The sequence below is a fragment of the Convolutriloba macropyga genome, chromosome 15, assembly GCF_964194025.1.
Source record: "Convolutriloba macropyga chromosome 15, txConMacr16.3, whole genome shotgun sequence".
NCBI lineage: Eukaryota > Metazoa > Xenacoelomorpha > Acoela > Convolutidae > Convolutriloba > Convolutriloba macropyga.
The window spans coordinates 31,403,576-31,547,754 of NC_134482.1; the positions used below are offsets into that span (position 1 = coordinate 31,403,576).

At 34.8% G+C, this 144,179-nt stretch overlaps 4 protein-coding genes across 4 annotated transcripts; 2 read left to right on the forward strand and 2 right to left on the reverse strand.

Annotated features, from left to right (window-relative positions):
• Positions 1-53,044: 53,044 nt before the first annotated feature.
• LOC142354652 (uncharacterized) lies at positions 53,045-56,920 on the forward strand. Its single transcript, XM_075406998.1, has 4 exons — positions 53,045-53,199; positions 54,115-54,244; positions 54,872-55,050; positions 56,656-56,920. Exons 2-4 carry the CDS (start codon positions 54,131-54,133, stop codon positions 56,738-56,740), a joined length of 378 nt encoding a protein of 125 aa, XP_075263113.1. The 5' UTR covers positions 53,045-53,199; positions 54,115-54,130; the 3' UTR covers positions 56,741-56,920.
• A 4,430-nt stretch (positions 56,921-61,350) lies between these two features.
• On the reverse strand, positions 61,351-89,519 carry LOC142354015 (uncharacterized). The gene is made up of 2 exons (XM_075406275.1): positions 89,454-89,519; positions 61,351-63,357 (listed from the first exon to the last, which is right to left on the reverse strand). The coding sequence occupies exon 2, from the start codon at positions 63,339-63,341 to the stop codon at positions 61,776-61,778; it is 1,566 nt and encodes a 521-aa protein (XP_075262390.1). The 5' UTR covers positions 63,342-63,357; positions 89,454-89,519; the 3' UTR covers positions 61,351-61,775.
• Positions 89,520-94,001: 4,482 nt separating this feature from the next.
• On the reverse strand, positions 94,002-99,507 carry LOC142354309 (beta-1,3-galactosyltransferase 1-like). Its single transcript, XM_075406577.1, has 2 exons — positions 99,121-99,507; positions 94,002-94,317 (listed from the first exon to the last, which is right to left on the reverse strand). The coding sequence occupies exons 1-2, from the start codon at positions 99,402-99,404 to the stop codon at positions 94,008-94,010; spliced, it is 594 nt and encodes a 197-aa protein (XP_075262692.1). The 5' UTR covers positions 99,405-99,507; the 3' UTR covers positions 94,002-94,007.
• A 20,723-nt stretch (positions 99,508-120,230) lies between these two features.
• On the forward strand, positions 120,231-121,334 carry LOC142354152 (uncharacterized). The gene has a single exon (XM_075406417.1). It carries the CDS (start codon positions 120,231-120,233, stop codon positions 121,332-121,334), a length of 1,104 nt encoding a protein of 367 aa, XP_075262532.1.
• The last annotated feature ends 22,845 nt before the right edge of the window (positions 121,335-144,179 follow it).

A 144,179-nucleotide genomic window follows, 5' to 3' on the forward strand; every position in this document is an offset into this window, starting at 1 on the left:
AGTAATGTTGATAGCAACGTGAAGTTATCCTCCACCAGTGTCGGTAGACACACATATTAATCGAAAGTTAGCCACCACACCTTCGGGTTATTTCTGTCGCGCTCGAAAAGCAAATAGTCGGCCGGACAATTATCACTTGTTTATCTAAGTTTACGAATTTCACTGGCTTACGTTTTTCTTTTGAACTTGCGATTATAAGCATCGCATTGCTATCCAACATCACTGATTAGTGATAGCAACCAGCACAGTCATAGCAAACAAACATTAAACAAAAGCATTAGGTAAGCACATGAAGCACCAGCCTGATTAAAATAATATTTTAAACATAAAAAAGAATAGGGCTCATAGTGCAGTAATATTACAATATAAACTTTGTGAACTAAGACAGTCTTCTAACGCAGTCAACATGCCAAACAAGTACAAATCTTCATCAACAGTAAAGAACAGCCTCAAGCAACAACTGCAGTTGAAGGTGATGGAGTGGAACGCAGTAAAAGAGCTCAATGAACAGCAAAGCATTTGTAATTAATATGGAAGTATTGTATGCGAAACATTATAATTCTTGGGGTCAATAAAAAATAACATGGACAGAAGTTGCTGTGAACTCATGAAGCTACAGCTAAGCAATGAAAAGTTGACAGTTCTTGCTTATAAATTTGCGTACCGAAACTTAATCATGCTGAGGTGTAAACAAAGCAAAAGCGCACAGAACGGACGCAGGTGACACTGAATCTGCTCTGAACACATCAATAGCGGTTTCCCCTCATCTGCAGAGGAGACAGTGCCCCTTACGCAATAGAGCAATGAATTCTCAGTTTTCAAGCCGCGCCAATCAGGAGACTAACGCTGCTGTCTCGTCCTATTCACAAAAGCCTGAGAATTCCCAACCCCTTCTGAACATTGGAGAGAGTGGAAAGAACAGGGAATTTCTCTCAGGGGCACTGCAAACAGATAGTTTTGGCAAAATTCAAGTCGTTCGAGAGAAGAGAAAATATTCAAGGACAGAGCCGACCTGAGAGCGAGGATAACACACTAGGGCAATCCCAACAACCCGTTTTTTCACCACAACAATAGCACAGCTGCTCGGGCCATGAGCCGTAGGTACACACCTCAAAACATTCAACAACCACTGGGCAATTGTTACGGACCTGATTAACACAATAACGAACGCCATAACAACTACCCATACAGTGGCCTCCCACGTTTCCCGAATTCTCCACCAGACTGGATGTAGCACCAAGCACGGATGTTCCAGAACACATTGAATTGGCCTAAGATATCAATTGACAGTTTCAGATGTGATCCTCTGAAATGACATCAATTTTTCAGTTCAAACCAACCATTTATAACAACGGTGGCCTCTCCGATGCCTAAAAAATGTCATACCTCGAAAACTCTGTAACACATAAAGGAAGAGTTTCCATCAGTAGATACTCCTACAATGGGGACTACTACCATGAAGCTATCGCTGAATTGACCGGGAAATTCGAGAAACAACAGCATATTGTTGCTGCATAACTGGATCAATTGGAGAAGTAGCCTAAGCCCAGGTTAGAAGAACCAAACGCTTTTGTGAGCTTCGCATCTTTCTTGAGGAGACTGGTGCAATTTCTCCGGCTCCACAGCTTTGAGGCGGACCTCAAGTCGTCAGCAGTTTTTAGAACGGCCAGATACAAATTGAACGCTACCATGATAATCAGGTGGAATCGACACACAGAAGGCAAGTTTTGTCGCAACCTCACCCACTTTGCTGAATGGCTTTAATCATAAGCCGAAGTGTGCGAGGACATCCCACAACGGAACCAGAAAACCAGAGTGAAGAATTTTAGAAAATGGCCAAAGTATTTGTGATGTGCGAGGAGATTCAACCTGTGCTTAAGAGCTCACAAAAAGAGCTTTTGCTGATCAAAAACCAGGAGGTGCCTTGTGGATAGATGCATTGGTTTCTATCACTCTGCAGTCCATGGACAGATACAAGTCAGCAACAACAGAATGCAGTACCAAGTGGGAACTGTAATCAAATCTCCACAAAACAGTAATTTCAGAAACCAAAACCAGTCAAACTTTGGATGTAACTTCAATAGTGAAAACCAGAGGCAACAGATGAGTTTGAACGTCAAGCAATAGAATGGAAACCAGAACAGACAACGTGGATCCAACAGCAGCTCTTCTCATAGGAGCAACTGGAATGAAATTTTTTATCAGCAGCCCATGAACACGCAGATTAACAGCAACAACGGACAGCAGAATAACATTCAGTGCACTGTGGTCCAACAGAAGGCAACTACTCTGCAACAAAACTATACTTGCAGCAATCGGCAGGAAATTTCTTGGATCAGACCTCAGATACAGTTTCTAGTTGTACCAGTAACAGTTTTCAACTGAGATCTTTGCATCGAGACCTATTCCTTGCTGGACAGCGGTGATGACAACATACAATTAACACAGAAGCCGATGCACTTCAAGTTCAAAAACCCGAAGACATAAATAACCCTAACACTAGCTTCACTTCATGGTAAACACTTACAACAGCAGATGTCATGATCGGCGTAGGAGCTTTGTACAGCAGTTGTCCTGTAACTAGAATGCCTGCGGATGCATTAGCATTGGAGGAGTTTGGGATTCATCTAGAGTTCAAACTGAAACGTTGAATGAGGTCTGCAGAGAACATTCTCATCTACAGATAATAAGTTCCCAACAAGTAGCGACAGTCACTTAGGATTAATGATTGGAGCAGATGTATTCATAGCAACAGTTTCCGGACAGTTCACAATTGGACCAGCTGGCATCCCATACGGAGTCAACACTGCGTGGTTGGACACTGACGGAGTCCATTCACCAGAGGTACATACAGAAGAAGGTCGACCAATCAAGCTACACAAACAGCAATTTTCAACAATATCAAGAGACAACAATACGTTTCCGATGATGGCCTTCTGCAGCTTTTCTTGACAACTGAAGGAGTGAACTTCAATTTTTTTTCCGTGGGACAGTCCTCGGATGACAAAGATGCTGTGCCCATCCTCAATGATACCATTAAACACATTAGTGACAGATACAAGATTCGACTTCCATGGACATCCCTTGCCCTAGCAACTACTTCGTGGCCAGAGTTCAGTGGCACGCTTTGCAACAGAGGTTGGATAGGGACAAAAACTTGAGAGATTGCTACCAGGAAACGATTAAAGGAATTTCGCATGAAAACTACATCACAACGGCAGTCACCAGTTGCAGACGCTCTGTTTGGTACCTTCCTCATCACCCAGTGATCAACAAACAGAAGCCAGACAAAATCCGCAGAGTCACAAAAGATGCTTGAAAGGAATCTCACTTAATGATGCATTGCCGAGATGGCCGAATCTACTTTGCAATTTGCATGGCCTCTTCTCCGCTTCAGATCGTACTCAGTAGCAGTCACAGCTGACAACGAGGCAATATTTATGCAGATTGTTATGCAATCACAAGACCAATACAATCTATGTTTTATATGGACCGAGGATGGCACCGAGAAGATCTTCGAATAAAATCGACTCATATTTGGAGCCACATTTTCACTTTGTACAATCTTTGTTCTGCAGAACTGTGCAATTGACCTCAAACAAGAGCATACAGAGTCATATGCATCCTAAGTGGATGATTTCATGCAGACTTACCCTTGTAAGTGCACTGGGGATCAAAAATTTTCTGCAGACAGGAAGATTCAATTTGAGAAATTTACAAGGCACCGAGCCAACGAAAGTAGAAACCCTACTGGAAGAATACAAAGCAGAATTGAAGACTCAGATGATCTCTGGTCAGACGCGGGACTCTAAGACGTACAAACTGATGTTTGCAAATTCGAATTCTCTACACAGGACAACAGCTGACTCAAAAGGAAGGTGCTATTGATGGCAGCATCTCTGTTCGATCCAGTTGGACTGATTTCTTCGTTTGCCATCAGAATTAGATGTGTTCTCCAGAAAATCATTAAAGAGGGAAGAAATTGCGATCAACCAGTGTCAGAATGCTACCTACAGGAACTGCAAGAGTGGATTGAGGACTTTGACGGCATGCCTTCAAGCGAAGTTTCTAGATGCTTGATTCCCAACATCCGCTGAACTCGTCAACTTCATACGTTCACTGAAGCCTCAATGAGTGCAATTGCTGCCAGTGTATGTGAGGACAACCAACGCCGATGGAACTTCTACATCACGGTATGTGATCAGTAAAAAAAATGGCACCGATCAAGCAGCTGAGCATCGCAAAATAGGAATTGGAAGAGACAACGCTTGGGGCAGAGCTGTTGAGGTTCCGTGAGAGCAAGATGACAACAAGCATCAGTACAAAGCATTTTTGGACAGACAGCACTGCTACTCTTGGATGGATCCAAACCATGCAGAGACAAGATGAACATTGCCAATAGATTGACCATAATTCCAGACAACTCGAGACACTTCACTGGAAAGATGAATCCCACTGATTGCGGCACACGAGGCCTCAAGCAGTCATGAGATATCCAAATGCCGTTGCTTGAACTACCAGACTTTCTGAGTACACCTCAATATTCGTTGAATTTCTCCGAGGGCAGTGATCCCTAATTTCAGTCGGCTGTCACGGAAGACAAAATGGTTTACCTGAGACCTCCAACACTCAGGGTTATGCATGGAATGAGACCAGGTCAAGGAACTACCTCATCACGATGTCCCAAAAGAGTTTAAGAACAATTTTCTCCTTGTAGAGAGGAAGCAATCTTGAGAAAGGAGACAAGCTGATGCCTTTCACGCGCTTTCCAGGTGACTCTTGGGGGTAGGAGGATGACTTTACAAGGCACCACTAACCTATAGTGCGAAGCCTCGTTCCTCATGGCAGGGGCAAAACGACAATACTTCTGGGTGAAGGGGCACACCATGACTATAGACATTAGTGCGTGGAACACGTGAAGGCGCACCTGCAACATTCTCTTCTGATGATTGGATTGCGAAAAGTGCTGAGAAATCTGTGGAAATTCTGTTACATTTGCGGACGATGGAGGGCAAACAACGTGAGACCAATGATGGATGATCTGCCTAAGTTCCAATTTCCAATGGCAAACAAGCAATACCCTTTTTTCAATACACGAATGGACATGTTTGGACCTCTCTACATTGAGGACAAAAGACCAGGCACTCAGATGCACTGCGTCTGTGTGTTCACATGCCTGGTCACCAGAGCTGGCAACCTAGAAGTTTGCCATGACCTCTCGGTCGACTGTCTCCTTGTGGCAGTCCTCATATTTGTCTCACGACGTGGATATCCTGGCCTCATTTCTAGTGACAATGGCAAAATTTCATTGGAGCCAATCAAGCAGTGAAGTTGAAATTCCAGAAACTACCAGCCGGGCAACGAGTTTATCAGACTTTAATTGTCTCAAAGAAAATTTTAGTAGACTTTGAAACCACCATTGAAATGACACTTCGGAGGAGTCGGGGAGAGGCTGATACAGACCGCGAAGAGGAGTCTACTAATAGTGCTGGGCAGTCGGAAACTAACACACTCAGTTTTCCAGACAGTTGTCGCAGAGGCCGAGGCAATTTTAAACTCGAGGCCACTAACACTTGTGGGCTGCAGCATCTCAGTTGAGGTACCACTGACTCCTAATCACTCCTTTCGCAGACCACACCTGCATTTGAAACCTCTTTGAACAAAAACCAGCGTTTCTCCACCAAGGACTTGAAATTGACACCGACGATTCTTGATCAGTACTTGAGCAGGCTGCTAAAAGAAAACATTCCTCAGCTCAAGAGAAAGAAGTGCCAAAAATTAATTGAAGAGCTGGATGAAAGTTACATAGTGTTTGTTTTCAAGGACTTCGCACTCCGATGAATCGCTTCTTGGGAAGATCCTGAAAGCACAGAGGTGCTGTCGGAATAGCAATGAGCATCGACATCCAGACGGCTACAGGGACAGTGCGAATCCAGTTGTCAAGTGCTCCGGAGCTTCACTGAAACAACTTCTTTAAAAATCAACTCATAATTAAAACTTTTGTGCTATATTTAATTTGTGTTTACATATTTATCTCAATTGTTGGTTTTATGTTGCCGGGAGTGTAAAGGAAACAAATTCCATCATACTCTTTCGTCTCCCCAAACCCTTCCAATTTTTCAATCAGAACTTTATTTCCTGATCGATGTTGATGTTATTGAAGAAGTCTGAAGTGGTTGACCTTCACTTCCAGTATTTTTTATAGTTAGGGATTTCCCGTTTTTGGCCAGAAATTGCGTGCCAATGGTGCGAATTCTAATGTATATATAGAGCTTGATTTGCTTCCATGATTGCGAGTCAGAAATAAAAAGTTTAATGAAAAGTTGTCTTGGTATGCAAGACTTAGGTCGAAGAGCTTAAACATTTACATAAGACAACTTTCAACAATATTTTTTATTTCTGAGTATCATGTTAGGAAACCAAGCTCTGTATATATATTGCAATTCGCGCCATGGGCACGCATGTTCTTGTCAAAAACGGGAAATTCCTATAAATTGTATTGGAAGTGAAGGTCAACAACAACCATCAGACTTCTTCAATAAAATCAACATTAATCAGGAAATAAAGTTCTGATTTACTAAATTGAAAGAGTTTGGGGGACGGACAAGTATGAAGAAACTGGATTCCTTTCCAATATCGAAGTGTCAAGAATATGTCAAAGAGGCTTTTGAATTGTATGAAAACAACAGAACACATGACATTTAAAGAAATTTTTAAAATCAAGTGAATCTGCTGTCTCCCGATGACAGGTTTATTAACACAGAAAAAACTGTCAGAGGCTTCACATAAGCAACCTGAAGAAACCTTGATGTAGCACGTCATCAGTTTAATAAGCTTAATTATCGTTCTGTTGCTCTGTTGAACAGATTAAAAGCAATGGATATGCAATGATATCCAGATGTTCGAGATAAGTCAATATGTAGCACTTCTACAAGGTGCAAGATTAGTTTTGCAAGAATGATACAATTGTGAATATGCAACTGCAATAGCTGGAATAATTACTAAACTTATAATAAGATTGCAATTGAAATAGTAGTTCAAAAACGCCTTTTTTTTCAGCCATCGTTGCTGAACAGTACGGGTGTCTGTCCCGTGAATTAGAAATGAGTAAATTGTGTACTAGGATTGATGATGAGTTGGAACAAGCATAACCATGCAAATGAGATTGAAGAAGGATACCGATGCTTAACTCTGATTGGTAGACAAATCGAATTGGTCAAAATAACACTACACTCTATATAATGTATAGGTAAATTCACCTGAACGGTAGGCAGGTAAAGCCATGTGCAGGCAAAATTTACCTAAACAATTTTCTCCGGAATTCCTTGCCTGCACAAAATTCAGATAAATTACCTGTGATATTTTTGTGATTTTAATGTGTCAGTTTGAAGTAAAATTTTTCCAGGAAAACAAAAGAGTTTGAAAATAAAATTCGTAGCTTGTCTTTTCAGACAGGAAAGAAGATTCCATGAAGCTTCCCTGTGATTTTGCTCAAAGCTGAAAAAAAGTGAACCAGAAATCTAAAATGTTTACCATTAAACTACTTTTATAACACTTTCAAAGTTTCGTAAATTGCTCTGGCATTTTTTTGGACCGGAAGTTACTGTTGAAAATAAATGAAAAAATTGGTGAACAATAGTACATATTATTTTTAAATTTTGTTGACTTAACTGAAAAATTATCTTCTTGCACTCTGCAAAAACACAAGCCATAATTGCTTTGAGATCGGCTGGTCGGCTTAAATTGTTCTTTTAGTTGTAGGCTAAAACCGCTCTCGGTTAATTCGGCAATCACCGTAATTGGCTGGTCGAAACTGAGAGCTATCAGTGGTTTAATTTTTTGGCTGTTTTGGGGTGAAACCAAATTTGTCTAAACTATATCGATTTGCTGAAATATTAGAGTATACTCCACCGCCTTTTCTACTCCAGAGAAAACTCTTTTTTTGCTAATGCTCAGAAGTTAATCAAAACGAATTATAAGATTTTTAGTTTTTAGCCTAATTGTTCCGTTTTTTCTGCCTTTCAGAATTTTTTCTCGTGTCTGTTTGTATAATTATGGTCAGTGGTAGGTTTATTAATACTGAGTGAAATCAATAAAAGGTTTAAGAGCACATGAGTAGTAATTTTTACTTCTTGCTCATGTTTCAGTGAGTTTAGGCCTGGTTGCTCAATGATTAACCAGGGACTATTTTTAGGTTGCGTTGAGAACAGTCAATGAGTTCCTATGTTCTAGAGAATATTATTTAAAAATTTAAAGCTTTGGTCCTTTAATAAAAGGTTTAAGAGCACAGATCTTCTGTTTTCTCGGTTTTTCTCCTTTTTCGTTTCTTCGAACTGTATCGTTAGTTATGTTTTCCCATCGTTTGATATGTGTTTGTTCACAATAATTAAATCTTACCAGAGAATAATTCTAAACACGCTTTTTGAAGTCGCAACTTATGAAAAGTTTCCAACAAGATAAATTTTGTATTGTGCTTTTTCCTTTTTTTTTCTCAGTTCGATATTTCAAATTGATTGGTATAGTGAAGTTAATAGTTTTATCATTTGGTGATTAGTTAGTATTGAAGTTATATTTTACTTCAAGTCTCTCCTGCTGTGTTTTTTAAAAGGTTTGTTTACACATTTTCCTGATTTTCGAAGTGAAATTGAATTGACGATTTTGGTCAAGCTGAAACGGAGTGCGGAGTGGAAAGTGAGTGGTTTTTCGACGTGAAATTTTTTTTATCTAATTATAAAGTGGAGCGAGGAAAAGGTGCTTGAACAAGAGTTTCTCGCTAGTGGTTCTTTGTTCATATGCGGCATTTTGATACTGATTTTTGAAAAAATTATTTTTTCGACCCATTATCTGAATATTGTCTAAATTTTTTCAAATCAATTCATAATCCCTTCTTTGTCAAGTTTTTTTTCAATGAAAGTCTGTTGAATGGTCTCAGGACTTGTCCTGTTGTGTTTTTTTTAGTTGCACGCTAAACCACCTCTCGGTCAATCGCCACAATGGGCTGTCCAAAACTGAGCGGCATCAGCTATTAAATGTTGCTGTTTTTGACGGGAAACCAAATTTGTCTATTTTGTATTGATTTGTTGATATAATTAAATGTACCCTACCGCGTTTTCTGCTTCATAAGAAACTCTGTGTTTTATCTGATTCCCAGAAGATAAAAAAAATTAATTCTTTTTAGATATATCTAGACCGGGATATATCTAGATTAGATCCGTTTTCGAGGTAGACGAGAGATGACCGAACAGACAAAATGAGGGAGGGGTATATCAAAACCTGAATTGTGACGCCACATTTTTTTGGACTTTGCATTTTTCACCCCTAATATTTTTACCTAATTGTTTTGCGCCAACTACTTAACTTCTCCATTCACCACGATTTTAATCCTGATATTATTGCTTCTGTGAACATAAAGATTTAAAATACGTAGGGTTTTGGTAACAAGTTTAACTCGCAAAATGAAGAATGTTGGATTTTGGGACTGGGTTTTGTCGTTAAATATTCGGTAAATGGAAGTAGAGCCATTTTGAATGGGACTTGGCAAGGGACTAATATATATTAGTATTTTATATGCAATCTTGAGCTATTTTTGTGATTTCTCAGATGTAGACGTTTTTCACCGGTTTTTGTACTCTTTTTCATGATTTTAGTTAACGGGATAGTTTTTGAACAAAAATGGTTTTTTGGTTGGTAATGGTGGCCTTTTCATTTCGTAAAATCTTTTTAGGTTTAGTTTTAGCAGAAAATACGCTCGATTTGAACAATTTTTTGGCTCTAAATTTCTGTTTTCGAAATTTTTGCCTAATTGCTCCGTTTTTCCTGCCTTTAATGATTTTTTTCGTGTTTGTATAATTATGGTCAGTGGTAAGTTTAATAATACTGAGCGAAATATATAAAAGGTTTAAGAGCACATTAGTAATTTTTACTTCTTGCTCATGTTTCGGTGAGTTTGGGTCTGGCTGCTCAATGATTAACCAGGGACTATTTTTAGGTTGCGTTGAACAGTCATTGAGTCGCTATGTTTTAGAGAATACTACTTAAAAATTTAAAGCTTTCGTCCTTTAATGAAAGGTTTTAGAGCACAGATCTTCTGTTCTCGGTTTTTCTCCTTTTTCGAAATGTATCGTTAGTTATGTTTTCCAATCGCTTGATATGTATCTGTTGAACATAATTAAATCTTACCAGAAAATAAATTCGAAACAACATTTTTGAGGTTGCAAGTTATGAAAAGTTTCCAAGAAAATTCCATATTGTGCTATAATGAAGTTAATAGTTTTATCAGTTGGTGATTAGCTAGTGTTGAAGTTACACTTTACTTCAAATCGCTTTCGGAGTTTCTGCTTTGTTTAAAATATCTGTCCACACATTTTCATGATTTTTAAAGTGAAATTGAGTTAAGGATTTTGGTGAAGCCGAAACAGAAATTGGAGTGATTAAGCGAATGGTGCTGCGGCATGAAATTTTTTTGCACTAATTTTTAAGTGGAGCGAAAAAAAGGTCCTTGAACAACAATTCGCTTTCTCGTTAGTGGTTTTTATTCTTATTCTGCATTTTGATACAGATTTTGTACTATTTTTTCGACTTTTTATCTGAATATTTTCTAAATTTTTTTCCAATCAATTCATAGTCCCCTCTGGGTCAAATTTTTTGTCAATGAAAATTTGTTGAATGGTATCAGGACTTGTCCTGCTATGTCTTTTTAGTTGTAGGCTGAACCCGCTCTCGGTCAATCGCCACAATTAGCTGTCTGAAACTGAGCGCCATCAGCTATTAAATGTTGTCGCTGTTTTTGACGGGAAACAAAGTTTGTCTATTTTGTATCGATCTGCTGGTATAATTAAATGTTCTCTGCTGCGTTCTCTACTTCATGAGAAACTCTGTTCTTTAGCTAATGCTCAGAAAGTAATCAAAATGAAATATTTTTTCATATATCTAGGCTGGGATGTAACTAGAATAAATCAGTCTTCGAGGTAGACGAGAGATGACATAACAGATAAAATGTTTCACCCTGCGTTGGCGAAGGATCTAGCAAGATACATTTTTCGTTTATGCGTCTTTTTCACCCAATTGATTCACTTCGTTATCATTCATCTCCATTTCAATCCTGATATTATTATCTAATAACATAATGATTAGAAATACTAAGAGTTTGGGTAATGAATTTACCTCTCTAAATGAAGGATGTAGGGTTTTGGAAACAGGTTTATTGCTTTATTGGAGAAGGGCTTTATTGGAAAAGGGTTCATTGAGAAATCCTTGAAGAAACTAAATGAGGGAAGGGAGAACAAAACTCCTGACATGAAAGGAATGTGGATTGATTGTAACCGACGTGTTACTTTCCGAGGGAAAGCAGTCGAGTGCGAATCATGCAAAAACTGGTTTTATGCAAAATGCCAAAGTATGACTGACACGGAGTATGTGAACATGCAGTAAATTGTATGGATCTGTTCGTATTGTGCACAAAAAGGTACAACAGAGGACACACGGAATTGAAAATATTCAGGAGGTAGGTGGATGACATAGTTTGCACTGTCAAGGGGAACCCTCTAGATTACCTTATGCAAATTCTGTTCACAAAAACTTACAATTCACTCTTGAGACACCCAACGGTAGTGGATACTTGCCATTCCTAGATCTGAAAATAAACGTAAAGGATGATAAAAAATAGCTGTCAGTGATATCAACAATTGGCTAATACCGACATAATTGTAAATTTCCGTAGCTGTGCACCGTTACAACATAAGAAAAATGTGATTGAAGGGACTGTACATAGGATTTTCAATGCAACCATTTACTGGCAATCCTTTGGTGTAGCTCTTAAGAAAAATCAAGAGGTCTAGACTGAAAATCAGTATCCAACTGAGTGACCATCCAGGATTGTTAGTGAGACGTTGGATAAAATAGTCACGAAGGAAAAAATCACAGCAAAAGCCCCAAAACCGAAGAACATCTCAAAACTTAAAATCTTCAACAAAAATGAGCTGAAACCGATGTTTTTTGTTCAATACAGAAGAAACAGCACCCAAAATTTGCAAGTAGACTGAAAACATTGTGTGATAATGAGATCATTTTACAACGAGAAAATTAAGAACTTCCTTGCCCACCCTGAAATCATCTTTTGATAAGAATCTGAAATCCCATGTGGTATATAAAGTTACATGTAATGGATGCAGTTCCATCTATGTTGGCCAAACCAACCAACATGTTACCACTAGAATTTCGGAGCATCAAAAGAAAGGTTTCCCTGTGGGACAACACGTTGAATGTTGTGGTACAGCGCATGATATTGAATGGGAGATTCTAGATGCATGTCGTGAGTTTGAAAAACTAATGAGAATAGAACCGATCTACATAAAAAAGCTGAAACCGCAACTAAATACGCGTGATGAGTACCGGATGCGGGAATTGATATTGAATTATTTGTTCAAGTACAAAAAAAATTGACTTTTGAATTTCAAAAATTATTCTGGCACTTGTTATTTCGTTATTTTGTCAACTCCAACAAATAAAAGATAACAATAGATAATAATGAAAGTTGAAAAATACTTTATGGAAAAGAAAACAATACACCCGGGATTTTCGAAAACTCCGTAATAAAGATTAAATTAATTTTGGTGTAATAAATGTAAATGTGATTTTAACTGTAAATTCGTTGTTATTTTAGCTCATTTCTTAGATTTCATTAGAGTCAAAAGACAAGTTTATATACTTTGTAAATGATTTTATTTGATCGTTAAACCTGACGATGAACGCAATAATGTTCGAAGACGTTCGTTTTTTAAATCAATTTAATTTTTAATTGACAATTCTCAGCAGCAGAAAAGGGTTAAGTGGTTAAATAATCAGTTGAAGGAAGTAGAGCCATTTTGATTGGTATATGACAAGACTTAAGGGGACTAAGCTGACTCGTTATATCAGAAATCACTTTAAAAATGGATGCGAATTTGCGCGTCTGGCGTTCGAAGGGTTTCTTTGTTGCAACATGATGGAACTGTCCGTTGGTCTGGCCTTCCCATAGTAACAGAAGGGCCTACCTGTTTTATCCAATATTTCAGTCAACGAGTGGCTGAACACAGACAGCAACTCAACAGTGGTATTATAAAAGCACTCTGTTTTCGTATAGCGTGTAACATTCGAAGTTTGTGAAAAGATCAAAAATTGTTGAGCACAGTTCAAATGTCGGAGATCAACCATGTAGATGTACAGATTAATTCAAGTTTAAAAGGTTAATTAAAAGAAGGCTCCTCCCCTAAAATGTCAGTCGTTCGACTCGGGCGGCAAGTCAACTCCTATATACATTTATAAATTACGACAGTAGTCAAAAATTAAAGCATCAAAAGCGAGAAAGACGAACAGCTGAATTGCGAACAAAATAGATATCAGGATTAGAAATCATTATATAAATTGTGGTGATTTTGAATCAATATTTCAAATAAATCAATTCAAGTTATAGGCAAAAATAGTCTTTGCATTCATGATATTGGCGGACAAACTTGCGGAGCTGCGTTGCTGACTGTTAAGTTTTTCTCATTTCGACCTGTTTTCCACACTGCTTCAATAATTTGTCTCATAATTAGTAAAGTTTTGAATGAATGAAAAACGCAACACGCGTGGAATGTGACTTCTCACTCCTGTCCATATAAGGAAAGCTCAATCTGTTCAACATCAGACAGACAATTGTGGTCAGGATGAACCCACTTTTAAGAGAATGCGACTTCTTGTGCAGTTTACCGCAAAAGCATTTGAGAAAGTGATAGATAATGAGTTTTTTATCTCCCATCCAATGCTTGTTATGCCCCCAGTTACAAATTATCGAATTATGTGTTGTTATATACCACGCTACTACGCAAAAAAGCACGTGCGTCGGGGGGGTGTAAACGTTATATGCCAGCTACTCTGAGGGGGGGGGGGGCAGAATAGATCCTGAGGATCTACCACCGAACAGCTCAGAAGTTAGTCTGAGCCCAGGTTTTGACCACTCTTTGATATAATTGTTGTAATTTGTGCTGTTAAATTGAAAGATTAGCTGACAACCGAAAAGCGAAATTTCAACTAACGACAACAGTTCAGATATCCTGAAGTTACCCTAAAAACTGACATTTTCTTTCATTAGTTTTTTAATTGAAATTGTGTTTAGTTTGTTTTTGAGCTCATCACTGTTGATGGAACGAAAACGCGTTCCATTTCTGCACTGTCTCTACTTGCTAAAAATATCCAAAAAAGGACATATCTAATAAATACGGGGAAATAAGTTTTATATTTACGGGAGGTAACCCGTCCAACCATTACAAATGTTGCCTGGGCTCAGTTCGTAAATTCTGATTGTCAGCTAATTCCGTATCCAAAAATTTGTTGTGATCACCATAATTGGGCTTGGGCTGAATTCAGAAGCGTGATGATTAGCTGTGGTAATCATAAATAAAGTTTGTGGCTCTCAAGTAAAGTTTGTGGCAATTATATTTGTCCTGCTGGTCTTTTTTGACAATTTTTTTGTACTACCGACTTTTCGTCAGCTAGTTTTCGTGTGCCTTCTCTTCGGGCCTTTGTAGGCTCTTAGTCTACGGTTCATCGAAGTTGCTAGAAGACATAGAGTAATGGCATGAGGTGTGGTTTAGACTATCAATACTTGGGTGGCTTGGTTTCTAAATGAATTGACTTCAAAAGTTGAAGTTTTAAACTCGCATTTTTTGTTGCAATGATAATCTAGTAATTTACACCTGTGCTGCATGAAATCGAATTGAAATTATTTTTTAGTTCTACAAGTCAGTCCTTGCTTTACAGATTTCTAATGAGCTCAACTGAGTGTTCAAATTGTGACGAGGTTTTCCTCAACTAACAGCTGTACCGCTGCAGAACCTGCTTAGACCAGGAAAAGGACTTGGCAATGACCGTGGAGCTCTTTTGTGACATTTGCATTACTGCTCTGCACTTGAAAAAGGGACATGTTATAATCGATGCCAAAGATCACGAACCAGTTGTATGTACCAGTCATAAAAGCATCTGCACTGATTATTGTAAGACCTGTTCACTGCTAATTTGCACAAAATGCTTGCGTAATCATAAACAACACGAAACAAAATCAATCGAAGAGAAAGCGTCGGAAATTAAGGGCGAAATTCATACCTTGTTGACTGACCTTGAAATGAAAGAAAAGCCGCTTCGAGCCCAAAACGAGAAAATTGAAAATATTTCGAATGGAAATAAGGAAACTCTTCGAAAAATGCGAGATTTTATCGAGAATGAAATGAACCGACTGAAAGCTTTATTTTTGCAGTCGATAGACGAGAGCTTAGAATTGGAAGGTTTGGGAGAATTTCAATCCGTCATTTCCGAACTTGTTGAAATGCAACAGAGGTGCAGGAATCAGTTGATTTTATCCGATGATTCCCTGATTGCGAAAGCCTCCGAGCTGATAAAAGAAAATGAACATTGGAAACAAAGTTATAAAGAGCAAGCTCTAAAAGCTATTGAAACACAAATAGATAAGACTGAATTGCTCGGTGTTGAATTTAAAAGATTGCAAGATACAGTTTTGAAAATGATGTCTGCCAAAAAGAAGATAAACCTGATGCAGCGAAAGTGGCATATTGCTTTTCTTGACCTGGATTACTTGTATCAAGTAGAGGTTAATACCGAAGAACAACACATAAATGTTTCGAAGATAGATGCTTCCACGGAGCGACATAAAATAAGGACAACTAAAACTGCTTACAGGGATTTTAAGTCACCAGTTACGCACGTGTTTCCTGTTTGTCGTGGAGAGCCTTCGAATGACCACATATTGGTTTTGTTCGCCGACAAGACATCTATTAAGTACTGTATTTCTACAGAATGTGTTGATGACGTCGAGTACCCTGATATGACCCATTTCTTGTGGCCTTATGCGATATTCCATGAATTTAGAGGTCCATGGTGGTCATTCTGGTCTGCAGAAGCTAACGAACTAAAATTCTCCCATCAGGCAGAAATGAGTGTGAAGCTGCCCAGTTGTCCGAAAGTCAGAATGAGTTCATGCGGTCCTCGAACACTGTATTTCATTACCAGCAATCTAAACATTGTTATTGCCGACGTTGATGAGAATACTTTGGAAACTATTCCTGCATCTCTTCACAATTTAAGTTCCATTGACTCGGTTTCGGGGCAGTCCGTGAGGTTAATCGTCTGGTGTGCTGATGCAAAAACAGTTGCTTTAATAAAACAACAGAAAGATAGTCAGTGGATCAAACTTGGCAATATTTCTTGGCTTAATCAGACCGAAATCTTCGGAGTGGTCTTAGATGGGTTAACTTATCGATTTATGCCGGTTCTCAAAGAGTTGAGTGAAGCTGACACTGAAGAATATCCAGTTTATGCTTTCAGATAAATCTCAATCAATTCAATGCATATGATCATACCATAGTTTGCACGTTGTCAGAAAACAGCAGTGATTCCTTTGTAGTCTAGAAATACTATAGAAAAGAATACGCAAAAAAACTAATGAGACCCAATGGTTTCTTTACTAAATGCTGCAATGCTTTAAATTGAAGCGAAGATCTCATTTCATGATTTCTCATGTTGGAATTGTGTGGTGGATCTGTTAAATATTTTTGAAATGATTCTATCTTTGAAATAAATGTAATTAAGATTTCAAGTTTAATGTTGTCCCAATTCCAAACATCTTCAACTAAGTAATCCTTGTAAGTGACTTGTATTCGTTCACGAGCCTAAATGGAAGAAATGAGTTCTCTTTTTGTCTTCGGGTTTGAGGAACTCTTCGACGTTTATTATTTTGGATTCAGAGGGGAGTAATTTTTAACTATAGAATTTTGATTAGAACTATGATAGCTTTCGCAAAATTGTGTTGTATTTGTCAGTGCCCAGTACTGAAATAATGGATGGATAACACGACCAAATAATGATCACTTTTCGGAACCATTTCAGTGAATCATCTTACAATTACAACAGTTGCGTAACTTATCGTGATCGAAACCATAATGTTAACGCCCAAAAAATACCAAAAAAATCAGCAATGGTGGCTGTTTTGCGATCAGCGTACGGGTTTATGACTGTTGCACTATCAACAGTTGCGTAGCGTTTGTTGAAATATATATTTGTGATTAAATGTGCAAAGCTTATGCAATTGTTTTTGTCGCTTGAATGATATGTCTTATGAGGTTACGTCAAAAACGATGTAAGAACCAGGTAAGAAGTATCAAAACTTCCAATATGTCTGATTCTGATAATTCAGTATCTGTGATTGTTCTCAGAAAAATTTGGATTAATTGGTTAAATCCTATTTCTTGACTTAAAATTTTGTGTACACTTTTAGCTCGTGAATCTATGGTGTCCAAATTAAGAGTTGACATCATTCTTTGCAAGGAGAGGAAGATGATCTGCGGGTCAATTTTGGCAATATTTTCGTGGCTTAGTAAGAAAGAAATGTAAGCGACATTAGATAGGTCTATTTGCCGAATTATGCCGGTTTTGAGGGTGTCGTCTTGTGCTGGCAGTTATAAAATGTCCAGTTTATGCTTACAGTTAGAAATTTACTCGATTCAATGCATTCCTTTGTAATTGTGAGTTAAATTTGTGAATTTTTTAAAGATGATTGCAGTAATAACTTCACAAAAAAACTTCTTATTTATTCTTTATGTTCAAATTAAAATGTATTTTTGTTAACTTATCTTTATAATTGACGTACATTCTTCAACTGAGATGAATATGCTCGTTTTTTAGTGTTTCTCTTGGAGATGCGGAATATGTATTCTGTCGTATTGAAAAGATCAGTAATTATTCAATGCGCAACTGTTTTTTAATTAGTTTTAGTCCAATTAATAAAGTCACATAGGAATCTATTAGTAAATCGTTCAAAGTTTCTTTCGAATGGTAAATCGCTGCTAAATGGTCTTTTTCAGACGCGATGGGCCGCTTTTTAACAAAAAAAAAATTTAAATACTTTTTGATATTTTGGTTTGTGTTTATGTTCGTCAAATGAGACGAAATGACCTTGGATAAACTATGTCGCCACAAGCTTTTTTTGTGTTACTACGAAACAATTAGATATTGACTAAAATTAAAGTAATGTTGCGTAATAAGAATTGGCTCCATCTCACGTCTTCTGAAGTGGTTTTGTTCCATAAGGCCTTTTTACCTATCCAATTTTAAAAAAATATTTTCTCCCCTAAATTACAATAAAGCAGATAATTTTTGAAAGCTTTTTGTCAATACTAGTTTTCAGAAATGCATAGGAATTTTGAGATAAATCGCTTTAGTTAGTTCCATGAGAGAGTATGGCTTGGCATTAGTCGAAATAATTTCTGACTTATTTCATATAGCTTGTTTAGAGCCTGCTTGTTTTTGTGTAGAGTATACAGATGTCCTGATTTTTTTGTAGTTGCAACTTTAGTTCGGCTGTCATCTCAATTTTTCGCCAGCGTTTTGTCTGTCGCCGAATGAAAACCAAGAAGAAAAAATGTTTTGCCGTATTTTTTTAGTTTGCCAAAGTTTCGAACGAAGTCTAAAGTGCATTGAAATTTCCAAATTCAAATATTCTGAATCTATGCTTCATTTTTTTTACGTTTTTCTATTATCGCCACATTTTTTTTGCTAGCGTTAGTTGATTATAGTTATTAAGAAATAATTACTGATACATATAATTCTGTAAAATTTTGATACCTCACCAGCTTTTCATATTTTTTTCACAAAGGCTCTAATTTTACAACAGTTTCAGTTTTTAATAAGCTATGTAAATTGGCACCAGGAACCAGCACTTGCTTTCTCACGAAATCTTTTTCAGCTAACCATTTTCTAAAGTTTTATTGAAAAAAAATGTATTGTCTTTAATTGGAGAGAATGCTGTGAGGATATTTTACCAGAGATATGCCCAAAGCTAGTTGTAGTTCCATTTCAGAACCGTGACATCTTGCCGTTGCTTTTTGAAGGATAATTTTTGTCATCAAGTTTTAAAACTTTTCTAGGTTTCATCTAACCTAATTCTGTAAAAGAATTTTAAATAATTAAACGTTGTTTCAAAAATTACGTTTATTTGTCATCTAACTCTATCATCAGCTACTCAAAATAATTTCGACTAATTTGTTTTGAGGTGCAGTGATTGACAATAAATTGCAAAGCTGAGTTTTTAGAGATGATTTTAGATTTCATATTTTTTTGTTAAGATGATGTCCACTTACCCGTTTTTAAGCGTCTTGTAGTATTTGTAGATGTTCAAGTTAATGGTTCAGTATAATAGAGAGAGAGAGAGAGAGAGAGAGAGAGAGAGAGAGAGAGCTCATGCAGGTCCGCTAATGGCATGAGAATTTTCAACATGGTTGCAAATGAGTGGAAAAAGAACTTTTTTGATTTTTGAGAGTAGCAAAATAGGCAATATATGGTTTTTATTTGCTGTTGAACCAAATTTAAGCAATTATTGTAAACTTGTGTCTTTTTACGCAAAGTTTGCGCTGGGCCGTTTTTTTCTAGAACATTCTTTCGATTTCTTTTTTGAGTGACTTTTTCACGCTTGAATTCTTGATTTTGCCTGACCCAAATTAATGTTATTGAGCAATTAAGTCTGTATAGCAAACTTAAAGCGATTTTAAGTAGATTTTTGGGGCTTGATAGCCCAGTGGTAGGTGCTGCAGTCTACGACGAAGAAAGCCGCGGGTTCGAAGCCTTCCCTAGTCGGATTTTTTTGCACCAATCCAAAAAATTGTCTCTTCGTTACAGCTATCTTCAAGTTAAATTGTCCCGCCTGGCCTTCGAAAGCACTTTGTCCGACATTAGTCGGTTTATGTTTTTTTGAAAACAGATTTGTGGACCCTCATGCACAACGTTTTTTGACCACATTTTCCATCTGATAGCTAAGTCTGAATTTTGGAGGCCAATTGGTGGTTTTCTGTTGCAACTGAACTTTTTAAACGTTTGTATGGCTTTAAAATCTAAAGAAAAACTCGAATTTGATATTAAAAATATCTTTCAAAGGAAAAGAGTTCCAATTCTTTCAATCTTACATCTAATAATGATGTTTAAATTGAATGCTTGTCAGACGTGAGCTGGCATTTGTGTGTTTGTGATTTCATTGCGACGAGCCACTTCAATTGCAGTTCCTTTTTGCATGATATGACATTTTTAGCCATGTACACATGTACCAGCCTTTCTTTGGAAATTTGCTTGATTTTGTCGTTGTTATAATTAAATCTATTGCCAGCTTTGAAATTGTACTGTAGTCAGAAGCTAACTGGGTTGGTGTTGATCAAGGTAAGTATTGTTTTCTTTCTTCTTATCATTGCGATATTTGATTCTAATTTTCACTTGTGTTAAGGTGTTTACCGTTAGTTCAGTTCAGTTGTCGATTTGCGAAATACGACTGGTGCCCGTTTTTGTTTTATTTTAGTTATTTAACCCTGATCTATAATTTCTTCAAATAAAAATCGGAATGACTCTAAATAAAGCAATAACGAGGTTGGCCATTTTGATGATTCAGTCAAAGCTCCATTGTGATGTGATCACTTCTAATTATTTTGGGAAATGTTCAAAATTATTTTGGGAAAAGATCTGTAATCACTTCTAATTATTTTGGGAAATTTCTAAGAAAGAGTGCTAATTTATAGTTAACGAGTTTTTGCTGAATTGTAGCGAATTTTAGATCATCTACAATCTATAAGTGGTTGTTTTTTTCAGATTTATAATGAGCTTTAGGGAATGTTCAAATTGCGACAAGGTTTTTCTCTACGAACATTTTTATCGATGCAGAACTTGTTTGGAGCAAAAACAAGAATTGGCAGTACCTGTTGAACTATTTTGTGACACTTGCATTAGTGTTTTATATTTGAAGTAGGGTCACAATGTAATCGATTCGAAAGAGCAAGAACCAATTGTCTGTAATGGTCATAAAAGTATATGCACCGAAGATTGCAAGGTTTGCGAGATGCTTATTTGCACAAAATTCGTATTTAATCATAGACAGCATGAAGTAATGGCAATTGAGCAGAAAGCTGCTGAAATAAAAGGGGTTCATGCCATGCTGACTGATTATGAATTGAAAGAAAAGCCGGTTCGAGCACGAAAAGAAAAATATCAAAATATTGTGGGCGGAAATAAGGAAACAGCTAAAAAACTTCGAGATATTCTTGAATCTGAAATGAACCGACTGAAAACTTTATTTTAGCTGACCATAGACAAGAGTTTAGAGCAAGAAGGTTTGAGAGAATTTCAATCTGTCATTGACGAACTTGATGAAATGCAACAGAAGTGTAGAAACCTAATGATTTTATCGAATGATTCTCATGACTTGGTGAACAATCTTACACAGGTTTAAAAAAACAATTAGGTACCACTGAATCGCTACGTTATGAATTTAATATATTGCAAGAAACAGTTACCGACATTTTGTCGGCTTCTTTGAAAGAATGTCCCTCACACCATAAATATCATGTTTCTTTCGAAAATCTAAACAAACGTAGTTGCAACTCTAGTTCGGCTGTCATTTCATTTTTCAGCAGCGTTTTGTTTGTCGCCAATTGAAAACCAAATGGTTATTATGAATCTATGTTCCATTTTTTAAAGATTTTTCTATTATCATCAAAATTTTTTTTGCTAGCGTTAGTTGATTATAGTAATTAAGAAATAATGACTGATACATATAATTCTGTAAAATTTTGGTACCTCACCAACTTTTCATACTTTTTTTCACAAAGGCTCTATTTTTACAACAGTTTCATTTTTAATCAGCTTTGTTAATAAGGATCAGGAACCAGCTTTTGCTTTCAAGAAATCTTTTTCAGCTAACCAGATTTATTTAAAAAAATGTATTGTCTTTAATTGGAGAGAATGATGTGAGGATATGTTACCAGAGATATATTCAAAGCTAGTTGTAGGTTCCATTTCAGAACCGTGATTGCTTGCCGTTGCTTTTCAAGAATAATTTTCGTCATCAAGTTTTGAACATTTCTCGGTTTCATCTAACCTAATTTTGTAAAAGAATTTGAAATATTTAAACCTTGTTTCAAAAATTACGTTTATTTTTTATCTAACTCTATTATCAGCTTCTCAAAACAGTTTCGACTTATTTGTTTTGAGGTGCAGTGATTGCCAATAAACTGCAAAGCTGAGCTGTTAGCGATGATTTTAGATTTTTAAGATGATGTCCACTTACGCGTTTTCAAGCGTCTTGTAGTTTTGTAGATGTTCAAGTTAATGGTTCAGTATAATAGAGAGAGAGAGATAGAGCTCATGCAGGTCTGCTAATTGCATGAAAAGTTTCAACATGGTTTCGAATGAGTAGAAAAGGGAAATTTTTGATTTTTGAGAGTTTCAAAATAGGCAACAGTTGATATTTAACAGCTTACGATTTGCCTTCTTAATGAAAATGATGAAATGTTTCGGTATGATTTAAATCAAGTAGATTTTTGGGGCCTGATAGCCCAGTGGTAAGTAGTGCTGCAGTTTACGACGAAGAAAGTCGCGGGTTCGAAGCCTCCCTGGTCGGATTTTTTTGCATCAATACAGAAAATTGTCTCTTCGTTACAGCCCTCTTTAAGTTAAATTGTCCCGCCTGGCCTTTGAGAGCAGTTTGTCTGACATTAGTCGGTTTATGTTTTTTTCAAAACAGATTTGTGGACCCTCATGCACAACGTTTTTTGACCAGATTTACCATCTGATACCTAAGTCTAAATTTTGCGGGCCAATTGGTGGTTTTCTGTTGCCACTGAACTGTTTAAACATTTGTATGACTTTAAAATCTAATGAAAAACTCAAACTTGATATTTAAAATATCTTTCAAAGGAAAAGAGTATTCCAATTCTTTCAATCTTACATCTAATAAAGGTGTTTAAATTGAATGCTAGTCAGACGTGAGCTGGCATTTGTGTGTGTTTGTGATCTCATTGCGACGAGCCACTTCAATTGCAGTTCCCTTTTGCATGATTTGACATTTTTTGCCATGTACACATGTACCAGCCTTTCTTTGGAAATTTGCTTGATTTTTTCGTGGTTATAATTAAATATATCGCCAGCTTTGAAATTGTACTGTAGTCAGAAGCTAACTGGGTTGGAGTCGATCAAGGTAAGTAATGTTTTCTTTCTTTTTATCATTGCGATATTTGATTCTAATTTTCACTTGTGTTAAGGTGTTTACCGTTAGTTCAGTTCAGTTGTCGATTTGCGAAATACGACTGGTGCCCATTTTTGTTTTATTTTAGTTATTTAACCCTGATCTAGAAATTTCTTCAAATAAAAATCGGAATGACTCTAAATGAAGCAATAACAAGGTTGGCCATTTTGATGATTCAGTCAAAGCTCCATTGTGATGTGATCACTTCTAATTATTTTGGGAAATGTTTAAACTTTTTTGGGAAAAGATCTGTAATCACTTCTAATTATTTTGGGAAATTTCTAAGAAAGAGTTCTATTTTATAGTTAACGAGATTTTGCAGAATTGTAGCGAATTTTAGATCATCTACAATCTATAAGTGGTTTGTTATCAGATATATATTGAGCTTTAGCGAATGTTCAAATAGCGACGATGATTTTCGCAACGAACAACATTATCGATGCAGAACTTGTATGGAGCAAGAACAAGAATTGGCAATACCTTTGGAGCTATTTTGTGATACTTGCATTACTGTTTTACTTTTGAAGAAGGGTCACAATGTAATCGATTCGAAATAGCAGGAACCAATTGTCTGTACTGGTCATAAAAATATATGCACCAAATATTGCAAGGTTTGCGAGATGCTTATTTGCAAAAATGCGTACGTAGCCATAGACAGCATGAAGTAATGGCAATTGAGCAGAAAGCTGCCGAAATAAAGAGAGGTTCATGCCATGCTGACTGATTATGAACTGAAAGAAAAGCCGCTTCGAGCACGAAAAGACAAATATCAAAATATCGTCACCGGAAATAAGGAAAAAGCTAAAAAAAAACTGCGAGATTTTCTTGAATCTCAAATGAACCGACTGAAAACTTTATTTTAGCAGACCATAGACAAGAGTTTAGAGCCAGAAGGTTTGAGAGAGTTTCAATCTGTCATTGACGAACTTGATGAAATGCAACAGAAGTGTAGAAATCTAATGATTTTATCGAATGATTCTCTTATTGCAAAAGCAGCCGAACTGAGGAGAGAATGCACAGTGAGAACTGAAACTTAGTGAAGAATCTTACAAAGGTTTAAAAAGACAATTAGGTACCACTGAATCGCTACGTTATCAATTTAGTAGATTGCAGGAAGCAGTTACCGACATTTTTTGGCTTCAAAGAAAGAATATCCCTCACGGTTTAAATATCATGTTTCTTTCGAAAATCTAAACAGCTTTTAATAAATAATTATATTTCCGAACGAGCAGACGATAACTGTTTTGCCAATCGATGCATCTGCATAAATATCGTAAATATCATCTTTCTTTCTAAAATCTAAACAAATGTAGTTGCAACTATAGTTCGGCTGTCATTTCATTTTTCACCAGCGTTTTTTTTGTCGCCGATTGAAAACCAAAAAGAAAAATGTTTTGCCGAATTTTTTTTAGTTTGCCAAATTTTCGAATGAAGTCTGAAGTGCATTGAAATTTCCAAATTCAAATATTCTGAATCTATGTTTCATTTTTTTTAGGTTTTTCTATTATCGCCGCATTTTTTGTTTGCTAGCGTTAGTTGATTTTAGTAATTAAGAAATAATGACTGTTAGATATGATTCTGTAAAATTTTGGTATCTCACCAACTTTTCATACTTTTTCACAAAGGCTCTATTTTTGCAACAGTTTCAGTTCTTAGTAAGCTTTGTAAATAAGGATCAGGAATCAGCTTTTGTTTTCTCAAGAAATCTCTTTCAGCTAACCATTTTCTAAAGATTTATTGGGAAAAAAATGTATTGTCTTTAATTGAAGAGAATGATGTGAGGATATTTTACCAGGGATATATTCAAAGCTAGTTGTAGGTTCCATTTCAGAACCGTGATTGCTTGCCGTTGCATTTTGAAGAATAATTTTTCTCATCAAAATTTGAACTTTTCTCGGTTTCATCTAACCTAATTTTGTAAAAAAAATTTCAATATTTAAATCAATATTTAAACATTGTTTCAAAAATTACCTTTATTTTTTATCTAACTCTTTTATCAGCTACTCAAAACAGGTTTCAAAATAGGCAACAGTTGATATTTAACAGCTTACGATTTGCCTTCTTAATGAAAATGATGAAATGTTTCGGTATGATTTGTTCTATGGTTTTTTTTCTCTTGAACAAAGTTTAAAGCAATTATTTTAAACTTGTGTCTTTTTACGCAAAGTTTGCGCTGGCCGTTTTCTTCTAGAACATTCTTTCAATTTCATTTTTTGAGTGACTTTTTCACGCTTGACTTCTTGATTTTGCTTGACCCAAATTAATGTTTTTGAGCAATTAAGTCTGCATGGCAAACTTAAAGCGATTTAAATCAAGTAGATTTTTGGGGCCTGATAGCCCAGTGGTAAGTAGTGCTGCAGTCTACGACGAAGAAAGTCGCGGGTTCAAAGCCTCCCTGGTCGGATTTTTTTGCACCAATACAGAAAATTGTCTCTTCGTTACAGCCCTCTTTAAGTTAAATTGTCCCGCCTGGCCTTTGAGAGCAGTTTGTCTGACATTAGTCGGTTTATGTTTTTTTGAAAACAGATTTGTGGACCCTCATGCACAACGTTTTTTGACCAGATTTACCATCTGATACCTAAGTCTAAATTTTGCGGGCTAATTGGTGGTTTTCTGTTGCCACTGAACTGTTTAAACATTTGTATGACTTTAAAATCTAATGAAAAACTCAAACTTGATATTTAAAATATCTTTCAAAGGAAAAGAGTATTCCAATTCTTTCAATCTTACATCTAATAAAGATGTTTAAATTGAATGCTAGTCAGACGTGAGCTGGCATTTGTGTGTGTTTGTGATGTCATTGCGACGAGCCACTTCAATTGCAGTTCCCTTTTGCATGATTTGACATTTTTTCCTTTCTTTGGAAATTTGCTTGATTTTTTCGTGGTTATAATTAAATCTATCGCCAGCTTTGAAATTGTACTGTAGTCAGAAGCTAACTGGGTTGAAGTCGATCAAGGTAAGTAATGTTTTCTTTCTTTTTATCATTGCGATATTTGATTCTAATTTTCACTTGTGTTAAGGTGTTTACCGTTAGTTCAGTTCAGTTGTCGATTTGCGAAATACGACTGGTGCCCATTTTTGTTTTATTTTAGTTATTTAACCCTGATCTAGAAATTTCTTCTTCAAATAAAAATCGGAATGACTCTAAATGAAGCAATAACAAGGTTGGCCATTTTGATGATTCAGTCAAAGCTCCATTGTGATGTGATCACTTCTAATTATTTTGGGAAATGTTTAAATTTTTTTTTGGGAAAAGATCTGTAATCACTTCTAATTATTTTGGTAAATTTCTAAGAAAGAGTTCTTTTTTATAGTTAACGAGTTTTTGCTGAATTGTAGCGAATTTTAGATCATCTACAATCTATAAGTGGTTTGTTATCAGATATATATTGAGCGTTAGCGAATGTTCAAATTGCGACGATGATTTTCGCAACGAACAACATTATCGATGCAGAACTTGTTTGGAGCAAGAACAAGAATTGGCAATACCTTTGGAGCTATTTTGTGATACTTGCATTACTGTTTTACTTTTGAAGAAGGGTCACAATGTAATCCATTCGAAATAGCAGGAACCAATTGTCTGTACTGGTCATAAAAATATATGCACCAAATATTGCAAGGTTTGCGAGATGCTTATTTGCACAAAATGCGTACGTAGCCATAGACAGCATGAAGAAATGGCAATTGAGCAGAAAGCTGGCGAAATAAAGAGAGGTTCATGCCATGCTGACTGATTATGAACTGAAAGAAAAGCCGCTTCGAGCACGAAAAGAAAAATATCAAAATATCGTGACCGGAAATAAGGAAAAAGCTAAAAAAAAACTGCGAGGTTTTCTTGAATCTCAAATGAACCGACTGAAAACTTTATTTTAGCAGACCATAGACAAGAGTTTAGAGCAAGAAGGTTTGAGAGAATTTCAATTTGTCATTGACGAACTTGATGAAATGCAACAGAAGTGTAGAAATCTAATGATTTTATCGAATGATTCTTTTATTGCAAAAGCAGCCGAACTGAGGAGAGAATGCACAGTGAGAACTGAAACTTAGTGAAGAATCTTACAAAGGTTTAAAAAGACAATTAGGTACCACTGAATCGCTACGTTATCAATTTAGTAGATTGCAGGAAGCAGTTACCGACATTTTTTGGCTTCAAAGAAAGAATATCCCTCACGGTTTAAATATCATGTTTCTTTCGAAAATCTAAACAGCTTTTAATAAATAATTATATTTCCGAACGAGCAGACGATAACTGTTTTGCCAATCGATGCATCTGCATAAATATCGTAAATATCATCTTTCTTTCTAAAATCTAAACAAATGTAGTTGCAACTATAGTTCGGCTGTCATTTCATTTTTCACCAGCGTTTTTTTGTCGCCGATTGAAAACCAAAAAGAAAAATGTTTTGCTGAATTTTTTTTAGTTTGCCAAATTTTCGAATGAAGTCTGAAGTGCATTGAAATTTCCAAATTCAAATATTCTGAATCTATGATTCATTTTTTTAGGTTTTTCTATTATCGCCGCATTTTTTGTTTGCTAGCGTTAGTTGATTATAGTAATTAAGAAATAATGACTGATAGATATGATTCTGTAAAATTTTGGTATCTCACCAACTTTTCATACTTTTTCACAAAGGCTCTATTTTTGCAACAGTTTCAGTTTTTAATAAGCTTTGTAAATAAGGATCAGGAATCAGCTTTTGTTTTCTCAAGAAATCTCTTTCAGCTAACCATTTTCTAAAGATTTATTGGGAAAAAAATGTATTGTTTTTAATTGGAGAGAATGATGTGAGGATATTTTACCAGAGATATATTCAAAGCTAGTTGTAGGTTCCATTTCAGAACCGTGATTGCTTGCCGTTGCTTTTTGAAGAATAATTTTTGTCATCAAAATTTGAACTTTTCTCGGTTTCATCTAACCTAATTTTGTAAAAAAAAATTTCAATATTTAAATCAATATTTAAACGTTGTTTCAAAAATTACCTTTATTTTTTATCTGACTCTTTTATCAGCTACTCAAAACAGTTTCGACTTATTTGTTTTGAGGTGCAGTGATTGACAATAAACTGCAAAGCTGAGTTTTTAGCGATGATTTTAGATTTTTTATTATTTTGTTAAGATGATGTCCACTTACGCGTTATTAAGCGTCTTGTAGTATTTGATGATGTTCAAGTCAATGGTTCAGTATAATAGAGAGAGAGAGAGAGAGAGAGAGAGAGAGATAGAGCTCATGCAGCTCTGCTAATGGCATTAAAAGTTTCAACATGCTTGCGAAGGAGTAAGAAAGGGAAATTTTTTGATTTTTGAGAGTTGCAAAATAGGCAACAGTTGATATTTAACAGCTTACGATTTGCCTATTTTTGAAAATGATGAAATGTTTCGAAATGATTTGTTCTATGGTTTTTTGCTCTTGAACAGAGTTTGAAGCAATTATTTTAAACTTGGGTCTTACGCAAAGTTTGCGCTTGGCCGTTTTCTTCTTGAACATTCTTTCGATTTCATTTTTTGAGTGACTTTTTCACGCTTGACTTCTTGATTTTGCTTGACCCAAATTAATGTTTTTGAGCAATTAAGTCTGCATAGCAAACTTAAAGCGATTTAAATCAAGTAGATTTTTGGGGCCTGATAGCCCAGTGGTAAGTAGTGCTGCAGTCTACGACGAAGAAAGTCGCGGGTTCGAAGCCTCCCTGGTCGGATTTTTTTGCACCAATACAGAAAATTGTCTCTTCGTTACAGCCCTCTTTAAGTTAAATTGTCCCGCCTGGCCTTTGAGAGCAGTTTGTTCGACATTAGTTGGTTTTTGTTTTTTTGAAAACAGATTTGTGGACCCTCATGCACAACGTTTTTTGACCAGATTTACCATCTGATACCTAAGTCTAAATTTTGCGGGCCAATTGGTGGTTTTCTGTTGCCACTGAACTGTTTAAACGTTTGTATGACTTTAAAATCTAATGAAAAACTCAAACTTGATATTTAAAGTATCTTTCAAAGGAAAAGAGTATTCCAATTCTTTTAATCTTACATCTAATAAAGATGTTTAAATTGAATGCTAGTCAGACGTGAGCTGGCATTTGTGTGTGTTTGTGATCTCATTGCGACGAGCCACTTCAATTGCAGTTCCCTTTTGCATGATTTGCCATTTTTTGCCACGTACACATGTACCAGCCTTTCCTTGGAAATTTGCTGGATTTTTTTGTTATAATTAAATCTATTGCCAGCTTTGAAATTGTACTGTAGTCAGAAGCTAACTGGGTTGGTGTCGATCAAGGTAAGTAATGTTTTCTTTCTTTTTATCATTGCGATATCTGATTCTAATTTTCACTTGTGTTAAGGTGTTTACCGTTAGTTCAGTTCGGTTGTCGATTTGCGAAAACACGATTGGTGCCCATTTTTGTTTTATTTTAGTTATTTAACCCTGATCCAGAAATTTCTTCTTCAAAGAAAATTCGGAGTGACTTTAAATGAAGCAAAAACATGATCGGCCATTTTGGTGATCCAGTCAAAGCTCCATTGCGATGTGATCACTTCTAATTATTTTTGGAAATGTTTTGAATTATTATATGGGAAAAGTTCTGTAATAACTTCTAATTATTTTGGGAAATTTCTAAGAAAGAGTTCTAATTTATTGTTAACGAGTTTTTGCTGAACTGTAGCGAATTTTAGATCATCTACAATCTATAAGTTGTTGTTTTTCAGATATATAATGAGCTTTAGGGAATGTTCAAATTGCGACGATGTTTTTCTCCGAACAACTTTATCGATGCAGAACTTGTTTCTGGCAAAAACAAGAATTGGCAGTACCTGTTGAACTATTTTTTGACACTTGCATTACTGTTTTTTTATTTGAAGTATGGTCACAATGTAATCGGTTCGAAAGAGCAGGAACCAATTGTCTGTACTGGTCATAAAAGTATATGCACCGAATATTGCAAGGTTTGCGGAGATGCTTATTTGCACAAAATGCGTACGTAATCATAGACAGCATGAAGTAATGGCAATTGAGCAGAAAGCTGCCGAAATAAAAAGAGGTTCTTGCCATGCTGACTGATTATGAACTGAAAGGAAAGCCGCTTCGAGCACGAAAAGAAAAATATCAAAATATCGTGAGCGGAAATAAGGAAACAGCTAAAAAACTGCGAGATTTTCTTGAATCTGAAATGAAGCGACTGAAAACTTTATTTTAGCAGACCATAGACGAGAGTTTAACGCAGGAAGGTTTGCGAGAATTTCAATCTGTCATTGACGAACTTGATGAAATGCAACAGAAGTGTAGAAACGTATTGAATTTAACTAATGATTCTCTTATTGCAAAAGCAGCCGAACTGAGGAGAGGGAATGCACAGTGGCAACTGAAACTTGGTGAACAATCTTACACAGGTTTAAAAAGACGATTAGGTACCACTGAATCGCTACGTTATGGATTTAATATATTGCAGGAAACAGTTACCGACATTTTGTTGGCTTCAAAGAAGGAATGTCCCTCACCGTTTAAATATCATGTTTCTTTCGAAAATCTAAACAGCTTTTACCAAATAATTATATTTTTCTATGTGGCAGGTGATTTTCTTTCGATCCTGGTTTGATTGGCTAACAAGAAATCGCTCAAGTATAATACAGCTACAGGAATTGTTTCTGCCGTGAAATATCCAGAAATGACTCACTTTCTGTTGCCATATGTGATGTCTGATAAATGGGAAAACCATTTTTGGTCGTTCTGGTCTGCTGAATAGAAGTTGAAATTCTCACATGACGCAGAAATGAGTTTGAGAATGTCTGATTGTCCGGAAGTTAGAATGAGCTCATACAAGGGATTTTTTTGTCCTTAATTTCGAGTAGTTTAAACCTAGTTGTCGCGCAAGTTGATGGGAGGAATTTAGAAATTATTCCTAAATCTGTTCACAACGTCGATTCTATTGACTCTGTTTCGGGTATGTTCTCCGTGTTGAGCCTTCGGTGTGCCAGCAAAAAACAGTTATTGTGATAAGGAGGAGACGTGAACTCTGGCTCAATGTGGGAAGTGTATCTTGGCAGAGTCAATGTGAAATATTTGGAACAACTGTAGGCGGGTGACGTTATCGATTTTTTCCTGTTCTCAAGGAGCGCAACGGTGATGATATTCAAGAATACCCTGAATATGTATGCAGCTGAATCTTAATGGAGTTTTTTTCAAAAACTAAAAAAACTACTTTTGTCATTGCGAACTGAAATAATGTGGAAAATTAATGAATAATTTACACCGCTTGTCTTGTAAATCTTTTTAAAAGCAGTGAGTTGATAATGAGGTTATCATTGGTCTCATTGTGGTTTTTATAGTCCAAATAGTTTGGGATGTTTTGGTGCTCTCTTTTCACAAGGAAGGATTGTATTCGAGCGCTGTATTTTTTTGACGGTTTGTTAACACAGTTTTGGGGTTTTTGTTCTCATTGAGAGTTCAAATTCAAGTACTGAGTCTAGTAAAGTTGAAGTGATCTAGTGAGGCATAAACAAACATATTTAATGTTTCTAGTTCATAGTTTATGGTTTTTGTGACTTCGTCACTAAGTATTTTCATATTTGTTATTTTTTTAATAGCCGCGTCAGCAATTACAGGCGGCTATTATTGCGCTCCTAATTTTTTTTTACCTCGTATAACAGATTTTTGTTTCGTCTTACCGTGACTTCATTGCTGCTTTTAGGTCAATTGCGTGCCTCACTTTAAAAAAATGATTTCTGGACTCTAACTTATAGAACTTTAATTTTTATGAACATTTACTAGCTAAAGATCAATAGTGTGCATCTAAGTGGTGCCAAACTTTTATGCCCTAATGCTTGAGTATCAATCTTGAGTTTTTGATTTCGAATATCAATTTTGAGAAAGCTATTTTAGGGCTTTTTCCTTATAGACCTTATGTCATAAAATTGACAGTACGTATCTAACCCAAAACATCTAGCGGTCTACTAAAGGACATTTGGTCAATCTGCCTATCTTGTTTCTTTACTTGTTTCAATTCATGAAAGGCCACAAGCGTCTATCGCGGCTATTTTCCGGCAATCTGCCGGCTATGTTTATAGTTTTGTTCGCAATAGTTGTTTATTTTATTCTTTATTTAACCATTTAGTCTAATTAGTGACTGGCTCAGCTGGTTAATGGTTTTTAATGAAATTTCTGTTTTAAAAAGTTTGTTGATTTTGTTCATTTTTTTGTTTTTTTTTGTTTGCCTTGCTACTTAATGTCATTAACGGTAGACAGCGATAGCTTTATTATGAAGCGTAATTGAATACCTTTAATGGTTTTAGTTCTAGCTCTTCGTCTATTACAATTTCAAATAAAATTGTCTTCGCACGTGTTAGTGAATTTCGATATATTTGGCCGTAATTATTTTTAATGCTTGTCTCTTTGTCTAATTAATAACAGGTTTCATCGCCCACTCATTTGTCATAATACTATAGATTAAATGGTTTCAGTTTTTTTTGCTAATCTAATGTTTCCTTGACTAAGATAAAAGGAACCATTTCAAGGAACAATAAACAATTTCCGAATCTTGCCCAGTTTGTTTTCTTTTTTATCACTTTCCTAGTTGAATTATTACAAGAAAAGGTGCTGTCTGCTCTTTAGCGTTGAGTGGTGTGATGTGGTTGAAGAGTTTTCAATGCAGTTACCTGGTTCTTTGACTTTGAGGTCACTTAGTTTAAATACATTTATTTTGCTAAACTTTCTGTTGTCCGTTTTGTTTTTAATAGCCGCACAGCGACAGCTGGGGCTATTATTGGGCTTCTCTTGGTTTTTACAATTCAAAGAATTTGAATTGTATTGGGGCGCTGTCTTTTTTTAAGATCTGTTCACACATTTTCATGAATTTTGAAGTCAAATTGGAGTAGTGATTTTAGTCACGCCGAAACAGGAAATGGAGCGAAAAAGCGAGAGGTTTTGCGGCGTGAATTTTGTTAGCTCTAATTTTAAAGTAGAGTGAGAAAACGGTGTTTGAACAAAAATTCGGTTTCTCGGTAGTGGTTTTTTGTTCACGAGCTGCAATTTCACTCTGATTTATACTGTTTTTTCGTTTTTTTGGATCGGATTCTTTTCTAACTGGTTTTCCCAATCCATTCAAAGCTCATTCTAGGCCTAGTTTTTTGTTTGAATTAAATTTTCATTTCTCGCTAGGGGTTTTTGTTCACATGCGGCATTTTGATATTGATTTTCTGTTTTTTCTTATTTTTTTGTTCTGATTTTTTAAAAATAGTTTTCTGAAGTCACTCATAGTCCATTCTAGGTCTAGTTTTTCTGTTTAGTCAATGAAAATTCTTGAATTGTACGTCAGGATTTGTCCTGTTATGTTTTTTTTTTCGTCGTCGCGATTTTCTTACGTCCATATGACGTCACAAGCACTTCAAATCTGCTTTTTGTTCTTTCGTTCATGCAATTTCAATTGAAGTGCGTGTGTTACGTCATTTTCGCTCTTAGTGGATTGAGTTTTTTTGTTCATTTGCGTGATTAAATTTTTGGTCACTCGTGACTTACCTCACTCACAAAAAAAAAACTTCCTCACTTTGAAATTGACTTTTATTTACTTTAATTCAAAGAGATAAAGTCAAATGGGTGTGTGTCACTCTAAATGAAGGTTATATGAGAGCAGCTAATAGAGGCAGCAAAAACATACAGATTTTTAATCAAAATATAACATATCAGCCTTCAATGAAAAGACGAATTTTTTGGTCTGTCTTTTTTTACTGTTTTTTTTTTAATAGACTGCAGATCTACGAAGCTATTGCGGCTATTTTCTGGCAATCTGCCATCTATGTTCCTTTTTTTTCAATGGTTCTTTTTGACATTGATGTATTTTTTAGTGTGTTTTTCTAATTTATTTCGTCTTGTGCTCTCTATGTGGACTCATATGTTTTGTTGGTTATCAAAGGCTTTTCTTGTAAAGATGGCGATGATCAGGTCGCTAAATGTTGTATTCTCTGTTGCTCTCTTTTTAATTCAGTAATTGCTTTTTTTTCGTGTATGTACACATTTTCATGATTAGTTTGAGCTGTAGGTTGTATTAGTTTCTTATCTTGCTATAATTTTTTTTGCAATCGTGGTAAAGTTGGTTCTAAGTCATGACTTCAAAATGAGATGGATAGTTTTAGGGCCACTTTAGAGCCTTCAGTGGCAAGGTTTTTTGTGTTTTTGTTCGTTTTGTCAAGTTTTTGGGATTTGGGTTTCAATTGACGTCAGTTTTAGTCCATAAAGGTCATCGGCATAGAAATCTATGTGCAGTTTTGAGTTGTAAGTATTGATAAAGCCACTATTAACAACAAAAGTTCTACCGAATTGTTAGATATTTGATAATTTTGTCATTTTTGGTGTGTTTTGAGTTTGATGGGCCTATAAAATTTGTTTATCGAGTTTGCAGATTGGTTATTGGATACAAATGAAATAAGTGGCACAATAATGATTTAACCTGAACAGGCAGAACTTTTGTCTAGTCTTTGGAATGTTTTGACTTTTTTTAATTTATCTCTCTTAAGTTAAAGAGACCTGGAAGTTTGAAATCTTGCATATGGGTTATTAGGTAGGTTTGGCCAACCAAAAAAAATTATTTTGAAGTTGTATAATTTCTGTCAACTAGTAGTTCACTTTTTGTAGCATTTGAGTGGAATGGGTTAATTTGAAATAAAATGTAAAGAACAGTCTTGAATTTTGCTATTTTTCAAATTTTTGAGTCTCTATTTTTCATTGCGACTGAAGTGCACATAAATTTCTGCTGCTCGACTCCCATCTGTCTGATCTCAGCATTTCTGATGGAAATGTTGGTTTGCAATTTATTAACAACAAGAGTATTATTGATATGTTTGTTTGTTCTTTCATCCAATTTTATGACATTTTTAAAATCCTTTTTACCTGCTAGTTGTCAAAAAAGGGTTGCGCAGCAGTGATCCGGGTAGTGCCTTTTGTCATGATAGGCATTAGTGCCTAACATAGGTATGGCTCCATTAGAAGGCTACATCTTAGGTTTTTGAACCTCGGACAAAAAGTCCCGCTCAAAGCAATGAACTTCCGAAAGTTTCCAACTAAAGAACTACCAAAAATTCAAGAGTTCGAGAGGTAACGGGAAAATGCCTTCTCACATAGTAATGAAAGGGTCAACATTAATGAAACAGTGCCAACACGGTAAGGGTAGGGTAGATGTCTATTCAAATGGCACAAAGTACATATTCGGTTAATTAGAAGCATAAAGCTAGTTAAACTACTTTGAAATTTCCGTGGTAATTTTACTAGAGATAACTGTTGTATTTTATCCGCATTCCCTTTCATTCATTTCTTTTTTTAAAAAAATAGACTGCTTTTGCTGTTGTAGATTGATACTTTTTTAGAATCTCATATTCAAGTTTCAAAAAAGGAAGTTGGGAAAGTTAAAATAGGAGTCTAGTCGTGTGATGTCCTTCGATATCAAATAGCCTTGAAAACGATTGAAATACCTTTTTTTCTAGTGTTGGATCTGTATAAATATTTTGAAAGTATACACTAACTTACTTTAAGCCAGAGCTAGTAATTTATGAGCAAGTGAGATAGAGAGGAAAGGGAGAAAGAGAGAGAGAGAGAGAGAGAGAGTGAACAATAAAATTTTGAGACCAGTTGGTTGTTTTCGTAAAGTTAAAACCGTCGCGCAGCATCAGAAGAGTTTTGCTTAGGCACTTAGTTTGCTTAGGCATAGAAGTATTTGGTGAATCTAATTGATTTAGTGGTTTCGGATGTGATTTTATGCAGATTTGTCTTTCATGTCTTTCTATTCGCTGTATTTTATATCCTATTCTGCTTTTTTTGCCGAACAGATTACGTCCGAGGGTTTGAAGTTCCACTAATTTCCTTGTGCTTAGTTTTAGCACATTGTTGGTAAGGCATGAGTTCAAGGTGAACAAGTCAGTTGTTGAGCCCTAAGTAATGCGGTATTTCAAGTTTTGTTTTTTTTTGAGTTTTTGGTCTTCACTTTATGTCTCACAGTTCATATTGTTTTTCTGCTTAAACGAACTTCTATGCGTTTTTTTAGTTAGATGTTTTGGTAAGGTTTACTTTAAACAAAACATGTCAGTGAGTTTTGCAAATTTTGGTTTTTAGGGGCCAATAAAACTTCTTTGAAGCCATAGAAACTTCTTTCTATAATGATTATTGAGAACTTTATCACCGAGAACTTTCTGCAAATTTTATAATTTTGCGTTGCATTTGGTGTTTTTTTACTGGTTCTTCCTGTTCGTCTTTTATGTCAATGTGAATCTATGTTGGACTACAGGTCAGTGATTTTGCAGCATTTGGTAAGGAGAGTGAGTTGGTTTTATGTCAAAAAATTTAAAGTAACTGGTTTTGAGTTTTGTATTTTTTCGCAGTTATTTGTTTTCTGCCAGATTGGGCCTCCGGTGACTAAGAATTTTTTTTAGCTTTCAACTGTTGTGTTCTGTACATTTTGGATAACGATATTTGTTTCCAACGATCACGAATATCAACAATCCTAATTTTAATTTTGCAATTTTCAATTCAATTTTGTAGAGAAATATTCGTTTGCTCTTCCTCCTTTCTCTCTCTCTCTCTCTCTCTCTCTCTCTCTCTCTCTCTCTCTCTCTCTCTCTCTCTCTCTCTCTCTCTCTCTCTCTCTCTCTCTCTTTCTGTCTGTCTGTCTGTCTGTCTGTCTGTCTCTCTCTCTCTCTCTCTCTCTCTCTCTCTCTCTCTCTCCTTTCTCTCTCTCTCTCTCTCTGGCTCCTCTACTAATGGTCAAACTTTGGTTATGTGCGGTTGCAGTTGCGTAATGAAATTTGTCAAGCTTTTTGAGTTGAGAGAAAATCAAGATTTTCGAGTTCTTTTTAAATTCGTTCTATTTTTTTGAAATTTTATATATATTTTTATATATTTTTAGTAGTGCGTGGATTTTTCTTGTTATTTTTATGTTTTGCTGCTTTAAAACAAATTGTTTTGAGGTCATTCAAACATTTTTTCTGCGTCTGCTTTTTTAAAAACTTAAGTTGATTCTTTGTTTGGAAGTTTGGAATTTTCATTTGTTCTAGTGGTCGGGTCAGGTTTTGTTCAAGTTTTTGGCACGACCATTTGATCGTGCGCCAAGTGGCTTCTGTAATTTATGCCACTCAGCAATTTTATTATTGTGCGTGACGTCCTTTGTTAATCTGTTGGTGTGAGGTTTTTGTCAATTGGGTGATACAAATTTTTGGTTCATACATGACTTTCTCATGAAACGAGTTTCTGCACTTACTTATTAAATCTAAATTGAGAATGGATACTTTTATTGAAATTCAATTGAAGTCACTCAAACTAGATATTTGTAATGCTAATTAGCTTTACAGACATTTTGACTGAAATTTGGATTGAATTTTTTGTCTTTGGTCCTGCTGGCCTTTTTAACTAAGAGTTTCAACAGCCAAACGCGCAGCCATTATCGGGCAATCTACCGGCTATGTTCTTAAATATTTCTTGAACTTATTTCTCAATTAACGTTTATCTAATTCATCTTTGTTTAATTTAAGCAATAAAATGCAACAATGAATCTTGCCTGAATCTGTGCATGGCACAGAAGGTTTCAACATATGATTTTCGACCGTTTTATTGACAGAAAATTATTTTGGGAAAAGATACCAACACAGAATGGACACTCTCAACACTAGTGATTAATATTAGTATTAAACTAAGATATGCCAATGTCGCCACGTTTGATGGTGACTGGATCCTTAAAAATAAGCCTAAAATAAATCAAAATTTGTGAACTTTTTCAAATTGGCTCTGAAATTGAAATTGCGACAAGTTTTACTCTCGCAGTTTTTGATTCGAATCAATTAACGGAAATGTGGGAATAATGAGGAAATAAAGCTTCGGAGCACCTCTTTAGTATGGATAGTACAAAATAGGAAAAGAGATACACTAAATTTTATTGTTCATTTTTTTTGTTTATATATGTAAATTGTTACGATTTTGTCACTTGCGTTCATCCGAGTGCTCTTAGAACCAAATACAATGGTTTTAATTTTAAAAGTAAGAACTCAGAAAAAAGCATGATGCAAAACGGTTATCAGTTACGGTTTATGATGCAAAACGGTTTAATATTTTTCACAATCCCAAGTGCAAAAAAGCAAAAACCAACAGAATGTGCCTCAAAGTCCGCAGTATAACTTTTTTTTTACAGTTTTGCGATTTTATCTAGAGGCTGATGATTTAAAGATATTGAACTTGAATTCCTACGGCTTTTGTTGGACAGCAGTGCATGAAAAGGCTTGACTTTCGCTGAATGTCTGTTTAATGAAATCGGTGGACGTACCATTTTTCTGATGTGCGTTCGAGTCTTTTTTGTTCTGACCCACTTTAGTGAGGGAGGAACTATATAGTCAAAGGGGCTTTTTTGTTCAGTCAATTTTAGCCGATCGATATATTAATCATAGAGGGTTGCCAGTGGTATCATTAGAAAGCCCGTTCAGCGTAGAATATATAACAAAAAGATTTTTTGAACTTTGTCTTTTCCATCGAGTTCTCGAGGTTTATAAAGTTTTCTGAACCTTTGACTGATTTTCGCTGTTATTGTTCACATTTTCCGTATTTTTACGCAACTTTTTGCCAAATTTGCCAAAAAATATGTAAATTTTTGCCAAAATTTGTAAAAAAAAGTTTGGTTTTACCGCTAAAAGGTCTCTTCGGCACACTAATGTGGCATTATTTACTTTTTGACTTTTTGTAATTTGAGTTGTAAGCAGTTTTTTTCAGAGACTAATTATTTGTGATCAGTTTGTGAAATTTTAAAAAGGGCACGAAATAAGCGTTTTGGTCCACTTTGTTCATATTTTAATTTTTGATTTATGTCTATTTATTGTTCTTTTTGTAGACTTATGACAGATTCTGAATAATAACAGATCTCAACAGTTTTTGTTAAACAAAAGAGGCTATGTAATGATTTTAGTTGACAGCTAATGTTTGTGTCTTAAAAATGGACATCAAGTTTTGTATGTAACTGTTTGTTGTTGTTGCTATTTGATTTTTTGTCTTCTCTCGTAGCTCTAGTAATGGCAGGTGTTTTGGACTCCCTAATGTGGCATTGATTATTGTTCTTAGGGATTTGAGTTGTAAGAAATTTTTTTTTTCATAGACCAAATATTTTGGATCAATGTGAGATTTTAAAACTGGAACGAATTTAGCTTTTCACTCCACATCGCTATTTCTGCTGGGTTAAAACACTTAAAAATTGCTGAAACAATCTTCAATAACTCTAGAGAAGGTGAGTGTTCTTGAATTGAAATGTTGCCGGTTTTTTTGCTATTTTAACTCCATAATTATGCAAATTGCATCAAATTTTTTTTTTGATATTGACTTTTTCGGCCAAATTATCAAAATCCATAATATTCCGAACAATTACTTGTTCTAGTGGACAACCACTAAGGGCGAAGCTAGTTTTGGTGTAATAGCTGTTTTTGAGAGACCAAAAATTGGGATTGCAATCGAATGTTAAAATTTTTTTTTAGCTTTTTTCCCTTTTTGGTATGTTAATTAAAGAAAAGTTCATTTTAAAGCGTACTAAAGATACGTGCAATTTGCCTCCTCGGGAGTGCGAGTGAAATTTATCTAGTTTTTTATTTGAAAGCTCATGGTTGTTTTGACATCTTTACATGTTTAAAAATACATATTCAATATAAACAATGGATTATTAATCTTTGCGATTTTTTTCCTTCTTTGCTCAATTTATCGCTTAAGGTAAAAACGTCGGTTGCATTGTCTTTCTAGAGGACTGAATGTTATATAGTTTTTGGAGTTTTACATTTTAAGCAATGGTTTTTCTGCTATGATACTACCAGATTTCACACAAAAAAAAGATCTTTGTACATTGTCCCATATTTGAGGTTCTTTTTTTGTCTTGTCACCTTATTGACAAGTCAGATATCATATTATTGGCGTTTAAGAAGGGGGCATCGTTGAATGCATGAATTTTTCAGCGAATAGATTATTGTTTTAACTGCTTCGACTCGTCTTCTAGCAGAATTTAATGGAATTTTTTGTTGTTTTTCTTTGTTCTTTTTGTAGTCGTAAGATAAATTCTGGATAATTGCGAGTCTTAGCAGCTTCCTAGGGACAAAGGAACTTCTTTACTTGTTTTAGTTGATAACTAAAGTTTTTCATAACTGTGAAATCAAATGTTTTAAAAATTATATAGACTTTTTTTTCAAATTTGCACTTTTCTGTACTTTTTTGTCTACTTGCTACCTAATCGCTTTACTTACATGTCGCAAACTAAATTATTGGCATTCACAAAAGGCACTATTTAACATAACCTAGGGTTTTTACTGCATTTTTTTTGTAGCGGCTTCGATACCGGTTTTTCGCATAAATAATAATTCAATTTTTGATTTTTTTTGCCGATCAACTGTTCTTGTAAACCTATGACATATTCTGAATAAAAACAGATCTCATTGGCTTGATGTCTTTGAATTTAAATTTATTTTTGAAATACTTGTTACCAGGTGTAATTTTTATTTATTTTTTGATTTTTGTTTTTTTATCGTTGTTTTTGTAGACGTATGACTTATTCTGAATAATGACAGTTCTCAATAGTTTTTGGAAATCGTAAAGAAGAACCTATTTAAATATTTCAGTTGATAGCTATTGTTTTTGTGATTGAATTTATTTTTTTCGAAAAATAAAAAGGTATCTTTGAACACTTGTTACCTGGTGTAATTTTTCAGAAGTCATATCTCATTATTGGTGTTTTGAAAACGCGCAATTGGATATATCTTAGTTTTTACGGAATAGAATTTGGTTCTAACGGCCTAGATAACGGTTTTGTGAAGAAAATTAATTTATTTTTTGGTTTTTGTCTATTTATCGTTCTTTTGTAGGCGTATGACTTATTCTGAGTAATGACAGATCTCAATGGTTTCTGACAATTGGAAAAAAGAACCCTTTAATTATTTCAGTTGATAGCTAACGTTTTTATGTCTTCGACTTTATTTTTTTCGAAAAATAAAAATTTCTTTTTTAAGTACTTGTTACCTGGTGTTATATTTCAGAAGTCATATCATAATTGGCGTTGTGTGAACGCGCAATTGGATATATCTTAATTTTTACGGAATAGAATATGGTTTTAACGGCGTCGATACCAGTTTGCTGCAAAAAAATTAAAATAATTTTTGACTTTTTGCCGATTAATTGTTCTTCTTGTAGACCTATGACATATTCTAAATAAAAACAGATCTCATTGATTTATGCTAAATAAAAGAACCTATTTAATGATTTGTACTGATAGCTTATGTTTTGATGTCTTTGAATTTAATTTTTCTCGAAAAATAAAAATTTACCTTTGAAATACTTCTTACCAGGTGTAATTTTTCAGAAGTCATATCATTATTGATGTTGTAAGAACGCGCAAATGGATACATCTTAGTTTATACGGAATTGATTTTCTTTTTATCGGCCTCGATACCGGTTTTTTGCAGAAATTTTCTTTAATTTTTGATTTTGTCTATTTATCGTTCTTTTTGTAGACGTATGACTTATTCTGAGTAATGACAGATCTCAATGGTTTTTGAAAATTAGAAAAAAGAACCCTTTTAATTATTTCAATTGATAGCTAATGTTTTTATGTCTTCGACTTTATTTTTTTCGAAAAATAAAAATTTCTTTTTTAAGTACTTGTTACCTGGTGTTATATTTCAGAAGTCATATCATAATTGGTGTTGTGTGAACGCGCAATTGGATATATCTTAATTTTTACGGAATAGAATATGGTTTTAACGGCGTTGATACCAGTTTGCTGCAAAAAAATCAATATAATTTTTGACTTTTTGCCGATTAATTGTTCTTCTTGTAGACCTATGACATATTCTAAATAGAAACAGATCTCATTGATTTTTGCTAAATAAAGAACCTATCTAATGATTTGAACTGATAGCTTATGTTTTGATGTCTTTGAATTTAATTTTTCTCGAAAAATAAAAATTTACCTTTGAAATACTTCTTAGCATGTGTTATTTTTCAGAAGTCATATCATTATTGATGTTGTAAGAACGCGCAAATGGATATATCTTAGTTTGTACGGAATTGGTTTTCTTTTTATCGGCCTCGATACCGTTTTTTGCAGAAATTTTATTTAATTTTTGATTTTTGTGTATTTATCGTTCTTTTTGTAGACATTTGACTTATTCTGAGTAATGACAGATCTCAATGGTTTTTCAAAATTAGAAAAAAGAACCCTTTTAATTATTTCAATTGATAGCTAATGTTTTTATGTCTTCGACTTTATTTTTTTCGAAAAATAAAAATTTCTTTTTTAAGTACTTGTTACCTGGTGTTATTTCAGAAGTCATATCATAATTGGTGTTGTGTGAACGCGCAATTGGATATATCTTAATTTTTACGGATTAGAATATGGTTTTAACGGCGTCGATACCAGTTTGCTGCCAAAAAATTAATTTATTATTTGACTTTTTGCCGATTAATTGTTCTTCTTGTAGACCTATGACATATTCTAAATAGAAACAGATCTCATTGATTTTTGCTAAATAAAGAACCTATTTAATGATTTGAACTGATAGCTTATGTTTTGATGTCTTTGAATTTAATTTTTCTCGAAAAATAAAAATTTACCTTTGAAATACTTCTTAGCATGTGTTATTTTTCAGAAGTCATATCATTATTGATGTTGTAAGAACGCGCAAATGGATATATCTTAGTTTGTATGGAATTGGTTTTATTTTTATCGGCCTCGATACCGTTTTTTGCAGAAATTTTATTTAATTTTTGATTTTTGTGTATTTATCGTTCTTTTTGTAGACATTTGACTTATTCTGAGTAATGACAGATCTCAATGGTTTTTCAAAATTAGAAAAAAGAACCCTTTTAATTATTTCAATTGATAGCTAATGTTTTTATGTCTTCGACTTTATTTTTTTCGAAAAATAAAAATTTCTTTTTTAAGTACTTGTTACCTGGTGTTATTTCAGAAGTCATATCATAATTGGTGTTGTGTGAACGCGCAATTGGATATATCTTAATTTTTACGGATTAGAATATGGTTTTAACGGCGTCGATACCAGTTTGCTGCAAAAAAATTAATTTAGTATTTGACTTTTTGCCGATTAATTGTTCTTCTTGTAGACCTATGACATAATCTAAATAGAAACAGATCTCATTGATTTTTGCTAAATAAAGAACCTATTTAATGATTTGAACTGATAGCTTATGTTTTGATGTCTTTGAATTTAATTTTTCTCGAAAAATAAAAATTTACCTTTGAAATACTTCTTAACATGTGTTATTTTTCAGAAGTCATATCATTATTGATTTTGTAAGAACGCGCAAATGGATATATCTTAGTTTATACGGAATTGATTTTCTTTTTAACGGCCTCGATACCGTTTTTTGCAGAAATTTTATTTAATTTTTGATTTCTGTCTATTTATCGTTCTTTTTGTAGACGTATGACTTATTCTGAGTAATGACAGATCTCAATGGTTTTTCAAAATTAGAAAAAAGAACCCTTTTAATTATTTCAATTGATAGCTAATGTTTTTATGTCTTCGACTTTATTTTTTTCGAAAAATAAAAATTTCTTTTTTAAGTACTTGTTACCTGGTGTTATTTCAGAAGTCATATCATAATTGGTGTTGTGTGAACGCGCAATTGGATATATCTTAATTTTTACGGATTAGAATATGGTTTTAACGGCGTCGATACCAGTTTGCTGCAAAAAAATTAATTTAGTATTTGACTTTTTGCCGATTAATTGTTCTTCTTGTAGACCTATGACATAATCTAAATAGAAACAGATCTCATTGATTTTTGCTAAATAAAGAACCTATTTAATGATTTGAACTGATAGCTTATGTTTTGATGTCTTTGAATTTAATTTTTCTCGAAAAATAAAAATTTACCTTTGAAATACTTCTTAACATGTGTTATTTTTCAGAAGTCATATCATTATTGATTTTGTAAGAACGCGCAAATGGATATATCTTAGTTTATACGGAATTGATTTTCTTTTTAACGGCCTCGATACCGTTTTTTGCAGAAATTTTATTTAATTTTTGATTTCTGTCTATTTATCGTTCTTTTTGTAGACGTATGACTTATTCTGAGTAATGACAGATCTCAATGGTTTCTGACAATTGGAAAAAAGAACCCTTTTAATTATTTCAGTTGATAGCTAATGTTTTTATGTCTTCGACTTTATTTTTTAAGTACTTGTTACCTGGTGTTTTTTTTCAGAAGTCATATCATTATTGGTGTTGTATGAACGCACAATTGGATATATCTTAATTTTTACGGAATAGAATATGGTTTTAACTGCGTCGATAGCCGGCTGCAAAAAAATTAATATAATTTTCGACTTTTTGCCGATTAATTGTTCTTCTTGTAGACCTATGACATTTTCTAAATAAGAACAGATCTCACTGATTTATGCTAAATAAAAGAACCTATTTAATGATTTGTACTGATAGCTTATGTTTTGATGTCTTTGAATTTAATTTTTCTCGACAAATAAAAATTTACCTTTGAAATACTCCTTACCAGGTGTAATTTTTCAGAAGTCATATCATTATTGATGTTGTAAGAACGCGCAAATGGATATATCTTAGTTTATACGGAACTGATTTTCTTTTTAACGGCCTCGATACCGGTTTTTTGCAGAAATTTTATTTAATTTTTGATTTTTGTGTATTTATCGTTCTTTTTGTAGACGTTTGACTTATTCTGAGTAATGACAGATCTCAATGGTTTTTCAAAATTAGAAAAAAGAACCCTTTTAATTATTTCAATTGATAGCTAATGTTTTTATGTCTTCGACTTTATTTTTTTCGAAAAATAAAAATTTCTTTTTTAAGTACTTGTTACCTGGTGTTATAATTGGATATATCTTAATTTTTACGGAATAGAATATGGTTTTAACGGCGTCGATACCAGTTTGCTGCAAAAAAATTAATATAATATTTGACTTTTTGCCGATTAATTGTTCTTCTTGTAGACCTATGACATTCTAAATAGAAACAGATCTCATTGATTTTTGCTAAATAAAAATCCTATTTAATGATTTGAACTGATATCTTATGTTTTGATGTTTTTGAATTTAATTTTTCTCGAAAAATAAAAATTTACCTTTGAAATACTTCTTACCAGGTGTAATTTTTCAGAAGTCATATCATTATTGATGTTGTAAGAACTCGCAAATGGATATATCTTAGTTTATACGGAATTGATTTTCTTTTTAACGGCTTCGATACCGGTTTTTTGCAGAAATTTTATTTAATTTTTGGTTTTTGTCTATTTATCGTTCTTTTTGTAGACGTATGACTTATTCTGAGTAATGACAGATCTCAATGGTTTCTGACAATTGGAAAAAAGCACCCTTTTAATTATTTCAGTTGATAGCTAATGTTTTTATGTCTTCGACTTTATTTTTTAAGCACTTGTTACCTGGTATTATTTTTCAGAAAGCATATCATTATTGGTGTTGTATGAACGCACAATTGGATATATCTTACTTTTTACGGAATAGAATATGGTTTTAACGGCGTCGATAGCAGGCTGCAAAAACATTAATATAATTTTTGACTTTTTGCCGATTAATTGTTCTTCTTGTAGACCTATGACATATTCTAAATAAAAACAGATCTCATTGGTTTATGCTAAATAAAAGAACCTATTTTATGATTTGTACTGATAGCTTATGTTTTGATGTCCTTGAATCTATTCCGTATAAACTAAGATATATCCATTTGCGCGTTCTTACAACACCAATAATGAGATATGACTTCTGAAAAATTACACCTGGTAAGAAGTATTTCAAAGGTAAACTTTTATATTTCGAGAAAAATTAAATTCAAAGACATCAAAACATAAGCTATCAGAAAATTTGTTTGATTTTTGATTTTTGTCTTTTTATCGTTGTTTTTGTAGACGTATGACTTATTCTGAGTAATGACAGATCTCAATGGTTTCTGACAATAGGAAAAAAGAACCATTTTAATTATTTCAGTTGATAGCTAATGTTTTTATGTCTTCGACTTTATTTTTTAAGTACTTGTTACCTGGTGTTATTTTTCAGAAGTCATATCATTATTGTTGTTGTATGAACGCACAATTGGATATATCTTAATTTTTACGGAATAGAATATGGTTTTATCGGCGTCGATACCAGTTTGCTGCAAAAAAATTAATGTAATATTTGACTTTTTGCCGATTAATTGTTCTTCTGGTAGACCTATGACATATTCTAAATAGAAACAGATCTCATTGATTTTTGCTAAATAAAAAACCTATTTAATGATTTGAACTGATATCTTATGTTTTGATGTTTTTGAATTTAATTTTTCTCGAAAAATAAAAATTTACCTCTGAAATACTTCTCACCAGGTGTAATTTTTCAGAAGTCATATCATTATTGATGTTGTAAGAACGCGCAAATGGATATATCTTAGTTTATACGGAATTGATTTTCTTTTTAACGGCTTCGATACCGGTTTTTTGCAGAAATTTTATTTAATTTTTGGTTTTTGTCTATTTATTGTTCTTTTTGTAGACGTATGACTTATTCTGGTAATGACAGATCTCAATTGTTTCTGACAATTGGAAAAAAGAACCCTTTTAATTATTTCAGTTGATAGCTAATGTTTTATGTCTTCGACTTTATTTTTTAAGCACTTGTTACCTGGTGTTCTTTTTCAGAAAGCATATCATTATTGGTGTTGTATGAACGCACAATTGGATATATCTTAATTTTTACGGAATAGAATATGGTTGTAACGGCGTCGATAGCAGGCTGCAAAAAAATTAATATAATTTTTGACTTTTTGCCGATTAATTGTTCTTCTTGTAGACCTATGACATATTCTAAATAAAAACAGATCTCTTTGATTTATGCTAAATAAAAGGACCTATTTTATGATTTGTACTGATAGCTTATGTTTTGATGTCCTTGAATCTATTCCATATAAACTAAGATATCCATTTGCGCGTTCTTACAACACCAATAATGATATGACTTCTGAAAAATAACACATGCTAAGAAGTATTTCAAAGGTAAATTTTTATTTTTCGAGAAAAATTAAATTCAAAGACATCAAAACATAAGCTATCAGTACAAATCATTAAATAGGTTCTTTTATTTAGCATAAATCAATGAGATCTGTTTTTACTTAGAATATGTCATAGATCTACAAGAAGAACAATTATTCGGCCAAAAATCAAAAATTATATCAATTTCTTTGCAGCAAACCAGTATCGACACCGTGAAAACCATATTCTCTTCCGTAAAACCAAGATGTATCCAATTGCGCGGCATAACATTACCAATGATGAAATGACTTCAGAAAAATTACACCAGGTAACAATTATTTAAAAGATGCATTTTGATTTTCTCATAAAAATAAATTCAATCACATAAAAACAATAGCTATCAACTGAATTATTTAAATAGGTTCTTCTTTCCAATTGCCAAAAACTATTGAGATCTGTCGTTATTCAGAATAAGTCATACGTCTACAAAAACAACGATAAAAAGACAAATATCAAAAATCAAACAAATTTTCTGCAAAAAACCGGTATCGAGGCCGTTAAAACAAAAATCTATTCCGTATAAACTAAGATATATCCATTTGAGCGTTCTTACAACACCAATAATGAGATAAGACTTCTGAAAAATTACACCTGGTAAGTATTTCAAAGGTAAATTTTTATTTTTTGAGAAAAATTAAATTCAAAGACATCAAAACATAAGCTATCAGAAAATTTAATTGATTTTTGATTTTTGTCTTTTTATCGTTGTTTTTGTAGACGTATGACTTATTCTGAATAAGGACAGATCTCAATAGTTTTTGGCAATTGGAAAGAAGAACCTATTTAAATAATTTATTGATAGCTATTGTTTTTATTTGATTGAATTTATTTTTTTCGAAAAATAAAAATGGATCTTTTAAATAGTTGTTACCTGGTGTAATTTTTCTGAAGTCATTTCTCATCATTGGTAATGTTATACCGCGCAATTGGATACATCTTAGTTTTACGGAAGAGAATATGGTTTTCACGGCGTCGATACTGGTTTGCTGCAAAGAAATTAATATAATTTTTGACTTTTTGCCGATTAATTGTTCTTGTAGATCTATGACATATTCTGATTAAAAACAGATCTTATTCGTTTTTGGTAAATAAAAGAACCTATTTAATGATTTCAGTGTCTTTGATATTGTTTGTTTTCGAAAAATAAACATATATCGTTTAAATACTAGTTTTCTGGTGTAACTTTTCAGAAGTCATATCTCATCATTGGTAATGTTATACCGCGCAATTGGATACATCTTAGTTTTACGGAAGAGAATATGGTTTTCACGGCGTCGATACTGGTTTGCTGCAAAGAAATTAATATAATTTTTGGACTTCTTGCCGATTAATTTTTCTTCTTGTAGACCTATGACATATTCTAAATAAAAACAGATCTCATTGATTTTTGCTAAATAAAAGAACCTTTTTAATGATTTGAACTGATAGCTTATGTTTTGATGTCTTTGAATTTATTTTTTCTCGAAAAATAAAAAATTTACTTTTGAAATACTTCTTAGCAGGTGTAATTTTTCAGAAGTCATATCTCATTATTGGTGTTGTAAGAACGCGCAAATGGATATATCTTAGTTTATACGGAATAGATTTTTGTTTTAACGGCCTCGATACCGGTTTTTTGCAGAAAATTTGTTTGATTTTTGATATTTGTCTTTTTATCGTTGTTTTTGTAGACGTATGACTTATTTTGAATAACGACAGATCTCAATAGTTTTTGGCAATTGGAAAGAAGAACCTATTTAAATAATTCAGTTGATAGCTATTGTTTTTGTGTGATTGAATTTATTTTTATAGAAAAATAAAAATGCATCTTTTAAATAATTGTTACCTGGTGTAATTTTTCTGAAGTCATTTCATCATTGGTAATGTTATGCCGCGCAATTGGATACATCTTGGTTTTACGGAAGAGAATATGGTTTTCACGGTGTCGATACTGGTTTGCTGCAAAGAAATTGATATAATTTTTGATTTTTGGCCGAATAATTGTTCTTCTTGTAGATCTATGACATATTCTAAGTAAAAACAGATCTCATTGATTTATGCTAAATAAAAGAACCTTTTTAATGATTTGAACTGATAGCTTATGTTTTGATGTCTTTGAATTTATTTTTTCTCGAAAAATAAAAAATTTACTTTTGAAATACTTCTTACCAGGTGTAATTTTTCAGATGTCATATCATTATTGATGTTGTAAGAACGCGCAAATGGATATATCTTAGTTTATACGGAATTGATTTTCTTGTTGACGGCCTCGATACCGGTTTTTTGCAGAAATTTTCGTTAATTTTTGATTTTTGTCTATTTATCGTTCTTTTTGTAGACGTATGACTTATTCTGAGTAATGACAGATCTCAATGATTTTTAAAAATTAGAAAGAACCCTTTTAATTATTTCAATTGATAGCTAATGTTTTTATGTCTTCGACTTTATTTTTTTCGAATAAAAATTTCTTTTTTAAGTACTTGTTACCTGGTGTTATATTTCAGAAGTCATATCATAATTGGTGTTGTGTGACCGCGCAATTGGATATATCTTAATTTTTACGGAATAGAATATGGTTTTAACGGCGTCGATACCAGTTTGCTGCAAAAAAATTAATATAATTTTTGACTTTTTGCCGATTAATTGTTCTTCTTGTAGACCTATGACATATTCTAAGTAAAAACAGATCTCATTGATTTATGCTAAATAAAAGAACCTATTTAATGATTTGTACTGATAGCTTATGTTTTGATGTCTTTGAATTTAATTTTTCTCGAAAAATAAAAATTTACCTTTGAAATACTTCTTACCAGGTGTATTTTTTCAGAAGTCTTATCTCATTTTTGGTGTTGTAAGAACGCTCAAATGGATATATCTTAGTTTATACGGAATAGATTTTTGTTTTAACGGCCTCGATACCGGTTTTTTGCAGAAAATTTGTTTGATTTTTGATATTTGTCTTTTTATCGTTGTTTTTGTAGACGTATGACTTGTTCTGAATAACGACAGATCTCAATAGTTTTTTGCAATTGGAAAGAAGAACCTATTTAAATAATTCAGTTGATAGCTATTGTTTTTATGTGATTGAATTTATTTTTATGAGAAAATAAAAATGCATCTTTTAAATAATTGTTACCTGGTGTAATTTTTCTGAAGTCATTTCATCATTGGTAATGTTATGCCGCGCAATTGGATACATCTTGGTTTTACGGAAGCGAGAATATGGTTTTAACGGCGTCGATACCAGTTTGCTGCACAAAAATTAATATAATTTTTGACTTTTTGCCGATTAATTGTTCTTCTTGTAGACCTATGACATATTCTGATTAAAAACAGGTCTCATTGATTTTTGCTAAATAAAAGAACCTATTTAATGATTTGTACTGATAGCTTACGTTCGTTTTGATGTCTTTGAATTTATTTTTTTTTCGAAAAACAAAAATTTATCTGTGAAATACTTCTTACCAGGTGTAATTTTTCAGAGTTCATATCATTATTGATGTTGTAAGAACGGGCAAATGGATATATCTTAGTTTATACGGAATAGATTTTTGTTTTAACCGCCTCGATACCGGTTTTTTGCAGAAAATTTAATTTTTGATTTTTGTCTTTTTATCGTTGGTTTTGTAGACGTATGACTTATTCTGAATAATGACAGATCTCAATAGTTTTCGGCAATTGGAAAGAAGAACCTATTTAGATATTTCAGTTGATAGCTATTGTTTTTATGTGATTGAGTTTATTTTTTTCGAAAATTAAAATTGCATCTTTTAAATTGTTGTTACCTGGTGTAATTTTTCAGAAGTCATTTCTCATCATTTGTATTGTTATACCGCGCAATTGGATACATCTTAGTTTTACGGAAGAGAATATGGTTTTCACGGCGTCGATACTGGTTTGCTGCAAAGAAATTAATATAATTTTTGACTTTTTGCCGATTAATTGTTCTTGTAGATCTATGACATATTCTGATTAAAAACAGATCTTTCGTTTTTGGTAAATAAAAGAACCTATTTAATGATTTCAGTGTCTTTGATATTATTTGTTTTCGAAAAATAAACTTATATCGTTTAAATACTAGTTTTCTGGTGTAACTTTTCAGAAGTCATATCTCATCATTGGTAATGTTATACCGCGCAATTGGATACATCTTAGTTTTACGGAAAAGAATATGGTTTTAGCGATGTCGTACCGGTTTTTCGCAAAAAATTAATTTTGTTTTTGATTTTTTGCTGATTAACTGTTCTTCTTGTAGATCTATGACATATTCTGAACAAAAACAGATCTCATTGGTTTTTGATAATTAAAAGAACCTATTTAATGATTTCAGTTTATAGCTAATGTTTTTGTGTCCTGGAAATAAATTTTTTTTTCGAAATGTAAAATGATCTGTTAATAGTTGTTACCTGGTGTAATTTTTTAGAACTCATATCTCATTTGTGGTGTTGTAAGAACGCACAATTGGATATATCTTAGTTTTTACAGAATAGATTATGATTTTAACGGCTTCGACAACGCTCTCTGGCAAAATTTAATGGGTTTTTTGCGTTTCTTGTCTGATTTTTTCAATTGTTTTTGTAGACGTACGACCTAATCTTGATAATGACAGGTCTAATAGTCTTCATAATGAAGTATGAAGGAGCATAAGCCTTTTGAAAATTTCAATTGATGTCTAATGCTGCTCATTATTTGAAATGATTTATTTAAAAAAAAACAAACGTATTTGATCAATTTTGTCCCTTTGTTGTTGAGTCCCATTAAGGACTTGTCCCATGTTTTTTCCAGTGACGCACGAACCAAATTGTTAGTTTATGTTTTTTTACGCTATTTTGACTTTGTTATGTGTTTTTTTAAAAACCAGACACTGAGTTTTAGATGTAAATGTTGGGTGTTATTTTTTTAATAGTCTTGTCTCGTAGTCTTAATAATGGCTGGTCTCATCGGCGCACTAATGTGGAGTTCTTTACCTTTCTAAGTGATTCGAGTGAAGCATTTGTTTTACTCATAGATCATTTTTTTAAATCAGTATGTGAGATTTTTGGAAATTTTTTATCTGTTCCTCATTTGGTGGACAATTAGCCAATGTTGTGTGTAAGTGGGGGCGAAACATTTGGCAAAAGCACATTACCGAGTCTCCTTGTCAAATTGAGGGCAGCTCGAATTTTTCATGTAAAAAATAAGGTATGCTATAGATGTAGATATAAGATGCGCATATTGTGACCATATAGAAGTTACCCCGTTACTTAAAATTCAATTTAATATCACTCGAGAGCAAGACTTACTTCAAAACTTAGTTAGATCTTGAAGCATACGTCCGAGAACTGATTTACTACTCAATAAGTCCTTTTTATGTTACGCATGAGCTTTTTTTCTCATTTGAGGTCATGATTTAGCCTTTTGTTTCTGTTCGCTATATGCCGTTTGTTTTCTGATACTACAACTCTTTTTGGCTGACTAATAACTTGGACTTTTTCCATGCTGTATACCAAGTACAAATCTGCTGTAATAAATTTTGTTTGCTGGCGGTAAAATTTTTGCGAAATCAAAGTCTACATGGGGCTACATTTTCAAACCAACTGTCAATGAACGCTCTTGTTGTGCAAGCTGCATTTCAATTTTTACTAGCTATCGGTGCAATTTTGCAAGATCAGTTTTGTTTATCCTAGAAATATCGCCTCATAGATTATTCCACATTTGAGCAATGATGACAGTAAACATCAAAGTGACTGATGAACAAATATGGCAGATTAAGAACACAGTGGCATATTAATTTGTGGACCCTATCGCCAAGTTAAACTATCAATTATAACCATCAAAATTGAGGCGTGAACTGTCTAAATATTACAAGTAAACAATATGCACAGGTGTGACAGATTACTGATTGCAATAGAGTGAAAGAGGATTGTATGCTAATCGGGTTAAATATCAGCGTTTCCTGCGTGAATAACCCGGGCAACGAGGCTTGTTAGCCCAACCAGTTATAACTAGTCAGTGTTCGTGATTTTGTGATAGAAATCAGTTGCCTGTTCTCTCTCTGGCCCGAAGATTAACTAATTGATCAAATTTCTCCTTCGACTAATCAGTAAGTATTTTTTTATATTGTACTAAATTAAGATTCAAATAAAACGTATTGGTTTGCTATCACTAGATTGAAATAAGCTATAGAGGGAGGCGGTTTAGACGAAGGAAATACTGGGTTCATTGAGAAAAAGTCCCTTGTTTGATAGTTTGGGTAAATCAAAACAAGTTATTAACTTGTAAAATCGAAAATATTGATCTTGGCTAATCTTGATTTTGTCTGATCCAGGTTAATTGTTATAAATTCTCACAACAGAACTTGAGCAGTTATTTGTAGTCTTATTACCAGATTTATAAAAACCCGTCTTATATTCAGCTCGTTCTTTCTAACTAAATACTAATATTACTATGCAGCGAAATGGTCAAACTGCATGAACGTGTTCCAATAGATAGACAAGTGAGAGGCTTTGGGAATTTTTTCTACTGAAGTATAAAGACCAAACTATTCATATATTTACGAGGCGATTTTGAAAATGTAAATATTTAACCAAACGTTTTGTTGTGGTTATAACTTTAAATTTGCATTTTTGAATATTAAAAAAAACTATTATAACTGACTGCTAAAAAGACGAATGAGCAGTTTTTGCCATTGAAACTTTTTTTGTTGAATTTAGATTAAAGTCGAATTCAAAAGTTTACTACTTGTTAACCAATGTATATAGCCAAAAATACAAAGTTTTAAAAAATGTTTTTCTGAATTATTCAACAGTTATTGTATGTACGTCAACAGAACGGAGACATTTTTCCACAAAGTAGCTTTATTGTTATACTTCGATTAAGATAGAAATGCAGTTCTAATATTGTACATTTAATTTGCTCTTTAAATTTAATTTGCTTTGTAACTGAGGAGTGAAAGATTAATAAAGAACAAAACATTCAGTTCTTACTGATTGTTGTTTTATGTATTTGGCATGTTTAGATAACTAATCATCAAGATGGTGCTGATCATTGCCAACACTAACCTCCCCGAGGACAAGTTCACTAGCCAGTCTGCCACTGCTAAGGAGATCGTGGCCTCTGTCGCAAAACACTTCGACATCAAACCAGAGGTAAATAAACAATTAAGTTATGATTGAAATTTTTATTGCATACCACTCTAAATAAGGTTGATATGTGATAATAAAGTTAGATTGTCAACAACCAGTTCTGTTGTCCGAGAAAATAAAACCCAGTACTGGGAATAGTTCCGCAGAGTTTTATTATGAGAATGGAGTTCTTCGACATCAAACCAGAGAATAAAAACCTAACACTTTATAAATTCTGTGTGCACCAATTGGTTTCTCTAGTGGTCAGAGAGATTCAAAAGCGTGGACAGTTCTGCGAATAAGCCCGCAATTCAACAATCCTCCGTTCACTCAATGCGGGCATAATTAATTTTCGACTACCTCCAAGTTTTTCCGGTGTGCAGGGGGGGGGGGGGGGTTTGGGGTATTGTTGATGAAGAGATATCAAGGAGATTTTTTTGGGGATTGTTCGCAAATCAGCAGGTCATTCATTCACTTGTATAGTCAAAGAGAGTATTTCCTGTCTCGTACTTGTTGTAACTTATTTTTGTAGCACATGCGTTTATAAGCTGTTGTTTGACAACAATTTTTAGCCGACTTCACTTGGCCATGTTTTGATAAATTCAGAGCTTGTGAAAAATGTTTACTCATATTTGTGGTTTGTGTCTTTAGCACATTGTGCTGTCGTTCCACGCTGGTGCCATGTTCTGGTTCCGAGAGAGCGATGCTCCTCTCTTCAACATCGAGGTTGTTGCTGCTGAAAGCATGATGACAGCCGAGAATGTGGAGAACGCAATCAGTCTCATCACAAAGGCCATCAACAAATACTTCCCAGAAGTACCTGAGGACAGGTGAGACATAATATAATAAATTGGTTTTCAGAATCTAAGGACATGTTATTATTTCGACACAAGCACATTACAAAGAGCTGACAGGTCATCAATAGACTTCAAAGAAGATTCATCAAGTGATTCCTTGAAGCAGTTTTAAAATATTTAGCAATAACGCCTTCGCCTTGTTCAAACTTAACAATTCGTATAATTTTTACAAATAACTTTATTGATAATTTGGGTTGTCCAGCCTTTTCAATTAACTGACGTGCGTGGTTTTTCCTGATCCGTTACTATCAGAATAAGACTGGAGAAAAACAGCAACTGGCCATTAATACTGCTGCCTATTTCGTCCACTGTCTACTACATACCATCAAAGGACGGCCGCTGGCTTAATTTTCAGTATTAGTTAATAATATTGCTGGTAGAACTGCTTTATTAACGAATACAAAAGTTATAAATAATCGAAAATACAAAAATACCGGCCTTTTTGAATTGATTAATAACTCGATAGGTCCAAAAACAGTAGTTAACTACACTCATCGAGCACAAATAAATTGTGTCACTTCTGGATGAGGCAATATTGTGGTGGGATTAATTTCTATCACGCTTTAGCTTTTGATTGGTTGACAAAAATAAAATGGAAAAATGTTACATGCTGTAAAATTGTATAATTTCTGTCAATACCACTACCGTTCAGTTGCTTATATCAAGCATCCCTATTAACTTAGAAATTAACTTCAAAAAAATCAGAACGTTTTCACATTGTACCCCGCACTCGAAAAACTTATTAGTCGGAAAAATCCCGCACACGGAAAAACTTAAGCAAAAATATTGAATAAAAACCGTACTAGAAGGATAATAACTCTATAGTGAAACCTCCTTGAATAAGGGGATGCCACAATTTCCAAAACTTCTATTCCAAACTTTCAATTATTTCAAATTTAAAGACTAATTTTCAAACTCAAAAACCAGAAAGCAATAAACATTAGTACCAACGTAAGCATTGATCCGTGTAGATGACAGTTGATTAATAGAAGGAAAGCACTAAGAGTATAGAAATATTTTGGTGTAAAGTATGACAACAATTTAAAAGTACAGAAATTAATGATTGCATTTCTAAATCATTTCTAATGATTGCATTAATGATCGCATTTCAGTTAAACTTGCAACCTCGAAATTTTACATTGTGTCGTCCCTTTCTTAATGTTCTTCAAATTTTGTTAATTAATGCATAGTAATATATAAAATTCAGTCCTTCAATGAATTTCGGGTAATCACTCGACTGCGAGCTAGATGTAACACAATTTTCATTTTCACTCTTTACTATCATTCAGAAGTCACATAGAAATTACCTAATGCATTAGATCCATAAGATATTTTTTCGGAACTGATTTATGTATAAAAAATGTAAATATCCCTCTATCAACATAAAAGACGAGGTTGATTTAAACAGTTTTAGAAAATTAATTACGTTTGAATTTAGGAAGTTCGAAACTTGATTTAATCCAACTGTTTCGGGCGTTGATTTGGGTTTTGTTTTCCGTTTATGTACCAATAAGGAATGACAATTTTCATGATTTTGATGAAGAGGTAGCAGATCCATAATTTAATTTGATGTTTCAGGATTCTGATTTTTATCCGATCTCACGACCCTAACCACGCTGGAATCAATGGCAAAACCATGGCCAGCTACTACGCCGGTCTCTAGACATTCAATTTTGGTACCTGAATCAACAATTTCAACAGACTTAAATAAAACTGAATGAATTACAAAGCAATGGATTGTATTCTGCTATGTATTGATATTTTGAATGCTACTGTTCTATTTAATCTGTATATATTGCCAAACTTTGAACTAATTTACAGTTGACTATGCATTTTTAAGAAATTAATTTTGCGAGTTCTTCGAAGAAACAGATTAGCTATCTTGACAAAAAACAAACAAATTCGAGCTCGGTCAATTGATTGCATATGTTTTGGGGAGCAAAACAATCGCATGGATGGATTTTTTTTTTCAGATGACCAAGGAAGCTAAGCATTCTTTTTATCGTGGATAATTAGAAGTATCAGAAAATAAAAATAGCATTTTCAACACTTTTTTAAAATGAATATTTTTTATCTGATTAAGCCAAATTTTGTCAGCCATCTCTCCAAAGAAAAGCAGCGAGAGATACTGGAATGGTTAGAAACTAGTCACGACCTTAAACCAATGGAAATAGTTTAGGCAGTTACGAAGCCACAGTTACAAAAATAGACAGGTATTTGTGCAAAATTTGGAAGGAAACAATATTAGGAAAAATGTGAAGTTTGTCGTTTGAAACTTATGCGAAAAATTTGCAAATAGTCTGCCAGACAATTTAAAAAACTAAACGCTTAATGAACAGTTACTACCGAGAATCACACGTATTGATTGTAGTCTGGTGAAATCAGATGTACGTGCGCAATTCAAAACTGCTCCAAACTAGTTTTTAAAGCCTTGACACAAAATTTTTTTAGGTAACAACAGGTGAAGAAAAAAAGCTTCTGAACATAAACAATTTATCTCGAAAAACCGAAAAGCTAAGATTGCTTGAAGCAAGCAAAAACTCGTTAAAGGAAACGCATACAAAAATGGGGTAAACTGAAATTGAAATAAGATTTAAAAAATCTTCGGCAAACTCAACAGGAGTTGAGATTTTAAACAAGGAGGCGCGTTAATGTGCGTTTGCACATGATGTTCCGACCCGAGCTCATCTACATTTTTGATTTAATGAAAAGATAACAGAAACAGATGTTTGCGTTTAAAAATTGTTACAAAAACCTAACTACTGATTGAATTACATAATTCCATGCTTCATTACAGCGCTTGAGAGATCTGCCATTAGAAAGACTACAAGTAAAACAACAAACAACAAGCAAACTCAAACATTCTACGACAGAAACCAAATATCTAAATTTAAAAGCACCTAGTAACAGCGTCAAAATGCAATCAGATAAAACCTTAAAAATACAAATTTAGAATTTCCTAACTATACAGCAGATGGATGTTTTCCTTAATGAGACTGGTTAACAAAACGACAAAGAGAAGAAAAGATGAGGCTAAAATCAAAAATCAACATTTTTCAAACCAATTATTTTCAAAAATCAAAAAAATCGTTATCTTATAACGCAATAATTCTCGATAAATTAACTAAAAAACTCTTTTGAAACCAATGGTACCTGTCTTTGGTCAGGATAAGCCATAGGAACGAACTAAAGACAGAGAAAATCTCGAAAAGTTACAAATAATTTGCAAAAAACACAAACTGTCTAAGCCATCAAAATCATTAGCTACTAATATTTTTCTTTATTTCAGTTTTAATTTATACTAAGTCAGCTAAAATTATACTGAAAGAATTAATAAGTCCATTTTGGCTACAATTAAAAATATTTGGGATCTGTTATCACCTGAATGTGCTAAAAGAGGAGAAAAAGGAAAACAAATACGACACACAAAAGTTTTTTGAAAACGCATATTATCCACCAATCAAAACATCAGCTACGACATAATATCAGTAGCAATGTTAATTTTTGAAGTTCAAGCAATTGGAGTGGACCTCTCAATGACGAGAATAAGTTACAAGTTGACGAAAAAGGCAACAAAACCTGAAAAATATTTGAAAATGTATGATATCATAAACTGAAAGACTATTCGCTGTAACCTGACTGCTTCGGGTAAAATCATTCATTTAAATTGTCAATTAAAATTTATGAGAACGTTCAGCATTTTAAGGCTACCTAAAAATTGAAAAAAGCCAAAAACAGCAAATTCAAAAAAATTAAGCGAGTAAATATTTCGAAGCCATTAGGAATGAACTTTTCATTAAAAAATTTTCTATTTTCAATTAATTTTTTTAGCAGCAAAGGGATTGTTTTTATTGTTAAAAAATGACTTGAAAAACAACAAATGTACTCAAGTATATAAAAATCGCATATTTTTGAGAAAACCCCTAACATCAAAGCCATTAAATTCAATAGCTTTCAACAGAAATAAATAAACACGCTCAGTTCTTCCTCGGTGGTAAGGCAATGATATCTTTCATTCATAGATCATCGATACCTCATCACAATAAGTCGTATGACAATGAAAAATACATTAAAACCAAGAAATTTTGGAGTAAACCCGTATTATCAACGTCAAAAAAATTCAATGCTTTCAACGAAAGTCATTAGACACGTAAAAATATGTCTCGATGTGACAGCAAATATGTTTGTATTTCAAGAGTCACTAACATGACATTACAACATGTTATTAACTACGAAAACAACAACAAAAACAGGCAAAATCCAAAAATTCCTCAGAAAAATGCGAGAAGAAAGTGTCGAAGCCATATAAAACAAAAAATTTCCTCTGAAAAATTTTTCTGCGGTCGAATGTCGTCGCTAAACTCATGGGAACTATCATTATTAGGATAACGTAATAAGATTTCGAAAGGAACAATAATTAAGAAAAAAACAAAAAAGTACAATAGTAAGAAATTATGAAAATTTGAGCATCAAAGTAAAAAAAACCGCTAGTTAGAAGATAAAACCGCTAACTATGTAAATTTTTGTTGAATTAGGAAGGAAAAGGGTTCTGTCATTACTGAGACGGACTGGCATTAAATTCAAAAGCTTTCAACGGAAGTCAGTAAAAACGCTCAGTTATGCCACTATGTGGGTACAAAGATGTTTTTCATGATTGTGTAATCAATATGAAATCACAATATGTCTTGCGACTATGAAAAAAACAACAAAAACAGCCACAAACCAAAAATTCTTTAGAAAAGTGCAAAAGGAAAGTGTCGAAGCCACTGAAACCATAAGTTTAGCTCTGAAAACGTTAGCTATGATCCATTGGACTTCTTCTCTAAGTCAATGGGAGCCATTTATATTAGGAAAACAGAATAAGATTTCAAAAAGAGCCAATAAAACGAAATGTCCAAAAATTTAAAAAAAAATAAATCTCGTGGCATTGAAGTCATATAATCAATAGTTAGAAGATCAAACCTCCAACTAGATAAATTTGTGTTTAAGTGGAAAGGAAAATGGTGCTGTCATTACTGAGAATGACTCACAGTTCACGAAAATAAACTTAAGATTGATTTATTTTCAAAAAAGGTTTCAAATTTTTTTATTAGCCATAAAATTCAATAGCTTTCAACGGAAATCAAAAAATACGCTCAGTTATGCCACGATGTGAGTACAATGATGTTTTTAATGCATAGGTAATCAATAAGACATCACAATAAAACTTATGACTATGAAAACTACAACAAATACAGGCAAAAACCAAAATTTCTTTAGAAAAGTGCGAGAAGAAAGTTTTGAAGCAATTTTTACCATAAATTTTTCTCTGAAAACTTGATTTGTGATCAATTGAACGTCTTCACTAGTATTAGAATAACGTGAGAAGATTTCAAAGGAAATGAATAATACAAAAAGTCAAAAATTAAAAAAAAAGTTTGAAATCTTGTGGCATTGAAGTCATATAACCAATAGTCAGAAGATGAAACTGCTAACGAGATTAATTTTGGTTGCAGTAGCAAGGAAGGAGGTCCTGTCATTTTTTAAACTGAATCACAGTTCACAAAAATGTGTTTAATATTGGTTAATATTAGAAAAAAAATTTCGAAAACTTATTTTCAAAGTTTTAACAGCCATTAGCTGTCCATTCAAAGCACTAGATAGGTTCACATAATGCTCAGTATAAAATCTAATGCACTTTTTGTAAACGAGTTTATGCCATAAGATTCCAACAATTCAGTAAAACCTCAAAAAGAGAATCAAAATTTCATTTAAAAATACGAGAACTGAGATACGAATCTAAAAAGAAAATCATGAACGATTCCTTGGAAACGAATTTTTTGTGCATTGGGCTTCATTTCGTTGTAAATGATGTTTGTCATTAGCAGAAGCTCAATATGAAAAGTGACTAGTCTCTAGGCGAATTGAAAAAACAAAAAAATGCAAAAATTTTTTTAAAAAAAGAGCTCTCAAATAGAATTCGGTTTTTTTGAATAAAAAATTTCATAAAAAATGTTAATTGGAACAAAATTAACGGAAAAAGTGAACAAAAGTGAACAAAATATCTCGTGTCTCGTGTTCACATGAAACCTTAAACCTCGATAACTCCTCGAAAAAGAGCAAATTAAACAACATCTTTTTAATTTCGAATTCTACTCTGGATGAGCTTTTTAATTATATTACTCACATTTCTCTACGATGAATACATCAATCGGCCAAAATTGTCTGAAAAAAATCCATTTGAGTATATAGTTCTTCTCCCCACAAGTGGAGTCGGAACAAAAAATCTTTAGGTCGCATGGAACATTTAAATTTTGATTTTAAATAGTATATGTAAATTGTATGGTTTGAATGGTAAAATTTGACTCAAGGGTTGTAATTTAAGTTTACCTATTAAAAAATTAAATGAAGACGTTGCTATGAAGGGAAGTTATTGCTGTGAATGTAATCATGGCAACTTAGGTAAATTTTTCAGATTAAATTTAGGAGTGGTTTAAAAAATTTTAACACAATTATTCTTAGGTGTGTTCAGCTCTTTTTCACATAAGTTTCCTGGTCTATTTTTTGCCCCCAAGCTCACTGGGTATATGTATCCTTAACGCCCCTATTAGCACGTGCTATTTTATTGCATAGTAACATGCTATAAGTGTAACTGGGGTCATTAAAAATACAAGGGGACCAGAATAGATCCAAGTTTCCGTAAGATTTTTCATGGACAGCTAGTTAGTCATTTGATACAAGCAGGGTTCTCTCAAGTGACATCCCGCTTTGCAATTGTCTACTTTTGGAAGAACCATGGGAGATCCTCTCAACCCGGGCGAATCAGAGAAGTTGCCCGAATCGGTGCGACTTCGATTGTCGTCAATTGCCAGCCATTCATTCGAATCTGTGGTTTCACAGAACCCAGCTGTCAAAGCTTTCTCCATTTTTCTTTCGGATTCGATCTTTTGCGTAATTTGTGTCATTTTAAAGCCCAAATCCGTCCAAATTCCGGGCAAGCAGCCGAGGAAATCTTTCACGTTCGGATGAAGGGTGTAGCATCGTTCAAGAATGGCTGCAATAGCAGAAATGGTGTTTTCATGCGAGTTCTGACTGTCATTTTTATTGTGCAATTCCATAACTTCCTTACTCAATTCCTGTTTCAATATTTTGCACATTTCTGTTGCAGCCGTAATTGATTTCTTTCTAGTAAACAATTGCGGAAAGTTAAAAGCCGAGATTTTCCGACTAGCTGGAGCTGGTGCAGATGCTATGCTTAAGTTGTAAGCCAGATCTTGACAGATTCTTATCAACCCTTTAGATACCAAATCATCGGGACCCAAAATGATGCATGATTTAGGCTCAGAAGTCAAAGGCAATGACTTTAGCACGGGAGCAACTTGAAATAGATCGTCTATTGTGTCGAGATATCCATTTTCCAGATGGGCAATCTTTCTGGAAGGCATCTTTGCTCCCACATAATTGACGAAGTGTTCCATCTGGCTTTCTGTTTTGTACAAAGGCAAGTTTGCTTGTTCACGAGATGAAAAAAGGAACCAGCGTTCTGCCGGAACTCTGAACTGGGAAAATTTAGTAATCTTTTCCGCTGTCATCATGGCATGAACGTAGTTAAGTGCATCGGGGAATTCTAGCACAGAGCAAATCGCCGAAAATTTGGTCCCTCCGGCTGCCATAGTTTTTGAGTATTCCTTGAGGGCTAGCGTCCAGTAATTATGGTTCTGGCCTTCTGACAGTTTTGTTGTGAAACTTGGGGTGGCAATCGCTACCACAAACAAGTTTGCATTGATAGGAAAAATCGGCTCCCAGTTTATTTCAAAGGTCGTAATTGTTGACTCTTGCAAATGTCGTTCACAGACTAGCTGCATTTGTAACTTTTCGCTCGGATGCACGCCTTGTAGAAAGTTCACCAAACGGTTCACAAAATTTAGGATGCTCTTTTTGGTTCCCGAGATCAGTAATGGAATAATGTTGGCATTTCGAGGACCGTGTAAATTTGGAGGCGTGAAATAAGCCCGGGCGCTCCGTTTGAGATCCATGGGGTATTCATACAGGGGTATCCAAATTTTGTTGAAGTCATTAGGGCTTTGAGTTGCCGGCTTCTTTGTTGGTGATTTGAACGATCGATAAAATGAGCCGACAACTGGGCGCATGTCTTCCAACTCGTGTGCTAGTTCCAAAGCTGAATTTGACCTTCGCCACAAATTAGAGGTAAATTCTGGGTCTGGGTGTAATTTTTGACTCCCAAAATTATCATTGTCGTCAATGTCTTCACTGAAGATGCTCATCTCCTCGAAGTTTTCCCTAAGCAGCGCAAACTGTAATTCGTCAAAACCTCAAGCAAGAATAAATTTTGCACATTATGTACAACATAAACATGAAATGTGTCATCTAAACAATTTTGGGATCTACTCTGTTTCGGCCCCCTCAGCTTAGTGAGCATAAATCTTTTATGACCCCCAGGCGCACGTGCTGTTATCTTACATTGTAACGTGCTACATAACAACATATAATTTGTAGCTGGGGGTCATCAAGAACACTGGGGGGGGGGGGGGGGGTGAAACAGAATAGATCCCAATTTCGAAGACCCACTCAAAATAAAAACTAGCAAACTACACTGTAGTACCAAAAAGTTATGCAGTGCATAATTTCTGCTTTTAAAGCGTGATTCATGCCTCATAAGCATGATTCGCACCGAGGCGTGAAAAAAAATCGGAGTTTTAAGAGAAATTAGCAGGCCCGCAAAAGCATCACAAGAAAAAGAAAAGCAGGTTTAAAGACCTTAACATTTCTGTTTCGCAGCAACTCGGGCTCGAACCCATAATTTTCCTTTAACAGCCACAGATTTTACCGATTGCGCTACTGCTGTCTATTGTTTGCGTCTATTACCCTATGTACTCGCAATTTTTTGTTCAACGATTTTTTTGGCATTGCTGTGTTGCAAGTTTAGGCAATTGAACGGATGACGGGTTTCTACATAATAGCAAGGCGCGTCTCAAAAGGCACGTGCTACGCTAGGCGGCAAGTTTAAGGAGCGACGAAACGTTCGAATATTAGGAGCTTAAATGTGGTGACATAGAATCGAGTTAGATTTAATATGTAGATTTTTTCTCATTTTCTCCGCTTAAACATAAAAGATGCTTAAACGGCTTTGTCCTTTCACTGATTGCCAGGTTGTCAAACTTTGTCGGATTTTCCTTTATGAAAATACAAAAACAAGAACTTTAAATCAAGATCCAGTACACAGTATTAATAAAAAATGTAACCTGAAGAATAACAGTTTCGAGGCAAAAGAATTGAGCGGTAGACCCCCAAAATTGTCAAATTGTCCGAGCTTTGTCAAATGTGTCATATTTTGTTAATTATGATTTGAAAGATCCCAAAACCTCACTTGAGTGAATTAGAGTGACTAATAACGCTTTCTTTTGATACAATACAATGTCCAGAGGAACAGATAGATGAATTCTCAAAATAAATGAACTTCTTTCAAGAAAGGCAGCAAAAAATTCAGTTTGAATAGAAAAGAAAGTGTTTTTGTTCAAAATGATGTATCAAGATGCTCTAAAGGGTTCTCTGTTTTTGGTAGAATTTTGTTTCTTCTAATGAATTTAGAGTTCACGACTCCAGCGAAGGAATTGGAGATTCTGAATAATTACGAAGAAAAATTTCATTTTCATGACCTTATTTTTCAATAAGATAATGATGTTGCGAATAAATTAAAAATTGACGGAATTTCTTTTGCAAGAAAAGCAGTGAAACGTTCTGGAATGGCCGGTATTTAGTCCAGATCTGAATGCAAATGAGATTTTATGGGCAATCAGGAAGCACTAATTTCGAAAACAGATCATTTTTTGGAAAAATGTTGAGGAGAAAGTGTCAAAAATTTGGAAAAAAATTGATATAGAGTTCATTAAAAACTTGCATGAAAACCATAGAAACCGTCTGCTAGACGTTAAAGAAAATAAAGGTGTAACGACGTGTCATTAGAGAACAAATTTGAACTCAAAATGTTTTTCTTAATTTGATGATTGTAATGCAATTTAAAAATCTTCAGGTGTACGTAATTTTTGGTACCATAGTGTACACGAAATATATACCACCTAAAATCATTGAGAATGATAACTGAGCACTTTCAGATATAGTTTATAGAGATCAAATTAATCATCATAGGAATGTGAGATCAAAAGTGCACGCTAAATTGAAAAATCTAAAAAATCACAGAACATGCGATTACGAAAGTTTGAGCAGTTGAAAGTTTCTGCCGGTGAATGACCGCAAACGCCAATTGTCTTTGGGTTAAATAAAATTGGAACAGTGATGGCGTTGTGTTCACGGCAGCGAAACTAAATTTGATGCACCTTGGTATATCATTCAAGATATTGTTAATTTTTGCAAAATTTCAATACCTTACCAAGATTTTGAAAAGGCAAAAAAATTTTAGAAAATCTACGCAATATCTTCAAAATATATTACCAATGAACATCAAGAACACTTTTGCGCAACTTGCTAAGATCTTGATAACTCTTGACATATAAAAATGTAGGTTTCAAAAAAGTATGTTTGGAAGAAATGTTTTTGGACAGGGCTCTCTGGGCAAAGTTATACTAGTTTACGCTCAGTTCTTAAATAGTTTCATCTGTGATTGAGCCGATGCAATCCCAAGGCTCAAAGTTGAAAAAGAAAGGAAGAAAAACAAAATTTTTTAAACTGAAGCATCTCAAAGTCCATCTGTTAAACTGGTGCTTAGAAAATTATGCTCTACTATTTGCACGATGCTGACTTTTCTTGCTACAGCATTGGCTTCATATAACAAAACTTTTTTGTATGATATTGTATGTTTCTGTTTTTTGGTTGTTCATTTTGTCAATATTTTATTTATTTAGTTTGTATTACTTTAGTTTCTTGCGTGTTAAGAACGTTTCTGTATCAATAGAACTCAAAAATTTTTTGAGAAAGATCCAGGATACAAAACGAGTTGTTGGCGGCAGCATTGCAAGCTTTTTCGTGCGGATCCAGATTTCCTGCAGCAAAAATTTTACAATAGGTATCGAAGTCATGTCTGATATATAAAGAGATAGCAGCATCAATGCTGCCAAGCAAATTACAAGATTGCAAACAACTGCAAACCCTCTTTATTCGGCAAAAAAAAGAACTACAAATTTAACATATCTGGGGTTACAGAAGAAACCATACGACGATTTCAAAGCAATAACTAACCATTTCTATACAGCATCAAAAATAATTTAAAACAGATCATTAATTGAAGTCCGCAAAAAGTAATAGTTGGCATTCAGCTGAAGCATCAAGTCCCCAACAAGGTGAAAAAAGGAAACTGAGAAATCTGCGAATGCCAATAATACTAAAAAAATTTCAAGCAAAAGTTGAAGTCAACTTAGTAGCAATGAAAATTGTATGAAAAGTTCTAGAGATGTTAATGAGGCCAAGACTGATATCCATGCATTTAATGAATTGGGAAGTGGTTACTCAACAAACAATCAGACACTAATCAATTTAAGTTCCTCCTGATTCGGTTAAATACAAAACAGACTCACTTGCACGACGAACAAACAGATAGAAACCAATTTTGTTTTTTTTTGTATCAGGAATGCCATTTTGCTTTAAAAAATTGCCAACGTGACACTACGAATACATATATTATCGTACGATTGTTTTCAAACAAAACAACAAGTCAACTTAACAGCATCAAGTTTTTTTGCGCCTATCCGTTTTGGTTCTGAGAAAAACTTTAACAATTATCGTAGAATCATATCTGGTATAGAATTGAGAATGCAGTTAATTGAATTAGGATTGAGTTGCAGTACAAACTATAAATTAATAATTGGCTTTTTGTTTCTTCTGAATCTAAAAAAGTTTAAGCCGATATATTTGTTGATACAGACAAGGCAATACAACCGTCTTCAAGCAAAAAATTTAACCTAAAGCAAAAATCAACTTATCATCAATGAAAAATATATGGCAGAGAGCCATATCGTTAAAAAATAGATATTACAGCGTCTGATATTCAAGCATCTATCTGAATCAGGCCTTAGTTAGCCAACGGTCTTCCTTATAGCAATCCACTTCAATTTTACAATCGGTAAATTAAATCAGAGTACTCAATTGAGACATCTGCGAAAAATACGGACAAAATCATATGATGTTTTTAAAGAAAAAATCACATTGACTTAGCAGCACTGAAAAAATATTGGCACAGAGCCACATTGGATGTTACAAAAATCAGTCCAATTGTTTTTGATGTCATATCTGATGTCCACGCCTTTCTTTGAATGCAGTCGCAATAACTTGATAAACGAAATAAAGTGCAGGCAAAACAGAAACAAAAACGTCAAACTGCATTTGGCGATCCAAAACAAAAATATCAAACTACGACTCTAAGACCAAATTTAAAAGAAAACAAAGTAACTTTGCAACCTGGACGACAAAAGTAATAATTCTTTTGGCATGCTACAGTAGTCAATACGAGGGTGTTTGCTCAATTGCAATAAGCGCTAATGAAATTGAGAAATAAAATATCAAAAAAGTTGCTGTTGCAGTTTCAACCATGTTGATTTGATTACCAAAAAAATGTTTTCATCACTACAAGGCTTAGAAACAGAGGTAGCAAAATAACGTGCTGAAGATGCCAACAAAATTAGTTTGTTTTTCAACCCGCAGTATCACTTATAGTTACAACAATTAATATATTGCACAAAAGACAAGATTTTGATGAAACTGACAAAATAGGAACAACTGCTAGCTAAAACTATGGCTTCACAGTACACAGGATCTTTAGAAAATATTTCACATATTTCTTTGAGTTATCTTCGAGCCCTTGCACAACAGTTCGGAAACTTAAGTGCTTTTTGGCATTTACGGATGCTAAATATTCCAGGCAGTTTTTAGATAAAAGCTGTAAACTATTCAATGTCTTTGAAATCATAAACTTTAATTTGTACGTTGTCAGTTTTGCAGTTTCTGATAAAAAATAAAAATAACAGAAGTTGAAATCACACTCCACAATGTTTTAGGAATTTAAACATTCTCTGTTTTTATTTGCGGAAACAATTGGAGGAATAGTAAAGCAAAAGAAACCTAATTTATTTTAAACAGATATCCAAAAAATTTGAAGCAGTCCGAGGTCAAGTTTTCTTGGAATATTCCGATCTGTAGCAATTGATAAGCAAGGAGTTGGAATTGAAGTTATCCAGGAGGTAATTGGTTCTCTTGACGTTAACAAAAGAATAAATGTTTCCTCCAGTTATATTATCTATTCAAGTTCTTTAGAGGCAATTAAGAGCTCTTAAGACAATTAAGATTTTGATTTTTTAATTTAAAAAAGTAAATTTAATAACATTTTTTTGGATAAAATAAAGTAGGCGAACAACGACTTTGCAGAAAGCAAGAACGAAACGTCCAGATAAACAAATTATTAAATATAAATTGTAATGGGTGGTGAAGCGTTAATGTTAACGGTTAAAATTTCAATAACCAAAGAATTTAAACTATTTGAAAAGTTCACTTATTTCACTAGTTCAACAACGGTAAGACATACTTTTGAAATTTCTTACAAAAAAATTGTAGCCCATTACGTCTCCTTTTTGTATGATTGTTGAAATTGTGTCGCTCTTTGGTGGGTCTCCCATTTTTCTTACTTGATAAAGAAACAGCTGTGGTCAGTCCGCAATTTCGAATAATAAAATGCTTTGAGATTCTAATCACTGAAAAGTTTACAATGTGAAAAACAAAAAATGAAAAACGCCAAATCAGTTAATTAAAAATAAATCAGAATGGATTTTTTGTCTGAACCAAAACTAAGACTATTCTCAATTTCTTATCGGAAAACTTAAAAGAAGAATTTGTAATTTCTGAGCCTGATTTTGCACTCAAAGATTGACAGGATGATTTTGAGTCAAAATTTTACTGTTTTCAAAAACGAAGCTAAAAACTCGGGTGCAATTTATTAGTAATCGGTTTTTATGATGACCATAAATGCTGCAATTCAGAAATGCAGAAGTAATGCTTGAAAATTTTTGCAGTTTAAAGTTTTTTCTGTCGCAAATTTTAGAGAATAATGCCAGTCTGGGCATCCTGAACATTACCGTGTTTTTGACAAAATTGTTTTACACGACTCAAAAAATGCTCTACGGAGAGCTGTGTAAAACACTTAAAAATTTATTAAAAACGTTTGCAAAATATTGTCAGTACGGATCACATTAACCTTTCGCATAAACGTTCGAGCTTTTTATGCAAACATAATTTCTTTACTCGTGCAATTTACTATTAACTTTTTTCCTGCTAAAATTCTTATGCTCACAAAAACGCAAAATTAAGTGCGGTTAACCAGGGCAATTGAGAACACATGTATAATTAACAAATGTGTGATCATAGCCTCTCTTCTATATCAATTTTACACAATTTCGCATGGCTTGAAATTTCTAGGAGTGCTACTGGCGCTTTACTGCTAAAAGTAGACAGTATTGACTATTGTGAGAAGACATTGAACAATTTTGGAAAATTAGAATTACCGTTTCTGCACTCACATTTGAAATCAGTTTTCATAAAATAATCAATCAAGGAACAAAAAAAGCACACATGTTTTTCGTGTGATCAAAGGGATTATGATTTTGTTAATCAAAATTGTTTTCTGGAAAAACCAAGATTTATTTCCTGAACAGTATCACAGCAATTGGCCAAAATCTTAAAAAGTAAAATTATTAAGAGGAAAAGCTCTTAATTAATAGAAATTTTCTGAATCTCAGATTCCGTGTTTTTTCTTTTGTAAACTGAATTGAACCTTTCTATACGCCCTGAGTAAAACCTTATAATTTGCTTTCATTTAATTAGATGAGTCTATAATGGAACATATAAACCTAAACAGGAAATCACCCACTTAAGGGCGGCAACTCGTCGAACGTTAAAGATTTCGTGTAGTGCTGCTTAAACGTTTTAAACGAGCTCTTTTTCAACAACGACAAAAAAATAAATGTTCAGCTGTCATCGTACTAAGCGTACTATTCTACATTATTCTACTAAAGTATTCTACATAATGTTTCAATAATCAGCTTCCGTATGAAACGGAGATTTCTTTAAGAAGGTCAAAGCTAGTAAGAATTGGGTGGAAAAAATATTAGTATTGGGTTTGCGTGAAGTCAATTGCACATCTTTGACCAACTGTTTTGAGCATCATTTGACTAGGTTTAATTATGATCGTTTGCAGTTCTATGGTAGTAATAAGAAAGGAATTTTTGTTAATTTTGAAAACAATTATATGGAAAAAATTTCCAAAATAAGTTTTAAACATTACTTTGGTTTTTTTTGGAAAAAAAAACTAATTAATTATTTGCCAACTTTTGAAAAATAAATGTAAAAAATAACCATTATTTGAATGAAAGTGGCTAAAGACACAAGGAACTTAATGACAGTCCACAATACGAAAGAAAAAAGTGCCGAAAATTGAAGCTCAATGAGTGAAAATTAAATTTAAAATGTTTGCAAAACTGTATATCGGAATAAATCTGCTGGATTATTCCAGCTCAAAACGCTCACGTTCTAGTGTTATTAGAGTCTGACAGCTATTATCATGAGTTTATTTTGTAAGATCAAACAAAATCTTCAATAGAAAGGTCGAGTCCAAATTTCACTACACTTCTTGACCTTGATGACACCCCGCCCATATAACTATACGTAGAAAGCTTTGATCCATGAAAATTGATCGAAACCTCTAATTGGGGTCCAAAACAACAAAGAACAAGAAACAAAAAACAAGAAACAAGAAGCACGTTTTTTTGGATACAAGAAGTAAAAATCAAAATTATTAACTAATTTTAAATTTACTTACAAATTTGTCCTGAATTGTTCTGCTAAGTCTAAAAGAAGTATTCTGTCTAACACACTAGCCAGTGTCTGTAGTCTTCCAAATCTGATTCCAGGAAAAGTTGCCTCCTACAACCCGTTCTGAAGGAACCTTCTAATGTTTTCACGCTTCTCATCAAGTTTTCACAATGTTTGTAAACCTCCTTTTGGTTTTCGTTGAACTCTTCGTTGTTGCGTGAGGTCAAATGAAGTGATTTTTCAGCGGTTTGCAAAGAAATAACTAGTTTTTCCAAATCCGGAAATTTTTCTGTATGTTTAGACATCGTTTTGATTAACTTGGAAACAACGTTCTGCCATTCCTCATTTTGAAGATCAAATTGCCGTTGCATTTTGAAATTATATTAATTTTTAATTGATGACAATTCTGGTAGTTTTGAAGAAGTTTGAAGAATTAGTTTTGCTATTTCTGCTTTTTAATGGAAATCTGTATAAAATTTTTCTGAATATTGAAAGAATTTAAGAAATTAAATCAGAGTTTCTCTATCGTGGCTCTATTTGAGCGGTTTTAATTTTAGAATTCAACGCGCCTCCTACGCTGCATTTTGCCGGTAAAATGAACATTTTTTTGTAAGTCAGTTTGTCTAAAGTATATATACCGTATGCATACCATAAATTTATCAAAGTATCTCTTTAGGTACCATTCGTCGCATAATATATACTGATATCAAACCATCGGCGGTAATTTTCTCTAAAGCAAGCGTTTCTAAAAATTACATTGTAACGAGAGAAGTGTTTTGATTGCCATCAATTTTACGAATTTTGTGACAAAACTCATATATCATAACAAGAGTGCTGGTTATCAATAGATATCTCATTACTTGCTATTTTTAACAGAAAAGAATTAGCGTCGCTTTTCTTTTGCTCTTTTCTAAACATGAACGAGAATTTTGACGCAGAGTATTTTATCAGCCGGAAGTTCTCTCAATATTGGTGAGTTCAAAATCGAATTGACTTCGAGGTGCAACCTATTTTTCTAAAATTTCCTGAAAAGTTAATTCGTTATACGATGACCGCACTGATTGAAAAACAAAACAACGTTACTTGACAGTTGACCAATTCCTTAGCTAAATAAACTGATTGTTTATTGGAAATCGTGGGAATCTGTAGATTTTTTAAAATATTCAATAGACTACCAGAGACATACATATCCAATATTTGAATATTTGAGTTTTCCAAATTTTGGATATGCTATCTGATCTCCCCCAGTCAGAACCAACTAATTCCAACTAAGAAACATCTATTTTTGGCCAAAACTCTACAAAAATGATTTTATGAACTCTTTATTTCATTTTCTACTATAGCATTCTGGTTTTCTTCCAAAAATTGGCGCTTCCATTTTTTCTCAAAATTAATTAGTTAACGATAATGAAGAAATTACATTTTTCCTCTGTCCATTATGAAGTTCTTTACGCTATATAAAGGGCCATACATGCCAGAAGAAGGAAAATAACAAAAGTTGAGATTCAATCAAAACTGCGTAGAATTTGTTCTAAGCAAAAGCAATTTCTCAATTTTTCCCATGTGAAACAATCTGAAAAATGGAAACGAAAATATAATGCGATGAACAAAAGAAACATTAATTCAATCGAATACATTCTAACATTTTATAGAAAAAACTCAAATTGATTTTTTTAGATTTTACTCATTGATTAGGGAAAAATATTGAAATTAGTCTAAATTAAGCAAAAGAAAAGAGATGAGAATTTCAGTAATTGAAATTTTTGTTATGATTTTTTTGAAGTAATTGAGTCCCAACGTAGAGGAAGCATGTTTTCTGAAGTTTTTCACCAACTTACTTATTACTTTCGATGGTGAACTTCAAGTACTTTCGACAAATTTTGAGGGCGAATTTCAAGTCAGGTCACAAAAGTTCTATTTCTGGAGATGTACGGGATAGTCCTGTCAATAATTTACAAGTAAACTCAATTGGGGACAAACAATCTTTTTTAAAGAAATGATTTCAATTATTATGAAAATAATTTACACAATTTAATATCAATATAGTTTGAAGAAAAATATCAAAGGCTGTTGCCAATATGAAACTGTTGTAATTCGAATCTAGTAGCTTGTTTTTTAGATCTTGGTCTCTGCTGGCATCCGTTTCCAATAAAATGTAATAATCGATTTGAGATACGACCATTGGATCGTACGCCGAGGAGGCACTGACTTTCTTCTGCTGAATTTATAGCCATGACGCCAATTCGTGCCGATTGCTGTACGAAAGTTCTTGGCCTATTGACCGATAATTGTTTTGAACGCAATTAATAGTCTTACTCGAGATGCAAAATCTAAATAAAACCTAAATTGAGGTCAACAATGCTCGACTTTTTCAACATTCTTTGTTTCTTTAATAACTCTAGTGTTTGAAGTCTGGTTTAAAAATTTGACAGACGTTTAGTTCGTGTCAAATTTTTTTTTTTTGAAAAAATTACCTTTTCACTTGAGCAGTTTTCTGTTAGAAAAAATTTTTTGTTGTTGATTTTTTCTTCAACTAAACGTGAAAATCGTTACTTAGTTCATTTAGTTCAAGAATGTGAATGAGCAGAGTCAAAACCGAATATGTAAAAAATGTGATTAAGTTAGAAAAGTGAAAATAAAAAAACACTTCAAAAGAATCAGAAATCAGAAATAGTAAAAAAAAATATAACAAAACCCGATGTTTTCCGTGAAGTTTTGAAGTTTTAATTAGAAGTATTTTTCGTGTAATCATTGAATCATTTCCCGTACTGTTTGTAATAGTCTAAATCATATGCTTTAGTGGAGCGAAAATCTTATGTTTTTGCAGAAATTGTTCACAAAAATTTAATTCCCAAATATCCAAACATCGATAGAAAGGAAAGGACGCCGGAACAACCCTATCAATGGATAAACAACTCCGCAGTGGCAGTATTTTATCAAGTGGGTCGATGTCTAGTCAGTGTGGCCAGTTTTTAACAGAAAAAAACAAGTCGAGTTGAAACTGTAGCCCAAACCTATGAGCCTTAGCAACTTCACCAAATAATTCAGGAACATTTAGTTTGAGAGATAAGTACATGGGGTAGGTCTTTGTTTTCAAATGACTTGCAACAACAATCCATTTCAAATATGACGAAGAAGCCAAAGAAAAAAGCCAAAGACAAGTGCAAGGTTCCGAAAAAGACAAAAACTTGAATATTCTCAATTGGTCATACTCGTAGAAGAAAAGGCAAAAAAAACTTTTCTCATTCTTTTATTCTAAGTTAAAGCAATTTTACAAATAAAACAAGTTCAAGAACGGCGTATGGTTTTGACAAAATGGTTGTATTCTGCTAACCTGTAAAACTAACATAACTCAGCTGTTTCACTTTCTTGGGAGCTTTTTGTTCCGACCCCACTTGTTGGGAGTGGAACTATATACTCAAATTGTTCAGACAATTTTGGTCGATCAATATATTCATCGTAGAGAAATGTGAGTGGTATCATTAAAAAGCTCGTCCAGCGTAGAGTTCGAAATTTAACATTTTTTTAAAAAAATTTCGTTTGTTTCGAGGAGTTATCGAGTTTTAAAAAATTGTGTGAACACAGGACATTTGGCATGATTTTGTTCACTTTTGGCATAATTTTTGTTCAAATTTAGATTTTTTTTCTGTAAAATTATTAGTTCGAAATTACATTTTATGCTACTAAATGAAACAAACTTGCTTTCCTAATAGACGAAATGCGACAAAAAAAATAGTTTTTGTCTAATGGGTAAGTTTACTATAAAAAAACTCGAATTATATTGGAAAGCTATTTTTTAGATGACTTTTCGCATTTTTTGCTTTTATTTTAAAATCAATTATAGACTTTTCACTTTTCATATCGAGATTTTGTTAATGACAATCCTCACTTACAGTCAAAAGAAGCCCAATGAACAAAAAATCCGTTTTCTAGGAATCGTTCTTTTTTCTTTTGGCTTCTACTCTGAGTTTTCGTATTTTTTAATAAAAGTTTGATTTTCCGTTTTACTAAATTTTTGCAGTCTTATTGCATAGACTCGTTGAAGAAAGATGCAATAGACTTGCTAATGAGCATTGAGTGAACCTATCTAGTACTTTGAGTAGACAGCTAATGGCTGTTAGGTCTTTAAAATAAACTTTCATGTTTTTTTTTTAAATTAACTGATATGAAACTTATTTTTGTGAACTGTTATTCATTCTCAGTACCTCACTGGACCTCCTTAATTTTTGCTGCAACCAAAATTTGTTTGTATAGCAATTTTGACTTCTAACTATTGGTTATATGACTTCCATGCCACGAGTTTTCATTTTTTCTTTAGTTTTAGAAGTTTTCTCATTATTTTGGTTCCTTTTGAAATCTTAAAACTTTATTGTAATACAAATATTTCCCATTTGCTTAGAGAAGTTCTTCAATGGATCGCAGAGAAGGTTTCCAGAGAAAAGTTTATGGTTTAATTAGCTTCAAATCTTTCTTTTCAGTTTTTTCGATTGAAATTTTGGTTTTTACCTAATATTTGGTGTTGTTTTCATTGTCATGTGATGTCATATTGATAACTTATGCATGATAAACCACATAGCGTTCCTATCGAGGCATAAGTTAGCGTGTTTAATAACTTCCGTTGAAATCTATTGAAATTAATGGCGTTGATATTATGTGTTTTTTTCAAAAAAAGTCGTGGTATTGATATACTTGTTCATTTTTGTTAATCTTTTGAAATTATATTTCTAAAAACAAAAAAACATCACCTTGCTGTTAAAAAGAGAATAAAAAAAAGATTTTACTGAAAAATTTACTTTTTAATCGCTCAGACACCTCTCTCTGAATTTTTTTTTGACTTTGCGGTTTTGGACTGCTTTTTTAATTTTTTTTTGTAGTCGTAAACTGCTGAAAGGTATCAAATGCTCCGAAACCAGAAATTAATGAATGATATTTTTCGATGCAGAGAGTTTATAACGAATAGTTTTAAAGTTTTTGATATTATTCGTTTCTAAAATTTTTTCAACTTTTTCCGTTTTTGTTGTTCTTTTCGTCAACTTGTACCTTATTCTCATCTATTAGATGTTCAGCTCAGTTCCATGTAATACAAATTTTTACATGTTTATTGAAAATTTTTCGTAATTAATGTTTTGTTGGTTGGACGATATGCGTTTTTTTAAAAGTTTTGTGTTTCTTTTTCTGTTTTTTTTAGCATATTCGCGTAATAACAGTTCCCAATGATGTTAAAAAAGTACCCAGTGAACTTATTCAATAGTTCACTATCATGTTAGTTCAATTAGTAAAATTAACAATTGAAATAAGAGAAACAATATTCAGATAAAAGCTAATGATTTCAATGGCTTCAATAATTTTTGTTTCTGCAATTTGTTTGTGTTTTTTTACTCTTTCCAAAATTTTAGTTCGTTTCTATGGCTTAGTCTCAGCAAAAAAACGTTTTTTGTTATGGTTTTTTAGTAAATTCATCGAGAATTGTTTCTTTGAAGGCTAAGGGTTTTTAAGACGTTTGAAGTTGTAAACGTTTTTAAAAATTTTGACTGGTTTTTGATTTTTGCCCCATTATTTCCTTTTGTCGACTTTTTACCTGGTCCCAAAAAAAAGTCCCATCTGCCATGTAGTTCAGTAAAAGTAAGTTTGCGTAGCTAAGGTTTTATCTGATTGCATTTTGACGTTTTTACTAGGTGTTGTTATATTTAGATATTGAGTTTTTGCTGTGAAACTTTAGTTTTTGCTGATTTTGTAGTTTAATTTTTCTTGCAGTCTTTTTAATGGCAAATTTTTTTAGCGCTGAAATGAGGCATAGCATGATGTTGTTCATTTAGTAGTTTGTGCATGAAAAATTTTTAAACTCAAACTTCTATTTTTGATTATCTCTTCATTCGAAAATGTAGATGAGCTCGGGTCGGAACATCATGTGCAAACGCACATTAACGAGCCTCTTTGTTTTCGTTAGTGAACAATTGCAGTTGTTAGAACGTATCTCAGAGCGTATAGAAATTGAACAAAAGCAGTCTAGTAACCATTTTAGGTTTTCCAGCTGTAGGCTTCTTTAGGTCAAAATGTCATTTCACTCTTGACATCAAAAATTTGGAGATAAAATCAACTTTAAAATCGAAAACCAAAATTTTGTTACGCCAAAAATAATTTTCATTTTTTAAATGTCACAAGTTGTTTTAATGATCAGGAAAGTTTTTGCGTATTTTTCTCACGTTTTTGTTCAAAGATGTTTATTCTAGGGGCCAATTTCACTGACAATTTGCTATAAATTCTGTCATGCAAAAAAAAACAAACTGAAAAAGCTGATGTAAAATTTTTCTTTGGTCTATTCTCAAGTGAAATGTTTTTCCTGCATTTTTTGGAGAAGCAAAAAAAACTATAGCAGTTTTCTTTTAACTAAAAGTTAAATAATTTTTTTAGCAGCAGCAAACAACGGTGGCCAAAATTTAGATGCAGTTGGAGCCATAGATGAAGGTCAGTTCAAATCGAAGTGCAAATACCTCTCTTCTACCTCATTCCCCCAGTGGTCGAAAACGGATAGTTAATTTGTAAGAACTGGCCTGTTTCGGACAAAATCAGTGATCACCCAGTATGAAGAGCACGACCCAAACCGGCCTTGATCAGACCAACTTGGGTTGCGCACGGGGGGTAAACCGCGACCTCTCCACAGAGTCTGGCAGCACTATCTATGGTGTGCATAGTCTCATTAGTGACCCATCCAGAGTCTGCACGGTCTGATCAGAGCACTAACTACGGTCTGGAGGGTCTGGAGAGTCTGATCAGAGCCCCGCCGAGAGTCTGACCATAGCGTGGTGTAGGGTCTGGAGAGTTTTGTGCTATGATTTGCATAGTCTGAACAGAACTTTTTCCAGAGTCTGTAGGTTCTGATCAGAAACCTTTCCAGAGTCTGGAAAGTCTGATCAGGACCAAGAAGTCCAACCCAAAACGGCAAATCCCCTGAAAAGAAGAAGATTTAGTTAACCCCCGAAGGGAATGTTTTTGAACAAAGCCTTTAAAACAACAACATGAAAATTAACATGAAAAAACTAATTGAAAAACTGATATAGTGGATATATATAATTCAACTTCAATTGCTACTCAAAAAATTATTGGCAAAAGGAAATGATGAGGACAAAACCGATAAAATTCTACAAAATGCTAAAAAGCAACATCTGAATCATTGGTGTCAGAAAAATTTTAATTAAATTATTTTGTATAGCAGTCACTCATCCAAAATGTGACATAAAATTTTTAAAGAACAAACAAAATGCATAAAATGAAACCTGAATAATTCCAAATTTTGTTTAATTTATTTGAGTGAAAAGTGCCCAGTTTAGCTTCAAATTTCCAACCATTATTCGAAGATAAAAAGTTTTAAAATGTTTGGTGTATCAGTCACTCATCGAATAAGTGGCAGAAAAATAACGGACAACAATTTAAAATACAAAGAACAACAAAACTCGAAAAAAATGAAAATTTGTCTAACATAATTAACTAAAAATTTCCCTGTCTAGACAAATGTCACCTCGAAGTAGCAAAAACTATAGAAGAGCTTTTGACTAAAGAAGTACAGCAACGAGAAGCGTTGCTGTACTTCTTTAGTCAAGAACTAGGCAAAAACCTTAAAAACGGGCATAGTCACCCATTTTTCTTCATCCAGAACAATTATAAATAATTATCAATCAAGATCAAAGACCTCTAAAACTGCTAAAACACAATAATTCAACCAGAAAAATCCCCAAATGCTATAAAAAACTGAAGAGAAAAAGAAAATTATCCAAAAACTCCTATAAACAAAGCAAATGGTAAAATAATAGCTAAAAATTGAATCTTAAAGTGTCATATTTGCTTGAAATGGTCAAAAATGCTTCCAAACACTGTATTTTTAGTTCGGATAATTGAGAGACTGATTTATTGAAAAAGTTGGCGTCAAAAATAAAAAAAATCTTCAAAAAAGCGGCACCTCGTCAGAAAATTTTGCTCGCTTAGAATTTTGCACACAATTATCTCGCTCTCTCTCTCTCTATCCAAAACGATATGAACAGGAAAACTCTCTCTCTCTCTCTCTCTATATATATATATATATATATATATATATATATATATATATCTTCTCTCTATTCTTCAATTCCTTCGTCAGGCTTTTGACTTAGTTTTCACATGCGTATTGACTTTTACATCTTGTTTTAAATATACTCCAACAAATTATTAATAAAAAAGTTGATCCATCAATACTCCTCTTCGAATCGTAAGAAAAGACAACGCTACCAATACATTTCAAATTCTTTGAATCGCAAAAAACTTTTAAAAAAACAGGCTCAAAGCTAGATTGAAATTTTATCAGGTGACCTAATTTGTGAAGTTTTGAAGTACAAGCTTTGGCATCAATTTCGGTTCCACAACTCTACAAACCTTTTATATCATAAAATGCGAAAAAAACTAATTTATGGAAATGAACGACCAAAAAGAGGAGTTAGATTCCACAGCGTGTTCTAAAACAGAAAATGGACCAATTGATTTTTCCTTTGGTAGGGGCGCTAACTCGTAAAGAAGTTTCAGCTGGAAAGTTCTTAAATTTTAACAAAATAATCTTTAACTCGCCAGTAAGTTAAGCCTGCTTTTGAGATATTTTACAACCCAATAATACTTCTCAGGAACTTGAACGTCCTTACAAGGTACCCATGCAGTCATTCATACTTTCTTAAAGCACTTCTTATTTGGCACCACAATTATGCGTTTCCTTGTGGAGTGCCCAAGCCTGTGTGCCCAAAACAGTCAATCGAATCAGTAAACTATTGATAGCCATTTGATTTTTACTTAGGCACAACAACACGAAATGACAACTACCGACATCAAGGACAAGAAACAGACTATATTCCGGCAGGTAGGAAGAAGAACCAAAAATAGAACAAAGTTTTCTGGGGTTTTATTCTTGATTTCGCTCTTTTTTTACGTTTGTACCCTCCTTCCTTAAGTGAGTACATATGCATATCATTTGCACCCCTTTCCCAAGTGAACGTGCCATATGCATAATGCTTGACGATGTAATAGCACACGCTCTGTAACTGTGTTGACTGAAGTTAACCTAAAACGTTAGCCCAGATCGATGTGTACGTGTTAATGATCAGACACCTCCGATCATAATGAGTCATGATCCGAGATTAGCTCATTTCCCCAGTGATTGTGGAATTTTTATCGTGTAAGATCTGACAAATTTCTGACAAAACCATCTTGCTAATAGCCTGTAAGGGGATGCATTTTCTTATAAGATCTAATAAGACGTTTATCAGATCTTATACGATAAAAATTCCTCTTATAAGATCTTACACGATAAAAATTCTTCTTATAAGATCTTACACGATAAAAATTCTTCTTATAAGATCTTACACGATAAAAATTCCTCTTATAAGATCTTACACGATAAAAATTCCTCTTATAAGATCTTACACGATAAAAATTCCTCTTATAAGATCTTACACGATAAAAATTCCGTCTTATCAGATCTTACACGATAAAGATTTCCTCTTATATAAATTCCTGAAGTATGGTATATTCTTCATATTGAAGACAATTCAGAGTTGCTCTCAAGCAGTAGCCGAAAAACTACAGCATGCAACACTTAAGTGTCAGAGCAACAACGAGAAGAATATCTTATACTGTCTTTTAAGACTTATAAGATATTGTAAAATAGATTATTTGAGTGACAGGGGCTTTCTCCGAAGCGGTGATTATCAAACAAGGCTGAAAATTTTTTTTCAAAGACCAAAACTATCTTGGACTGCTAAGTTCAGCCATAGTAAACAGTTACGACTCACAAAAAAACTGCCGCCAAAACAGAATCAACAAGCATTTTTTTTGTTTCATAATTGGTTAGCTGACCGATTATTTTTTTTTACTTTCATAGGACCTTGACTACGTTATACGGTTATATTGAAATAATTAAGACATGTCATATCAGATCTTACACGATAAAAATTCCCGTCTTATCAGATCTTACACGATAAAAGTTCTGATAAGAGGAATGTTTATCTTATAAGATGTCTTATCAGATCTTACACGATAAAAATTTTGGTAAGAGGAATCTTTATCTTACAAGATGTCTTATCAAATCTTACACGATAAAAATTCCTCTTACCAGAATTTTTATCGTGTAAGATCTGATAAGAGGAATTTTTATCGTGTAAGATCTGATAAGACCTTACACGATAAAAATTCTTAGTCAGCATCTTATCAGATCTTACCCGATAAAAATTCCACAATCACTGGGGTTTACACACCTGATCATTTTTACCTCGTTTTTAGACACCCTGCCATGCAATGATTTATTATGATCAGATTTTAGCTCGCTCATCATACTTACTCCTATTCCCTATCGCGGACCCAACCCTTTTCATAACAGTTTTTTTTTACGTTGATGTGGTGAAAAATGTTAGATAAAATTTTCCCATTTTTCGTTTAATAGTTTTTCTACTGAGAGAACTCCTTTACAAAAATTGTTACTGAAATTAACAGATTTTTAAATTGCGACAGAAAAAAGACAGAGTAGTTAAACAAAGTTATTTCATTGGCAAGGTGTCAATTTAATTCTAATCTAGAAAAAAACGAAAAAGACAGGCATTTAAATAGTATCACTAGTTTGGTTACTTAGCAGTTTTAGTTAGCTATTTTGCAGTTATAACGTAGAGTGTTATAATTGTTTTTATTGAAAATAATAAGGCAGACCCGTTGTGGGCTCCTTTTACAGCCTTAAGGCATAAAGAGCTAGGGCTACCTATTTTTACGCGCGAAGTAGACTTACCTATATCTCTCAGACTAACCAACTCTGTAAAACACTGGAGAAATACTTCAATTATAACGATGTATAAAAGAGTTAACACCGGAGATACGCACATCGTGCAACTACTCTATTAGACTGGCTATAGCTAGTGGAGTTCTCTCTATATAAAAGAGAATAGTGTCTTCTCAGTCTCTGATTGGATGGAGCTGTACATCCAGTATTTCTACTGCTACAATAAGAATTCCAACTCCGTAATTTTGATGTAGTTTGCAGACCTTAATCTGCATGTTACATCAGTTCTTTGAAAATGCCAAAGTCAACGGAAAACTTTTGCAAAATATGAAACCTATCGACCAACCGTCTCATCATCTTGGAAAGAAACGTTAAAATTTAGTTAACTTTTAATTTATCTCTGATTTTTTGTTTCAGTAACACTTATCAACTAAAATAACAGAAAAAAAATTGCACGTGTCAACATACATGTTTCATGTGTACAACTTGAGGTATTATACTCAAATTGTACATCTATAATGCGCACCAGGATGGATACTTAGAACAATTGTAGGATAATTGCGCTGGTTTTTCGCTGTCACATCTATCAAAGAAACTTGGAAAGATATTTTTGAAGATATAAAATCCTATGTTAACTTACTATTTTTTATAATAGCCTAGAATTTTTTCATCTAGAATAATATGGTAAATGATAAATTTTTTCATTTATAATTGGCTGTAACTCAGTAATCATTAAGATCATGTTGAAAATAGCTTGAACAGTGCAATAATTGAAAATTGTATCACGATTGCTTTTCTGTTCTGTTTTTCTGTCAAAGTTCATAATCGAAAACCAATTCAGTATTATCTGGTTCTTGTTTAATAGAAACCTGCAATACTGAAAATCATTTGGTTCCAAAATTTTTAAAAACTCTAGTTACCTTGTTTTTGTTTTGATTCTATTTCATTTACAGCAATTCGAAGTTGCGGTAATTGAAAATCTACCAGTTATACTAGCTAAGTGGCATCCTTCAAGCAATTGTTACTCCCGATCCTAAAAATATTACGGTTTGAAACTATTTCAAATTTTCACATGTAAAATTTTTCGAAAACTGTTTTGAAGTTTGATTTTAGGACAGTTTGTGAATCAGAAGAAATCTTTAACAAGTGAGCTCAATTTCTGCTGCTTACTGATAACACATATAAAGAACATATAATAGATGGAGTTATGAATAAAAATTTGGTAAGTCTGGTAAAAAAAAGCTTACGAGTGGAACTAAGCAACCATTGAAAAAAAGTTTTGTGGTTTTATTAGTTAATTCATTGTGGGACGATGCAGCAGCTCTAGAATTTTTTTGGGGTGAATAATTTGAAAATTTCCCTAAACCGAAATTCCAATTTTGATTCCAACGAAATTTTTTGTTGAACAGATTTGAGTTCATAGACGATTTTCTATCAGAAAGAGGGAACATTTGACACCAAGAAACGTGCACAGAACTTTCATAGTGAAAAATGCTGTAATTTAGCCAGAATTTTGTGTTGCTTTGCATTTGAAGAATGCAACTCTCACCGTTTAGGTTTCAAGTTGAACCATGATTTAAATCTCGACTTGCTAGTTCATGCAAAACGGAAAGATCAGTTTTCAACATTTTGCTCTGCTCAGCTCATTCAGCTCACTCAGCCCATTTTCGAAATCAATGTGGTCTTGCTTTGACATTGCTGACTTCAGGCGCTTACTTTTTAATCAGATCTATTTGTCTTACGGGGTCAATTTTATTGAATGTATTGAAAACCTACAATTAAAAATAAAACAGAGAACAATCAGTTTTCTGGTTTGTTTTTAAAAAGGAAGGATTTCACGTATAAGTATGCTTTTAGGGTAGAACTTCCGTAACCTGATAAATAATGATGTTAACAATGAGGTAAAAATGAAAGTTTATTGACGTTTAAAGTGATACTAGCAGGCCCGCAAAAGCAAAACAAGATAATTTAAAAGAATAGAAGTTTTAAAATTCATTTTTTTCTCGTACCACGTCGGGTTGGAACATATGCCACTCGTTCAACAGTCATAGGTATTACGTTACGTTACCGATGTGTTTGATTTATTATATTACCCCCAAAGTACCAGCAATTTTATGTTCAATTTTTGGGCTTTGATAATTTGCATATTTAAGAATCGCTAAGATTCGTACAGATAGCGAACTTCTACATGGTGGTGTAGCGTAACGCACTTAATACGTTAGGCTGCATGTTTGAGGAGCGTCAAAAGAGATATGGAAGGAGAAAACAGACAAAAAAGAGGAAACGCTGAAAGGAATGTGAAAAAAAATAAACGAAAAAGAGAAAAGAAACAGAAGACAAAAGAGAGACAGAAAAAAAGAGAAAAAAGACTGAAAAGAAAGAGAGAAAAGGAAGAGCAAAACGGAGAGAAAAAAGACAGAAAAAAGACAAAATAGAGAGAAAAGACGAAAAAGAGAAAAAACATAAACGACAAATGAAAGAGAGAAAAGAAAAACAAACGGAAAAAAAGAAAAGCCAGAGAAAAAAAAAGAAACAGAAAAGATAAAAGGTGATGGACAGAAAAAAGAAAAGAAAAGAAAGAGAGAAATGAAAGACAGAAAAGAAAGAGAAAAAAGAGAGAAGTAAAAAAGAAAAGAGAAAAGCAAGAGAGAAGTAAGAGAAAGGCAGAAAAAACGAGAAAAACAAGAGATGAAAGATAGAAGTAAAAAAAGCAGAAAGGAGAAGAGAAAAAGAGAAAAATTAAACAAATGAGAAAAGAAAGGAGGAGCAAAGAAGAAGAGAAAGAGGTAAAAGAAAGATACAAAACACGCAGAATTGAGAAAAAGGAAAGATATAAAAGCAAGAGAAAAAGGAAAGAGAAAAGAAAGAGAGAAAAGGAGAGAAAAAAGAAAGAAAAAAACAAAATGGAGAAAAAAGACGAAAAAGAGAAAAGACATAAATGAAAAATGATAGAAAAAAAAGAAATACAAACGGAAAAAAAGCAAGAGAAAAAAAGAGAAACAGTAAAGAAAAAAAATGATGGACAGAAAAGGGAGAGAAAAGTAAGAGAAATGAAATACAGAAAAGAAAGAGAAAAAAGAGAGAAGTAAAAAATAAAAGAGAAAAGAAAGAGAGAAATAAGAGAGAAAAGCAGGAGTAAAAGAGAAAATCAAGAGACAAAAGATAGAAATAAAAAAGGCAGAAAGGAAAGAGAAGAGAAAAAGAGAAAAGAGAAACAAATGAGGAAAGGAAGGAAGAGCATAGAACAAGAGAAAGAGATAAGAGAAAGATAGAAAACACACAGAATTGAGAAACAGGAAAGAGAGAAAAGGAAGAGAAAAAGGAAAGAGAAAAGCAGGAGACAAAAGAAAGACAGAAAACACAGAGCGAAGCAAGAGAAACAGAGAAACAGTAGAGAAAAAAAGATGGACAGAAAAGGAAGAGAGAAAAGAAAGAGAAGCAAAAGAGAGAAAAGAAAGAAAAACGAAAGACAGAAAAGAAACAAAAGAGAGAAAAGCAAAAAAGAAAAGAGAAAAGCAAGAGAGAAGTAAGAGACAAAAGCAGGAAAGAAAAAGAGAAAAACAAGAGATGAAAGATATAGATTAAAAAAATCTAGAAAGGAAAGACGGAAGAGAAAAAAAATGAGGAAAAAAAGAAAAAAGAACAATAGAAAGAGGTATAAGAAAGAGACAGAATTGGGAAAAATTGAAAGTGAAAGGCAAGGGAGAAAAGAAAAAGAAAAGCAAAAGAAAAGAGAAAAAAGAAAGACAAAAAAGCAAAAGGGAAACGACAGACAGAAAAGACAGAGAAAAACGAGAGAAAAAAACACAAAGAAAAAAAGAAAAGAACGAGAAAATATAGAGAAACGACAGAGGCAGGAAGGAGAGAAAACGAATGCGAACAAAGAAAGGCAGGAAAAAACCAAGAAAAGAGGAAAGCAATAGAGGAAAGACAAAAACGAAATACAAAAAGGTAAGAGAAAAAAACAGAAGACAAAGAAAAGCAAGGCAGACTAAAAAGATTAGAAGAGAAGGAGAGAGACAGAACAGAAAAAGACAAAAAAAAACGAAAAGAGGCAGAAAAGACAAACAGAAAGAAATAAGAGAAAAGAAAGACAGAAACAAAAGACAGAGACGAAAGAGAAAAGGAAGACAAAAGGGGCGGAAAAGCAAGCAAAAAACAAAGGGAGAAGCTAAGTAGAAACAAAAGAGAAAAAGGATGAGAAAATGAATGGCAGAAAAAGACAGAAAAAAAAACAGAAAAGCAGAAGAGCAAAACGAAAGGCAGAAAATAAAAAGAGGAAAAAGTAAGAGAAAACATAAAGAGTAAAAAAGCGGAAAAAAACAGAAAAAAAGAGAGACTAAAGAGCAAAAAGAGAAGAGAAGAACAAAAAAGAAAGAGACAAAGGATGAGAAAAGAGGGAGAAGAAAAGAACAGAAAGGGGAAACAAGAAAATAAAAGCAGAAAAAAAAGAGCAAAGCAGGAGAGAAAAGAAAGCAGAACGGAAACAGCAAAGAACGGCAAACTAAAGAGAAATGAGAGGGGAACGAAAGTAAAAAGATTGAGAAAAAGAACGGCAGAAAAAAAACAAGAGAAAAAGAAAAGAAAAGACATGTAAAAAACAAAATGAACCAAATAGAAAAGAGGCAGAACAGACGAACCGAAAAATTGAAAGAAATAAAAGAGAAAAGAAAAGCAGAAAAGAGAAAAACGAGAAGAAAGAGACAAAAGACGGAAAAGATATGAAAGAGAGAGGAGCAAGAGAAAAAAGGAAAAGCAAGAGAGAAAATAAATACAAACCATAGAGAAAAGCAAGGCAGAGAAAAACAAACATAGCTGGCAGATTGCCAGAAAATAGCCGCAATAGCTTCGTAGATCTGCAGTCTTAAAAAACAGTTAAAAGAACAGACCAACAAAAAATTGTCTTTTCATTCAAGGCTGATATGTTATATTTTGATTAAAAATCTTGATAATTTTTTGCTGCCTTTATAAGCTGATCTCAAATAACCTTCATTTAGAGTGACACACACCCATTTGACCTTATCTCTTTGGCTTAAGGCAATAAAGAGTGAATTCAAAAAGAGGAAGTCGTTTTTGAGAGTGGGAAAAGTCAAGTGTGACCAAACAATTAATCACAGCGAATCAACGAAAAAAACTCGCTCTACTAAGAGCGGAAAATGACGCCACGCACAAATTTTAGCGGAAATTATATTAACCAATCAACAAAAAGCAGATTTGGAGTGGTTGCGACCTCATATGGTCGTAACAAAAATCCTGACAACGAAATAAAAAACCGAGAGAAGGCTAAAAATAGCCACAGCTATCGCTGTGCGGCTATTAAAAAGAGAAAAAATCAAGAAAATAAAGACAGTAACGAAAGAGAAAAAGTAACGAGCAAAAAGAAAGGCAGAAAAAAAGAACAGAAAAGAAAAACACAAACGAAAGAGAAGACAGGAAAGAAATACAGAAAGGAAAGAGAGAAAAGCAAGAGAAAAAGAGAGAGCGGGGCAAACTAAAAACAATAAATGAAAGAGGATCAAAATTTTTTTAAAATGAGATGAAAGAAAGGCAAAACAAGACCGGAAAAAAGACAGAAAAGAAAAACAGGAAAGAAATACAGATCAGAAAGAGAAAAGTTGAGAAAAAAAAACAGAAAGGGGAGAAGAAACGAAAAAGAAAGAATACAGCAAAAAATTCAAATGAAAGAAGCGAACAGATGGAGAAAAGCAAAAGAAATAAATACAGAAAAGACAGAGAAAAGTGATAAACGAAAAAGCAAAACGAAAGAGAAAAAAAAGGCAGAAAAGAACAGGCCAAGAAGAAAGACAAAAGACAGAACAGTACGTCAGAAGAGAAAGAGAGTAAAGCAACAGAAAAACAGAAAGACAGAACAAAGGATAGAAAAGGAAGAGAAAGGAAGGAAAGAAAAGAAAAAGAAAAAAAAACAGAAAAAGAAAGAGACAGAGATCAAGCAAAACCGAAAACAAATGAAGGTTGTTCAAAAATATCATATCGCTTACACATAAATTTCGAGTACAAAGTTCCGATTAAAGCATCGCAACAATTTGTGTTCAGGAGAAGTTAAAGACTGTAAAGAAACTTAACGCCCGGTTAAGTTAAAGATTCTAAAGAAACCTAACGCCCAGTGGGCGCTACATGTTTATCCTGTTTTTAAGGACAAGAAAAATCAAATGTGCCAAAAATAATCGGTCAGGAAAAAATTGCATGAAAAAGACCAACAGGACTAATATATTTGCTACAAACTTCGTTTGAGAGCATGTAGATAGAGTAGTTTAACTTCATATGCTGATAACCAACATATTGTCAACGGAATAAAAAGAAATCATTGAAAGTCCAAAAAACCCTCTTTTTGGATCTATTTCTAATTGACATTTTTCGGTGAATGACTTTTCTTGCATCCCCAATTTTTTTTTGCGGCGCGTAAACCTCTTGGCAGCTGGATTATCGGTCATTGACTCGTTTTGCATTTAGGTCAATGACTGTTTGCATTTAGGTCAATGACTCTTTTACAGTCTGCGTTTTTTCGGACATTGACCTCTTACGATAGCAATTTTTTGGTCATTGACCTCTCAAAGTCTGCCCTCTTTGCCATGCTGCTCAACAGTTCTTAATCATGCTCTTCAATAGCTCTTAAACGCTCTTTAGAGGCCTCTTAAACATGCATTTTCGCCTTTCTTGAAACACGGTGTCTTATAAACTGTCATGCATTTCATACATAGGATTACAGTTTCCAAACCACTGCCTGTTTTGGAAAATCTTTTTAAAATAACGTTTTTTGAAGTCAGTTTTTGCAACAAAAAGTTTCTTGAAGAGTTTTGCCATATCTGCTTTCGAAATGACTTAAACATTTCTGTATTGACTATCCTATCATATTTCTACCCGAAAGCGTGACCAGATCAAATTAACAAAAACTATCAAAATTTACAAAAGAAATAGGCAGATCACCATTAACACAGAGAATGTCGTTTTTAAAGAAAATATATAACTAGCACAAATGAGGACATAATGACATTTCCCAAAATTTTTTTTGAATGTGTTCAGAACCAAACTTTGCATTGAACAACGTGATCACCATTTCAGATACTGATCCCATTGTAGTTCTACAATGATATGATCTTCTAACTTGTTGGAAAAAATACCAACCATAAGTCATCGAAACATAGGATTGAGAAGGTGAGTAAAAATTATACAATTTCGCTTAAAATTTTAAAACGGCCACAAAAAAATTTTGCAAAAAACAAATTTTGCAAAAATAATTTTTTAAAAATTTATGTCAAAATTCAATTGAAGTGAACACGCCAGACTGCTCAATTTTATGTTATCACGCTGGTTATTGTGTAATGAGAAAAAGATAGCGTCGGTAATAGACTAGGGACGAAGAGCTTCCGGAAATTAGAAAAAGGTTTGTGTTAAATTAATCAAATTAAAGTTTTTGTCGGAGTGATCTTTAAAAAGATCTCGCTTCAGATCTTATCGCAAGTATAATAGCAACTTCTGAACTAATGCAAGTCAATCATAAAAATTTAAATTTCAGGTCAGATTTTAACATGATACTTTTTATAAGTTTACTTTTGTGCTGAAAACATTTATCAAAGAATTAAAGAGCTAAAATAAGGATTTAAAGGAAATTGTTCTTCTCTCTCGGAAGTATTTCGAAAAGCATTAAGATGATCAAAAATTTGTAAAATGTCCAAAATGTGTTAATCTTATATTTTTTATTTTCTTCATTATTTTTAGACGAACCTCCTACCACTATGAGCTATATGGGGATTCAAATAAACAAACTGACCCTGAAACAGCAGTTAGATCCCCGTGCTGAAGTTGTTCAACACCTCCGCGTCGTCCAATCAGAAATGAGGAGGCTACTTCGCAAACAGCTGATACAAAATTTACATTCCCTTTACAACACAATGCAGCAAACTAATGCAGAGAAACTTCAAAGCGCTGTTCAGCAAATACAAGCGCAAATTTCAGCCTTTTACGAACAAATTGACCGCAGCTGTTTTACCGAAATTGACCAGGTGTTCAACTTTTGTGTTTATTTGCAGCTAATCTCACATTATGTCAACATTCTGAGACAATGGGTGGGTCATGTTGACTTGAAAATTTCAATGATGCTTGACAGAAGACGCCTGGGCGATGACGCCGAGTTTGAAGTCCCCAGACCTGAAAGAGAGTACCTAGAAAAAATTGCAGGTCGAATGACAAATCTTATTGGAAAATATAACTATCATCCTGAAGATATCGAAATTTGCGAGCAATTAAGCGATGGTGACAATTGAGTTGACAGACGATTGAAGTTATTCGAACCTATAATTTTCAAATTGAAGAAACTGTGCCTCTAAAATATTTTTGAATCAATATAATGAACAAGGAGGCTCGTTAATGTGCGTTCGCACATGATGTTCCGACCCGCGCTCATCTACATTTTTGACTTAACTGTCTTTTGACTTACATTTTTGACCAAGAGATGATCAAAAAAGATGTTTTACAAAATCGTTACACAACCGAGATGATAATTAAATTAAATAATGCCATGCCTCATTACAACAAGACCTGCCACTAAAAAGTCTACGAGAAAACAACAACAACAACAACAACAACAACAACAACAAAAACAACAAAAAGCAACAAAAACAAAATTCTACGTCAAAAACTCAATATCTTAATTTAAAGGCACCTAGTAAAAACGTCAAATTACAATCAGACAAAATCCTAGCTACAAAAATTTATTTTTCCTAGCAACACATCACATGGGAGTGATGTGTAGTTAACAAGTCGACAAAAAGAAGAAAATAAGCGAACTCAAAAATCAATCAAGATTTTTTAAACCAAATAAATTTAAAAGTGTTAGAAAAAATTAGCTTTTAACAAAATAAATTGTGATAAATTTGTTAAAAGTCATAATGAAACCAAAAGCACCTGTCTCTGGTTAGACTAAGCCAAAACAAAGGACTGTAGATTCAAAAAAACTCCAAAAATTACGAACAGAGTATTACAAACATTGCGAAAACACAAATTTCGGAAGCCATCAAAATCATTAGCTATTATCTGAATGTTATGTGTTTTTATTTCAATTTCTATTATACTAATTACGCTAACATTATACTGAATGAATAAATAAGTTCAATTGCGCTACATTTGAAAATCATTGGGATCCGTTATTACACGATTGTGCTAAAGGAAGAGAAAAAGAAACAAAAACACACCGCTCACATCACTTTCACATAAACGCATATTGGCCAATAAACAAAACAACAGTCACGTTAATTTTTAAAATACAAGAAAATGAATGGGACCTCAAAATGAAAAAAATTTGAAAAGTCCTTAAAAATAAAAGAATGTATAAAATCATAAACTTTAAGACTATTTGCAATAAACTGACAAATTTGAGTAGCATCTTTCATTCGATCATCATACACAAATTTTTGAGCCCGGTCAGCTTTTTATTGTTACCTAACGAATGAAAAAAGCAAAAAAACAGCAAATTCAAAAAAAAATTGGGCCAGAAATGTATCGAAGCCATTGAAATATGAGTAGTTCGGTAGGAACTTTTCTACAGTCAAGCAATTGTTCAATGGCAATGGGATTTTTTTCTTAAAATTTGATTCCAAAAGATCAGCATTCATGAACAAATACATTAAAACAGTAGTCTCAACCCGTAGTCTCAACGCTATTAAATTCAATAGCTTTCAACGGAAGGTAATAAATACGCTAAGTTATGCCTCGATGACACAACAAGGATGTTTGTCATCAACAAATCATCAGTGAGACCTTACAATAGTTCATAGATAATGAAAGCAACAAGAAATACAGGAAAAATCCTAAAATTAAGTAGAAAAGTGCGAGAAGAAAGTGTCGAAGCCATTTAAACCAAAGAAAATTCCCTATAAGCTTTATTTATGAACCGTTTAACTTCATCTCTAAGCTAATTCAACTATCAACCTTATGATAATGTGTTAAGATTCCAAACAGAAACAAAATTACAAAACAAAACTATCCAATAATTAAAAAACTATATGAAAAATCGGGCATCGAAGTCATAACACCAATACTTAGAAGATAAAACCGTTAAATAGATTGATTTTGTTTGAATCACAAACAAAAGGGGTTCGATCATTACTGAGACTGACTTGCAGTTCACGAAAAAAATTTAAGATTGGTTAATTTTCAAAAATCGTCAAGAAAATTAATCAAGTTTCAAAAATTCTTCAATATTCAAAAAAAGTCTTAACAGCCATTAAGTTCAATAGCTTTCAACAGAAGTCAGTAATTACGCTCAAATGGTGCGCATGCACCAATTTGAGGAAAAGAATACTTGTCACGCATTGGTAATCAACAAGACGGCACAATAAGTCTTATGACTATGGAAACAGCAACAAACATAGGCAAAAATCAAAAACTCACAGTTCACGACAAAAAGTTCATGATCGGTTGATGTTAAAAAAATTTCTCGAAAATCATTTTTAGAGCTTAACGGCCATTAGGTGTCGACTGAAAATCATAGATAGGTTCTCTTAATGCTTACTACAAAACCTATATCACCTTTAATCAACGATACAATGACATAGGACTCCAAAATTTAGTAAAGTCTCAAAAAGAAAATAAAAATTTCATTTAAATTTCGAAAACTCAGATTCGAAGCCAAAAAACACGAGCAATTACTTGAAAACGGTCTTTTTGTTCTTTGGGCTTCATTTAAATGTAAATCAGGTTTGTCATCAGATAACGAAAGTGACTAGTCGCTCAGCAACCCAAGAAAACAAAAAAATTTTGAAAGTTTTCTAACAAAAGAACTCTGAATTAGAATTCAAATTTGTTTTGATAATAAACATCCTGATGAGGCTAGAACTATTCTTTTTTATCTTCTCGTCTATCAGGAACTCCAAATTGTTTCATTTTTGAAATGTATTTTTGAATTAGTATTTTAATAAAAAATTATCTTAGTTGGAAGAAAAATTACACTGCAAGTGAACAATCATGAAAAATATCCCGTGTTCACACAAAACTTCAATCCTTGATAACTCCTCGAAAAAAAACGAAATTCGAAAAAAAAGTGGCCGCAACATTACAGACCAATTTAAAGTAATAAGTATGAGCAATAGTCGTCCCCTTTTACAAAGTCTCAATATGCAAACGCTGAAACTGACCAAAAAAGTGAGCAAAACACTTAGCAGAAATATATAGCGGTACTTTTGAAATTTGTTTCCCAAAATCTGACCAAAAAACAATGCAACTAGTTTCATAGAAATAAACATAGATCGAACGGGCCACTGAAAAGGTTGTCCACGACACTTTTTTGTGTTTTAATAGACTTTAGCCCAAAAAAACCACTGAAACCTAAATTTTTTAAACGAAAATAGCATCTCTATTACCCCTTAGACGGTTAGGTTACAAAATCTGAAAAATTAAAAAAAAATGAAGACAAAAAAGATTTATCGAATGTAAATGCTGATAATTGTTTTCAAAATTAAAACGCTTTAAAATAATTTTTTAACTCAGAAACGGTGGTAACCAATTTTTGTGCACTAGGAAAAATAATTGAACAATTTTTGTTGACATATAGCCAGGATAAGTTTGTTGGGAGATAGCAAATAAGAAAATCAAAGAATGATGACGTCATTTAAAAAAATTAGTCTTTTTTCTTTTTTCACCTCAGAAAATTTGTAAACCAATTTCAGAACAATAAGCATGAGATATTATAATTACGCTTCTCTTGAGTTAGTTCACAGAACGATGCAAAAAAATTTTTTGTGTAAATATGTGTTTACTATAGTTGAAATCAAATTTGGTCACCGACCGAAGGGTTTTGAAATCTTTGTAAGAAAAATGTTTTTTAAATGATTTGGACCATGAAAACGGTTCAAAAAACAGTATTTGAACTACCCCTTTTACATGGTCAACTAAAAGAAATAAAGATTTGTGTTTCCGTGTTTTGAGCATTTCTGAGTTGCCAGTGAACAAAACTATGAAGTGTACATGAGGATTAATTACTCTAAGGCAGTACATCGCTTTTTTTCCCATCAGTTATAATCGAATTGCTATTGCGGGCCTGCTTGTGTCAGCAATTCAAAATTAATTCAAACTCAACGTTTTTAAATCTATCCAATCTAACAGTTTAACGTGAATGAAAAAACGTTTCCCACATGTTAGAATTACATATTATCTATAAAAACCTGAGAACTTTGAGCTAGACCTCATAGAGCACAAAATGTTGAAGATAATTTTAGCAAGGAATTTGTTTCTTCTTGTATCAAATGCGCAAAATTGTTTTATCAAAACAAATTTTTAGCAATTTTTAGCAAAACAAATTTATCAAGTTACTCCAAGTCTCGGTTTCTGATCAGGCAGTTATGTAAGATTTGATCACTTCGCTGGCGGATACAGTTTTTTCTTTGTTTCGGGTCATTTTGAAAGACTCCATTTGATATCCGTACGTCCGTATAGCCTGATGAAATTGGGGAATAAGACGGAAAAAAGCGTAGCCGAAATGGACTGCGTAGTATTGATGTGGTTGGTTGAACGAGTGTTGGGGTGGTTTGGGCGAACTATTTTCAACTGCCAGTTCAACATTGGGTTTGATTCCTGTTTTGTTGAGGCACATTCCAATGAAAACATCTTCTAAATGAATTGGTCGAATTTTCTTGAACTGTCTGAAAAAATAGTAATTTTGCTTCAAACTTTACTTGGTAAATCTAACAGCGTGAATTAAAAGAGCTCTGAATCAATAGAGGTCTTCTATATGAATATGTTTGTTAAAAACAATTAAAACACAATTATGAAAAGAAAATATTTTGGAAATAAAACAAGTGACGCAAAATTTGATGACTTTTGTTAGAATATCTATTCGAAAAAAATATTTCAAGTTTGAATCGAAAGCTTTATGTAAAATGATGAAGACATTAACAAGCTCCAAAAATTTAAGAGGTGCAAATATTGTCAATTCCAAAGAAATTGAAATTGTTGACGGTTACCTGTTATCTGATGTTTGCGGAACTTAATTAGCTCTGCAATTAAAAAGTTATGGCATTAAAAAGTTGGCGATATATAAAAAACCTAGGATAATTTTTTGGGATTCAAATAGCATTCAATTAATTTGAACAAACGGTGCATTATAGACCAGCTTCCCTACCAAATTGGGATGGATGCAAAATTGTTAAAAATGTGAAATATGGTTAGGAAAGAATTGCTTTGAAGTTGCCTTAATTGTTTGTTACCAAATTCTACAAAATAGCCAAGTCGGCCATTTTGTAAAATTTGTTGACAAAATTTGACCCTCAGATTCCGGAATTTAAAACAACGATATTTCACAGTTTTCGGCATTCAATTGCCACATGCTACGTCCTCCAGAATCCACAAATGAGCAACTAATTACCGTTTGTTTAAGTATCTACTAATACGACTTCAAAGACAATTAAAAACAACAAAGTCAGCTGACAGTGTCGTATATTGCGTAAACCAACTATGTTGTTAACTAAAATTTTACACATTATACCTTTGATAATGTAATAATTTTTTTGAAAGAGAACAACAAAATGCAAATGAATCAAGCAAAAGGTTTCTCTACTATAAGTTGTTTTTTTTGCAAAGTTATAGTTAAAAAATTCATTAATAAAGTTTATACAAAAACTGCAATAACAATTCTAAAATTGTTCAGAGCCAACTCAAATAGATCCATTCTCGTAGGTCTAGGAAATTATAGAATCATAATCTAAAGTGTAGCGGGTTTTCATATGGTGAAGAATGAGTAATAGAATTTTTTTTAATTTCTGAAATAACTCAGCGATTTCTTAATTTTAAATTCTAAAAAAGCCCTCTGTATGAAAAGTGATAGGTGATTATAATCCTCTGAGAAACCCTTCTGCATAAAAAAGGATCAGTTCCTAACTCATGTCCTCCCTAAGCTGCTTAAACTCAATTTTCATCCAAAATATTTTTTGTTTTTGCCTCAGAAACGTTATATACATCTAAAACCTTCTTAGGTCCGTTGCTCATGTCCTGCTGCTAGAACGCACTGGAGTTGAATTGAAGGCATCTCATCTTGCTCTCCGACAAAAGATTATTTGAACAAATAAGCTGGGAAGTCTCAACTTGTTTTAACTCAGTTTGATCACAATCTGAAGGGGAAAAATTGATGGTTTTTGCTACTATATTTTTTAAGAACCGAGGTATAAAGGACGTGTTTATTGGTTGATCAATATAGACAAGAAAAATATTCATTAGACACAAATTTTGTTTTTCCTTAACCTGAAATTCAATTAGCGGATTTTTACGACAATTACAACTGGTTTTGAAGAAAGATCAGTGCTGATTTGGCCAAATATATAAACTTGATTCAACAAAAACTTGCTACATTCCACAGTCTTTAGCTCTTGTGGAATATGGTGAGAATTTTTCCCATATCCACAAAATAAACACATTTTGTGGCTTGGTGTTAATCTGGTTCGATTTCAATTTGTTAGTAGATCTAGTCTGTAACGTGATTAATTGTCTGGCCAATTTAAATTGTCCACGTTTTTACAAAAGTTTCAAGCCAAAGACGTCTAATGAAAATAACAAAGATTCTAGTCCAATTTTGCTCTATATCCTCTGCTCAAAAAAATTGTTCTTTTTTAGTTGACGATATCATCAAATTTTACAATTTAGACTTAAGATAGAAAACATTAAAGAAAGGGCTAAAAGGTGAACCATCGCTGGAGGATACTATAACAAAATTCACAATTTCTTGTTGACTAGTTTTGCGAACAAGTTTATTTTGTAAAATCGTTAAACATTGTTTCCTTTGTTTTTTTCAAAGAGTTGTTATAGATATCACCAATCTTTTTCCTCTAAGTAAAAAGTAAAAACGTATAAGCGTTATTTTTTGCTTTTTAGGCTTTGAGATTACTAATAAATTTGAAATTTACCGCACTTGCTAATGAAAATCCAATTACTAACTATGGAAAAAAGCTCGACATCGATTTGGCTTGTAAAATTACAATGTTCACTTTTCGGCGTTTAGGCCTTTGTCTTGATTTATTTTTTTCCGACTTCATAGGTTCAAATTTCATATTGTATCATTTCTTATATGCTGACAATGATATGTTTTGTGTTCAAACATTAACTACGTATCTGGTAATTATTTTTGCAGTTAGTAAAATAGTGTCATGATAAAATCCTGCTGTTGCACTCTCTTTAACCAAATAGGCAGGCATGCTTGTCTTGATTACTCTAATGATTTCATTTTTTACCAGTAAAACATTTTTTAAACTACTCCAGTCCACGTCACGGACCGATGTGTCCTCTGATTGGATCAACTTCGAGCGCTTACGTTTGAGCAATTGTGCACACGAAGCACGAAGGTGTCGAAATTGATCTGGACTTGGTTAACCGACCAGAGGCTATATAGTTCTAGGATGGTGTGATCAGCAGCAGATTTGCGCATTTTATTCTGACCCAAAAATCTAATCATAGATGGATTCAAACGCTCAAAATGTTATCAGGGAGTACTACGAGCTCGCAATAACCATGCTTGAATTTTTCCGTGTCTTTCTTTAAAAATCTGCTCATTTAATAAGAGAGCAATTAGTGAACCATAATAACAGGAATTATTCTTATACCATATCATATGGGGCATTAAAATAATGCATAATTTATCAGAAAAATTTAACCCTCTCCAACTCTGGCAAAATGTTTTGCCAAAAGCATCCCAGGTTGAGGTCCAGACTCAAAATTTTCTCTGATCAGACTTTACAGACCGAAATTAACGATGATCAGACGCGCTAGCTAATGTGTTTACATTCCAAGGGACTGTGTAAAGTGATGAAAAAATTTTACCCTGGTGCTGCGTTGGTGAAAGTGATAAGCAATATGTTGTTCAGAACTGTTATTTTTTTGCTGTTTTTTAACATTTAAAAATTTAAGATAGATGTTGATTAAATCTAAACTGTTTGAAATCTGAGTCTTCATAAATCAATTGTTATCAGTAACGTTTAAGCGCACCGATTCTCGGTTGTACTCGAAAAGCAATCAATGGACAGTGAGGGTGGTGAAAATTGCTTAAAAAGAGGATAACACGAAAAATAATCACATGTCTGGACCTTGATTTAAGAAAAAGATTGAAAAGGAGATGAAGAGGTCAAGATTGACTAAAAATACAGTGCCTTGTCGTTCTTTTAAGTCCAGTTGAAGTCTTTTTTTGGTCCAGCTAATGTCTTATCATGGATAATTGGGGTCTGGCATGGTCCTTTCATTGGTGAAGCCAGTCTGGTTATGAACAAAGTTGAGTTGAGCATGGACCTTTCTTTAGTCTTTTTGGGTATTTTTTCAAGGACATGGTGTGCTTGAAGCATACTTTAACGCACCCAAAGATTCAAATAAAGCAAGCAAAAATTGCGCCAGAAACATAAATGATTAAAAACTATTGTTTATTAAAAGTGTGTGGGATAAGGTTGGCTTTGATTACCACCCCCTTCCCCCAAGCATACCCCAGACATTTGAGAGTTTTTATCGTGTAAGATCCTACAAAACTCTTACAAAATTGTCTTCTAAGTATTTATAAGAATATACTTATAAGATTAAGAATATAAGAATAAGCGTCGCCTGACTAAAACTCTGTATGACAATTAGTCAGGTCTTACACGATAAAAAAATATTTATCAGGTCTGATAACATCTTACACGAAAAAAGTTTACTTTTGTCAGATCTTACAAGATAAAAATTCTGCCTTATAAGATCTTATAAGATAACATTTCAGCAAAAATGAGTTATTATCTTATAAGATCTGATATGTATATTATCAGATCTTACAAGATTAAAATTCACGTAGGGCAAAATTTTTATCGTGTAATACCAGGTAAGATCTTAAACGATAAAGATTTATGATCAGCAACTTATCAGATCATACACAATGAAAATTCCAGAATCACTGGGGTAAGAGGTCCTTAAAAAACTCAAATTCTATACTACCGGCGAAAAAAAGTTGCTGCAGCTGAAAAATATGATCACAAACCCGGTATAAAAACATTAAAATGATTTGAAGAGATGTCGAGTCGAGCATCAAATTTGAACTGATTTAAATTCGCGCAAGAAATTTCTGTCAACTATGACTACAGGTGTGCGTGTTTTGTGTGTGTGTGTGTGTGTGTGTGTGTATGTGTGTGTGTGTTTTTGGGTGTTTTGTGTGTGTGTGTGTATGTGTGTGTGTGTGTGTGTGTGTGTGTGTGTGTGTGTGTGTGTGTGTGTGTGTGTGTGTGTGTGTGTGTGGGTGGGTAGAGGCGTGCCGTTGCCTGGGTGCCTGGGTGAGTGGGTGGGTGTTTGGCTATTATTATAACCAGACCATTTATAATTTGCATTACACCACTTATAACTTATCGAGCCCGAACAATTGTAATGACTAATCTAGCCTGCATTGCTGATTACCACTATGTTCAAGGGTAAAATGCTTCAAAAATTTTTACCCGAACCAATATACTAACTTGTGAATTATTTCAGCTACATCCAAACTCATAAAGTAGAATGCTCCCACACAAAAATCTGGCTCAAATATTTCCGGATAATCTGCTTCATTGAGGTAAAATTTACTATCTTTCCGTCTGTCTGGCTTTACATGATGGCGGCTACTACCACCCATAATTTTTTCAGCTTTCTTTAGTGTAGAAAAGAGATAGGCGACTTTATCCATGTTTAAATAAACGTCGTCGTCCGTTTTTATAAAATAATCAAAATTTCGACATTCGTGAACTGCAAAGTCAAAGGCCATTTGGACTTTTAGGGTTAAATTCCGATAGGTTTCTGTGACGTCAGCTTGAATAACATCTCCGAACTTTTTTCTTTCGTTTCTCAAATCTGATTTAATAGTTTTTCTGTCTTTGCCGATAATAAAAAGCACAACGAAATGGGTACCTTGTGAAAAGTTTTCCAAATTGTGCTTCGATGCCCATGATTTTCGTATTATTTGCCTTCTTTCATAATTATCAGCATGTGATATGATTAAAATAAGGACTTTGGAGTGATTTATAGCCTTTGAAGGCACCTTTGCGCAGTTTGTGTAGGAATCTTTATCGATCCATAAAAGGAATCTGCTTCCACTCCAAACGGTGATGTAGTCGTACAACTAAAAAAACGTCAGAAGTTTCACAGTTATATTAACATTAAATTACAAAACTTAGTTTCGAATGACAATATTCAATTACAGAGCACATTTTTTGATAATCAACAGAATGACTAGTCTTCTGTTCATTCGCATCAGGCAAGAATAATAGAAATTATTTCAAAAAATATCAATTGCTCTCCCCTTTTCAGCTAGATCAAGATAAAAACAATACTAAACAAATTACAGAATCAGTAGTTGGAGAAAATGAACATCAAGTGTTCTTCCCATCTTTACTAGACAAAAAACAATACAAAACAAACTACAGACAAAGAATAGGTAGAGTTTTTCCCACTGCAATGCCTGCAAACGTATCAAGTAAATCTTAAAATTCAGATCAGACGTTATTGCATCTATATCTCGGTTCTGCAGTTTTATGTTGGTAGCTTGTCATAAAATTTATGTATTATCTTCTCAAACAGTTACTTTATTCCTAAAGCAGCATCAAATTTTTGAATCTTAGAGAGGGTTTTTGCTTCTGATAACTTTATAGAGAGAAAGTTTCAAAGATGAATGGTTTTCTTGAATTGATTCGAATGAATTGAATGTATCAAAATTTTACCACAAAAACTAATGTCTATCGCCAAAAATTCTGGAAAGTTCTGAAATTTTGATTTAACACTGTTAAGTAGACAAACTTAAAAATGAAGTTCAACATATTCCTCTTCATAGAGAAGTTACGTTACCATAACTAACAGCAATCACACCAATATGCAGAGAAAAAATATTTTTGCTTTTTTACGGAGTTTGCCAAACGTTAATTCATCCTCCCATTTCCTTGATATTTTGTACATCTGATTCATCACAAGATATAGTAAGCCAGGCTTTCTTCTCCCGTATATTGCAATCTTCAGGAAAGGGTTTTAACAGTAAGTAAAAAGCAAAGCAAAAAAACAAATTTTATGTCTTATCAAAACCTTTTATGCCTACTAAATTAATTAAGTTTGATCTATGCATGATCTATGCATGACCAGGTCACTTTCTGAAAGAATACGAGCAACATGTTTTTATTTTTAATTGGAATACAATTCTTTTAAGATAGTATAAAAACATTTTTGTGCATCTTCCGCTTAAAAACAAGTATTGTTCTGAAAATCAAATTCGTTTCTCACAAGCAGCAATGAAACATTGAAAGAAGAAAGGTCTAATTTGCAAAAGGCAATGTAGTTAATGATAAATGATTCAACAAACATTGTTTCTAATTTTTGGGACTGAAATATAAGAAGACCCATGTGTTGTTGATGCCTCAAGAACAATAAATGAATAAGAGAGTCTTTTCAATATGCTGGTCTTTCATTATATAAATGGTGTTCAATGGAACGCAAAAAATTGAAATTATTATCGTTATCCGGATATCAAATATTTCAGTATGTAAATATCTACCATTTGCAAGGATGATCAGAAGAAGTGGAGGTAAGATTTTAAACTTCTAATGGGCAATTTTGTGTAAATTTTTGACAAGCTTTTATATGTGATGCCTTCGATCAGTTTTCTACAGGAAGAAAACGTTTCAAAAGAAAAAAGACCTATTTTTCTGCATTTGTTCTTATTACACAACCCTGCAATCTTTATACTTAAATTCAACAAAAAACAAATTGCATCTAATAATTTGGCCAAAAATGATTTTCCTGCCAGTCGAGCTCTGAACGCGGCATGCCCAAGCATACATAGTTACAACAAAGAAATCGAAACGTCATTTCTGGACGTTGCGTCAAAACGTCAACTTCCGGAGAGAAAATTGACAGGTTTAAGACCCGATAAGTAGCAAAAAGAGTTCAACGGACCAAAGTAAAAGAGTTTTTTGAAATTTTTGCTCCGGCTAAAGAACAACTTTCAAAGACCTTTTGGCATTAACAGCTAGCAAAAATCTCTTTGTATCAAATGGAATTAAAAACTAATTACTTCAAAAGTAGTGGACAAAATTTAGAATAGAGCAGCTAGGAAGCTTTGAGCAATTGAACAAAAAAAGGTACGTTTGTAAATTAAAACAGTTGTAAATTAAAGCAAAATTGTGCTCAAAAAATTCTATAGACAAATTGCATTTACCGGAATTCAATAAAAACCTAGCAGGCTTCCAAACTTATTTTTGCAGCTGTTGTTTCTTCTGATAATTTTGGTGAACGCATTTTTAAGATTCTAGTCTATTTTGGTAAAAATAGCAGAAAATTTTCATGAAAAATTTTATTCAGAGAAACCCTTAGTTTATTTAGTTCATTCACCGTGTTCATTGTTATTCGGTACTGACTAGTATCTAATGCAAATTTCAAAAAAAAATTGCAAAAAAAATTTTAGACAGACTCATTGCGCGTCATCAAAACTAAGTGAAACGAAACTGGACTCACTAGAAGTTGAAATAAATGATATGAGTGTATATTAAAACTACGATCATGGCGAGTGTCTGCAGTACTGAATTCGTGTTGTTTCGAGCAGAATGTTTACGATATAAAATGAAAGTTTCTGCTTCGAACTCCAATTGATTCCGTGATACAACTCTCATGATCGTTCGCTCAAAAAACGGGTCTTTCCCATTATAGCCCCCATGAAAATAGATGGTATATTTACCATGATTGGGGGCTATAGATTATCTGACCACTAAGCTGAGGGGGGCTATAATGGGAAAGACCCCAGAAAACAACTAAAACTTAAGCTAAAGCTGATTGTTCCCAACTGATAGATCCAAAATAAGATTTCCTATTTGCCTGAATCCCAAATTGATCTGCAACCTGATTTTGGCTTGCATGAAATAAGAAGGGGATTATTTTCAGTTTTGCTATATAATATTTGCTTGAAAAGATGGCTGAAGACGGATGTGGAGGAAATCCAATTTCGAATGCTCTTTTCTATGTGTTAAAATGTTAAAATTACAAAATGGATTTGGTTTAATAATCCAAAACATTAAAATCATTAAGCTTTATTGGATCTTTTCTGCTTAGACCCCCCCCCCCCCCAATGCGTTATGCACTACCGTTACAGAGCACGTGCCATTACATAATGTTACAATATAGCACGTGCGTTTGGGGGTTCAAATACTATGCACCCACTAAGCCGAGTGGCACAAACGGAAAAAAACCCAGTTTATTTGTTTCTTATTGCTGCCAATTCAACCTGGAGACGCTCTGTAACGATCCATTCGCATCGATTGAAAGTATACCTCTGACTTACATAGGCCTCATTTTTGCGATCATTCTGCTTCATTTCTTCGACAAACATTGAATTGTTTGCAGCCTGAATTTTGCTCAAATTTGTTGTTTCAGTAGTCAATCTTTTCGACAGAGATAGTTGCAAGTTTGAAGTAAGATCCTCAGGAGATTGCAGTAGGGTGTAAAACGTAAGAATAATTAACAGAAGAATTAACGACAAAAGTGATAGTTTGAGTTTCTGGATAATAGAGAGCTGAATAAAATACAAAGACATGTTAACATTGGAAACAAAATATCTTTAAAAGAATGAAACCCTTAGTACAAAGAACGCAGTAACAAAAAATTCAGCGAAAATTGCATAACTTGCATTTATGAAGAACAGTGCAAACCATAATTAGCTAACTGTTATTTGGTAATCTACATATTAAAAAAATAACTTCCATATTATTTACTGAAATTTCATATTACATTCGAAATGAGTTAAGTTTACTGAAAAAAAAGAGTTCACCTAATCAAAAGAGCGGTTGCTTTAGAAAATAGCTGGTAATAATCTGCCAGTTCTTCATGAGAGTAAAATTTGTTGTAAGTAGTATGTACAGTAACTTTTCAGAAAACAACAGAAAAACACATTAAACGATCTATTATCAAAAGTTAGTTTGGTTACTCGGCCACTTATATGACTATAATCAAGCACAAAAAATATAAAAAACAGTAGAAGTATTTTTTCAAAAATGCGTTTTGTTTTGTGCCCCTTCAATAGAAATAGAATAAACTTTTCTCCAAAAAATTAAAGTGAACACTTGCATGTATTTGCTGCCTAAATGGAATTCCGACAATAATTTCAAAAGACCTTATTACAAATTATAAAGCCAAGAGCCACTTCATGAATTACCTGGCAAAAATTTGCTTTCATTTTCGTTTAAATCTCTTACCATAAAACAACCTGACATGAAATTTGACATAATGAAAAAATATATGAGAGCTGGAGTTATTGTGAAGCCTCAGGCATATTGAAGACCACGATGTCTGAAAATGCTCCGGATACGCAAAATTGTAATCTGGGTGAAAAATACCGCCGCCCTGTAAACTATCTCTTTAATAATGAAGTGGTTCTAAAACGAACCGTCATCGTACTAAATTGGTTCTGAAACGAACCATCATGGTATTGAATCGGTTCTGAAACGAACTGCCCCTGTTCTGACCCAGTTCTGAAACGAACCGTTTTCGTAATGAATTGGTTCTGAAACAAACTGTTCATAAACTGAATCGGTTCTAAAACGAACCGACCACATACTGAGTTGGTTCTGAAATAGACCACACTAGTACTGACCTAATTCTAAAACGAACCGCCCTAGTAATAAGTTGGTTCTAAAACGAACCATCATGATTCTGAATTGGTTCTGAAATGAATTGTTCTCCTACTGAATTAGTTCTAAAACGAACCGTCCTAGTAGAGAATTGGTTCTAAAACAAACCATCATGGTTCTGAATTGGTTGTCAAATGAATTGTCTTCGTTATAACCTAGTTTTGAAACAAACCGACCTCGTACTGACCTGGCTACGAAGCGAGCCGTCCTCGTTCTGACCTAGTTCTGAAACGAACTGTCCACGTAACGATTGTGTTTTGAAACGAACCGTCCTCATACTGATTTGGTTCTGAACCAGTTCAACCTCGTACTGACCTGGTTCTGAAACGAACCGTCCTAGTACTGAAATGGTTCTAAAAAAAACCATCATGGTTCTGAATTGGTATTGAAAAGAATTGTTCTCGTATTGACCTACTTCTGAAACAAACTTTCGTCGTACTGAACTGGTTTTGAAACGAACCGTCATGCCTCTGAAATGGTTCTGAAACAAGCCGTCTATATACTGAACTGCTTCTAAAACGAGCCGACCTCATACTGAGTTGGTTCTGAAATAGACCATACTCGTACTGATCTAATTCTAAAACGAACCATCCTAGTACTAAATTGGTTCTCAAACGAAACGTCATGGTTCTGAATTGGTTTTGAAATGAATCGTTCTCGTACTGACCTAGTTTTGAAACGAACCGTCCGCGTACTGAATTGGTTCCGAAACGGACCGTCATGGTTCTGAAATGGTTCTGAAACAGACCGCCCTCGTATTGAATTGATTCTGAAACGAACCAACCTCATACTGAGTTGGTTCTGAACTAGACCATCCTCGTACTGACCTAGTTCTAAAACAAACCGTCATAGTATTGAATTGATTCTGAAACGTACCTTTATCGTTCTGAATTGGTTCTGAATTGAACCGTCATCGTACTGATCTTATTCTGAGAGGAACCATCCTCTTACTGAAACCAACCGTCCTCGTACTGTTTTCGTTCTGAAACAAATTTTTCTCGTACTGAACGTTTTCTGAAACGAACCCTTCTCGTACCGAGTTGGTTCTGAAATGAATCGTCGTCGTACTGAACTAGTTCTGAAAGAAACCGACCTCGTACTGACCTGGCTACGAAAAGGGCTTTCCTCGTACTGATTTGGTTCTGAACCAGACCATCCCTGAACTGATCTAGTTCTAAAACGACCCGTCCTAGTACTAAATTGGTTTTGAAACGAACTCTCATGGTTTTGAATTTGCTCTGAAATGAACCTTCCTCGTTCTGAAAAAGTTCCGAACGAACGTTCTTCGTACTGAATGTGTTCTGAAACGAACCCTTATGGTTCTGAATTGGTTCTGAATTGAACCGTCCTCGTACTGACATCGTTCTGAAACGAACGTTTCCCGTACTGAATGGGTTCTGAAACAAACCGTTCTCGAACTGGGTTAGTTCTGAAATGAATCGTCCTCGTACTGACATAGTTCTGAAACAAAACAACCTCGTACTGACCTGGCTACCAAACGAGCTGTCCTCGTAGTGACCTAGTTCTGAAACAAACGGTCCTCGTAATGAAATGGTTCTGAAACGTGCCGTCTTCATATTGATTTGGTTCTGAATCAGACCATCCTCGTTTTGACCTACTTCTAAAACGACCCGTCTTAGTTTTGAACTGGTTCTGAAACGAACCATCATGGTTCTGAATTGGTTCTGAAATGAATTGTTCTTGTACTGGCCTAGTTCTAAAACGAACCGTCTTCGTACTGAATTGGTTCTGAAACGAACCAACCTCATACTGAGTTGGTTCTGAACAAGACCACACTCGTACTGACCTAATTGTAAAACGAACCGTCCTAACACTAAATTGGTTCTGAAACGAATATTTATGGTTCTGAATTGGTTCTGAAGTGAACCCTCCTCATATTGAAATAGTTCTGAAACGAACATTCCTCGTACTGACTGGGTTCTGAAAAAAACCGTTCTCGTACTGAATTGATTCTGAAATGAACTGTCCTCGTTATGACATAGTTCTGAAACGAACGTTCCTCGTACTGAAAAGGTTCTGAAACAAACCGTTCTCGAACTGCGTTGGTTCTGAAATGTATCGTCCTCGTACTGACCTAGTTCAAAAACAAACCAACCTCGTACTGACCTGGCTACCAAACGAGACGTCTTCGTTGTAACCTAGTTCTGAAACAAACGGTCCTCGTAATGAATTGGTTCTGAAACGTACCCTCCTCATATTGATTTGGTTTTGAATCAGACCAACCTCGTAATGAGCTAGTTCTAAAACGAACTGTCCTAGTTTTGACTTGGTTCTGAAACGAACCATCATGGTTTTGAATTGGTTCTGAACCGATTTGTTCTCGTACTGACCTAGTTCTAAAACGAACCGACCTGGTACTGACCTGGCTACGAAACGAGCCTTCCATGTACTGATTTTGGTTGTAAAACTGACCGTCCTCGTACTGACCTAGTTCTAAAACGAACCGTCCTTGTACTGAATTTGTTCTGAAACAAACCGTCACGCTTCTGAACTGTTTCTGAAACAAGTCATTCATATACTGAATTGGTTCGAAAACGAACCGACCTAATACTGAGTTGGTTCTGAACTAGACCACACTCGTACTGGCCTAGTTCTAAAACGAACCATCCTAGTACTAAAATGGTTCTGAAACGAACCCTCTTGGTTCAGAATTGGTTCTGAAATCAACCGTCCTCGTACTGACATAGTTCTGAAACGAACGTTCCTCGTACTGAATGGGTTCTGAAACAAACCGTTCTTTTACTGAGATGGTTCTGAAATGAATTGTCTTCTTACTGACCTAGTTTTGAAACAAACCGACCTCGTACTGACATGGCTACCAAACGAGACGTCTTCGTAGTGACCTAGTTCTAAAACGAACGGTCCTCGTAATGAATTGGTTCTGAAACGTACCCTCCTCATACTGATTTGGTTCTGATTCAGACCATCCCCGTACTGAGCTAATTCTAAAACGAACCGTCCTAGTTTTGATTTGGTTCTGAAACGAACCATCATGGCTCTGAATTGGTTCTGAAAGGAATCATATTTGTACTGACCTAGTTTTGAAACGAACTGACCTCGTACTGACCTGGCTACGAAACGAGTCGTCCTCGTACTGACCTACTTCTGAAACGAAACTTCCTCAAAGTGAATTGACTCTGAAACGAACCGTCCTCATATCGAGTTGGTTCTAATTTAGACCATACTCGTATTGACATAGTTCTAAAACGAACCGTCCTAGTATAAATTGGTATTGAGACAAACCTTCTTGGTTCTGAATTGGTTCTGAAATGTATCGTTTTCGTACTGACATAATTCCAATTTGAATGATCCTCGTACTGAATGGGTTCTGAAACAAATAGTTCTCGTACTGAGTTGATTCCGAACTGAATTGTCCTCGTACTGGCCTAGTTCTGAAGCGAACCAACCTCATACCGACCTTGTGCGGAAATGAGCCGTCCTCGTAATGACCTATTTCCAAAACTAACCGTACTAGTACTGAATTGGTTCTAAAACGAACCATCATGGTTCTGAATTGGTTCTGAAATGAATTGTTCTCGAACTGACCTAGTTCTAATACGAACTGTTCTCGTAATGAATTGGTTCTGAACTGAATTGTTCTCGTACTGACCTAGTTCTAAAATGAACCGTCCTAGTGCTGAATTGGTTCTAAAACAATCCATCATGGCTCTGAATTGGTTCTGAAATGAATCATATTTGTACTGACCTACTTTTGAAACGAACTGACGTCGTACTGACCTGGCTACGAAACGAGTCGTCATCGTACTGATCTAGTTCTGAAACGAAACTTCCTCATTTTGAATTGGCTCTGAAACAAACCGTCCTCATATCGAGTTGGTTCTAATTTAGACCATACTCGTACTGATCTAGTTCTAAAACGAACCGTCTTAGTACTAAATTGGTTCTGAGACAAACCTTCTTGGTTCTGAATTGGTTCTGAAATGTATCGTTTTCGTACTGACATAGTTCCAATTTGAATGATCCTCGTACTGAATGGGTTCTGAAACAAACAGTTCTCGTACTGATTTGATTCTGAATTGAATTGTCTTCGTGCTGGCCTAGTTCTGAAGCGAACCAACCTCATACTGACCTTGTTAGGAAATGAGCCGTCCTCGTAATGACCTAGTTCCAAAACAAACCGGCCTAATACTGAATTGGTTCTAAAACGAACCATCATGGTTCTGAATTGGTTCTGAAATGAATTGTTCTCGTACTGACCTAGTTCTAATACGAACTGTCCTCGTAGTGAATTGGTTCTGAAACGAACCGTCAAGCTTCTGAACTGGTTTCGAAACAAACCGTCCTTTTACTGAATTGGTTCTAAAACGAACAAACCTCATTCTGAGTTGGTTCTGAACCAGACCATACTCGTACTGACCTAGTTCTAAAATGAAACGTCCTATTACTGAATTGGTTCTAAAACGAACCATCATGGTTCTGAGTTGGTTCTGAAATGAATTGTTCTCCTACTGACCTAGTTCTAAAACGAACCGTCTTAGTACTAAATTGGTTCTAAAACGATCCATCATGGTTCTGAATTGGTTCTGAAATGAATCGTTCTCCTACTGACCTAGTTTTGAAACAAACCGTCTTAGTACTGAGTTGGTTCTGAAACGAAACGTCATGGTTCTGAAATGGTTCTGAAACAAACCGTCCTCATTTTGAATTGATTCTGAAACGAACCGACCTCATACTGAGTTGTTCTGAACTAGACCATCTTCGTACCGACCTAGTTCTAAAACGAACCGTCCTATTATTGAATTGGTTCTGAAACGAACCCTCATGGTTCTGAATTGGTTCTGAAATGTATCGTCCTCGTACTGACCTTGTTCTGAAACGAACCGACCTCGTCCTGACCTGGCTATGAAACGAGCCGTCCTCGTTCTGACCTAGTTCATAAACAAGCCGTCGTTTTGCTGAGCTGAATCGCAATGAAACGTCCGCATACTGACCTGCTTCTGAAACTATGTCATTTTGTAGTAAGTAGTTTTAAAATACTTCAAAAAGAATTTTTCGAATTGAAAGAAATCAATGAGGTTAATTTCAAAAAAAAATCTATTACGATGTGAAATAAAAGCCACGCAAATCTACAAATTGAACCCAAAATAAAAAACTTAGGAATCCAGAAACTTAGCGTGTATTTACTTCGTTGGTGGTTTTTTTTCTTAACAGAAATACGGTTTTTACAATGTTTTAAGATTGTTCGAAAACTGCACCGCCCAAAATTCTTTAAAAAAATGAAAAGTTTCCAAAACTTGTCTTAAATTTCCAATGAGCAATATGCGAAACACAAAACTAGAGATGCTCAGTCTAATTTCAGAAAAATATCCATGAGAATAGACTGCACATAATGAGGTAGCAGAATACTTTTAGGATACACTGGTACAGAACTTTGTCGGCGATATACAAGTAGAATTCAATATTTCAGTACTGAAATGTTACCAGACTAGAGTCCGGTAACTCTTCGTCTTTTACAGTTTATTAAACTATAAAACTCGACTCGAGGTGTGCGCATTGATTACTCAAATGAATTGAAAAGTTAAGTTTCTTATTTAGCGGAGCATGCATAATATCTAGTCATGAAGTAGCTATAGTATGCAACATTGTTAATGATCAGAACACAGACCATTAAATTATATGTTAACTATACTCTGAATAAGGGGATTAAGCGGGTTCCAATTTCCTCGTTTATTAGCTAACGCGCGCCGAGGTCCATAATTTTGCAGTAGCTATAGATGAAGAGTTACAACATTCCCATGTTGAGGTCCCAGACCGCAACGTCTTGTCATCTCCTAGCGCCAGAACCGCATCGTGCGCTCGAAATACCAACAAAATTCTGGTTATCGGCCCGGATCCCGTGTGATTGAAGCTCAATTGGGTCTTGGCTGCTGACATTAGAGACAGATTCAAAAGAACCCTAATCTGAACATTGGTGGCTGACTTGCCCTAAATCAGTGCACCACCACATCGGCAATGGCATCCCAGGTGTGCGTTAATGATCACACCCATCCAGACTATAATCATTCATGTTGCCAATGCTATTGCAACTTTCAAGATGATTCAAATAAAACGCCAAAATTGCAACAAAAACTCGACTTTTTTGTCCAACAACGTGAAACTTAGACGTTCTCTTTTAACGAATGATTAGACTAGAGATATGTTTTAAAACATAATTTTGGCGACCATCCGCCTTGATAAAAAGGATATAGAACCTTCTGAATGTAATTTAATTTTTTTTTGAAACAAAGAGGGGGCATGAGCACACCCCAAGACTAATATCCAAGACTACGACAGGGGAAGAGTTTCTTATTGCAGACGAGCCAATCAAAGACGAAGAGTTTTTTTCAAGGGTTTTCAGACGTCACCCGACCAAGAAGGCCTGACATTTTTTTTCTGGTTACAGACGTCACCAAGAGATGATCGCCCGAGGTTCCAGACGTCACCTTAGAAGTCCTTTCCCCGGTTAGACGTATCCAAAAAAACGTGATTTTTTTTGCGACAAAAAAATCTCAAACACACAAAAATTGTTCCCCAACGAGCTTTTGTTGATGGTTTATGAATGAAAAAGTCAGCAATGAGAAACTACAAGTCAGCGATTAACGAAAAAAAAAACACAAATTGCACGAAAAAAAAACAATATAGCGTTTTTGCACCGCAAAAACTCAAAAACAATTTTCTCAATTGGTCGCAAAAAATCTACATGAAAGTAATATTTTTATTTCAATAGAACACTTCAGTTGGACCTAAAATCAACTTTCTTTTTGTTAAACTCCTTATATAAATTCGCAAAAGTGGTTTTTTGAGCGTCAAAAATCAAAAAACGTTTTTCTAACGTTTTAAAGAAAACTTTTTTAATAAACCCAAAAAACCCATGGATTAGCCCCCTGGGTTCGTTGGCAAAGAAGCTTCGAAATCAATTTATCGATTTTCCAACTTTGTGAAGAAGCAACTCAATTTTGACAAAAGTTGCTGCCTTGACTACAAAAAATAAAAAAAAAACGTTTTTCTAACGTTTTAATGAAAACTTTTTAATAAATTCAAAAAATCATTGATTACCCCCCCTGGGTTTGTCAGAAAACACGCGTCACAGTCAGTTTATCGGCTATGCATTTTACAAAAGAGGCAACTCAATTTTGACAAAAATTGCTTCTTTGACTCAAAAAATTCAAAAAACATTTTCCTAACGTTTTGAATAAATCATTTATTAGTTCCACTGAAACCCATTGATTAGCCCACCTGGTTTTGTTGGAAAACAAGCTTCAAAATCAGTTGATTGAATATACAACTTTGTAAAGAGGAAACTTGAAATTTGCAAACTTGCTTCTTTTACTTAAAAAATTCAAAAAAAACATATTTCTAAGGTTTATTGGAAATTTTCAGTAGATAACAAGAAAGCGTTCGGAAAAGCCCCTTCTGTTTGCTTGAAAACAAGCTGAAAACTTATTTCATCCCCTTGCAAAACTGCAAAGAAGCGACAGAAAAGTGGCCAAATTAATTGGTTCTCTGTTATATAAAAATCAAAAAACGTTTTTTCTAACTTTTTTCTTATTAAAAAAAATCAATCAATTTTCAAACAGAGGTATTTCATAAACCTCCTCAGTTCATTACAAAACAAGCTGAGAAACTATATAACCATTCTGGACAACCAAAAAAACAGACAGAAGCTTCCTGAAAAGCTTCTGACAAAAAAACCTACAAAAAGGTTTGTGTTTTCTTTGATCTTAATTGCATACTACTAGCCGCGAGCTTAGTTAATGGGGTGGTATGCATTCCTAAAAAAAGCCGACATTTACACTTATTTTGTTTTCATTTTGCATACTACTAGCCGCGCATCTAGTTAATTGAGTAGTATACACTGAAAATACCTTCTCAAGAGAAATAAAAAAGAGAAGATAAGGTCTATTTTCTTTTTTTTTCTCAAAAAGAAGGAAATCAAACGCTCTCGAATAATTCCTCACTCATATTTGCTCACGCATATAATCCCTTTAAATTGGAAAACTCAAACGTCTCTTCATTTTTGTCCGCGGTCTCAGAAGTTGCCGAAAGAAGTCCCTTTTTCCCCTTTGGTCTCAGTAGTCACCAACTGAAGAAGAGTGTGTTTCCTTTGAGTCGCAGTAGTCACCAAAGTAAAGATTAGCAATTCATAGGTGGCAGATATTATCCAGAAACGAATACAAGCAGTTTAATGGTACCAGTTGTCCTTAACTTCATAAGAATCGCAAAACAGAATTTCTTGGAAAAGAGCTTTAAAGTAGACCCAGCATTTAAGCAACCAGTTTTCTCTGCGTTTCTGTAGCTCACGTTGCCTTGTTGCACCGCATTTTAATTTCTAAAACAAATTTAATTTTTTTTGCAGAAGTATTAATATAGATTTAGTTTGTTTGGTTTTTAGGTTTTATTTGTTCCTAAAACTCCTTACGCAAAAAAAAAGAAAACACTCCTAAAATTTTTCTGGTACCTTGATTGTGATTAAGAGAGATCAAAAACTTACAGGAGAATCGTTGCAAAGTCATATATGTAAAAAAATTGGACGCAATTATTTGGTCCTGTTCAACAAATCAACGGTACACACGCGCGAACGCTTAGTTTTCCTTTTTTAAGCAAAATTTTAACTAGGTTTAGCACCAAAAAAAACACATTTAGGATTCTTGTTTTCGTGAAAAGTTGCGTCGCTACTTTTAAACGAAAAAAGCTAGGCTGATTAGCGTACACAAACATAAAAGATTTTTAATTTACCAAAAAAGTCGTCGCTCCGTAAATTTTGAGCCGTTCTTTAACTTTACTTTAAATACGACAGACCCATTACAAGTTGACTACAGCCGGTTGAACAAGATGACAAAAGAAAACAGCCAGAAGTTACAATACGCATTGAACAAGTTCAAAATGACTGAGCTCAACATGAAAAATCAGCTTGATCTCTTACAGACATCCGTTGAGTAGAGAAAAAGCTTCCGCACTCTTTCTTTGTTGATCAACAAAATCAAGGAGAGCATTGAAAAGCCGAAGACAAGCCTTGACAGCATCATGATGGAAAAAGTAAGCTCTAGTAACATTAACTTACTCATGAAATGTCAATCGAAGTTGATTTCTCGTCTAGAAAAGTTGCAACTAGAAGTCAACAGTCTCGACGATGATGGTCAATTGAGTCAATCATCAACTCGAGTGCGCGATTACATCAGCTGCGTCTCAAATTTCCAATGAGCAATATGCGAAACACAAAACTAGAGATGCTCAGTCTAATTTCAGAAAAATATCCATGAGAATAGACTGCACATAATGAGGTAGCAGAATACTTTTAGGATACACTGGTACAGAACTTTGTCGGCGATATACAAGTAGAATTCAATATTTCAGTACTGAAATGTTACCAGACTAGAGTCCGGTAACTCTTCGTCTTTTACAGTTTATTAAACTATAAAACTCGACTCGAGGTGTGCGCATTGATTACTCAAATGAATTGAAAAGTTAAGTTTCTTATTTAGCGGAGCATGCATAATATCTAGTCATGAAGTAGCTATAGTATGCAACATTGTTAATGATCAGAACACAGACCATTAAATTATATGTTAACTATACTCTGAATAAGGGGATTAAGCGGGTTCCAATTTCCTCGTTTATTAGCTAACGCGCGCCGAGGTCCATAATTTTGCAGTAGCTATAGATGAAGAGTTACAACATTCCCATGTTGAGGTCCCAGACCGCAACGTCTTGTCATCTCCTAGCGCCAGAACCGCATCGTGCGCTCGAAATACCAACAAAATTCTGGTTATCGGCCCGGATCCCGTGTGATTGAAGCTCAATTGGGTCTTGGCTGCTGACATTAGAGACAGATTCAAAAGAACCCTAATCTGAACATTGGTGGCTGACTTGCCCTAAATCAGTGCACCACCACATCGGCAATGGCATCCCAGGTGTGCGTTAATGATCACACCCATCCAGACTATAATCATTCATGTTGCCAATGCTATTGCAACTTTCAAGATGATTCAAATAAAACGCCAAAATTGCAACAAAAACTCGACTTTTTTGTCCAACAACGTGAAACTTAGACGTTCTCTTTTAACGAATGATTAGACTAGAGATATGTTTTAAAACATAATTTTGGCGACCATCCGCCTTGATAAAAAGGATATAGAACCTTCTGAATGTAATTTAATTTTTTTTTGAAACAAAGAGGGGGCATGAGCACACCCCAAGACTAATATCCAAGACTACGACAGGGGAAGAGTTTCTTATTGCAGACGAGCCAATCAAAGACGAAGAGTTTTTTTCAAGGGTTTTCAGACGTCACCCGACCAAGAAGGCCTGACATTTTTTTTCTGGTTACAGACGTCACCAAGAGATGATCGCCCGAGGTTCCAGACGTCACCTTAGAAGTCCTTTCCCCGGTTAGACGTATCCAAAAAAACGTGATTTTTTTTGCGACAAAAAAATCTCAAACACACAAAAATTGTTCCCCAACGAGCTTTTGTTGATGGTTTATGAATGAAAAAGTCAGCAATGAGAAACTACAAGTCAGCGATTAACGAAAAAAAAAACACAAATTGCACGAAAAAAAAAACAATATAGCGTTTTTGCATCGCAAAAACTCAAAAACAATTTTCTCAATTGGTCGCAAAAAATCTACATGAAAGTAATATTTTTATTTCAATAGAACACTTCAGTTGGACCTAAAATCAACTTTCTTTTTGTTAAACTCCTTATATAAATTCGCAAAAGTGGTTTTTTGAGCGTCAAAAATCAAAAAACGTTTTTCTAACGTTTTAAAGAAAACTTTTTTAATAAACCCAAAAAACCCATGGATTAGCCCCCTGGGTTCGTTGGCAAAGAAGCTTCGAAATCAATTTATCGATTTTCCAACTTTGTGAAGAAGCAACTCAATTTTGACAAAAGTTGCTGCCTTGACTACAAAAAATAAAAAAAAAAACGTTTTTCTAACGTTTTAATGAAAACTTTTTAATAAATTCAAAAAATCATTGATTACCCCCCCTGGGTTTGTCAGAAAACACGCGTCACAGTCAGTTTATCGGCTATGCATTTTACAAAAGAGGCAACTCAATTTTGACAAAAATTGCTTCTTTGACTCAAAAAATTCAAAAAACATTTTCCTAACGTTTTGAATAAATCATTTATTAGTTCCACTGAAACCCATTGATTAGCCCACCTGGTTTTGTTGGAAAACAAGCTTCAAAATCAGTTGATTGAATATACAACTTTGTAAAGAGGAAACTTGAAATTTGCAAACTTGCTTCTTTTACTTAAAAAATTCAAAAAAAAACATATTTCTAAGGTTTATTGGAAATTTTCAGTAGATAACAAGAAAGCGTTCGGAAAAGCCCCTTCTGTTTGCTTGAAAACAAGCTGAAAACTTATTTCATCCCCTTGCAAAACTGCAAAGAAGCGACAGAAAAGTGGCCAAATTAATTGGTTCTCTGTTATATAAAAATCAAAAAACGTTTTTTCTAACTTTTTTCTTATTAAAAAAAATCAATCAATTTTCAAACAGAGGTATTTCATAAACCTCCTCAGTTCATTACAAAACAAGCTGAGAAACTATATAACCATTCTGGACAACCAAAAAAAACAGACAGAAGCTTCCTGAAAAGCTTCTGACAAAAAAACCTACAAAAAGGTTTGTGTTTTCTTTGATCTTAATTGCATACTACTAGCCGCGAGCTTAGTTAATGGGGTGGTATGCATTCCTAAAAAAAGCCGACATTTACACTTATTTTGTTTTCATTTTGCATACTACTAGCCGCGCATCTAGTTAATTGAGTAGTATACACTGAAAATACCTTCTCAAGAGAAATAAAAAAGAGAAGATAAGGTCTATTTTCTTTTTTTTTCTCAAAAAGAAGGAAATCAAACGCTCTCGAATAATTCCTCACTCATATTTGCTCACGCATATAATCCCTTTAAATTGGAAAACTCAAACGTCTCTTCATTTTTGTCCGCGGTCTCAGAAGTTGCCGAAAGAAGTCCCTTTTTCCCCTTTGGTCTCAGTAGTCACCAACTGAAGAAGAGTGTGTTTCCTTTGAGTCGCAGTAGTCACCAAAGTAAAGATTAGCAATTCATAGGTGGCAGATATTATCCAGAAACGAATACAAGCAGTTTAATGGTACCAGTTGTCCTTAACTTCATAAGAATCGCAAAACAGAATTTCTTGGAAAAGAGCTTTAAAGTAGACCCAGCATTTAAGCAACCAGTTTTCTCTGCGTTTCTGTAGCTCACGTTGCCTTGTTGCACCGCATTTTAATTTCTAAAACAAATTTAATTTTTTTTGCAGAAGTATTAATATAGATTTAGTTTGTTTGGTTTTTAGGTTTTATTTGTTCCTAAAACTCCTTACGCAAAAAAAAAGAAAACACTCCTAAAATTTTTCTGGTACCTTGATTGTGATTAAGAGAGATCAAAAACTTACAGGAGAATCGTTGCAAAGTCATATATGTAAAAAAATTGGACGCAATTATTTGGTCCTGTTCAACAAATCAACGGTACACACGCGCGAACGCTTAGTTTTCCTTTTTTAAGCAAAATTTTAACTAGGTTTAGCACCAAAAAAAACACATTTAGGATTCTTGTTTTCGTGAAAAGTTGCGTCGCTACTTTTAAACGAAAAAAGCTAGGCTGATTAGCGTACACAAACATAAAAGATTTTTAATTTACCAAAAAAGTCGTCGCTCCGTTAATTTTGAGCCGTTCTTTAACTTTACTTTAAATACGACAGACCCATTACAAGTTGACTACAGCCGGTTGAACAAGATGACAAAAGAAAACAGCCAGAAGTTACAATACGCATTGAACAAGTTCAAAATGACTGAGCTCAACATGAAAAATCAGCTTGATCTCTTACAGACATCCGTTGAGTAGAGAAAAAGCTTCCGCACTCTTTCTTTGTTGATCAACAAAATCAAGGAGAGCATTGAAAAGCCGAAGACAAGCCTTGACAGCATCATGATGGAAAAAGTAAGCTCTAGTAACATTAACTTACTCATGAAATGTCAATCGAAGTTGATTTCTCGTCTAGAAAAGTTGCAACTAGAAGTGAACAGTCTCGACGATGATGGTCAATTGAGTCAATCATCAACTCGAGTGCGCGATTACATCAGCTGCGTCTCACAGTCCTCAACAAGACAACTTGAGTTGCATCGATTGACACCGGTTTCCCAAAACTCAGAGCAAAACAACATGACAGTAAAGAACCCTGCCAGCGATGTCTCGCCTCCAGTGCCCCCAAGACCGGCGAAACCATCGTTTTTTCTTCCGCAAGGAGAAAATAAACCCAAACTCCTCTCAAAATTGCTTCAGAGTAACAGACAATTTGCGCAGGATATTAGAGAACTGACTGAAGAATCAGTAAAATTTTCTATGACGGTTGAACAGATAAATCAATCAATGTCGTTGTTAGCAGCCCCATCACCAGCATCAACCCTATTGTCCAGAACAAAAATTCAAGACAGATTTGTCTTGAGTAATCCTCAATCCCCAGAACACAATGTTGTTCTCAGAGAGCAAGAAAACACTTTTTAACCAGTTTGCTTCACTTCCACAACCCAACTTTCCAGTGAATCAAACTGCAGTTATATTTCCTGTTGAATCTATTGATAACCAGCCGGAATTAATTCACCAATTAACATCAATTGGAGAATTAAACCAGTTATCTAGTTCAAAATTTATCACATTGCCCGGTATGCCAACGAATCAACCAGCAAGTGCGACAGTTAGACCAAAAAAAAGTCTTCTGTTCCCTTAAATAACAAAAGAGAGGATCAAAGCATACAACGTCTTGCATTAGATTTACAAAACTTACTTCAACATAACTGCTCAATTAACAAAACCAATACATAACAAAATTCAACTTCATGCAATTTAAATGCGCAAATGCTTCAGCGTCAATTTCATTCAGAGAAAGGAACAAATAGAGTGACAAATGAGAACACGCCAATTCCATATTGTTACGAAGACATTCGTCATAATCCCCTACATTTTGACAACAATCAAAGTGCAACTGCTCAAACCGTTTCAAACACCCAATTTTCAGCTGCTCCAATAAGTGAAAACCACAACAGCGATAAATTGGCGTCAGCAATGTCGTTACCAACAATAGCGCAAACAAACGTTTCCCAACAATTTCAGAACCTACATTACCCAACAGGAATTCATTTTAGCAATGGAAATCAAACAGACGCACCAAACGATGGAATTGTTTTCCCCCACAATACAACACTCAACAACCAAGGTACCAACCTTGTTTGCTGTACATCATATCAGCCACTTAATTTTCCCCTTACTCCGGAAAATCCATTTACAAACTACCAAACGGCTTTTCATCCGCCCATTACTCAACATATTAGCCAACCAAAGTTTTCGGGAAATTCGAAACAAATTTAAAATTGGTCTTTTCCTGGAAAGCAACTGTTTCAGCCACGAGACCTACAAATACAAACAGAAACAATCCCCTTTGAAAACAATCTGAAATACAAACAGAAACAATCCCCTTTGAAAACAATTTTAATTTACAAAACACAAACAAAAGTTCCATTAAACTTCCACTAATAACAACATCAAATTTCAATGGTAACCCACTGAAATACCACGAGTAGATAAACAATTGTTTCAACCTAGTTCCGATAATACTATCCTTAATGGATACACACCAAATAACATACTTACAGACTCGGTCGTAGGAAAAGCCAAAGAACAAATTCAAGCCTCTTCGTGTGACCCAGCTTACTACGCGATTGCTTTGAAAGAGCTTATGGATCACTTTGGAGACCCCAGCATTGTTGTCAACGCTTTCATCAATCAACTGGAAGCCTGGCGTCCGAACAATGACTACAACAAACAGAATTTTGTATCGTTTGCTTCTTTTCTCAAACGCTTAGTGCAAGCTGTTGAATATTTGGGCTTCAAACCTGGCTTGCAAAGTTCAACATTGATGAAAAAGGCAAAAGAAAAAACGTCTCTGATTTTCAGTTGGCTTGAAGTACAGGCCCAAGTACACGACAAAATCAACAGAGAAAATGTTAATAAGCCGTTTAATAATTGGAACACTTTCGGTCGAAACAATAACAACATCAGCCGAATTAACAACAACAATGATAATAGGAACAGCAATGCTATGAATCAATTTTCTAATAATTCACAAAACAATTGGAAACAGAATTCATTGCACTCAAGTCGCCCTGCAAACCAGCATGGTCAACCACCCTTTCTTCTGCGTAAAGATGCTGATCAGTCAAACAAGTCTTGCGAGAAATGCAAAGGAAGTCACATACTTGCAACTTGCCCTGATTACCAGAAATGTGCGCCAGACCAAAGGAATGACATTGTGAGCAAGAACAATCTCTGCTCGAATTGTTTAAGCAACAAACATTTTAAGCAGTCATGTCCGTCCACAAAACGATGCCAAACATGTAAAGGATTTCACCACACAACTTTGCATGATCCTTCGAAACAAGTTAAGCGGCCCACCGCTGATTTCTTAACAAGCAATCCCAATCAGCCGACACAAAATCTAGCAAGCCCCCAAACACCACCATCCTTTCAACAACAAAATCAAAACAAAAGTACTGACACTGTCAGCAGTAAAAAGAGCCAGCACACAAGATACGGTCAATCGTTCTCTTGTAAACAACAATCACAACAACAAAATATTCAACGCGCTCATTTGAATGCTTCGAAACTGACCCAAAACTTAGGTATCAACCAAAATACAATTCCTCTTCCTGAATGGTACGAACAACTACAAATGCTACCAGTTTCATTTATAAACGGAAGTAAAGTGTTTGATACCTACTCCTTTATCGACCCCGGAAGCCAGTTCACCTTCCTGTTGGATAAAGTTACTGGCTTTCTTGAGCTTCCCTGCGAAGCACAAGCATCAACAACTCTGCACTGAACATGAAATGCCACTGTCCAAAATAAGTGAAACAGTGACAGTAACGCCTTTTGACAAAGTCAATCAGCAATTCAGCATTGCAAGAGCCTATGGCACGCCATGTCTCAATGTTTCACCCGCTAACGTTCTTGAACTCAATCAATTATGCAACACCTTCAAGGAACTTAGTCACATTTATTTCCCTGACATAGCCAACGGTGCAATAGGCGCCCTTCTTGGTGTCAATACCTTCGCCTTCACATATCCAGTCGATGTAATCCAAGGTAGCAAAGAGCGTCCGTTCGGCGTCAAAACAAAGCTTGGTTGGACTCTCGCTGGAGAGTACGAGCTCTCTCATAAAACAATGAACACAAAAAAGCCCCCGCGCCAACCATTCGTTTATCATGTCTGCCGGAAAGACATTGAAGAAGAACCATTGGACGAATTGGTTCAAAGATTCTGGAAAATAGAAGCTGAAGATACAGTACCCGAACAGAATGAAGACAGCTCACTAGACCAATTAGCAGTGCAAACAATAGAAAACTCAATCTGTCACAACGGTGAAAGATTTCAGAGTGGCTTTCCTTGGAAACCCGTAAAGAAACTCCAGAATAACTATTTCTCAGCAGTCACTCAACTAAAAAGTCTACAAAAACGACTACAAAACGATCCCGGTCTCAATCAGAAGTACAACCAGACACTCCAAACAGACGTGGATAAAAATTTTGTAAAGCCAGTCGAAATGCAGGCACCACCTCTAGAGACAATATGGTACTTACCTCATCATCCAGTCACTAATCCAAACAAACCCGGAAAAGTGAGAAGAGTTGCCAACGCAGCATCAAAGTTCCGCGGTGAATCACTGAACTCAAATCTTCCAACTGGTCCTGATTTGCTGAATAACTTCGTTGGAGTTCTGTTGAGATTCAGTGAACACCCGGTTGCTGTTTTGTCAGACATCGAAGGAGTGTTTATTCAAATTGCCGTGAGACAAGAAGACCAGCCTGCTCTTCGTTGCCTTTGGATGATAGACAACTCCATTCGACAATTCCAGTTCACTAGATTAATCTTCGGCGCAACATGTTCACCATTTTGCGCAAAGACAACAAAAGTAAATTTCCAGCCGCCTTGAATGCAATTAAACACCACTTTTAAATGAATGAATACATCCAGTCCCTGCCAACAATTTCAGAAGCCAAAGAAGTCATATCACAGACAACGAGATGCCTGCAAAATGGCGGCTTCAAGTTGACAAAATTTGTTTCAAACGAACCATATGTACTCGCTGAAATCTCTTCCGACGACAAAGACGAAACTAAGGAGATCATAAGGAGTCCTTGGTCAAAAGTGAAACATAACAACTGACAATTTTGTCATGTTTCCCCTACAACAATTTCCTAAAGATGCAACATTGTACACACAAAGAAAAATATTCAGTTTGGTATCTTCAATCTTCGATCCCTTCGGTCTGCTGTCTCCTCTGACAATTAGAATAAAAATGGTTTTGCAGCAGATTTGGAAACTTGGAAGAAAATGGGATGATTTCATACCACAAGAACTACACAATGCCCTGCAGAAAGTCCTAAACAGCTACTTTGCCTTGCCCGAAATCCGAAAAACAAAAACTGTTCACAATTCCAGTAAAACCACAAGCAGCCAACTTCATATATTTGTGCATGCCTCAATGGCAGCTACGGCAGCCGTTGCTTACTTCCGCACAACTAAAAATCAAGCCACGCCGCCACAAGTGTGTTTTCTCATGGGAAAGTGCAAAGTCGCTCCCATAAAGCAAATGAGCGTGCCAAAAGTGGAACTAGAAGCCGCTGTTATAGGAGTGCGCCTTCTACAACTGATCCAAAGAGAAATGACAATGACAATTGACCGAAATTTTCTCTGGTCCAACAGTCAAGTAGTTCTGGACTGGATAGCCTCAAATAAGAAGCAAAACATTTTTGTTTCAAACAGATTGCAAGAAATTCATAAAAGTTCTTTACCCCAGCAATGGCGTCACATCTCAATTTATCTCAATCCCGCCGATCACCGAAGTCGCGGTCTTGAGACAAACGAAATTCAGCAGAAAAGGTTAGATCCACCCCAATTTCTTTGCGAAAACGAGTCGACCTGGCATGAGATAAACAAACCACGCGCAACATGTGCGGCAGTCACGAGAAGTCTCAAGACAATTAAACCTATAGTCGATCCGAGTACATTTTCAACATGGAACAAACTTCTTCTGACAATTGCAACAGTTTTCAACCAAATGCATCGTGCAAAGAAAATTCGAACGAGCAATCACCGATACACAACTGAAGACATTCAATTATCAAGAAATTATCTCCTGAAATTATCTCAGGACAGTTTTTTCCATTCGACCGTTAATTCCTTACAACGTGGAATGAAACTATATTCCGAGTGCAAAATACGATGCCTAAATCCGCTGCTGGATGAGAACGGATTACTCAGATCTTGTGGTCGTTTCCAGTATGCACCAACACAACTGGACTTGGAAAACGTCCAATAATTTTGCACGCCAAGGACAAAATTGTTTCGTTTGTACCTGGAACATGCCCATCAAATATGTATTCACCAGTCCACAGAACCAACAAAAGAATTCGTTCAACCGTGTGATTGGCCTTCGGAAAGCGTTAGCAAGCGTACAATTTCATTGTTTCTTATGTCGACGCTTTGACACGAAAAATATTCAACCAATTATGGCACCATTACCTAGATTTCGTTTTCCAACAGCAAAAACACAGTTCCCTTTTGCTAATTCTGGTGTACAGTTCTTTGGACCCTTCTACATCGAAGATTCTAAAGGCATTATAGAGAAACATTATGGTCTGATATTTACATGCATGGTGACGCGTGCAGTTCACTTAGAAACGTGTCCAGACCTAAACACAGATACGTTTCTCAATGCCTTCAAAAGATTTTGCAGTCGTCGATGCCAGCCCCAAATTCTCCACAGCGACAACGGGAAAACTTTTGTTGGCGCTTCTGAAGAACTGAAGAAAACTGTTGAAGCCTTGGACAATGACAGAAACTACAAAGCTTTAGCAGTAGCCAATACAACGTGGAAATTCAATCCCCCATACGGCACTCATTTTGGCGGTATCTAGGACCGTTCGATCCAGAGCGCCAAAAGGACGCCCCTCCTCTTTCTAGGATCCAGAAGACTCTCTTTTGACACTTTCCTAACAATCATGCTGGAAACAGAATCAATCCTCAACAGACCACTGACTAACGTTGCTGAGCAGCCTGACAACGAGGAACCTTTGACTCCAAACCACTTTCTTATCCAGCGTCCCTTCAATAGCTTGCCACCAGGACAATTTGGAGACCAGCAACCTGCAAGCTTGAAAACATGGAAGAACACGCAGAAGCTGATGAACCCTATATGGCGACGCTTGGTGAAAGAGTATCTGCCAACCCTTAGCCGGCGGTCAAAATGGTCAAACAGCAACGATCGACCGCTCAAAGTGGACGACATTGTTTGGGTGTTGAAAGACCAAACACCGAGAGGCATTTGGCCACTGGGAAGAGTCATGGAGACAACGACAGAACGAGATGGAGAAACTCGAGTAGTAAAGGTAAAAAAGGCTTACGGCACGTTCGTTCGCCCCGTTTCCGGTTCACGCGTTTTTTCTCCGTAGTTTTTTTTTTCGAATTTTCTCGCTCCGGTTTTAGGCAACGTGAGTTACCCCTTTCCCACAAATTGATGTACTGATGACATTGACAACATTTCAGCCTACAGTTTCAGAGCCAATTTCAAAGAAGATGACAAAAGACTTCAATTGATGCCTCCAAAACCCTCGATGCCCCCTTTGTGCCCTTGCAGCATGTTGCCAATGCTATTGCAACTTTCAAGATGATTCAAATAAACCAGCAAAATTGCAACAAAAACTCGACTCTTTTGTCCAACAACGTGAAACTTAGACGTGCTCTTTTAACGAATGATTAGACTGGAGATATGTTTTAAAACAATTCATAATGATACTTTAACTTGTTTTGTAACACTGCTCGTGTTTACTTGGTCTTTTGTCGCCTTAACAGACCCATTAAGACGATAATCAGCTGTAATCACGTTTAACTTGTATTAAATACGTGCTCCATTTTTTCTCGTTCAACTTATAAAAACATAACCGAAAAGCGGTGGGCGAACTGCTCTGCTCCTAAACGACTGGTGGAAGGTACGCGTTAGGGAGGCTAGCTTTAGCTTAATTGCCGGGGTGGATGAAATGGGGGAGAGGGGCTGTGGGATGAGGAGTGGTCAAACTCTAAGAACCTCCCTTCATTATGTCTCCAATCTGAAACCGTTTGGTTTAATTGCATACTTACATTATAGTGCGAAGAGAGGCTCTAAGAGCCCCTAATGCCCTCCGGGCACTACATGTCCATCACAGTTTTGAAGATGGAGAGTCAAATGGGTCAGACGGAAAATCGGTCAAGTTAAAAATTGCTTTAAAAAGACCAAATGACTGATATAATTGCTAAAGATTTTGTTTGAGTGCAATTAAAAGCTCCAGCAAAATGAAAAAATTCAAGATCCAGACCTTGCTTTGTTCGTTCTCATGAAATAGAAGATCTAGGCTGCTAGGGGATTTTACGATTACTTTTCTCTCTGATTTTCCAGACATGATATTTTTCTTTGATTGTTTTTTTCTTTGATTGTTTTTTTTGTTTTGTTTAGTTTTTTTGTTTTGCTTGGAGTTATAGGGCGCGGTTTTTACACGGGCTCATTTCTCTTACTACTGTACGTTTGTAACTCCACCGTAGCCGGTCCCCACCCCGGATGAAAAAGGAATAGGGAAACGTTGCCAGAAAACACAGGAAATTCTCAAAACTTGAGATACTTTTCGGCCTGTACGTTTTATTATTATCCTAAAATCTTGCGCACAAAAGTCCTTCCATGAGACAAACCCAGACGGAATTGACCTCTGATCAGACCGAAGTCTCGTAAAAGATCAGTGATCAGTTCCCTATTGACCAAAATTTATCTCGCTAATGATCAAAACTTATCTGGTTAATGATCAGACTTTAGACAGACTTTGACTAGAAAACTCATTCATGTAGGCAGACTTTATTTTGGCGCTCGTCCATGTAATCAAAAAGGCACATAACCCCCCCCCCCCCCCCCCGTTCGTTTTTCAAGGTCAAGTCACTAACGCACACCTTGACCTGGGATAGAATGCTCAATTTTGCTGTGCATCATTTAGAAAGCTGTCATTCTATGTCCACTCAACTGTATTGGTTCATAGAAATCAGGAAAGAACTTCTGAGCCTCCTAAAACCGTCATGTTCCTTTTCGTGGGTTTTAAATCCGATATCTGTGCTTATCTGTTGCAAGTTGTTGGCAAGAATTTATTTGATGACAAAATAATTGCTTTTTAGACAAATCGCATGGGATACATCTTCCCATTATAACTGTCATAGATGTCATTTTGTTTAATACCAATAAAATTCTAAACACTTAGTTGAAGACTTTAGTAAACTCAACAACAGTAAGTCTAATTCATATTTCGAAACTGAGAGTCATGCCCTGTTGAACAAGTTACTTTCCTAAAATAAGGGTTGAAGTTTAAAGTCGACAGAAGAAAATTCTGAGCAAACTGGGGTTTTTTGCCGTGTTTGATTTTATTTTCCCTTGGTAGTTCATTCAAATCTAGAGCCCCCATTCCAACAAGTGAGTTTTACATTTGCTAGAAGTAAATTTCAGGTTCCAGAAAACTATTTTTCCAGGTAGACTCATGAAGACTCCAAATGACTAACGGACATCCATTTGGCGTCGTAAAAGCAAGTCGTAACGGTTTTTTTATTTCCCAGAAATAGTAATCCTTTTGTTCGCAAAAAGAGTTTATAAGGTTCAAAATTTTGTCTAGAATATGTTGACCTAAATGACTAGTTTAGCTGTTTTTCCGAGGATGCTGTTAGATTCTGCTCAATTGCGTGAAAGACAACAACTGAGTAGGGCAAATGACTCAACAACCGTGCATTTATGACAATTCTCAAAACTTTTTGTGGGAAAGATTTCCTAACAGTGTTAACTGTTTTTACTCCACGTTTCATTTTTCGTAGATTGCGTAAATTTTTTCCTAGAAGTTTTAAATTGCTGTCTATATGAACCCCTAATTATTTCACCTGACGTTTCTTGTCTATTGAAAATGTTTGTTAAATAACTGCTCAATAAAATCTTTTCTTTAGCTCTTATCATATATCATAAATTTAGTTTTTGGGATTTGGTGTGCATGAAATCATCGAATTAATTTTTCGGCATTCTGTATTAACTTGATCTTGTTTTTGTCAGCGGATATGTCAAAAGTTAAATTAACAGTATTATCAGCATATTGTATAAGTTCAGTTTCAATGTCAACTCCTGTTGCCATATCCTTAATATACAGATTAAATAAGAGCGGGCCAAATACTGTTCCTCAAGTCCTGGTAAACGTCTCTGAAGCGTTATTTTGTCTACCATGAAGTCTTGTAGGGTAGTAGATTGGCGACGGTTCGTAAGGACAATTCTCAATGGTTTCTTTGAAATTCCATGAAAACCTAAATTGTCCACTTAATATCCAAAATCTTGTAATTGATCGAATCAGAACCTTTAGATAAGTCAGGAAAACCTGCTGTGACAAAATTGTTTACGTCAGTTCTGTTTTTGATGACTTTTGTGCAAAATAATAGGGAAGCGATTCCTGAGTTTTTTGTCCTAATTCCAAAACCAATTTATATAGTTAATTGTAAGCGTATTCCAATTTTTTCTCTTGCTATACAAGTCATACGGAAACCTTGTTGTTTTGAGCTCAGAGCTTTCCAAGTTATCTGTCTAAAAAGTTAAAGTTATAATTATTCAAAATTTTTATAACTCAATTTTTTATAGTTTAACAATCAATGTTACTTGCTAGTTAGTCCAAGAATGCCTGGATAATTTGTTTTTTAAGATTCATTTAATTAATCAGAAGCGCAGCTTGTTAATTTCAATGAGACCCAGATACTCTAGAATTTTTCCGTAAAAATATTTCAACCTTTGCGAACTTCTGGCGAATAAATCTTTGGCACAAGTATCATAACTCCGCCTTTTTTCTTTGGTTTTCAGTCCAACTAAGGACATACGATCTCTTCTAAAACAACTTTGTTGTTCTTCTTCAGGAGAAAAAAAATTATCATCATCTTCACAGAGCAATGTCTCTGCGAAACAAAAATGCACTTTGGTCCTAGATTGCGTATTTTTAATTCCGATTCTCTACTTTGAGTTATGCTGAAAGACTTATTAGAGGTTAAAACAGTTACATAATTTATTTTTTATTTTTATATCATCGGCACTTAGAAGCAGTGTTAAGCTAATGAAGAGATGAAAAAAGACTAACAAAAAACTCGGAACACATAAGTAGTATCCTTCTTTGTAAAAGGTATCATACAGGTTTATCAAAGCTTTTTGGATGTTGTTTTATTACCTCTGTTGAAGAAGGAATTCTTGAGTCCAAAAGAAGCAACAGGAATTAAATACATTTTCGTTGTTAGAATGACGAACAAAAATGTTCATTGTCATTTATTATAAGCAGTTGCAACAACAGTTCTCAAAGTCATTAGTATTCTAATAATAGGACTTTATTGGAATGAGTGTCTTTGATAGAATTGGGCATGACAATTTGAGGCAACTCTAAAGATTATCGCACAATATCTTTGTTCAGTATGTTGTGTTGAAAAATATTATTGTCTCTTTGGGGTTAGTTATACGGTTTATTTTGAAAGATCGAATAGTAATTGTATAGAGGAGCCTGATAAAAGAAACTTTCCATTTGTCCCTTGGGACTGACGCTACCATTTGATGTATATAGAAAATGAGAAAGCAACATGTTTTTGAGAAGAGGCAAACCATGCTGGAAGGTTTATGGCACAAAATCGAAATACGAAAGATTATACGCAATGGTAGCACTAATGCTATCGTTGTTCACAGTAATTTTTTTTCTGATAGTAGCTTTAATGTGTTGTATTTTGAAGGAGGTTTAATCAGAATAGTTCAAATAAATAAGATATATATAATTTGTCATTTTTTCCCAGTACTGCTCAACATGATAAAATTTCACAAACAAAATAAACATCTGGCTCGCAGTTTTCAATGCAAATACCAATCAGTTTCATGTGTTGCAGTAAATTGTCGTTAGCAAATTTAATACAACGCTTGCGCACGTTGTTGGCACCGCCCTGAATCACTAATGTTCAAAATCTTTTGGGTCATGTTTCTTCAGAACATTATTTTTCTTGTTGGTAGGAGACCCTTAATGATCATGGTTTGTGCAGTCCACTGAAATGGATTTTTCAATTTCAAGCTCAATTATTATGCTACTTCCAATTACAAGATTTTTGCATTCTGGTGACGGTTCGTTTATGGGAAATCTCGAAGCAATTCGTTTGACTCTGTCATGGGGCCTGTTGTGCTATATTCTTTTTGATTGGTAGTCCCACCCTGCAACAACTGACCCCCTACCAAATGGGGATTAACCATATGTTAACAGGACTCCATCAACTTGGTAAGTATTGTAAATGTAACCTCTATTAACTTCTCTTTTTTCATTTTTAACATTGAGTTGGCATATATCTTGCCTGTTTAGAGAGCGACACCGCTTTTCATCAATCATTTTTGTTGAATAAACAATAAAATTGCTTTACTGTGTGACTTGAGAGCTGTTTAAAGTTTACAGATAATTTAATAATGGTAATGTTCAAGTTTTTAAAACTACTGTAAGGTGTTAGATGTTCTTGAAATGCAATAGTGTCGGTTTAGTCAAGTCGATTTTTTGCTTCCTTCTGAAAAACTTTTTGAAACATTATTTCTTAGGGTTTTCATCATACGCCATCCGACCACATGGATAGTACAATTTATAGTGTTTTGGGTAACTTGATAATACACAATGCGCACACAGAATTATTCAAGAGCAACTGGATACTTTTGCTAAAATTGAAGTATTTTATCACTCGATTTCGTCCCATGTCTAAAACCGAAAGGTTATCTTACAAGAGCTGAAAAGACTTTTTCAAGACTCGTGGAGGGTTAAGCATAATTATACAAGAGTCCTGCAAGACAGCGGGAGTTGGACTAGAGTTACGAACAACCGAGCGGATCAATTGCTCGGACTATTAGTTTTGACATTAGTTTGATGGTGGGTTTCCAGTTTTGCAGATGTAGATGGCAGCAAAAGTAACAGGGCAAGAAAATATCAATAGGATCATTTGACATCGTTTTAATCTGAATGCCAAAATACAAGTAAGTACATGAGCCAACAGAGTTGAATTTCTCAGATGTTGTCTTTTTAATAAAAAAGCATCTGCCGACTAAACACACGATGCGCAATGCATCAGAAGAAAAAATCTGTACATTTTTGAATAAAGGCATCCGTTTTAAAATGCTTCTAATCTTATGAATTTGGAACATTCCTGTAAGTATTTATGGCTAAAAATTGATGCAAACATCTCCTGCTGTTTTCGTATAAGTTGTGTTTCTAAACGTGTTGGACTACAATGCGGTACAATATCCAAATTTTTCCGCATTATCAATTGATTGAATAGTATAACATTGCGATATGCCTAATTATATAATATGATGTTCTTGTTTACATTCAAATTGTTCTTGTTTCCTACAATGTTCTTGTTTCCTAATCAAATTTTTTTACTTTAGAAAACATCGTGATGGCAGTGAAGAACGTTTTTGGCAAATAAGATCCGAACGTTGTTTGAGATGCATATCCAAGAACTACTATAAATTAATCTGAAGCCTGTAATTCAAACGTATTTTGAGGAAATTTTTAATTGTATTTTTGAGTTCAAAAGTTGAAGCCATTCCAGCAGACGGTCAAATTCTCTACTACTGAAAATTCCGTTCAGCGAGTTTCCAAACGATTCAAATTGTTGAAAATACAGTTTTTGCCACTAATTTTTTAAAAATGGCACTTTGAAGCAGGTTTCTGATATCTATCATATCTTGAAGGAATCGTTCATAAAAGAGAACGACAAACTCATACAAAAACTTTCGTTTAGATAATTTCTCACATACCTGCAATTCCTGGCAAGTTTGTTAACATAAAGAAAAGACTGCACAAAATGTAAGCAGTGCCTTCATAGAAGGCATCGCATTTCAGTTTGTGCTGTTAAAATTCTTTCTTCTCATTTTCAATTTACAATTTTTTTCAATTTTTTCCTCTTTCATTAGTCCACTCGGAAGGCATGAAAATACTTAACTGCAGAAGCTGTTCTGTGCCCTGAAAAAAGTTTAATTAGCTGGGGGTTAAGTACTTTTCACAAAATGTAGGAATATAGGTGGAGCATTAAGTTAGAGCAATTAAAAAATTGCTGATACACAATTGTTTTTTCTTAAAAAAAGCAGGAGTGTTGTGAAAGAGAAAATTAAATTACTTTTATCCACTGTCACTTTTATTAAACAGGGCGCGCTGGTTAGTAGGTGTCAGACCCTCGCTGCGTGTCCTTTCCTAGCCAATATAATCTGAGTATAAATTATTATCTGGTAATTTTATATGCATTTCTTTTTGCATATTTGATTCTTATTTTTGTCTTATTTTGACTATCCTTCCTTGTATATTTGCTTCAAACCCTCTTGAGGAGAAAAGAGTTATATACTCAAATGGCTTTTTTTGTTCAGACAATTTTGGCCGATTGATATATTCGTCGTACAGAATTGAGACTGGAATCATTAAAAAGCTTGTCCAGCGTAAAATGTGGTATTAGAAAGATTTTTTTATTTTTGTTCCATTCAGGGAGTTATCGAGGTTTAAACTTTTGAGAAAATAGAGTGAATTCCGTTGGTTTTATTCACAGTTCGCGGAGTTTTTTTTACTAAAGTTTCACCAATTTTGCAAAAATTTGTTAAAATTATTAAAGAAAGTGTTGTTGATTTTTTCAAGGACGAAATATATTGTCGGCTATTTTGTTTTCTAGCTTTTTTTGTCAGAAATTCTGACTAAATATTTCACAAAACTCTTAGTTCTTCATCCAAAACAGTTTCTTTAGTTTGCTTTGATTAAAATTGCCGGAAGTGCACACCCAAAAACAACTAACACAAGCTTTTTAGACTCAAAACGGGGCTATTTTTACTTAAACAGCCCTTGCGAGTGCTCTATTATTAAAATTTTGCCGTTTTTTGCTTAGTTTTGTCGCTGATTATCGGAAACGCAGCATTTTATTTTGATTTTTCAAACAACAAAATATCTATGTCTATGACATTCGGAAAATTAAATAATCTTAATGGACGAACAGCATTAGCGGGGCAAGTTTTGGACCACTCTTGGACTCTTACAATCTAAAAATAATTAAGATTGTAATCAGTCGGACTTTTTAATAAAAAAACTCGATCTTTTTTATATTAATTAAACATCAGAACATTTCAAATCAAAGCTCAGTAGTGATAATTCCATTTGGTTTTTTAATTAACTCCAAAATACTTTATCTAGTTTATTGCTTGAAATCTTATGGTGCTTTTGAATTTAATAAAAAATAGTTTATCAATCTTTGCCACCATTTTTCTTTTAAATTGGCCAACTTGTAGCTTAGTGTCAGCAATGAAAAAATGCGTCTTCCTTGAAAGGAAATCAAATTTACTCTTTATTGCTGTTTTACACCTTAAATGATTTTCAGGCTTTGATACCACTAGATTTCACTTTTTTTAGATATTTTTCCATTTTTCATGTTTTCTAGATTTGTCCATTATCACGTAATTGACATTTCAAAAATCACCTTATTGGCGTTCAAAAGAAGGGAAAATTGATAATGTTAAAATCTTTAAAGATATAGATTATTGATTTTACGGCTTCGTCAGTGATTTCTCGAAGAATTTGATTAAATTTTTTGTTTTTGTCTTTAACTGTCGTTTATACTTTGTCTTTTTAGTCGAATGAAATTTCCTGAACAATGACCCGTTTTTTTGACTTTCGATGGAAGAATAGATGAGCCGATGTTCTGATTTTAGAAGATGGCTGATGGCTTTAATGACTTTGAAAACAGTTATTTTCCAAAATAGAAAGAAAACAATTTAACTTCGCAATTTTGATCCTTTTACTGTCTGTTTGTTACCCAGTCTCAATAATTACAGGCCAAGTATGATATTGTTGTAGCCTAGGGAAGGTGTCAAATGGGATTGGTGTCACAAAATCTAATGTTTTCAAAAAATTCATTAAGTATTTACTGGCTTCGACACGGGTTTTTCACAAAAAAGTAAATAAATTATTTTTTGATTTTTGTCAAATTTGACGTTCTTTTTGTAGACGTAAGACATATTCTGGATAACTTCAGGTCTCAAGGGTTTCCTTTGGAAGATTAAGCGAACCTATTTAATTAATTAATTTTGTAACTAATGGATTTTATGTCTTCGGAAATAAATTTTTTTTTCGAATAAAAACAAGTATTAGCTAATTTTGCTTTTTCATTTTTGTCTCCTTGTTGCCTAGTTTCATTAATGATAAATCACATAGTTCATTATTGATGTTTGAAGAATTCCCAATCGAACTTATTTTTAGGGCCGAAGTATGGTTTTACCGCTTCGAAAGTGTTTTCTGGGAAGTTTTAATTGATTTTTTGTTTGTTGTCTACGTTGGTGCCACTTCAAATCAGCTAGAAAAGCCATCAGACAGCAAGAAATAATTTTTCAAACTGAAAAAACTTAGAATTTGTCAAAACCCAAAAATGGTCAAAAATGAAAATTTTTACAAGTTGGGACCGAAAATTTGTCCACCCCCCGATTTTGGGAAGGCAAAACCCGAGCAACCCGACGTTATGGCAGACGGTTAGGGTTACCTCTAAGCTATCCATGAACCCAACGAACATTATTGCATCATACCCACAAGTGTGGCCATTAGCACTTATATGGTGCAAAATTGGCATTTTTCGATATTTTGTCATTTTTTGTTAAATTTCCTAAGTTGTTTATTTTATGATACTTTAGATGATCATTAAAGGTGAAATACCGTACGTTCGAGGCATTTAGACCTACGTAATAACCATCAGTGCTTTTGTCAACAAAAGTGAATATTGCAGTAATTTGACATTTACTATGTAAACAATAACCTAAATCATTTTCTTGATTAACCAATCAGAAACAAGTAATGACGATGTTATAAATGATAAGTATTTGATTATTTACTTTAATCCAGTTGTTTGATTAGTGAAACCGTATTGTATTTAGAACCATTAGAAACTGTTACCAAGAGCAGTTGGCTCTCATATAGACTAAAATTTGATTCTTTAAGTTTTGCTAGATCTTGCGAGTTCTAAGTTAGTTGAGCTTACTTAACGAGAAGTTTGCAACAATACTAGCTACTGGCTGAAGCCTTACAAACTTCAGCACGAGATCGAACATAGACTATCACTAAGGATTTTCTTAACTTCAATCAACAAAATTAAAGTTACAAACCTTTAATACGTCCGAGCGACTAAATATTTCTGCGAGATCGTTAGTCAATCGAACCCTGTGAGGAACCAAGCCGGCGTAAAACTCGAGAACCAAGCTGTGATATATCGGTTCCGCTGAGATTTTTGAGCAGCCGCAACTTTTGGTCCGCCGACCCGGACAACAACAGCAGTAACACGAACAACAACGAATCTTCGATTCAACCTAGTGGACCAAAACAGAACCAGCAACGATGGCCAGCAAGAGTCCCAACAGACACTGGAAGACGGCTGATTGGAAGGCGAGTATTCAACTCAAGACGTTAGAGAAAGAGTAAGCTGATCTACTCAAGTCCTTCTCCAGACACCTCAACGAGCTAGAAGGCTACCTGACACAAAACAAAACAATGACAGCCGAAGGTGCTTATCGATGTTTCTTCGAGACGTACGACAACTTGGAAGACAACCGAAAACAGCAGAGGTTACTATTAAAACCAAAGTATTTTGAAAGCTTTGACAATGACACCAAGCGTATGTTAGAAGAAAAGAGGAAGGTTTTGCGATGGGTAGTTGACAAAATGCCAGATCTCCGATTCTTTGAAAATTGTCGCGCAGTAGTCGTCGACTACCGGAAAGACACATTGCGAGTGTACAAATTATTGGGAGATTATGTTCCAATCGAAATTGAATGGTCAGAACTCGAAGAGAAATTGAAAGCAGAAAATTTAAGCGAATCCGAAAAACAGATACTGAGTGATCTGGCGGAACGGTTATTAGAAGAGCTAGATGAAATTAGCGCAGAAGCTCTTCGAATAGCGAAGGCAGAAGCTTGTCACCATGGGTTCACAAATTTCAGTAATGTTAGGAGTCACTTTCAAGACCTGATCAAACAGTACAGGCTCAGCAAGGATTGTGGAAACCAAACATCGTTAGTGTCAACTACAGCGACTGGTGACAAAGACCCAAACGACGAAACTGTAATTGATACAGGTAATGGAGCAATAGAAAACGCTGAGGAGAACAACGAGGTCTCTTCCAAGCTTTCAGCTACACATGGAAGCAGAAAACAGCCCAGTATCGCCAACTCGCGATCATCAAAATGCGACAGATCGAAGAAATGGAGCTCGAAAACCTAAGAGCAAAGAAAGAAACAGAGCAACGATTGCGAAAGCGCCAGTTGGGGTTAGAGCAGGAGCGTGAAGAAATAGAACTTCGTCGCCAGCAAGAAGAGTTACGTTTACAACAGCAACAACAAGAACAAGAGTTACGTCTAAAGATGCAACAACAAGAAGATGAACTGCGTCTTCAACAGCATGAGCGAGCACTTGAAAACGAAAAAAAGAAAGCAGAGGAAGAAGAAGAAGAAAGACGTATGAAACTTGAGCTGACCAAAGGAAGCTCAAGAGCATCTGGATCGGTGGCAGAAGAGATAGGAAGTGTTGGATCAAAACGAAATCACGAAAGAACAGCAGGGTGGGCAGAATCAGTGGCTCAACAGTCTCTCCATAGACGGCCACTATCTCCAAATGTTGTTATCGACCCACCAACGAATGTCACACAGGAGAGAGTTGACAAAGGTTTCAGCACTTACCCGAAAACTACCTCGCTGTTCCAACCGGGCGAAGGACTTTTCTCAACGCAACTGACAGAACCAAGCATTCTCAAGAAACCAGAAGTCCTTAAACCAATTAGAGTAACGGACCCACCAGCACCGCCGTGGACAAGAACGACGTTTCATCAACAGGGAACGTCAGCAGTTCAAACTAGAAACAGGAGTCAGAGTCCCAACAACAACTCTCAAATCAGGTCTGCCGAGCGCAGAAACAGGAGCACAATGAAACACACCACTCCCCAAGTCGTTTACCAACCAGTACCAAGCAGTGGTGCCAGTGGCTTGCCAAAATTAGAACTGACTGAGTTTTCAGGAGACCCACTGGAGTGGCCAGAGTGGTCAGGTCTTTTTGATGTTGTTGTGCATCAAAAGCCAATAGGCGATACGGAAAAGATGCAATACCTGAAGACCAGCCTCACGGGTCAAGCAAAAGCAGCAATATCGGGAATGGAATTCACTCACAATCATACTATCATGCTTGGGATATACTCTGTGAGAAGTATGGCAGATCAGATTTCATAGCCAACGCTCAATTCAAGAAAATACATACTCATCCTCCAGTTCGGCATGACGATTCTACGAGCATAGTCAAATTCGCAAATGTGGTAACAAATCTAGTAAACACTTAGACTCAACTTGGATATACATCCGACCTAGAATCAGAAGGAGGGCTAAGTTCAACAACTAGAAAATTTTCTCCGCAACTGAGAGAACAGTGGTTGCAGTACATGCAAGATCGTCGACTACTGAGAGGCAACCTGATTGTTTTCAAAGAGTGGCTTGCCTCCAAAGCTGCAATTCATGAGAACTTGTTAGCACAGACAAGCTCGTCGTTTGACAGAAACAAATTTCAAAGCCGTGATAAACCGAAGACGAGTACCTTTGCTTCAAACGCTGAAGAGTCGAGCAAACCCAAGGATTTCGAATGTCCCTTCAAAGACGGACAACACCCCATTTGGACATGTGAAAAACTCAAATCAATGAAAGTAAATGAACGACGAGAGCATGTCCAGAAGTTTCGACTGTGTTTCAATTGTTTGAAACCAGGTCACATGTCGAAGGACTGCAGAAGCAGGACATGCAGTGTACCCCACTGTGGAAGGCGGCACAACAGGCTTTTGCACAGCGAACTACCGAAGAAGGAGACTGCGAAGAATGTCTCAGATGCTACAACTGCAGTAGCAACTAACATGACCCAAGGAGGACTTCCAGTGGTACTAATCAAGCTGACAAACAGAAACTTAAGCCTAAATCTACTAGCGATGTGTGATTCGGGATCCCCAATCTCATTTGTGGACAAATCAGTGGTGTCAAAACTCCAACTCCAAGGCCGAAAAGCAGCTCTATCAGAGGCAGGGATCCATGGATCACAGGATGTAAAGACTGAAATAGTGCCGATAGCTGTTTCAGCGCATGAGATGTCTCAACCATTGACAACAGTGCAGTTCTACGTACACGAAAAACTGAAATTGGGTGACCAGATTGTGGAGTTGCAAGAATTGAAAGACCGTTACCCACATCTGAGGAACTTGCCAGATCAGAGCTACAATCTAAACGATGTTCAAATGATTCTTAGACAAGATTGCTACGACATTCATTACCCTTTTGAATTCAAGAAGTCAGAAGAGAAAGCTGCACCATGGGCAGTGAAATCAAAGATTGGTTGGGCTTTATGTGGACCCCTACCAGCGAAGCAAGCAGCAACTCTTGCGACCACAGCAACATCAATTGCAGACGACAAATTAGCAAACCAGTTGAGTAAGTGGTGGGATATCGAGTCCTACGCTTCAAACTGCGATGTCACCGGACATTCGAAAGAAGAACAACGAGCAATCAAGACGTTAAAACAAACGACCCAATTCAATGGTGAAAGATACGAAGTTGGACGGACTTCTGTGGCGAGAGGACGAAGTGAAGTTACCAAACAACTTCTACTCTGCAATGGGGCAACTCAAGTCCTTAGAACGACGCCTACAGAAAGACGAGGCGCTAAAGAAGCGCTACCAAAAAACCATCGACACAGATGTCAACGCTGGATACGTTCCGAAAGTAGATCAAGCTGAACTGAATGAAACCAAAGACAAACTGCAATGGTATTAACCACATCATCCCGTCATGAACCCGCACAAACCCGAAAAAGTCTGAAGAGTGTGCAAAGCAGCAGCAAAGTATCAAGGTGTAGCCCTAAACGACAAACTTCTACCTGGGCCAGACCTGCTGCAGAATTTGATCGGAATCATATTTCGCTTCCGAGAACACCAAATAGCATTATCAGCCGATATAGAAGCAATGTTTCTTCAAGTAGCTGTCCCAAAGGATGACAGCCGATGTTTACGATTCCTCTGGAGAGAAGATCCAGAGCGGAGAATAGAAACCTACGAGTACACACGACACGTTTTTGGGGCGAAAAGCCCGCCGACTTGTGCAAATTAAGCCTTGCACCAAGTGGCGAAAGATAATGCAGTCAACGACGAAAATCTTGTCAAAGCTTTCCAGCGAAACTGCTACATGGACGACTTCCTCAAGTCAGTCAGAACACCTCAAGAAGCAATTGAAATTTATCAGAAAGTCAGAGACATCCTCATCAAAGGTGGATTTAAGTTGACGAAACGGATAACAAGTGACGAAGAAGTTAAGTCACACATTCCAGAGACAGACAGATCAACGAAAGTTGTGAAAACTTTCGAAGCAGAACCACAATCATCCTCGATCCTAGGACTCAACTGGAATGTGGACAGAGACAGTCTCATAGTCTGTCGTAGAACTGAGCAAGAAGTTCTAGCAAAAATAACTCAGAGAATTGTCCTATCCTTTGTCTCAGCAGTGTTCGACCCACTTGAGATATGTTCACCATTCACCATACGAATGCGGTTTCTACTCAAAAGCATCTGGGCAGCAATGGGACAAGCATGGGACAAAGAGTGGTCTGCAGAACACTCAAAGCTACTCAGTTATTGGTGCTCTGAGTTGAGAGAAATAAGGACAATGTCAATAAATCGACTTTATTTTGAAAACGGATGCACAAACTTGAGACTACACATCTTTACAGATGCATCAGAGGAAGCAATGTGCATCGTGGCATATCTGCAAGATGAAGCAACGCTAAACTTGATATATGTAATAGGGAAATGCCGTGTGGCACCCATCAGACATATGACAACACCGAAGTTAGAACTTCAAGCCGCAGTCTACGGAGTTCGTCTCAGAAAGCAGATACTCAGTGAACATGATGTGAAAATTGACAAAATCTATCATTGGACCAACTCATCAACAGTGCTACAGTGGCTACAGGCAGCGCACAAGAAGCAACAAGTATTCGTTGCGAACAGAGCAGCGGAAATACTGGAAAACTCATCGATGGATCAATGGAGACACGTCAAAGGTGTCGAAAACCCTGCCGACATCGGAACCAGAGGAATGTCCATCGAGGGCGTCAAGGAGTCCGTATGGCTAAACGGGCCGGCATGGCTCCAGGCAGATAAAGAAAAGTGGCCAAAGCCGTGGTGCCAAGTGAATGAACTCGAACCTGAGCAGGTTATGAGTACTGTAGCAACAGAAACAAAACTAGACCAAATATTTGACTGGAGACGATACAGTTCCTTCAACCGAATTAGAAACTTCATTGCCTACTGCATGAGGTTCAGGACAAAGCAGAAGGGTCCCCTCAAAGCAGACGACATTCATCAACCAGAGCAAATACTGTTTCGATTTGTTCAAAACGAAAGCTTCCCGAATGTTTCGAAGTCTAGAGCAAACAGCAAAGAAATCTCCAAAACTTTAAACATTGCCAAATTGTCACCCTTCATAGAGGAAGATGGAACAATTAGAGTGAAAGGCCGACTGAAGCATTCAAACCTTGACTACAATGCAAAACACCCAATATTGTTAACAGCAAAACATCCAGTTGTACAACTTCTGTTGGAGAAAGCACATCAAGACAACCTACATGAGAGCACAGAATATGTAAGAAACATGCTCCAACAAGAATACTGGATCATCGGGCTGAGAAATGCATTAAGGAAAATCAATTCGAGATGCATCAAATGCAGACAGGAACGCCAACCCAATTCACCCACCGATGGCAGATCTACCCCGAGAACGACTTGATGAACATGTGTTCCCATTCACCCATACCGGAGTTGACTACTTCGGACCCTTCGAAGTCAAGTTCCTACGGCGTACCTTTAAGAGATGGTGCTGCCTCTTCACTTGCCTGACAACGAGAGCAGTACACATTGAAGTTGCTCAGTCATTGGACACCGAGTCATGTCTAGCTGCAGTGACAAGATTCATTGCAAGACGTGGCTACCCAAATACCATCATTAGTGACAACGGAACAAACTTTGTTGGAGCAGCCAATGAGCTGAAAGCATTCATGAACGAGGGGGACAAAGCTAAGATTGAGAGTGACTTAGCACAGAAAAAGATTGTTTGGAAATTGAACCCTCCCGGAGCTCCTCACTTTGGTGGAATCTTGGAAAGACTGGTTCAAAGTTGCAAGAAGGTCATGATTGCAATCTTGGACAACAGAAGCCTCACCGACGAGGTACTCAGTACAACAATGTGTCTTGTAGAGCAGACTCTCAACGCAAGACCCCTGACAGCAGTAAGTGACGACCCTGAAGATTTGACGGCGCTCACACCTAATCATTTCTTGCTAGGACGAGAGAACGCAAGTGCACCATTCATGCCATCCAGTGAACGCTACCACGTCCTGAGAAAATCATTCAAAACGGCTCAAGCATATGCCGACATGATCTGGAAAAGATGGACTCGCGAATATCTTCCACAATGGAACCAGAGATCGAAGTGATCAAAAGAACATGTGCGAAACCTGAAAGAAGGCGAGTTAGTGTGGCTAGTAGATGACTCTGTGAAACGCTGTGAATACAAGTTTGGACGAATCTTTGAGATCTTCGCTGGCAACGACGGAGTTGTGAGATCAGCGAGAGTCAAAATGGCACATGGAGAGCTAAACCGGCCAGTCGTGAAGTTAGCGCCAGTATTCTACGATGGTGTTTCGGAGATCGAAAACAGGGCCGGCGGTGTTGGCGCCACTTCAAATCAGCTAGAAAAGCCATCAGACAGCAAGAAATAACTTTCGAAACTGAAAAAACTTAGAATTTGTCAAAACCCAAAAATGGTCAAAAATGAAAATTTTTACAAGTTGGGACCGAAAATTTGTCCACCCCCCCCCCGATTTTGGGAAGGCAAACCCCGAGCAACCCGACGTTATGGCAGACGGTTAGGGTTACCTCTAAGCTATCCATGGACCCAACGAACATTATTGCATCATACCCACAAGTGTGGCCATTAGCACTTATATGGTGCAAAATTGGCATTTTTCGATATTTTGTCATTTATTGTTAAATTTCCTAAGTTGTTTATTTTATGATACTTTAGATGATCATTAAAGGTGAAATACCGTACATTCGAGGCATTTAGAGCTACGTAATAACCATCCGTGCTTATGTCAACAAAAGTAAATATTGCAGTAATTTGGCATTTACTATGTAAACAATAACCTAAATCATTTTCTTGATTAACCAATCAGAAACAAGTAATGACGATGTTATAAATGATAAGTATTTGATTATTTACTTTAACCCAATTGTTTGATTAGTGAAACCGTATTGTATTTAGAACCCTTAGAAACTGTTACCAAGAGCAGTTGGCTCTCAGATAGACTAAAATTTGATTCTTTAACAACTTTAGTCTTTTTGCTAAGTTTTGCTAGATCTTAAGATCTTGCGAGTTCTAAGTTAGTTGAGCTTACTTAACGAGAAGTTTGCAACAATACTAGCTACTGGCTGAAGCCTTACAAACTTCAGCACGAGATTGAACATAGACTATCACTAAGGATTTTCTTAACTTCAATCAACAAAATTAAAGTTACAGTCCTTTAATACGTCCGAGCGACTAATTATTTCTGCGAGATCGTTAGTCAATCGAACCCAGTGAAGAACCAGGCTGGCGTAAAACTCGAGAACCAGGCTGTGATATAACGGTTCCGCTGAGATTCTTGAGCAGCCGCAACAGTCTATTTGTTGTTCATTTTTAACAGCATCAAAAATTTGAATACCAACATCTCCCTTATATAGAAGCAATGGTAATTGTAAACCAAAAAAATTTTTTAGTTGATTTCTAATGTTTTCATTACTTTGAAATTGTTTTTTTTTTAAAATAAGCGAGTTTTTCAACTTTACTGTTTTTGTTCTTTTTTGTCTAATTGTTACCAAGCCTTAATATGGACTCGTCCCATATCTTTTCTGGTGAATTACAAGCTATTTTGTTGAATTTCAGTTTTATCCGATGCTATGTTAACTTTGTTATTAAGTTTTGTGTTCTAAAACGGACAAAGTTTTTGATGTAATTAATGTTTGTTGTTGTTTGATTTTCCTGTTTGTCTTGATTCACTTTCTTAAAATTTGCATATCTCATCAATCTATTGCATCATTTTTTTTACTTCACTCAGTTATTTGCTTTGGAGGCTATCTTTTCTTTCATACAACAAATTTTTTCTTGAAAATTACTTGAATTTTTGGGTTTTTCTCCCTGTTCCTCATTTGGTAGACAATTAATCCAAAATTGTCGATGAGCAGGGTTGGAACCTTATGTGCAATCGCACATTACCGAGCCTCCTTGTTGATTCACAGGCTGGGATAAATTCACTCTGCCTCTCTCTCTCACTCTCTCTCTCTCTCTCTCTCTCTCTCTCTCTCTCGTTTTGTTTTCAGTTTTGCGTATTTGCTAACTTTGGAACACTTTTTAAGTTCCGCGTCAGACGACAGTGTATTTGAAAAATCAAAGCAGGCAGAGTAAAGATCGACACACTGAAGTTTTTTTCAAGAGTCATTTGTTCTGATTTTGTTGCCTTCGGACTGCAATTTTTCTTCAACCTCTATCAGGTATTTGCTGGACTTTGCCTATATTTTATTAATTTTGAAATCTTGACCTGCGAAGTTAATCTAGGTTTGCTGTTTTGTCGCGGATGCAATTAGTCATTACCATTTTGGTGATTTGTTGTTTTGTTGGTTTTTCCTTAGAGCTGCATTGTCCCTTTAAATTTTATTTAAGGTTTCCATCAGTTTTAATTACAGGATGCTTTTACTTTTCGTTAATTCGCTCTTTTTTAACTCTGATCTTTTGTTTTTACGTCCATCCACGCCGAGAAGGAGAGAAAATTAGAGTATCGTTGAAGTAAACTACCGCAGTTTTTATCATAGAAGATCAAGGCAGTTTACGTTGAGTTATCCTAAATATCAGCTGTTTGTTAAGAGTCTTTAACAATTGGAAAAAGAAAATGTAAAGTTAGTTTGCATTAATGCACTTTAGGCGAAATTTGGTTTTAAAAAATAAATTTACCTCATTTTTAAATATGAGAACTTGAATTATATCAGTTCTTCTTCTTAACACTCATCTATTGACAAAAATGTACACAATTTATTTAACTTTTAGAAATGTAGAATTTTGTATTTTTGTCGTTAGAAGGCTTCTAGCTGGGGACTGGCTAGCACCCAAAACTCTATCAAAATTCCGAAAGATTTGTTTGGTAGTTCCTCTTGTTGTAAGGAGTGTACTGTGTTGTCCCCAAAAATTGTTGCTCTTTCGGCTGCTTGAAAACTTCCCTCTAGATAATTGAATTAATAATCAAAATATGTAATACCAGCAACAAGTAATGTTATAGCCAGAGACAGTTAATTGAGTAAGTTCAACAATCAAAAGGATTTTTTCTATCAAAACCAATTAATGATCCACACTAAATCAAACCAATTCAATCAATCTCTCCGCAAGTATCCACAAATCCGTCACTCTACTTCTTTTCACCGATAACTGAAATAAGTTCTGCCTCCCAGTAGCTATGTTACTGGCCAGAAACTTATAATCTTCGCAATCAACAATTTTGAAAAACGTTGCAGTTTCACTCACTGCAACTGCCAAACTATGTTCTTTCGCAAATAACTCACTAAACAACTACAATTTTCTCACTCTGAGAATCAACTGCTCCACTTGAGCTTTCTCTCTCACGCTTTTACTGACGAACTGCTGTTTCTCAGCCTCGTCAGTCTTTCTCTCAGGCTCACTCTCTCGCGTCTGATGGTTTTTCTTGTTCTTAAGGGTACTCAACCTTATCAGTTTTTTATCAGCAAAACGTAACGTGTCGTTCCTTTTCGAACATTTTGACCTAACGTATCAGCGTATTAGTGGGCGTAGAATTTTGTCTATGCGCTGTAGTTTATCTAAAGTAAATGTTTGCTTAAGATGACCGGAAATTTGCGAACAACTCGCTTTGATAAGTTCAAGATGCAACAAAACTTATAATTCATGTTCAACAGTTCTTATACAAGTACATACACTCTGTTTTATCCTTTTTCATGTTGCTAAATCTTGCCTGATTTAACCCCAGAATACGTTTGCTCCCCTGTGGTTCTGAGAATATTGTGTTTTAATGATCTGTCAATCATTTAAAAATCAGGGAAAACATAGTTCTTTCTGCCTTTTTCTTTGTTTACTTTTAAGGCCAAAAGAGCGGTTTCGGGTACCGGAAAAAGCCCGTTGTTTTTCTCAATGTGTAAGGAATTGTCCGAGGAGTGATCAGTTAAAATTTCATGGTGATAGGATTTGAGGAAGTAGGGTTTTCAGGACTTGCGGGGGGGGGTGGTGAAAATGCGGACGCCTGGTTTTGCAACTTTTGAGTTTCTCTCTATCAGAAATTCCTTCAAACAGCCATTGTGCTTTTTTGGACTTATCAATCTATTCTCTAGAACACTTCAGGACAATAATTAGTCCCATCTCGTTCATTGAACTCACTTCATAACTCGTTTTTTCCACCAAAAATTCTCTTTTGCAAATGTTTAGAACTTTTGAACCTCTAATACTTTAGTTACCGCTTTTTCTTGACAACAATGATTTCCTACACTGTGTAATTACCAAAACTATAGTAGTGTATTTTTTCCGAGCTCTGATTTTAACTAG

Coding starts and splice junctions, on each gene's coding strand:
- LOC142354652 (XM_075406998.1), top strand. CDS start 54,131: ATGGTGCTGATCATTGCCAACACTAACCTCCCCGAGGACAAGTTCACT. Junction 54,245..54,871: donor ACTTCGACATCAAACCAGAG/GTAAATAAACAA, acceptor TTGTGTCTTTAG/CACATTGTGCTGTCGTTCCA. Junction 55,051..56,655: donor CCAGAAGTACCTGAGGACAG/GTGAGACATAAT, acceptor TTGATGTTTCAG/GATTCTGATTTTTATCCGAT.
- LOC142354015 (XM_075406275.1), bottom strand. CDS start 63,341: ATGAGCATCTTCAGTGAAGACATTGACGACAATGATAATTTTGGGAGT.
- LOC142354309 (XM_075406577.1), bottom strand. CDS start 99,404: ATGGCCTTTGACTTTGCAGTTCACGAATGTCGAAATTTTGATTATTTT. Junction 94,318..99,120: donor GTAGCTGAAATAATTCACAA/GTTAGTATATTG, acceptor CTATTTTTTCAG/ACAGTTCAAGAAAATTCGAC.
- LOC142354152 (XM_075406417.1), top strand. CDS start 120,231: ATGCCACTGTCCAAAATAAGTGAAACAGTGACAGTAACGCCTTTTGAC.